The sequence below is a fragment of the Diceros bicornis genome, chromosome 25 (assembly GCF_020826845.1).
Source record: "Diceros bicornis minor isolate mBicDic1 chromosome 25, mDicBic1.mat.cur, whole genome shotgun sequence".
Lineage (NCBI taxonomy): Eukaryota > Metazoa > Chordata > Mammalia > Perissodactyla > Rhinocerotidae > Diceros > Diceros bicornis.
In genome coordinates, this window is record NC_080764.1 from 7322389 (window position 1) to 7462615 (window position 140227).

At 51.6% G+C, this 140227-nt stretch overlaps 4 protein-coding genes and 1 non-coding gene across 6 annotated transcripts; 3 read left to right on the top strand and 2 right to left on the bottom strand.

Moving 5' to 3' along the window:
• Positions 1-20830: 20830 nt before the first annotated feature.
• On the top strand, positions 20831-47125 carry LOC131421522 (NADH-cytochrome b5 reductase 3). Its single transcript, XM_058568211.1, has 9 exons — positions 20831-20931; positions 29585-29716; positions 32674-32746; positions 33113-33219; positions 35400-35529; positions 36037-36120; positions 36338-36423; positions 41735-41834; positions 45988-47125. Exons 1-9 carry the CDS (start codon positions 20911-20913, stop codon positions 46158-46160), a joined length of 906 nt encoding a protein of 301 aa, XP_058424194.1. The 5' UTR covers positions 20831-20910; the 3' UTR covers positions 46161-47125.
• A 2889-nt stretch (positions 47126-50014) lies between these two features.
• On the bottom strand, positions 50015-50164 carry LOC131421969 (U12 minor spliceosomal RNA). Its single transcript, XR_009224007.1, has one exon. It is a non-coding gene; the product is annotated as a U12 minor spliceosomal RNA (small nuclear RNA).
• A 314-nt stretch (positions 50165-50478) lies between these two features.
• POLDIP3 (DNA polymerase delta interacting protein 3) lies at positions 50479-75227 on the top strand. 2 transcript variants are annotated; one of them, XM_058568213.1, is made up of 9 exons: positions 50479-50607; positions 60690-61080; positions 61817-61903; positions 63398-63490; positions 65354-65533; positions 66134-66211; positions 69360-69489; positions 71816-71882; positions 72889-75227. In XM_058568213.1, the coding sequence occupies exons 1-9, from the start codon at positions 50549-50551 to the stop codon at positions 73064-73066; spliced, it is 1263 nt and encodes a 420-aa protein (XP_058424196.1). In that variant the 5' UTR covers positions 50479-50548; the 3' UTR covers positions 73067-75227. The 2 variants fall into 2 exon arrangements, with proteins under 2 accessions (XP_058424196.1, XP_058424195.1); XM_058568212.1 differs by having other exon boundaries at positions 50480-50607; positions 66131-66211.
• Positions 75228-87794: 12567 nt separating this feature from the next.
• RRP7A (ribosomal RNA processing 7 homolog A) lies at positions 87795-96427 on the top strand. Its single transcript, XM_058568214.1, has 7 exons — positions 87795-87876; positions 89388-89530; positions 90847-90972; positions 91736-91853; positions 92176-92273; positions 92665-92863; positions 94051-96427. The coding sequence occupies exons 1-7, from the start codon at positions 87804-87806 to the stop codon at positions 94134-94136; spliced, it is 843 nt and encodes a 280-aa protein (XP_058424197.1). The 5' UTR covers positions 87795-87803; the 3' UTR covers positions 94137-96427.
• Positions 94857-119062, bottom strand: SERHL2 (serine hydrolase like 2). The gene is made up of 12 exons (XM_058568215.1): positions 119013-119062; positions 118442-118591; positions 118212-118325; positions 117811-117852; positions 117357-117376; positions 116807-116881; positions 115187-115296; positions 114673-114752; positions 104660-104694; positions 97057-97139; positions 95920-96016; positions 94857-94976 (listed from the first exon to the last, which is right to left on the bottom strand). The coding sequence occupies exons 1-12, from the start codon at positions 119014-119016 to the stop codon at positions 94857-94859; spliced, it is 930 nt and encodes a 309-aa protein (XP_058424198.1). The 5' UTR covers positions 119017-119062.
• Between the last annotated feature and the right edge of the window lie 21165 nt (positions 119063-140227).

The following is a 140227-nucleotide window of genomic DNA, read 5'->3' on the forward strand; positions in this document are numbered from 1 at the left end:
ATAATCTAAAAACAGTGGAATTTGGCCTCTGCATATCCAACATTTATCTCTCTTATTTATGTGTCCTAATTGCATGGGTTAGCTCCTCCAGAGCAGCATTAGATAGTTGTGGTGACAGGAAATCCTTGCCTTGTTCCAGAAGTTAATGGAAATGAATCTAGTGTTTCGTCAGGGAATATAATGCTGGCTTTTGGTGTCTTTATATTTTTTTGATCATGTAAAAGCTTAAAATCTCTTCCTATTTTAATAAAGTCTTTTTCTAAAATTAGGAATGGGTGTTGGATTTTATCAAAGACCTCCTTAGCATCTATTGAGATGCTCATTTGGTGTTTCTCCTATGATCAATGCATCTGGTAAAAGATAGGATTCTCTACAATTCAGCAAAGGAGGCTCAGAAAGGTCAAGTCCCTTGCCCAGGGTCACACAGGGGGCAGGTGGCAGAGCTAGGGTCTCTTTCTCTGAGCCATGCTCTTGATCCCTGCCCCCAGTGCTGCCTGCTCTGAATGTTGTGACCTTGCAACTCCTGGGACATCCCGCCCCCTGGTCCCCCCGCAGGCCTTACCCAGCCCTTGCCCACAGTCCACATAGTCTCTGTGGCCCCCACAAGCCCCACTCGCCTGCAGGAGGAGACGGTCCCGCTCAGCAGTGTCAACCCACGAAAACAGAAACCAGCTTAAGAGGCAAAGCATTCACTTGGGGTCAAAGAACTGCAATTCGGGGAGCACAGATTCAGATAGAAACCCAAATAGCGTCCCGATTACAGGAGACAGGCCCAGGGTTTTTATGGGAAAAAGGGAGGATGAGGTGAGTTGTATTTAGGAAGAGTTCATTGGTGCTGGATGAGGTCAGGCTAGGTTTGTACTTCACAGATTCGCTTGAGGTTCTGTCATCAGGCAGAAGGCCAGACTTGTCCTCCATTGATTGGTTAGCAATTCGGTCATCAGCATGTCCATTGCCCTCAGTCCTCACAGACAGGATATTCTTGTCCTTGCTTCTCGGAATGTTGGCAGTTTGGTCCAGTTTGGAAGATAAAGAGAACAAGACGTGCAAGGCAATTCCTCTGCAATGGCTGCTCTGGCTCTATTTTAACACTCAGGTCATCTTTCACAGCACCCACCTGTATCTCATCGTGAACACAGCTTAGAGCCACAGGAGACAGGCCTGGGGTGAGTGGGGGTATCAGGCAGGCCCAGGGTTGTAGAACCAAGGAGGGTAGAAGAAAAAGACATTTTTCCTCCCTTCCACCAGCTTGATAAAAGAGGGAGGAGTGTGTGGCTGCCTCCAGGCAAAGGTGGATTTGCAGTGGGCACAGAGAGAGCGGGTTCCATTGGGCATCTGGGCTCAGATAAGAGCCTCGGGCTCTGGTTCAAGTCCGCCCTGGCCATCCCAGGTCCCTGCCTCTGTGTGCTGAGTCACAGAGACCCATGAGGAAGCCCCTCAGGTCTGGGCTGGCACACAGGCAGGCAGCAGGGGAGGAGCTGGTCCACTCTGCTTTCTGTCTGGGTGCCACCTCCAGGGCTGCCTCCCTGGCACCACCGCCCCCCCCCCAACAGCTGAGCCTGGAGGTGTCTCAGAGGGCCAGCAGGACCAGTATTTATTATTGGGATTCTGCCCGAGGCCACACATTTTGCATACATTGTCTCATTTTATTTACAGTAACTTACTGTAATTAAATCTCAGAGGAATCCTACCTGGAAGAAGAGAGGGTCTTCTCAGTGTCGAGTGCTTCACTGGCCATCTCATTCACCCCATTTTACAGATGAGGAGATTGAGACGAGGGATGGAAAATGACTTACCTGGGGTTGTTCGGGGGGTGGTGGCAGGGATGGCAGTCAGAACCACAGTCCCCAGCCTTTGTCTGCAATGTTAGTGTTTTAACCTTCTGTGGATTTTCTGAGACCTGCAAGGTCACTGTGTGGCTTTGTCATCCTGTCACCGTTGGCCACACCAGTGAAAACAAATGGTGTGGAGGGTGGGGAGGGACCTCCAATTAGCTGAGGGCCTCCTGGGATGGAACCCCATTTTACATATGACAAAACTGAGAATTTGAGTGACCTGCCTGAGCTGGTAAGTGGTGGAAGCCAGATTCAGATGGAGTTGCCCGACGCTGCTCCACGAGGTGTGTTGGTCCCCATCTGGGAAGTAAGGGCAATGCCAGTTTCCTTTCTCCTTTTTCAGTGTTTCTGGCTACTCTCAAATTATCCACCTGGGGGCGCTGGGTAACAGGCTGTGACAGGAGCTCTCCAGAGCGATCTCCGCCCACTGCTCTCAGCCCCAGACAGTTCCCTCCTGCTGGCTGACCCCCTGCATCTCCTCCACGCCCACCCAGGAGCCCCGGCAGACCCCCAGGTGCCATCTTTGGCTCACCTTCCCCCTCCCTGAGTGTGGGAGGCCAGGCCTGTGCTGATCAAGGTCACACACATCTGGCAGTCTGGCGCCCCCACCTCGCTGGCCTCTCATCAGGCCGGCGGGGCCCTCAGCCATGCCCCCTGGCCTCTTCCATCTCCAGAACTCCTCCTTTTCCTTCATCTTCGCTCTAAAGCCGGGCCCAGACAGGTCAGGAGTGGCCGTGACCTCACGGGGCTGCTCACAGGCTCACGGGAGACGCTGGCCTTCCCTCCTCCTTGGTGCCCCCATCTCCCTCTCTAAACCACCTGTTTCTGGGCCTGAGCCCCTTGGACCTTCAGCTCCTTGAAAGCAGGCCCATGGAGGCCTCTGTGCAGTGAGCTGGGTGCCCAAACAGCACAGGTCCCCTTGTAGACAGAGAGGTGTCCAGATAAGACCCGGGGTGGGGAGGTGGCTGTGATGGGTCCTCTGCCCCCAGCATTCCCAGCTGGAGTGGACTGTGGGACCTGGCTGTCTGCTAACCAGACTCCAAGAGACTGACCAAGAACCCAGTGTGGCCAGGCCCTAATTCACACGGATAGACACACCTGTGGGGCCACCTGCCCAGGTGAGCTGCTGACGGCTGCGGGAGGCCTTCAGCGACAAGCCCAACACCCTTCTGTGTGAGGCACTTCCAGGTCACCAAGCAAGCCCTGTCCCACTCCCCCTGGTGTGGGTGCGTCCCACTGGGGCAGGGGGTCCTTGGGTCATTTAGTGCTACATGGACGTGGTGTTAACTAACTTGGAGCAATTTCCTGCCTTTCAAGGCTCTTTCCAGCCTTCTGATTAGGTCAAGGAGAAAGTTTCTGTCCAGTGCTCGGACACATGGCGTCCTTGTAACTCTGGCTGAGTACTCTTCTTATCCAGAGGAGAGCCTCCCCACCTCCGCCAAGCCAAGGCCTCTGGCCAGCAACAGCCTCCAGCTAGAGTTTAATCACATTATTTCCCCATGCTTATCTTTATGGCTACTTTCTAATCTGGCAAGTGGTGCTTGTTCTCTACTTGTGGTGACATAAAGTTTCTTTTTGTTTTTGGGAAGATCAGCCCTGAGCTAATATCCGTTGCCAACCCTCCTCTTTTTGCTGAGGAAGACTGGCCCTGGGCTAACATCTGTGCCCATCTCCCTCCACTTTATATGGGACGCTGCCACAGCATGGCTCGGCAAGCGGTGAGTAGGTCCACGCCCGGGATCTGAACCTGCAAACCCTGCGGCCACTGAAGCGGAGCACAGGAACTTAACCACTACACCACCTTAGTGGTTTCTTTTTTCAAGAAATAAAGTGAATCAGTTTAAGGACATAACAGAAGAGGTAGGGTTCAGATGGAACAAACCTGTGGCAATGCCCTGGAAGGACTGGTGTTTGGGAAATGAAGAATGTGCTCCTCTGACCCTCCCAACCACCCTGTAGGTGCCCCAGCTGGGGTACTGTCCCCCCTGCACAGATGAGGAAACAGGGGCCCTGGGAGAGGACATGACCATGACAGAGAAGGCCCCATGACTGGGTGGGAATCTGCCACCCCCACCCCAACCTCCATGCCCACCCCTGGCATCCCAGAGCCCAGGCCCCTTCACTCAGGGCTGGAATCCCACACCTCTTCTGGCAGCCTGGGCCTTGGGGTCCCGAGGATGGCAAAGTCCTTGAGTGTCAGGGGCCTGAGCAGAAATTCTGTCCCCAGAGCACTCACCACTGGCCCACGTGCTCCCTAACGCAGCCCTGCGAGGACCCCTTCACAGAGGAGGGAGAGCAGACCCACAGGCAGGGTGTGTCACACAGCCAGTGGGTGGAGGGGCTGGGCCTTGAACCTGTCTTCTTTCTTTTTGTGTGTGTGAGGAAGATCAGCCCTGAGCTAACATCTGATACCAATCCTCCTTTTTTTTTGTTTTTTTGTTTTTTTTTTTTTTTGCTGAGGAAGGTTGGCCCTGGGCTAACATCTGTGCCTATCTTCCTCTACTTTATACGGAACACCGCCACAGCATGGCCTGATAAGCGGTGTGTTGGTGCACGCCCAGGATCCGAACCTGCGAACCCCGGGCCGCTGAAGTGGAGCATGCACACTTAACCGCTGCGCCACCGGGCCGGCCCCAGAACCTGTGTTCTTCCCTTTGTCCAACTCCCAGCTGTGTTGAGGAGCTGAATCCTGGAGGCCGACTCCTCAGGGACCCACTGCAGGCCTCTCTCTGGACTCATTTCTTTTTGTCGTGTTTGTTCCCATGATGCTCCCTGTTGGGGCGGCAGAAGCGTGGAAAGAGCCCCGCACTGCAAGTCCATCAACCAGCCGTGGGGCGGCTCCCGCCCTTCCGTGAGCCCCAGTTATGGCCTCTGGGAAATGGGGCCGTTAACCCTGCCTGTATCCTGCACAGGCTGCCACCTCCTGGAGGAGGTAGACAAGCTGCGACTGAAACCCGTTGCTCTCCACGCTTCCCTCCTCTCCCCGTCCAGTGGCCTCTCGTCTCCTCTCCCCACACAGCACCTGGAGCACAGGCTGCTGTCCTATGGTCGCTCTTTCATCCCCCACAATGAGGACCGCGGATGGTCAGTTATTGAAGTCCAGTGAATTGGAAAGCCGGAAGGAACGAATGGCACAGGCATGCCTTAAATAGTTTGCTTTACGTTGTGTAAGTGGACATCTGTTGTCCTTGGAATCTGTTGATGAGACTCCGGACCAGGGCTGCTGCCTGAAGACAGGGTCTGCTTCCTGCCTCACCCACCCCCTGGAAGGTGGCACTGGAACCTGCAGAGGCTGCAGAAGCCCTCTGAGCACAGAGCCCTTCTAGCTTTTGGTGCTTTCCTCCCAGTATTTAGCGGTCATCTCACTCACCTAATTTGCAGAAATTTTTTAAGCAACTTGCCTGTATCAAGCTTTTCCATGGGATTCAAGTTTATTTTCACAGAAGCCACACTTCTTCTGTTTGCCCTCAAGTTTCAGCAGCTTACATAACACTTAATTACAGTAGGAGTTACAACAACAAAGACACGACAGGCACAAACCGGTTTGGGGACAAACACCTTGGATCTCACTCAGGTGGGGGTGGCCTTGAGAGGAGCCAAGTAGGACTCGGGCTGCCCTGTGGGCATGGAGGGTGGGTGCCAGGGAAAGGAGCAGATTCTGCCTCTGGTTTGTGTCAGCTGCAGGGACCCTGGGAGCATCCCCGTAGCGGGAAATGGGATGGCGCCTTCCCTGCATCTCCCAGGGCCTGTGCAAAGACAGGAGCCCCTGGTGGTCCCTACTCCCAGTGTCCTACGGATGACAGCGTGCCCTCCGGCCCCCTCCCCTCCTCACACCAGGACACCCACGCCCCAGAGTTAGAATTCCTTGTCCTTGTCACTCCCTTCTCATCCCACACCTGGGCACCGAGAACCTCTGGGATTGACAGGATGCCCATTACTAAGGCTCATGCTCCTCGTTCTTTTCCTTCAGATCAAGATCAGGACTCAAGTGAAGAGAGAGAGGCATAGTCCTCAGGCCCCAAACTGAAGGGGGCTCCCCAAAGTTGTAATCAAGACAACCCAATGGATAGCGGGCATAGGGTCTGAATAGACATTTCCCCAAAGAAGATACACAAATGGTCAACAAGCGCATGAAAAGACGCTCAACATGACTGACCATTAGGCAAATGCAAATCAAAACCATAATGAGATACCCTCTCACAGCCACTAAGAGGGCTATTATCAAGAAGACAGACAATAACTAGTGTTGGCGAGGATGTGGAGAAATCGGAACCCTCATACCCTGCTGGTGGGAATGTAAAATGGTGCAGCCACTGTGGAAAACAATGTGGTGGTTCCTCAATAAGGTAAACACAGCATTACTATATGACCCAGTGACCCCACTTCTAGGTGTGTCCCCGAGAGAAATAAAAACACACGTCTGCACAAAAATTTGTACACAGCTGTTCATAGCAGAATTATTCATAATAGACAAAAAGTGGAAACAACCTAAATATCCATAAACGGATGAATGGATAAATAAAGAATATATCCATACAATGGAAAATTATTCAGCCAGATCTTGGTTTCGAATACTATTCTCCAGCAAAAGGAACCAAGGCTCCTTGGAGAAATGGCTGATTCTAGGACTAGGGCAGGAATGATACAGAATGAGCCTGGAGCACCTTGCAGAGCCAGAAACTAAGGAAGTGCTTAAATACACACACACACACACACACACACACACACACACACACACTGTGTTAAAGGGACACAGGCCAACTGAAAGAGCTCCCAGTAGCCAAAGATGGAACAACTTGAGAGGAAGGAAAGAAGGAAGGAAGGAAGGAAGGAAGGAAGGAAGGAAGGAAGGAAGGAAGGAAGGAAGGAAGGAAGGAGGGAGGGAGGGAGGGAGGGAGGGAAGAATTGGATTATAACTCAAAGTAGGAAAAATTCTAAAAACTATACCCATGATTCCATACTGATATAAATAAATGATTGAACAACTAAATGAATAGGGAGATCAGACGAATCTGTCCTGCAGAAGAATTGCAGCTATCACTACTGTAGAGAGTCTACCCTCAAGGAGGCGGAGCCTAACTCCCCACTCAAGTGCGGCTGTGCACAGAAACTTCCTTCCATAGAGTGTAGATGATCTGATTGGATCCTTTCGAGAACTTCATTAGGTGGATACCATTATTAGCCCCATTTTACAGACGAGGAAACTAAGCCTCAGAGAGGCCAAGCTCTAGGTCACACAGCTGGTGAACAGGGAACTTTTCAGCTCCTCCAGGGAGCCCTGTTCTGTTCCCTGTAGGGCCTGTTCCCTGCTTTGCCCTAGGATCTCACAGGGTATCAGGGGTATAATTGGCACTCACTAAAATTGTCAACTGAGTGAAAGAGAATGAGCAGAGAGGAGAGGACAGAAGTGGAGAGAGAGATCGAATTAGAGATTGGGTGCTACCTGGGGCCACTGCTGTGGGTCTGTGTGACTCTGGGCAGGTTGGTTGACCTCTCTGAGTCTGTCTCACTTTCCTCATCCGTAAGATGGGGATAGGCTTTCCTACCTCATAGGGGTGATGTGAGAACAGATTGAGGTCACTGGTGTGTACTGGACATGAATCTCACTCCATGACCACAGTTGTGCAAGAAACACTGTTTTCTGTTTTCTGAAAGGCAGTTTCAGTCTCTAAGTGCCCCCTCTGCCAGGCCGGCAGGAAACACAGCTTCAGCTCTACAGTCTGTTTGAGGTGAGGGATTGGGCGGGGCCTGGGTCACTGATCCTCACAGGTTTCTGCCTGGATGCCCATCTTCACAAATCAGCATGGGGTGGCTGAAACCGAGCAGCTCCCCGCTGCCTTCTCATCCCCTGGGGCCCGGGAGGCTTTTCTGGGGAGGCTGTCTGGGTCCAGCTGGCCCATATGCATGGGGAAGGCCCCTGTTCTCTGGAGCATGGTCCACCCAGGAAGCAGGAGAACCATCTTGTCCTGTTGTGCAAGAACTCAGCAGAGGTGGGAGTGGAAACCAGCTTGAAACCCAGTGTGGCCACTCAGCAAGCCCTGGACACTGGTGAAGGCCACAGGTGGGGGCATCCCCTAGAGGGGACAGCTTTCTCTAACTCACACAAAGGCATCCTACAGGCCAGCCACAGGGCTGAGCGAGCCCCTTGACTCCAGGACCTACCGACCTCCCTAAGCCTCTCCCACTTGCCCCAGCCCTGGGTCCACCTCTCTGGTCAGGGCTGGGAGCCTTTCTTCCTCCAGGAGCTCTGTCCAGGCTAGGAATCCTCTCTTCAGATAGGCTGCTGGCTTTTTGCTCCACCTCGCCCTTCCCCTGGGGCAGTGGGTACCGGGAAAGAGAAGGAAGAAAACACAGGGGAAAGGGAGGGAAAGCCGAGTCCAGATCAACATCTCTGATCCCATCTCCTCACACAGGCAGAGCGCCTGGCACCTGCCAGGTCACAGGGCAGCTGTCTCGGGGCGGCTCCCTTCCTCCATCGTTTGCATAAAATCACACAGCATTTTTGAGGTTCTCAGAGCACCTTCTCCTCTCCTTGCCCAAGGTCACACTGCACATCAGGGATGGAGCTTTTTCCAGCTCTGGGACCCTGTAGTGACCCCCCTACTGGATGACAGCCAGCTCACCCAGATGCCTCCATGTCCACAGGTGTACTGGTCCCTTTCCTGGGGTCCCTCCCGGGCCCACCTGCACCTGCCCTGCAATCCCATTGGGAGTTATCAACCCCCCCACTTGACTCTGCCTCCCTCACCAGAGTGATTGGCTAAGGGGTAGGCACCTGACCCAAACTGGGCCAGTTGGAGAGTACCAGCCCCTCAGAGGCACTGATTGGTCCAAAGATGGGCACATGACAAAACGGACCAATCAGGGTCCTTCCCTAGGATATCCCTACTCAGACTGGCCCAGCTAGGGAGGGGGCAGGAGGACACCGCTGTGGGAAGACGCCCATCAGGGCGGAGAGATGGAGCTCCCCGACAGAGAGAGGCAAAGAGGAGGGGAGGGGAGCCCGAGCAGCATTGAGTCCCAGGCTCTGGTCATCCCCAGTCTTTCCCAAGGCCCCTCCTTGATGTGGTGAGCTACTCAAGGGGCCTTCAAGTAAACTCTTTCCGGCTCAGCTGGTTTGAATCAGGTTTCTGTGCCACGCGGTAGCACATCACGTTAAGAGCGTGGACTCTGGAGCCAGCCAGCCCTGGCCGTGAGTCCCCTCCAGCACTCTCTAGCTATGTCACCTTTGGCGTGTTACTGAGTATCTCGGTGCCTCAGTGTGATATTGTGATGATAAGAAATATGTATTCGGTCTTCCTCTAGTTTCTGGCAGAGTTCCCAAAACCTTCGGAATTTCCTAAGTGATGAGAGCCATAAAGGTGTCTTCTGGTATGTTAATGAGGTGACTTTTGGAGCCCACCTGAGGATGGGGGCTGGTCACCAGAAGAACCAACCTTGGGGTTAGTGGGTTGGCACCTTCAGTCCTACCCACGCCCCCCCCAGAAGAGAGGAGCTGGAGGTCGAATCGATTACCAATGCTGATGATTTAATCAATCATGAGTAAGTAGTGAAGCCTCCATAAAAACCCAAAAGGACAGGATTCAGAGAGCTTCAGGGTTGGTGAACACGTGGAGATTTGGGGAGAATGGCTCCCTTAGAGAGAACATGGAAATGCCACGCCCTTTCCCCATACCTTGCCTTATGCCTCTGTGCCATCTGGATGTTCGTCTGTGTCCTTTATCACATCCTTTTGTAATAAACCCCGGTAATGCAGTAAGTAAAATGTTCCTCTGGGTTCTGTGAACCACTTTAGCAAATTAATGGAGCCACCGGTGCGGGGGAGGTCATGGGAACCTCTGATTTATAGCCAGTTGGTCAGAAGCACAGATAACAACCTGGACTTGCAACTGGCTTCTGAAGTAGAGGGGAAGGCACAGTCTTGTAGGACTGAACACTTGACCTGTGGAATCTGTTGCTGTCTCTGGGTGGGTAGTGTCAGAATCCAGTTGAATTGTTTACCCAGCCGGTGTCTGGAGAATTACTTGGTGCTGTGTGGGAAAGCCCCACTCCACACAGTGGAAATTGAGTCTCAGAACCGTTTTACTCAGTTTCCCAGATGTAACCCACTTGGCTTGTTGTGGGGAATTGATGAGTTATAACAGCACTTGGTACACGGAAGCCCTTGATAAACACCAGCTCTTCAACCAGGAGCACTGTGGATCCTGCACCTTCTGGGACCCTTGGCGCCTCCCATGTGGTGCCCATAGTCGGCCAGTCTCTCTATCACAGTGGCCTGGGTATGGTTTGCTTCCTTCCTGCTGAAGGCTGGACACTGACCTTCCTTAGTGATGGAGGCTGCAGGAGTCAGCCCTGCCCTCACTGGCCTGCTTGGGCTCAGTGTTTTCACAGGGGTTACAGCAAGATGGCCGAGCACGTAAATCTGGCCTTCCTTAGCAGGCAGCCCAGGCCTCAGGGGTAGCTCAGAAACCAACGGTAGTGACGGATACTCAGCGGCTAACTTTGTTTTGGGGTTCAGCTCACCACATATGGCACCTGGAGCAGTGTCTGAACAGTGCTGGAAAGTGCTCAGGAAGTTTGGAGATTGTCATGCCCAGGGGCCCCGCCCCTGCTCCCAAAGATCCTTCCCTCTCAGCGGCTCTCAGTCCCTCACACAGACAGCTGGCAGACAGGTATGCACCATCTGGGACTGGCCTGCGCAGATCCATCCAGATCTGCCTGAGCCCCAGCGGTGCCCATAGCTGAGCTTGAGCTGGGAATACTCTGTCTGCCCCCAGCAACCGGGCGGTGGCAAGGATCAAAGACGAACAGCTGTGTAGTGGGTTGAATCGTGTTCTCCAGAAAGATACGTCCACCTCGAACCTCAGATTGTGACCTTATTGGGAAATAAGATGCAATTATTTAAAGATTTCAAGATGAAATCATCCTGGATTTAGGGCCCACCCTAAATCCAGTGGCTGGCGTCCTTCTAAGAAGAGGAGAGGACACAGACACAGAGAGAAGGCCATGTGAAAATAAGGCAGAGATTGTCATTATGCTGCCACAGCCAAGGAACACTAAGGATGATGGGGACCCCCAGAAGGCAGGAGACAGGCACAGCAAGGTTTCTCCCTCGGGGCCTCCGGAGGGAACCAACCTTGTTTCAGACTTCTGGCCTTCTGAACTGTGGGAGAATAAATTTCTGTTTCTGATGCCAGCTGGTTTGTCATAATTTATTATGGCAGCCCTAGAACATTCTTACCTGCTCACACAGTGTGCCGATTGGCAGTTGGTCTGTATCACTGGGAAATTTTAAAACGCTGTTCTCTCTTTGCCCAAGCAATTCCATCTCTGAGCATTTATTTTTAGGAAATAATTGGAACAATGAAAAGATGCCCACGCAAAGGTGTTCCCCACAGTTTTGTTCAAAATGTTGAAAAATTTGGAAAGAAGTAAATACTTATCTATGGAGCTTGGTCACATAAATGGTAGTACTCCACGTGATAGACCACCAGGCAGCTGCCAAACACCATTATGTTTACCCTCAAAAGAGACTACATAGTCATATGCGAAAAAAATGTTTCAAAACAGTATATCTGCTCAAAACATATTAACCATAAAGATTGATAAGTTGGACTTTATTAAAATTAAGAACTTCTGTTCATCAAAAACAACATTAAGAGGTTGATTTCAAACGCCAGTTCCCCCACCAACTGGCTGTGAGACTTGGGTGAACTATTTCAACTCTCTGTGCCTCAGTTTCTCATCTGTAAAATGGGGAGACTTTCTTCGTGAGGTTTGTTCCAGGTACCTATTACTGTGTAACTAACCACTCTCAAACTTAGTGGTGTAAACAACAGCAGTCTTTTAATTTGCTCACTCTTTTAATTTGTATGTGAGATCTGAGCAGGGCTTCCGCGGGTGGCTCATCTCTGCTGCACAGGGAGGGCTGGGCGGCTCCCCTGGGGGCTGGAGCACCTATTTCCAGGACGGCACACTCACAGGGCTGGCAAGCTGATGCTGGCTGTTGGCTGTTGGCTGGAGCTCAGCTGAGCTGAGGGTCGGAGGCCTCGGTTCCTCTCCACGTGGGCCTCTCTGTGGGCTGCGTGAGCTTCCTCACAGCATGGTGGCTGGGTTTCAAGAGCCAGCCTCCCAAGAGACAGGAAGTGGAAGCCACCAATCTCTTATGGCCTGCACCCACCCCCCCCCCAAAATGGCAGTGTGTCACTTCTGCCATATTCTATTTGGCAAGAAGTCACAGAGCCCAGATTCAAGGGGAGAGGACACAGACCCCCCATCTCTCAATGGGTGGAATGTCAGAGAACTTACAGACATGTCTTAAAACTGCAATAGTGTTGCTGTGAGGATTAAGTCCAATTGTAATCACAGTCTCAAAGGATCATCCCGTGGATGACTTATTAAATGCAAAGAAGGGAAGGACCTTTACAAGGAGAAGCCTGGCAGATACAACTGAGCCAGGTGATCAAAGCTAGCATCACAGTAGTGGAACAAACTGACATCATTGCTGCTTCCTAAAGAAGCCAAGAATACTGCTGCCTCAGGGCCTTTGCACTTGCTGTTCTCACTGCCCCAGAAGGCTCTTTCCCCAGTTATCCACAGGGCTTGCTCGCTGACTTCTGTTAGGTCTCTGCTTCAACATCATCACCTCAGGGAGGCCTCCTTGGTTCCTGTATAAAATAGCTACTTCCACTGCCACCTGATTCCCTCTGGCCCTGCTCTGCCTTTCCTTTTCCGCTTGATGTTACATGTCTATTTTTTTTATTGTTTCTTGTTTATTCTGTTTTCCTCCACTGAATGTCAGCTCTTCAAAGGCACTTTTGTCTGTCTTGCTCACTGCTGTACCCCTAGCACCTAGAATGGTGCCTGGAGCATAGGAGGTGCCCACTAAAGATACGAGGAATGAATGAATGAATCTGGTGGTGGCAGCTCAAATGTCACCTCCTTTGTGATGTCTCCCTTGATTTCACCCACGAGTGAAGCGCCTGGACCTAGCGTTCCTCCCCGCTGTTTTCAGCTTGGTGCTTCTCTGTGTCTCTGGACGCTGAGCCACATTCATCTCTGATTCCCCAGCCTAGCCCTCAGCACACCATAGACACAGGTCTAATTTCCACCTCTGCACAGATCTACTTTGTAAAGTAGGTTTATATCTGGCATCTCAGTTAATCCTCACCACAGCCTTCTGAGATGGGTGTGATCACCCCTGGTCATAGATGTGGTCCAGAGAGGAATGTGGCTGGCCTGAGATCAGACAGCAGGTTGGGGCAGAGCCCAGCCTAGAACCCCAGTCTCCTGCTTCCCAGAGAGCAAAGCGCATGAGAATTCCATCCTATGGGGGCGCCTCCAGAGGGTCTTAGAATCAGCTCCACCAGAGGCTACAAATCCAGTACCTGCCAGGCCCCCAGCTGGGAGCTGGCACAGCAAGAGCCTCAGATTTGTCACGAGAAGCCAGAAAGCCTAATTTGGCAGTTGATTTACATGAAGCCAAAACCCAGAACAGGTTCTTCCGTGGGCTGGATGCTATCCTTTCGCCAGCAGTTTGCAACCTTTGCTCTGTCTAGATTCTATCTAGATTCTAGATGATCCTCCATTTTATAGCCAAGGAAACTGAGGCCCAGAGAGGGGAGTGATTTGCCCAAGGTCACACAGCAAGAGCCGTGATTTGAAAATCTTTGGTCTGGAGAAGGCAGGATTTGGGGGGAGTGACATAGAGCCCCCACCCCTGAGTCAGTCCCTGCCATCCGCTCTGAGGCACCCAGGCCGACAAGGAAGTGGAAACAGATGCTTAATTCCAGGGGCAGGCAGCTGTAGGGAGAGCTGAGTTTCGGAAGCAAATAGACCTGGTTCAAACTCCAGCCCCAACCCTCACCAGCTGTGTGACCTTGGGCAAGGCTCTGCTCGCTTTGAGCCACAGCCTCTCCTCCGTAAGATGGAGATGGGATGCCCTGGGGAAGGGATGGCTCGCTGCCGAGCCCGGCTGCTCCAGTGCTCCTTCACCCGCCTCAAAAGTCCTGGCCAGATGCCAGGGGCCCGTGGGTTTGGGAGCCTCCAGACTGGGACTGTGCTTCAAACACTCCTTCAAGGAGAACTCCTAATGCCATTACCACATAGAGCACGCACGGCGCCACCTCCTCTGTCATCAGCCTCCCAGCTCTGCTCCCACGGAGACTGCGCCAGAGCAGACTGTGGCTTCCAAAGAGGCCTCAGCAGGACAGGCTTGGTGACACTGGAGCCGACCTGTGGTCGCGGTGCCCCCTCCCTGCTGAAGTGAGCGCCTTCGCAGGTTGAGCATCAGTGCTTCAGTCTCCGGCTGAGGAACTACCCCAGTGTCTGCAGCTGCTGCTGTTTCTTTTTTTGTTTTTAACAAGCTCCCTCTTCAAATTGCAGATGCCCAAGAGGATTAATACGTTAGCTCCCAATAAATCATTTCATAGGCTCTCCAGACACTCAGCTAGGGGCGGGGGTAGGCCAGTGGTCTGGCTCGTTCCGGCTTTCCTCCTCCAGGAAGGAGGAGACCTGCCCTCCCCTCCCAGGGCCCTGGGGTCCAGCCAGATCCTCACAGCAGAAATGAGGCGGGGGGGGGGGGGGGGGGATAATTGAGGGAGATATGCCTCCCAGGAGGCCACTGCACCGCCCACCACCCCGCCCTGCCTCTGTGTCCCTCCTTCCCTGCCCCAAGGCCTCTCTCTCCTTGGGCCCAGCCCCTCCAGAACGCCACACATTTGACACCATTGCCTCCCAGGCTTCTCCTGCCCCCTCCCACAGTCCTCTCCAAACTTGCCTCCCTCCCACACCAGGTCAGAGGCCTCCTGCCCGTCTTCCTCAGCTGATGGGGGCCTCAGGCCCCATTGGTCCTGCCTCCTGAAGGCTCTTTTCGTCCTCTGACCATTGGCCTGCACCTCATGGCATGTTGCTGGCCGCTGCAGCTGCCCCTTGGCCTTTAGTGTTGCTCCCCTCTGCCCACACTCCCCACCACCCCATAGACAGAGGGAGCTTTCTAGAACTGTCCGGCAATGGCCCTCCAAGCTTAAGTCCCTTCTTCCAGGGGTGTCAGCTACTCTCAGAAGGGCAGCTCATCACAGCATTCAAGACCCCGCTGACTTCACCTGCCTTATTTCTTACATCTGATAACACCTGCTACAAGTGTTTTTTTTTTTTTCCTGAGGAAGATTCGCCCTGAGCTAACGTCTGCTGCCAATCTTCCTCTTTTTGTATGTGAGCTGTTGCACAGCATGGCCACTGACAGACGAGTGGTGTAGGTCCGCGTCCGGAAACCGAACCCAGGCCAGTGAAGCAGAGCACGCCAAACTTAACCACTAGGCCACTGGGCTGGCCCTGCTACACCTGTTTTAATTCCCTACATCTGGGTGAAAAAATTATTGTTTCCCTGAAATTAAAATTGAACTGGGTGTGCTATGTTTTACCTGGCAACCCTAGTGTCAGTCCAAACACCCCAGACATCGTGAGGATCTAGTATAAGTATGCTTAAATGCAATATCTGGGACAAACTTATATTAAGAAATTATTCCTTGTTTATCTGAAATGCAAATTTAATTGGGAATCTTGTATTTTTCTTTGCTAAATCTGGCAACCTAGGTCCTGCACAGGGAACGGGGACCAGAGGGACTTCCAGGGGTCGGAGAGCCCCAACCTGGACCCCAAAACTCTGCCCTACAGTTGGCCTGAAAGCCCCCTTTCCAAACTCCCCCTCCTCCACAGAAGGGGCTGGAGCCCAGAGACTCCTCCGGAGGAGCTGCTCCACCACTGCCTGCTTCTCCCCCGTCTCTGGGCCTGTTTCCTCCTCATAAAATAAAACCAGTGGTTTCCCAGCCCTGCCTCCCAGCCTCACCCAAGGATCAAACGCTCCAGGAGAGGAGGGGTTCTCAGCTGACTGGACACACCCATAAGGCAAGTGGGCTTGTGGGGAGCTTCTGTTTGGCTCTCTGCAGGGCCTTGAGGAACAGGCAGGACAAAGGTCTTTTTGTTCAAACCACCTTGTAATATCCCCTCAATAATATAACCGACTCAGGCAAAGATCATCCACAGATGCCCAAACCATGGGGTGAAAGTTTGTTGGGGATTAGGACATTCACATGGTGTCAAAGTAAAGGTTACCTTTACAACAGGGAGACCTGGGGGGCTCACAGGGGGTGACCCATGACCTGCCCTTTGAGCCAGCCTGTCTCCAGATTAAAGACTTAAGACTCTTGCCGAGTAAACACGACAGACTCTTGATCTGGGATGAGAGCCTGGACCAGAAAAGATAATAGCTGGTGTGGGAGACCAAGATTTGGCCACTCTGAAATATATCTCTTTACCTTGATTGTTTTCTCTGATGGACATTTGACCTCCCCCACTAACCGCCTAAAGAATTTGACATAGTAACTCCTTCCTGGAACAGATCTTCTATCTGATGGCTGTAATATAATGTAAAATACATGTTACAATAGGAAAGACACCAACAGGCCCATCTTATCAGAAGTTCTGTCTCTCTGGCCACATTCTCTGGATGGCCCTGCGAGGAGTTGCCAGACAAACATTTACATTTATAAAGGAAATCTCCATTTGTAAAGGTATCTCCCTTTCTGTATTGGGAAGAGGGGGGATGACCTCATTTCTAGAAACTTATCAATGTGGAAGTTGAGGCCTTAAATCTGCATAATAACCTTACTCTTGTTTACAGTGCTTTAGTGGTAATCTCCTGTAACTGACACCCCCCACCCCCAACATCCTCCTTTGTCTTTAGCTGAAGATGGTATTTAAGAGGAGAATTTCTGCTATTATGTTGAGAAACGCAGTGTCCCTGGTTTCTCCCATGTATACATGTTATTAAACTTGGTATTATGTTCTCCTGCTAACCTGTCTTGTTAATTATTTGGCCAGCCATAAGAACCTTAAGGGAAAGGGCAGAGGGGGATTCTCCCTCTTCCTCCACACTGGAAAGGACCTTATGGGGCAACGGGGGCAGGGAATGTGGACTGCGGATTAAATAATAGCATTGCATCAGTGTTCAATTTCCTGAATTTGGTCATGCATAGTCGTGTGTGGGAGAACGGCCTTGTTCTTAGGAGATATGTGGTGAAGTATTCAGAGGTGAAGGGTCACATATTTGTAACTAACTCCATGGTTCCGCAAAAGCAAACAGAGAGATAGATCGGGAGGAAGGGGGAGAGAGAGAGAGGTCAAATAATAACAGTTGGTGAATCTGACAGTTCATCGCACTGTTCCTGCAACTTCTCTGTACACTGGACATTTCTCCAAATAAAAAGTCTGGGGGAACACACACCCAGAGTGAAATATCAAAATGAGAAGGGTCTTAAGGACCCTGTGGCCCACCCCCCACCTGCCCTTTCTTGGAAGAGGACCCTGAGAAGGGAAGGCTGTGGCCCGTGGTCACACAGTGAACAGCAGCTTAACCTGCCCCACTTGGTTGGAGTCCCAAGAGCAGGAGGGGGCCACCAAATAAGTGTCATCTCAGTTCTTCTCTCTGCTCCCCCAGCCCCCCAACACTACGCCCCCTGAGGCCGCCTTACCGTCCTGCAAGAAGTAAGCAGCCCCCATGGAGTCTGGGGAGAAACCCACCTCTCCCTCTCCAAAGAAACTGGCAGCTCCCTCAACCTGTACTGCCCACCGTGCCGGAAGAGACATCCCCCCTCCCAAGGTGCAGGCAGGATCAGACAGGAGGGGAGGAAAGGGAGGCTCAGAGAAAAGCGGACAGGAATTGTAACTTTGTCTTCTGGAAAGCAACTCGGCCCTCACAAGCAGATCCAAACCCCAGGAAGGAGATGAGGCCCAGGTCAGTGACTGGTCAAAATCAACGCCCCTGGGCCAGTCCCTTGCCAGGGCGGGGGGCAGCAGACGACAGGTTGCTGGACCTGGGACCCAGCCCCCTGGAGGGTGAGGGGCCTCTGGTGAGCTGGAGCTCACAGTCCAGAGCTCACGAGCAACTGTGCTGACCACAGGAGCGCCCCAGGCAGACAAAATCTGCCCCCAGTTTTGGCTTCAGTTTCAGCCTTTGTCCATTTCTGCGCCAGGTCTGGGCCTCCCTGAGTTCATGGGTGTGTGGCCGTGGACGGTGGTCACACAGCCAAGAAAGAGCCAACGCCAGTGCGAGTCCAGGCCTGGCGGGCAGGTCACTGTCTAGGGAAGTTTCCAGATGTAACCAGGAATGAAATCTCCTTTTGTGCTTTACAAGTTGAAATGTGTCAGTGGGTTGAGGCGTAAATGCAGACAGCATTTATTATAGCGAGAGCAACATGCTTCAATAATTAATGCTGTGAATGATGTTAAATTTTACTTACAGAAACCATTATGAAGGAATTCAAACAGATAAATAAGGAAGGAAATGGACAGTTAAGATGATCTTAAGAGAGGCAGTAATCACATGGTAACTTTAGGAGAAAAGCTATTTCCTTTTTGAGTCTACAGATACATATAATAATTTAAGTGACAATACAGGGCAGAAAAATAGGTTCCATCCTAATTCTGATTTTGTAGGATTGTTTGGTGGACTTGCGTTTATAGCCTTAATCTAAACATATTTAAGTTTTATTTGTTTAATGCGATTTAGGCCATGAATCTCTCTAGGAAAAGCCCTGTGTGGGAATTCTTCACAGCTTGTGAGGATGATTAAAAGGAGAAAGCCAGGGGCCAGCCCAGTGGCATCATGGTTAAGTTTGTGCGCTCCGCTTCGGCGGCTCGGGGTTGCAGGTTCAGATCCCAGGCATGGACCTATGCACTGCTTGTCAAGCCGTGCTGTGGCGACATCCCATATAAAGTAGAGGAAGATGGGCACAGATGTTAGCCCAGGGCCAATCTTCCTCAGCAAAAAGAGGAGGATTGGCAACAGATGTTAGCTCAGGGCTAGTCTTCCTCCCCCGCAAAAAGGAGAAAGCCAACTTAGTCACCTCCAAATTCCACAAGGAGAAGAAACTCCGACATCACACGTCTACATCCCTGACACTCATCGTCGATCCAGGTGTAATAAAGGACACAAGGAAAATCAGAAGCAACTGGGGGAGGTGAGGAGGTTCAGGATGATCTTCTGCTCCGCAGGCCGCCGTGGAAGGTGTCCTGGGAGAAGGGCACCTGTGCTGTGGCCAAGAAAGCACCACCAGTGGGACCATAACCCAGCACCCGTCACGCATGCTAAAGTCAAGCTTTCTGATTTGATTACTTCCTTTTTATATTAAATCGTGATCCTTAAAACTGCAATAATACCTAAGTCATCTGCTGTCACGCTGACCCTTGTATTCTATGGTGGTAGATCCCTCTCTCCATCTTGTCCCCAGTTCCCTTTTAAAACCAGCCAGTCACTCCCCTACCTGCCTACATCCTCCAGGGCTCTCCGCATCCCCCATCTCTCCCCACATCCCCGCTCCCTGTCCCCCACCGCCTCCCCCCCACCTCACATCACACCGCTCTGCCTCCTGCTCCAGCTGTGTCAGCCCCTCTGGCCTTGCTGACTCTGCATCTGTCCACCGCTTCCCACCTCCAGGCTCTGCCCAGATCCTTCTGCCAGGAACACATCGTCGACTGCAGGCCAGCTGGTCAGAGTACGGGGGGCTCACATCTGGGTCCAAGACCATTCCAGGAGGGCAAGGCCAAAGAGTGTCCCTGGCGCCAGCAGTGTTACTGAACCAGGTTTATTTCTGCCTGTCGCCCGGAAAGCCAAACATTGAGATGACGAGATTGGAGCAGAGAGAGGGTTTAATCACAAGACAGCCAAGTGAGGAAACGGGAGAATGAGCCTCAAACCTGCTTTCTCGAAAACAGGGACTCAGGGATATTTATGGCGTAGGGGGCAAGGTGGTCTGAAGTGTGGAGACAGATGATTGGAGGCGAGGAGAGGTGAGGTAATTGATGATCTGCACAAGTGTAGTCAGACTTCGTGCCTCTTCTGAGGACGCATGTTCACAAAATGGCGGCGTTAGCATGATCTGAGGGTGGAGTTTTTAACCTCTTAACATCAAAAGGTCGCTTATCGGACATCTGCGTGGGCCCAGTGATGGGCAGACAAGGGGCTCTAATTCCTGAAAAACAGCTTTAACACCCATTACCATGGTGACCCAGGCTCCAGGGAGATGTTATCTCTAGGAACCTAGTGGGAGTCAGATAGCATATTGCCTAATCAGCACAGTTAACAATGGGTGGGAAACAACTAAAACCTATAATCAGCAATTGCAAAAAGGAAAAAAACTTTAATTCCTAACTACTTAATCACCAATGGCTAACTGTTTGCGGGTTTCAGCAGGGGCCTAAACACAGGAGGTGCCCCTGTCTGCTGAATTCGCTCTTTTCACAAGTATTTATTGAACAACTACCATGTGCCAGGCTCTGTGGTGGGCTCCAACCGTGCAGGGGACTTCAAAGCAGAGTCCTGTCCTCCGGGGGCCCACAGTCCACTGGGATGGGCTGGGGGCAGATCATCCCGGAGGGAGCACACAGGATGACGCCAGCTCAACGCTAAGTGCTAGGAAGACCACGGGGGCTGCCTGGAGACCCGGTCCGGGGGCCCCTGGTGAGGAGGGAACATTTGACCTGATACCACAACAATAAGCAAGGGCCCGCCCTGAGGCGGCTGGGGATTGTGTTCCAGAGAGAGGGCACAGCATGTTCAAAGGCCTGGAGATGGGCCCAAGATGAGCAGTTTCAAGAACAAGAAGGCCTTTTGGGGCCCAGCAACGAGCTCAGCGATGCGATGTGACATCAGGCCAGGCGGGGCCTGCAGACCGTGGAGGCCGCGGTGAAGTTTCCGGATTTTATTTTAGATCCATCAAGGGGGGGCGCCTTCCTCTTCCCTTTATGGTGCTAAACGAGGCCCAGAGAGGGCCAGCGTTCCACGCGGGGCCACACCGTGGGCTGCGGCGCAGCCGCGGGCTCCGGGGCGCCTCTGCCGGCGGCCCCCCATTGACCGCGCAGCGGCGGCCGCCGCAGGGGTCTCCGGCGCGCCTCCCGGCGGAGGCGGCCCGGCCCCGCCCCGCGCCCCGCCCCCTCGGAGGTGACGTGCGGGGCGGGCCTGGCCGCAGCGGCCCCACTGTTTCGGCGACGGCGGCGGCAGAGCGAGCGCGGCGCCACCATGGGGGCCCAGCTGAGCACGGTAGGCGGGCGCAGCGCCGCGGGGACCTTCCGGCGCCAACTGCCACCGGGCCGCGGGGGGCGCGGGGGCGCGGGGGGCGCGGGACCCGGACCCGGACCCGGACCCAGACCCATCCCGGCCCGCGGCCGCCCCGCTGTCCGGCCAGGCCCGGGCGTGCCCCTGGGCGCCGTGACTCACGCCCTGGCCGCTGTCGCCGCGTCCCACCCTCCTGCCCCGGGGCGTGCGGGAGGCGGACCCCCGGGGCTGACGGGCACGGGGCGCCCCGCCTCCTCCCCGCCCCGCCCGAGGGAGCGCGGGGGTGTGCGTGTGCATGAGTGTGACCGGGAAAGCTTGCGTGAGACAGCGTGTGGATGTGTGTGATTGCGCGAGGGGGTGAGTGGATGCCACTTGTGAGTGTGTCCGAGCCGGTGTTAGTGGGTGAGTGTGAATGTGAGTGCACGTGAGGTTGTGAGAGTGCAGAGGTGGGTGACTGTGGGTATGTGAAATGTGACTGTGTGGGTGTGCAGTGTGAGTGCATGAGAGTATGAGTCTGTGCAAGTCTGTATGTGTGTGAGTGAGGGTGTGAGATTGTGCGGGAGTGTGAACATGGGTGAGAGTATCTGTGAGTGAGTGAGTGTGGGAGTGAAAGTGTGTATGTGTGTGGTGTCGCTGGATGGCGGGGTTGTTAGGCACCTTTGAGCCACAGCGCAGCCCCCGCTGTCTCAGTGCTGGCGTGTTCCTGTGCCCAGCTGGGCCTTGGCTCTCTGGTTAACCCCCGGACACCATCCTCTTAACCCCACACACTTGTGAGGCCGCTGCTATTAGCCCCATTTTGCAGATGAAATGCGACCCCGACTTGGCCACAATTCTGCAGCCAACGGAGCCTGCACTTGTGGGCCTCCAAAGTCCACTGTCACACTGTCACCTTTGGGTCAGCCCAGGGCCTCCCTTCGTCCACCCAGGCCCACCTCCTCTTTCCAGTTTCTCAGAAGCCACAATGGTGGGGCTGGGGGCTTGTGCTGCCCGTGGAGGCTGTAGCCAGAGGGCAGCCCCCCTACACACACACACTCTGGTGCCCTGGTGCCGGCTGGGCATGAGGAGTGCTGACATGGGGAGGATGAAGCCCGAAGCCTCTGACCTCTTCCCCCTCCGCCTCCCCCTCCACCTCAGGCGCCTGGGATGTGCAGGGCACCTGTCTCCTCCCTCCCGCTCTGTGAGGCTCCTCCCGGGGACAAGGCAAAAGGCCTCTTGGCCTGGTGTTTGTTCACAAACATGTGGCCCAGCCCAGGACTCTAGCGGACATTCGGACCAAGGGGCAGCCTTGCCCAGGGCGAATCTGCGGGCGTCACCCCAGCCTCGGTGTACCCTTCTGATGCATTCCCAGGAGTCACCTTCCTCGTTCAGTGCTCAACCCCCTGACCCCAACCCCAACTCTGCGTTCCCACGTTCCCACGGTGCTTCTCACCTTCTAGCCGCCCTTGATTGGGTCTGTCACTGCGTCCCCAGCACGTGGCTGCTCCATACATTTTTGCTGAGCAGCGCAGGCCCTTGCAGGCCCCCTGAGAGGGGCAGAGCCCTGTCTGTCCGGCCTCATGGATACAAGGGGTGGGCGGGAATTGCCCCTTTCTCTTGGGCCCTGCTGGGATCCCATGTGGCCCAAAATACCCACCGCAGACCCCAGGCAGGCCTCCTGGTGCAGCGGCTCCCCACAGTCTGCGGGAGGCCTGCTCAGGCTCTGGGCATCAGGCTTCTTATCTGGGCGGTGCAGGCTCTGAGCGAGGCCTCCTCCCACACTCTGGGGGCTCAGCCGAGGTTGGCACTTGAGTTTGCCAGCCACCTGGAGGGAACGTTAGGGGCTTGGCCTGCTGTTCCGGACTGTGGATCCCCTGCCCCCAGCACAACTATGAGTGGCTCTGGGCCCTGACAGACCACCGCCACCACAGGTAGTGTCCAAGGCTTTCCCACTGCCCCTGGCAGCTCTGTGCCTAGTCTGCGGCCTGGATCCCCAGCCCCTGGGAGGCAGGGCCATGTCTCCACTGGGGAGGGCAGTTCTGCTGTCCACCTGCCCCTCCTCCTGGGTTCCCTTACCCCGCAGTTCCCAGCCAGGAGCCCCCCGTTGCAGCACTTCCTCCATTCCCTCCCACTTCCTTCCACTTCCCGAGAAGGGGGCCGGGAGGGAGGTGGACACTCAGATCCCCGCGGGACAGCTGGAGGGAGGGCGGCGAGCAGGTAAGCCTCAGCACAGGCAGCTGCACGTGGGGCGGCTGGGCCCGCCGGGTGCAGGATCCCACAGGTTCCTCTGCCCACCTGCACCTGACCTGGGCAGAGTGGGTGCCGGGTCCCAGTGGGGAATTCCAGGGGGCGAGCAGCTGGGCAGGGTGCCCTGTGGGGAGGAGCAGGGCTTCCCAGCCCCTCAGCTGTGGTGGGAGAGCTGGGGGCTTTCTGGAGATATCCTGGGACTCGGGCACCCATTTCCCTCCTCCTCCTGTGCCATCAGAGATGAGGAAAGGCCTGTGGTAGGTTCCCTGGTTGGCACAGAGCATGGCCTGGGGGCATAATGTCAAGACCTGGGAGGCAGCTGTCCCCTAGACCCCCCTGGTGGCTGGGGTGAGGTCGTGTGTGTGTGTGTGTGTGTGTACACAGAAGCAACACAACTGAGGAGGAGCTGGGCGATGCCTTGGCCTCAGCCATCTGCCTCCTGTTTACTCAGTCCCCTGTTTGCAGGGGTGGGAGTGGTGCTGTGGACCGGGAGCGGAGGCAGAGCCCCTTCCGTCCCCAAGTCATGGGAACAGGGCATTCTCACCCCTGTGAGTCTGGTAAAGCCTCTGACTTTCTGGAGACGAAGCCTTTCCTCCTCCACTGCTCCCAGCCGTGGTGTGCACCCTTTGCTCTGCCCATGTCTGTCTCCCCTCCTGGCTTGAGCTCCTCAGGGGCGGGGTCCCCTGGCCTGTGTGCCCCGCACCCAGGGCATGGGCCCTGGCAGGTGTGCCTGCTGGGATTTGTGGCCTGAAGGACTGACCAACAGTGAGGGTCTGCCCACAGCTGCTCCCCAGATAGGAATTTGTGCGTGTACGAAGTCCTCCTCTGCTCTCTCGGTGGCCAGACGGTGTCCCCGGGCACAGAGAGGCAGCGTGGCACCGTTGCTCGGTGCACGGACTCTATGCCTGGGTTCAAATCCTGGCCCTTGGGCCAGGGCTGTCACCAGAGCCTCGGTTTCCTCGCCTGAAATGGGGGTGTCATAGCTCCCAGCTCCCAGGCTTGAGGATTAGGTGAGATAATACGGGCACAGCAGCTGTGCCTTCTCTACGCAGCCGTGTTGTTGGGAGCAGGGACTGGCAGTAGGGCCACTGCATTTATCAACCGCCCTTGTGTGTGGCGCCTTCCAGCGGTGGCTCCAGCCCCACCACACCTCTGGGAGGCAGGTGTACCCAGCAGGTAGGGAAACAGCCCGCCGGGCCCGTGCTCCCTGGAGGGCCGAGGGTTAGAACAGAAGGGATGGGCCAGCCCCACCCTCACCCCAGAGGGAGCTGGCCTCTTGCCCTGGTTCTTGAAACTTCCAGACAAAATAGAGTCAGAGAGAGACTGGGGGGTGGGGATCGTTGTCCCTTCACTGATGTATCCGTAAGTCTTTATTGAGTGTCCCTGCTCTGAGCGCTGGGGATGCTGCGGTGGGGAGGTGCCCAGGTCCCCTGCCCTCCTGTGGCCTCTGCTCCAGGGCCTGCCGTGTCGTGTTGGCCGTGACCACGCGTGGGGAGCTGGCCCAGCCCTTGGAGCCCAGGGCTGCCATCCAGGGCGCACGAAGCTGGCCCTGGGATCTGGAAGGTCTGTGCGAGGGCTGAGGCCGGTGTTCAGACCTCACCCTCAGAGCTGTTGGCACACGAGTCTTTTTCACAGCCCAGTGTTTGTCATCAGCCGGCATTTGTGGGCTCGGGGCAGACGAGAGATTTGGGGTGAGCAACAGAAAATTGGGAACTGAGGTCCAGACTTCACTCTGGGATTCCCTGAGCCTCAGTTTCCTCATTGGTCAAATGAAGAATGCAGTTGGCCTGTCTCCCCCTGCTGTGGGTCCATGAGGAATTGGAAGGGAAGGTGCTTTGCAGACTGAAGCAAACTGTAGGCCAAGGGGTCTTGTGTTTAGTTAAACTTGACTGTGTACTTCAACAGCTGTGCTGGGGGCACGTAAAACTCCAGGGACCACCAAACACAACTCCAGGTGGCTCTTAATGTCATTTCAGTTCATTTCCAGGGCTCCCAACAATGGAGATTTCCTGTGAAGGTAACTTCACTCAACTTTCTCTCTGGTTGACATGGGAGGGACCTGTTGCCAGGGATCATCAGAATAGTCCTCACCCCCGGGGAGTTCACAGAGCTGGGCAGGGGCTGTGGAAGTCTGCTGCCAGCAAGTCTGCTGCGGGCCTGATTAGTGGGGGAGGGGCCAGGCGGGGAAGATTTGACATTTGAGTGGGGCTCTGAGGGATGAATAGGAGTTTGCTGGTTGGGTGAGGGAAGAGGAAGGGAATTGGGGCAGAAGGGAGAGTATGCAAAGGCCTGAGGCAAGAAGGGCTTGTGGCCAGAGTTGTGGCCATACCACAGGGGCCTTGAGTGTAGGCAGTGGGGAGCCACGGTGGGTGTTTGAGGAGGGGGTGGAGCGGCCTGTTGGTTTGGGCAGCTGGGGCCTTGCTGTCGGCAGGATGGCAGGATGTCGGACTGTGGTGGGGCAGGGGGATTTGGGCTGCGGGCTCCGTGACTGGGGTGCAGAGGGACACCTGTCCTGGGAGGTGGCTGGGAAAGAGCCGCGCTTTGGGCTGTCGAGGCCTGGGCTTGAATCCTGGCTCCACCCCTGACTCATGGCAGGACCATGAGCAAGTCACGTCACCTCTCTGAGAAACAGGGACACAGTCTCACTTGTTGTGAGTGTGGTCCTCTGAGGACTGGCTTTGCTGCGACTGGGCAAGTTACTGACCCTCTCTTGGGCCTCAGTTTCCTTGTCTATGACATGGTGATAATCACAGCATCTGTAGCCTGGGGTGGACGTGAGGATTGTCCCCAGGAACCCGTGTCCCATACCTGGAGCAGTGCCATCCTGGGGACAGTGGCCTCGTTTGCTCTGTGCATGGCCTCCTCTAGCCTCACTTCCTATGGCCCTGGATGGGACCATCCTCATGCACTTGAGGAAGGTGGGGCCTCGAGAGGTGAAGATTCTCCCCTGCGGTCCTGAGCTGGGACTCGAACCCAGGTCTCCTGACCCAGAGTCCAGGGCTGCCGGCCAGGGCCTGAAGTGAGGCCTGGGGTGGGTGAAATGCCCCATGGTGCCCAGAACATGGTAGGTGCTGGTTAGATGGGCGAGAGGCCGGAGACCCCTGCTGTGTGGCCCTGGGCTGGGGCGGGGGGGGTGCTGGGTGGCTCTCGAGGGCCTTCCCTTCAGACCCATCGGTCACATGGCAGGGGCCCCGTAGGGTGAGGCCCCGGCTGGGAGAGAACAACATTGTTCTGAGCCCAACAAAGGGCCTGTAACCGCAGCCACAGCTGGGCGCTTGAAGCTGCTGGGCTGGTTTCAGGGACAGAGGCCAGCCCGGTGTGGGATCTTGGTGCCTCTGCCCTTGCTTCCCTTGAGTATTTCATCTCCCAGGTGGTCGTGGCCCCATGGGAGTGGCAGGAAAAGCTCCTGTATGTGCCCACATTCCCCAGGTTATAGACTCCTCTGTGACCTGGCCTTCTCCATCTCGTCTCACACCGCAGCTCCCCTGGGAGGTGGGCGGGGCAGTGGCTCTCACCTTCCTTCTGTAGATGAGAACACCTAGGCTTGGAGAGGCCTCAGGTACTCGGCCAGAGCGCCGTACCTCGGTTGATAGAGTGGGGAATCCTGGCAGGGCTTCCAGGAAAGTGGGGAGCAGTGGGGCTGGGCTTTGAGAGGTGAGAGTCGTCTCACCTAGCCCTGAATAGGGCAGGGGCTGCTTCCAGGTCTGTGCTCCGCAGAATACACTACCTCAGGACGCCCACAAAGGAAGCAGAGAGGCCTCCGTGCAAGCAAGGAACTTCACTCTGAGCTTCCTGGCAGCCAAGGCAAAGAGGGAAACTTGTAGGGTAATGATAAGAAGAACATACACAGTCATTTACTGAGAGAACTAGTCAGGGGAGGTATACTAGGGAGGGTGAGTGAACATCTGTGAAACAACTTTCTTGAGAACCAGCATTTTGTGTCAACTTTTGCTTCTTAGCCTTGCTATTCGAACCACCACTGTGGGCTTCCCCCAACTCCCACTTTTTATTTTGAAATAATTTTAAACTTACAGTAAAATTGGAAGAATGTATAAAGAGCTTTTGTATATTTTTCACCCAGGTGGACCAAATGTCAACATCTACTGTATTTATTATTTGTGTTTGTATATTTAAAAATAATTTTTTTAATTATTTGAGAGTAAGTTACAGATATGACGCCCCTTGGCCCCTAAATACTTCAGTGTCTGTCTCCTAAGAAGAAGGGCATTCTTTTTCCTGACTGCAGGACAATGAGCGGATCAGGAAAGGAACACTGGTAAACGCTGTTGTCTAACCCACATCCTTAATTCATATTTCCACAGTTGTCTAGTATTGTCCTTCATAGCAGTTTTCTTCCTGGCCCAGGGTCTCGTCCAAAACCACGTGTTGCATTCAGTTGTTCTGTCCCTTTGGCCTCTGTCTTAGTTTCCTAGGACTGCATAAAAATCACCATGAACCAGGTGGCCTAAAACAGCAGAAATTTATTCTCTCGCAGTTCTGGAGGCCAGAGTCTGAACTCAAGGGGTTGGCAGGTTGCGATCTCTGGAGGTCTAGGGGAGGTTCTTCTGCCTCGTCCCGCTTCTGGTGGCTGTCGGCAGTCCTTGGCTTCCTTAGCTTGTGGCCACGCTCCAGTCTCTGCCTCCATCTCCACGTGGCCGTCTCCTCTGTCCTGTAAGGACTCTTGTCATGGGACTTAGGGCCTACCCGGGTAATCCAAGATGGTCTCATCTCAAGATCCTTAGTTTAATTACATCTGCAAAGAGCCTTTTCCCAAGTAAGGTCACATTCCCAGGAGCTGGGGGGACATATCTTTGGGGACCACCATTCAAACCACCAGAGCCTCCTGTAATCTGGGCCAGTTCCCCGACCTTTCTTTGTTTTTCGTGGCATTGCCATTTTTGGAGAGTTGTGGCCAGTTATTCTGGAGAACTTGTGGTTAGGGGCGGGTCGTGTGCCTCTGAAGGAAGCCCATGGGGCAGCGGTGGGCCCCCTTGCATCGCGTTGGGAGGGGCACGGTGTCGGCTGGCCCCTTTCCCGTGGTGCTCACTGGCTGGGTTGGGGTCTGCCAGGTTCTCCACTGTGGGGTTGGGCTGAGCTGTCTGGAGGCCATTCTTGTTTTTTCCTGAGTCTCGCTTGTGGTCCAGATAGTGGAGGCTGCCCGGGACCTGACTTCTGGAGGGCCGAGGGGTAGCTGCTGCCCAGCGGATGCCCTGTGGGGTCATGGGCCTGCTGGGGCCTGGCCTGGGTTAGGAGCTTTCCATGGCCTTTGTCCATCTTCATACCCCATGGAGCGTGGCTTACGGTCCTCATTTCACAACTGGAGAAACAGCCCAGAGAGGCTGAGGGATTTGCCCAGGGACGGAAACAGCTAGAAAGAGCAGGAGGCCGGTGGTCTTTCTAGCTGTCCTCTCCAGGTAGACCTAAGCAGTGAGCACTCTGGCCATGGGATTTGGGTTTTCTCTGTTTTTAAAAAATCCAAACCACCTCTTAGGATCTTCGTGAGGCTGAGATGTGGGGACAGGGGACTGGCCAGAAGGGGCCTCTCGGGGCCACACGGGAGGGTGAGCAATGGGCCTGGTGTTTCAGAGTGTGATTGGGGAGGCAGGTGGACTCAAGTTCGAATCGCAGCTCCCCATCTGCCAGCTGTGTGACCACGGGCGAGTTGCTTCACCTCTTTGAGCAGTTTCTTCATCTGTAAAGTGGTGGCGATGACAGTACCCACCTCATGGGGTTGTCAGGAGGTTAACGCCTGTGTGGGGTCAGCGTGGTGCAGAGCAGTAGACTGTCAGAGCTTTGGGGGACCTTGCCGATCACCTGGTCCAGTTCAGTTCAGAGAGGGGAAGGGACTTGCCCAGGGTCACACAGCCAACAAGGAGCGGAGATTCCCAGTGCCCAGCACAGTGCCTCAGCTGCCCTTCATGCCTGAAGGCAGAATCCCCGGGGCTCAAGGGTTTGTCTGTTTGTCTAATTAGAAGTAGCACTTGACATCGCTTAATAGGGCCAGGGAGATTGACTAAAGGAAGAAAAGGGGGAGGGGGAGCACAGATACACAGTGCTCAAGATTAAGCACCGTAACTTGTGAAGTTTACCCTGAGCTTCCTGACAGCCAAAGTGAAAAGGGATATGTGCTCAGTTACGTAGCTTTCTTTGTCCCTGTTCCTCAGGAAATGGAGCTTTTCCAACGACTCAGTAATGCAGTGATGGGTTTCATGAGTCTAGTTTTTGTAACTTCTCCCAGCCAGTGCCAAAATGGGGTTCCCTGATGAGGATGGTGGGGAGAGGGCCTTGCTGGCAGAGGGGACAGCATGAGCAGAGGCCTGCAGGAGTGAACAAGCTGGTGTGTTGGGGGAGGGGCGGGTGGCAGGCCCCTTGCCGTGCCCGCACTGACCTCATGGGTGTGTGCCTCTTGTTGCAGTTGGGCCACGTGGTCCTGTCCCCAGTCTGGTTCCTCTACAGCCTGCTCATGAAGCTGTTCCAGCGCTCCACCCCGGCCATCACCCTCGAGAGCCCGGACATCAAGTATCCACTGCGGCTCATCGACAAGGAGGTGAGTGGTGGGGCCCCGCGGGGTCGCGGGGTGTGGGCCACAGAGGCCCACCTCTCTCCTCGTCAGCATCACAGCTTTTCTCCAGCACCTACGTGCTCAGGGCATGGCCCCCCTCCGAGGTAGGTCCTGTTATCTGACCATTTGAGAGATGGGGAGAGTGAGGTGATGTCTCTTTCTAAAGCTACCAGTAAGTGGCAGAGGGATTCGAACCCAGATCTCTGGCCACAGAGCCCATTCTCTGAACCACACTCACTGTCCCACAGGAGGTCAGAGCGGGAGGGACCCCTTAGGACTTTTGGGTACAAGTGCCCATATGAGAGATGGGAAAACAGAGGGCAAGAGAGGAGTAGGAGGCATTTGAGGTCACACTATGAGTTTGGGGTGGAACCAGGACTCAGGCCCAGGCCTCCCGGTGGTCCCCATGCTGTCCCTGAAGATAAGGGACCCCCCCACCCTGAGTCATCTATTCTGGGCCTGCTCTCGTGGCCCGGACATCTTCTGCACCTGTGCAGTTCCCTGTGTGGTTCCGGCTGCCCCAGCCGAGAGGCTCGCTCCTGCCGTCTCCTTTGGGACTTTTCCTTTTCAGACCTCTGCCCCGGATTGTAAACCACACTCTCTCTCCTCTGCCCTGCGGCTGGAAGGGCTGCTTCCCTCCTTACTCTCCCTCTCAGAGCCCCTCCCCTGTGCTATTTCTGGCCCCTCGCAGCTGCCTCTGGGGGTGTGAGGGGAAAACTGAGTCATGGAGCAGAGAAAGTCACCTGCCCGAGGCCTGGGCCCAGGCCCCACCCTAGGATCCACGCAGGTCTCAGGTCTCCCGGCTCAGAGCTGGGGCTTCCTGTGACTGCTGGGACGTGGGTCTGTAACTCTTCCGGGAGTTCATAGAAAAGTCCAAAACCAGAGAGAGGCAAAAAGAAAAAAAAATCACCACTTCCCAGATGAGACCACACTTATCTTTTCAATATGTTTATACACAATTTTTCCTTCCTAAAATGAAATCATAATGTTTTGAAACCTTTCCTTTTTAAAAATTCTTTTTCATTGTTGTTGTTTTTTAATTCCAGAAGTAATGTGTGATTTATATGTGCTTGCTATAAAAATTCTGTTTGTGACATGTGAATGTTCCCCCACCATCCCCTGTGCAGAGGGTCCCCTTCTCGGTCAGCAGAGCCTTTTCTGGGTGTCACGTTTGTATAGACATGACGTGTGGAGGTTCAAGTGTGTATAGTCTCTCTTTTTTAATAACCTGATTTTTTTACCCAGCCATGCAATGTGGACACCTTTTCATGTCTAACCCAAAGCTGCTTCATTATTTTTGATGACTGTCTAGTATTCCGTTATAGGGATGTCACACAGTGGACCCTCCAGTCCTGTTTGAGCATGTGGGAAATGTCCCAGCAGTTAAATCTTTGTTCCCCCCATTGTAGCCCCATGGTGGCTTTGTGGGGTCGGCAGTGGGCCTGCTTTTTGCTGCCTTTGCTGTGCTCCGCCACGGGCACAGCGAGGGGCCCCTGCTGCCTGCCCTCCCTCCCTCTGAGCGGGACTGGACCAGGTGGTCCACAAGGTCCCCCTGAACTCTGAGAGTCCCCTGCTCGGATCCTGACGGCCAGCAGCCTCCCGGATGCCAGCACGGTGCTGAGCCCCGTGGGGGCGTGACCCTTAGGACTTCTGCCGGGATCTGCTGGAGGTTATCCAGCACAGTAATTACAAGTGTCTTTCCTTCATTTCTGTTCTTCCTCCAAAAACTGTCTGGCATGTGGGTTTCTGACCTGGAGCCTCAGGACCAGGGCTAAGCCTGGAATCCACTCCCAGGAGGCCTTGGGGCTCCGTTGGCCCAGAGTGCAGAGGCTTCCAGGGGAGGCAGCTGCAGGCCTGGGCGGCTGGGACACAGAGGCCCGCTGGCCACCAGCAAGTCCTGTGTCCTGAGTGGTGGCTGGGCACCGTCTTTCTGGAGATCCAGGCTGCCTGCCTCTGCTCCCACACCTCAGTGATGTGCAGAGTGATGCTCGGTCCCTTTGGAGAAGTCTGTTGTCCCCCCCGAGTGATAACACTCACCCAGCAGTGGACCTTACCGCGTCACCCAGCCTCGTGTGGTGTGCACAGTGCCTGCCTTCCGAACCCACCCTCCCGGCTGCGCCTGGGTGCAGGGGGCCCCACAGGCCTGCTGGAGCCCAGGTCGGGGGTCAGGGCGCTGGGTTCGGCTCCCAACTCTGACCACAGCTCGCTGCCTGACGCCTGCCTTCTCTGGCCTCAGTTTGAGAGGCTTAGTGGGGATTCGGGGGCTTCAGTCTCTCTCCTTCCTTAGCCCAGCCTGGCTCCCAACCAGCCTCTGCCGCACCCCGAAGGGGAAACGGCTACCACCCTGCCACCCTTTGACCACATCCTAGGTGCCCACCCCATGCAGGCCGGAGGGCTGGCTTTGGGCTCTCGGCCATGCCAGCCCCAGGGACCTCTCGAGCAGTGGGGGCTGCCACGCCTCCCGCCTTGGGCAGCCCAGCCCTGGTCATGGCTGCCCCGCTTCTCAGGGGGCTTTTAGTGTAGTGGCTTCTAGAGCCCAGCTCTGGAGTCCAGGCCTGGGCACATGGGCCCTTGTCTCAGCTCTGCCCCTAGCTTGCCAGCCCAGCCCCCAAGTATCCACCCCACAATACTGGTCAAGCTGATGGCAGAGATGGGTCCCTCCCTCCCACCCCTGGAATTTTCTGGGCTGTCTGGCAGCTTTCCTTTGGGATCCTGAGTTCACCCTGCTATCTGACCACATTACTCTGTGGCCCTGGGCAGGTCACTGGCCCTCTCCAGGCCAGCGAGAGCAGAGGCACACCCGGTGTGTGCAGGTTTTGCATCCACTGTAGAGTTAGCATCAGTTTTCTCAATGACACTCGGGCAGTGGGGAGGGGTGGGAACTCTGAGGTCTGGTGGCCCCTCTGCCTGGGTGCCATCCGACGGCTCCGGCCTCTTTGCAGGTCATCAGCCATGACACCCGGCGGTTCCGCTTCGCCCTGCCGACGCCCCAGCACATCCTGGGCCTCCCGGTCGGTGAGTGTGACCCCGACCCATGCCAAATGGAGCTGGGGCTAGCTCAGAGGGGTGGGAGCTTTGCGCTTCAACTAGGGAGAGCAGGGAGGGCTTTAAGGAGGAGGTGGCAGCCACCCTGAGCCTTTGAGAGTGAGCATTAGAATGAGAGGGGAAATATTCTCGTGTCCCTGGCAGTAGCACCAGCGTGAGCCAAGGCTTGAAGGCAGGAAGCTGGGACGTGATGGGAATCCCTGTGGGGGCGGGAGGGGGCAGTGGGAGCTGAGGCTAGGCCAGGCTCTGAATGCTGGGCAGGGCAGAGGGTTGACCAGATCCAGTGGACCCTGCAGGGATGGTCCCTGGCCCAGAGTTACCCCTCCCCTCCTGCAGGCCAGCACATATACCTCTCAGCTCGAATCGACGGAAACCTCGTCATTCGGCCCTACACCCCCGTCTCCAGCGATGACGACAAGGGCTTCGTGGACCTGGTCATCAAGGTGAGGTCTCGGGGGCAGGGACCACTTCACAGCCAAGGCTCCAGGAGGCCCACATCCTCCGCAGCCTGGTCCCTGAAAGCCGGGTACTCCCTTGTACGTGGTTGCTGAGTGAACAGTAAATCGTAATTTACCAGCAAAAGCCAAGTGTGGGGGCCTCATCAGAGAGCAGGGGCTGGGTTCAGGCTGAGCATCTTCAAACAAGGGCAGGCATCTGCCTGGATGAACCAGGAAGGCCAGCTGGCTCCTGCAGAGCTTACTTTCCCACTCTGACTGGCAGAGCCCAGGGAGCTGCAGGCCTGTGCTGTGGCCTGCGACAGCCCACGCCACTGCGTTCAGTCACGGGGTCTCTCTGACCCTGGGGGTCCTTTTCTGAGCTCGTTTCCCTGACGAACATCCCACAGGCCCACGGGGGAGCTGTGTGAGGGGAGCCGGGGTGAGGGGCTTTCTGGGGTCCATCACAGTCGGGGGTGGGCACACACCATGGGGAAGATGCAGCCGTTAGAAGCGACAGACCAGAGAGACACAGTACAGCCAGCAAGGATCTTAAAAATCATCACGCTGAGTGGATAGAGAAATGACAACTGCAGCCGGTACACTTTTATGAAAATCAGAAACACAGGCTTCACAGCAGCGATCCATGTTATCTGATTACATGTCCAACAGGTGTGAACCAGCCCCGGCCTGGGGCGTGGGGTGTTGGAGACCTTCCCCAGTCAAGGCCCAAACGCCCATGGCCACCGTGGCTCTGCGCCCCTGGGGACCAGGCTTACTGTCCCAACTCCACTGCTTGGGCCCCTAGCGCCCCCTCTCTGGGCCCTTCGTGGGTGAGAGAGGCAGAGACCCCCGCTGAGTCTCGCAGGGTCCTGGGTCAGGTGCTGGGCCTGTCGGTGCTGGCTCTGGCCTGAGTCTCCTCTTAGCTTGGTGTCATTTAGACCCTGTGCTGGGTGCCCAGGCCCGGCCTTGGGAGCCTGTCTTTGGCTGGAGAGTGGACACTGAACACGTGGCCACACAGAGGTCAGTGCTTGCTTCAGGGCCGAGCAGAGACTGAGTACCTGGAACGGGCACCAGAGCTGGGCAGGGGTGGGGTGGCGAGAGCTGCTCCCCTGAGCAGGCAGGGGTGAAGTGAGAGCTGGCGGCTGAGGAGCCCTCGACCAGCTGGGGAGGGAGGGAACGGTCCTTCCAGGTGCAGAGGCCCTGAGGTCAGAAGGAGCCTTGAAGAATGAAGCAGCCGAAGGGCAGGGGCTGGAGGGGACGAGGGGTGGGAGAGGAGAGGTCAGGGGGGCCAGGCAGGGCCTTGGAGGCCCTGTAAGGTTGGGCTTCGTTCAGAAGCAAAGGGAAGGTGGTGAGGGTTCTTGTTGCAATCACGTCAGCTGGGCGTGGAGAAGGTGGGACGGGGGGTGGGGGTCAAGTAGAAGATGAAAAACTCACGATGACCAGGCCCCTCCTGGCTTGGAGACCTCACTGCCACGCGTTGGCTCTGGATAAAGGTCCGAGTCCTGGCCTGGCACATGGTGTGCTCTGCCCGCCTCTCCCTCTCCTCCCAGACCCCCTTACACACAGACACATCCCCTGTGCTGTAGTCACAGTGAGCTCTCCCCGAGCCCCTGGCCGCCTGGCCTTCACCCACACTGTCCCTCCCCAGTGCCTTCCGCCTTCTCTGCCCACCCTTCTGCTGGCCCTTCGAGCCCAGCACACAGCCCCCAGTGCAGCCTTCCCATCCCGTTGTATGAAGGTTGCAGTGCTTCCCTTTCCAAAGCTGAAATCCCAAAGGGCCCAGGGTAGGAAGTTCCAAGAGCGATGTTTTTATGACAGCACAGAATGGAAAGAACAGAACATCCCCCAGGAGGGGTGTGGCTGAGCCTTTACTGTGCTGGCAGCGGTTGGAATCTCCCGTCAGGAGGGGTCACAGAGACCGTTCTTGGTGGCACGTTAATACATGCAGCCCTCGGGTCACCTCATACACCAGGCTGACGCTTTGTGTTCCAAGGGGACGTTGGGGGGAGGGCAGACTCCTGGGGGGCGGGACACAGAAGGGTGGGTTTTGATGGGTGGATGGGGCGCTATAGAGAAGGCCACACAGGCCGCAGAGGAACCCGGGAGAGGCGCTTCCTTTGAGCTGTGACCCAGAGCTTCTTGGCAGCCCTGGGACAGAGACTGAGGACCGTAGGTGTGTCTTGCAGGTTTACTTCAAAGACACTCATCCCAAGTTTCCGGCTGGAGGGAAGATGTCCCAGTACCTGGAGAGCATGAAGATTGGAGACACCATTGAGTTCCGGGGCCCGAATGGGCTGCTGGTCTACCAGGGCAAAGGTGATTCAGGTTGGAATGCCCTGAGGACCTGGCAGGCGCGGTGAATGCTGGGTGCAAGTCCCGACTCTGCTGCTGTCCAGATGGGTGACTCTTGTTGGGCAAGCCGTCTCCTCTCCAGGGCTTCAGTTTCCCTGGCTGTATAGGCGATAAGCTGGCCAGCACAGAGGTTGTGGACTGGCTGCCCTTGGGGGCCAAATTCGGCCCACAGACCACCTTTGGCTGAAAACAGACAAGCCACAGGGTTGAGCTGGGACGCCTCCCGTTCTCCAGCCCCTCCACCGCTCCCGCTGTCTCCACCAGTCCCCGTGCCTCACCCTTGTGCTCCTCTTGGCATCTGAGTTGGTCCTGGTATCGCCACCTTCCCGTCCTCTCCCTCACCCCACCTGGTGGAGGTTGTGTGGTGGCCGCCAGCCCCTCGCAGCCCTGAAGCGGGGACAGGTTCTCCAGCCCGCCCAACCCCAGCACAGCATGTCTGACAGCTGGGCCTCACCCCTCTCCTCTCCCCAGGAAAGTTTGCCATCCGTCCAGACAAGAAAACCAGCCCGGTCATCAAGACGGTGAAGTGTGTCGGCATGATTGCGGGAGGGACGGGTACGTGGGCCTGCAGCCCTCACTGGGTCCCTGCGGGCGGGTGTCGTGGGCCGGCGTCAGCGCAGGGGACGGGGCACAGATGATGAGTGACCGTGAGCTCGCTGAGGTTGGGAGCCCAGGCCCGCTGTCCTGGCCCCTCTCCCCTGGGCGCCTGCCTGCCCAGGCCTGTGTGTATGCAGCAGGCGCTCACTCGGCATGTCGGGCGGCTGTTTCGCAGGCATCACCCCGATGCTGCAGGTGATCCGCGCCATCATGAAGGACCCGGACGACCACACCGTGTGCCACCTGCTCTTTGCCAACCAGGTCAGTGGGCACACCGGCTCCTGCTGAGGGGGGCCGCGGGGCCTGGCAAGGCTTGTTGAGGGGATCCACGTGGCTCTGTGGACGCAAGCGGTGGCCAAAACACGAGGGTGCTCTGAACCTCCGTGCGCAGGCAGCCTTCGCAGCCGCTGGCGGGGCCGGGCTCTTTAGTCCAGAGCCCGGGGTATCCGACCTGATGCACCTGGAGCAACCGCTCCCCGAGATTTTCACCCCTGGCTGCTGCCTCAGACCCTCAGAGCTCCCTTCCCCACAAGCAGAGTTTGACGCCCACCAGTGAAGTGGGGAGAACACTGGCCTGGCCTGGGGCCGGCCTGGAGACGGAGGGGCCATTTCTGCAGATGAGGTGCTGAGAGCATGTCTGAGCTGGGGGTGTTGGGGTGGGGTGTGGGCCTGGTCTCCCTGACTCCTGACTGCATGGCCTCCTCCCCATGCCTGCTGCGGGCCTGCCCTGGCCTGCTGTGTGGCCTTGGACAAGTCACTTTCCCCCTCTGGGCTTTGCTGCCTCGCTGTGGAGTGAGCTGATGAAGCAAGGTCATCATAAGGGTCTTTCCAGGTTCAGTGTTTCCTGACTGAATGTGTGGGTTTTGTAAAGTGACGCCCCTTTGTAAAGTGAAACCAAGATGAGACCCTCCCCGACAGTGTGAGGCCATTCCCGGGCCCCCTGCGTTGCTCAGATGTGGTTCAAGTCAGCTTGCCCCCGGGGCTGTCTGGCCCAGGCTCTGTACTGTCCGTCTGTGAGGAGACCAAGTTCAGAGCAGGAGGGGCTTGCCCGAGGGCCTTGGACATGGGTCCTTGGACTCCTGCACAGCTGCAGAAATCTGTCCTGAGGACAACCGCCGTGGCCTTCACCAGGCCTGGGGCTGGGGGCTGGCGGTGCGGGGTTAGTCTCTGTGGAGGCCGTCGGCCCTCCGTCGCCTGCACAGGGCATCTTTGCGCCCACTGGCCCATTGGCCAGGGCGGTGGAATCGCCCCACTTTGCAGCTCTGAACACAGAGGCCCAGAGAAGGGCGTGACCTACACGTCTCACGAGAAGTGGTGGAACCAGAGCATATTTTATGAAAAATAACTGTGTTTTAGAAAACATTGTATTTTTTTAAAATTTTTTATTTATTTATTTTTTTCCCCCAAAGCCCCAGTAGATAGTTGTATGTCATAGTTGTACGTCCTTCTGGTTGCTGCATGTGGGACACGGCCTCAGCATGGCTGGAGAAGTGGTGCGTCGGTGCGCGCCCGGGATCCGAACCCAGGCCGCCAGCAGCGGAGCGTGGCACCTGACCGCTGAGCCACGGGGCCGGCCCAGAAAACGTTGTTTTATTTTACATTTTTGCAAACCTTTGTCATGTTAGCTCAATAGAAGCAACCAGATTCTGTCTCCATTTCTGCGTCCAGTCGGTGCAGTATCCTGGGTCATGGAGCCTCTGGGGAGTGAGAGTGAGAAATGCAAATAAAGTTCTAGTATTATGTGGAAATCGTTTTGACCCCATGGACCCTCTGAAGGTCTCGGGGACCCAGGGGTCCGAAAGTTGCCCTCTGAGAACAGCTGCTTTGCTCCACTGAGGTCGTTGCCCCTCCCCCCGTCCTTCCAGTGACCTCGGTGCCTGGCTTTGACTGGGGACCCCTGCTCTCAGGTCACAGCCCCCCCGTTTCCTCATCTGTAACGTGAGGTAATCGGGCGCCGGTCTCACAGGATGGTTGTGAGGATTAAGACCTGAGACACACCTCGGCCTTGGATGGGGGCACTGAACATTTCAGAGATGTGCGTTCCTCCTGGAGGGACCGGTGTGGAGGCTGGGGCCGGGCCAGGGCTGAGGGCAGCGTCCCGAGTCGGGAAAGCACCCAGCCTCGGCCTAAAGGGAATACGGCTTTTCAGAAGGGCGTGAAGGGGGCCAGCCCCGTGGCTCAGCGGTTAAGTGCGCACGCTCCACTGCTGGCGGCCCGGGTTCAGATCCCAGGCGCGCACCGATGTACCGCTTCTCCAGCCATGCTGAGGCCACGTCCCACATACAGCAACTAGAAGGATATGCAGCTATGACATACAACTACCTACTGGGGTTTTGGGGGAAAAATAAATAAATAAAATTATTAAAAAAAAAAAAAAAAAGAAGGGCGTGAAGGGAGACTTAATCTACAGTGAGGTGTGCCTTGTTCTTGGACAGGGAGACCCCATACTCTAAAGCTGCTGGTTCTTTCTAAAGTAAAACTCAAATTCCCAGTGGGATATTTTTCCCCCTTTAATATGACAAAATGATGCAGAATGGTCTGGAAGACAAAGTACACATGCACAGCCAAGAAAGTTTTGAAAAAGAAGAGTAACGAGGATCAGCACACTAAATATTAAAACTAAAAAGTGACAGTGATGAAAACAACGTGGTTCTAGAGCCACGCCTGAGACCTGGGCTTACTGGGCTTACTGCACTTCTGGGTAACACAACGGAAAGTCTAGACTGTGCTGGAACCTTCTAGAACATGTGGCTGTTTATTTAAATTAATTAAGATTAAATAAAACTAAAAACTCACTTTCCCAGTCTCACTAGCCAAGTTTCAGGGGTTCTGTAGCCGCATGTGGCCAGTGGTTACTGTTTTGGATAACATGGAACATTCCCATCATTGCAGAAAGTTCTGTTGAGCAGTGCAGGCCTAGAAACAGACCCAGGTGTATATGAGACTCTGCATATGATGCAGGTGACATCTCACACCTGAGGGGAGAGATGAAAAGGAGGGTTGGGTTAGTTTCTATGCATTTGGAAAAAACTAAGTAGATCCCTACTTTACCTTATAGTGAAATGAAGTTTGAGTTCAAGATGCATGTGTAAAACAATGAAGCTTTAAAAGTACTAGGTGAACATTTTTACAAGAAGTGTTGTTGTGGGGCCGGCCCCGTGGCTCAGCGGTTAAGTGCGTGCACTCTGCTACTGGCGGCCGGGGGTTCGGATCCCAGGCGCGCACCGATGCACCGCTTCTCCGGCCATGCTGAGGCCGCGTCCCACATACAGCAACTAGAAGGATGTGCAACTATGACATACAACTAACTACTGGGGCTTTGGGGAAAAAAAAAAAGGAGGAGGATTGGCAATAGATGTTAGCTCAGAGCCGGTCTTCCTCAGCAAAAAGAGGAGGATTATCATGGATGTTAGCTCAGGGCTGATCTTCCTCACACACAACACAAAAAAAAGAAGTGTTGTTGAACGAATGAAGGAGGATGGTCAGTCTGAGTGTGGCAGCACAGGAGACCCATAGAGGAAGAGACTGATGGGGTCATCTGCTTAAAAATGAGACGCCCCTCTGGAAAACAGAAAACACTATAAAAAAGATAGAAAGATAAATAACTGGGGGAAAATGTATAACGCATCACCAATAAAAAATTAATATCTTTAATATAAAAAGAGCTTTTACAAACTAATAAGAGGATACAACTAGAGCCAGTGACACATTTATTTTTTATTAATAATAAAATAAAACATGAGATTTACTCTCCATCAGTCTGACTGGCAAAGATTAAACTATCATTACCCAGTGCTGGCAAAGGTGTAGGAAGATGGACCCTCTCGGGCACGCTGCTGGGTGTGAATTGGTGTAACCTTTCTGGGAAATCAACTTGTTGCGTGTATCGAACACCTTAACCATGTGGAATTTTATACCCCAAACTCCAATTCCTTAAACTTCTCCTAAGGAATTGGGAGGGCAGTGAGGATGGTCCTAGGGGCGTTGTTTGTAAAGGGGGATGTACGAAACAGTTTAAATGTCCTTCAGCTGGGAGCAGGCGGTCCCTTTGTCCAGCGCAAGCTGGGCAGCTGGTAAGGAAAGCGTTGGCGTTTGGAGGCCGATGGCGCATGGATGGTCTGTGGTGTGTTCTTACCTGAAAAAAGCAGGTGGCAGGGGGATGCATGGCCCGATCTCATTTTTATTAAAAAAAAGAAAAGTATACATACTTATTAGGACAAAAAGTCTAAAAGATACACGCTAAAATCCTAAGTTGTTATCTTTGAAGAGTTCCGGGTGATTTTTCTTCCATATTTTCTGCATTTTTACCCAGAGCTCGTCCAGCCCGACCCCTCCCTGTCCGCACCCCGTCAGGGCAGGAGGGGCCCTCGGCCCCCCTTAGAGATGGGAAAAACTGTCCACACTCACTCCCTGGGGCATGCAGAGGCTGGCACCTCTGCCTGCAGCCCATTTCCTGGGGGGGAACACGGAGGAGCCGGGCCCTGGGTCCTTGTGGGGACGAGGACACAGCGTGGCCTGTCTTGGTCCCTCCTGTCGTCAGCGTGGCGCCTGCTATGTCTTGGGTACGTGGGGAATATCGATCCTTGTGGCTTTGAACTCTCTGTCTGCCCCGCCCGCCTGCCGGCTGCGATTCCTCCGTCCTCCCTCTAGCTGAGCGTGTGGAGGCGCCGCTCGCCTCGCCTGCCGCCCCACGCAGCGCGGGGTCTCAGAAGAGATACCCGAGTGGGTGACCTGTCTGGTTGACAGAGCTCTGTGGCCCCTAGTTTCTTAACAGCTCCACGAGATCAGTCAGGCCGCCCACCGGCCGAGGAGCCCAGTCCATGAGTGACCTGCAAGACCTGGGGCAAAGGCCTGTGCTCAGGAATGGAAAGGGGCTGTGTCAGGTGCAGATTGCTCACGTCCCCTGGGGGGTCTGGGAAGGCTTCCTGTTGGAGGTGACACCAGGCTGAACCCTAAAGGGCCACGTGGGGTGAAGTCGGTGGGGAGCTGTAGGCCCTGCAGAGGGATGTTTGTGGGCAAGGCTGTGAGAGGCAGGTGAGATTGGGGGGAGTGTCTGTATTTCCTAATTGATGGACGTACAGCCTGAGACCCCAGGACATAAAAAGATGTGTGCAAGGGGTGAGGGTGGCCAACCCTTGTCCCTGTAGCTGAACCATTCGTTATTTGAAGTATCGTAACCACCCTGGGGGATACTCACGACGAACATTTGGCGTATTTCCTTCCTTCTGTTTCCCCCTGTTCCGTAGTCGAGCGCCCCCATCTTTATTTTGTTTCCTGCTTTCTCCGCTCCTCATCACGTTGCGCACGTTTGCCCACAACGTTAACTGTTTGCCAGCTCCATCTGTAATGACCATCCTCGTGGGCAGCTTTGAGCCGCTCCGCAGGCAAGAGGAGGAGAAAGGGCGGGAGAGACTTTCAGAGTCTGGCTCAGCCCTGCCCGATGGCTTTCTGGAAGCTTGGCTAAGCGGGCTGCCCACGGGTGAGTGGGATGGCGAGCCACTTGGGTGACGAGTGTCTCCAAGGGCAGTCCCCGCACCATCTCTCCTGACCGGTTGGCCCTGTTCCCCTGCAGACCGAGAAGGACATTCTGCTGCGGCCCGAGCTGGAGGAACTGAGGAACCAGCACTCTGCGCGCTTCAAGCTCTGGTACACACTGGACAGAGCCCCTGAAGGTGAGACAGGGATGGGCTGGTGTGTGTGGGGGGCGCCGGCCCGCAGCTCCCCTGTGCTGAGGCCTTCGCCGTGCTGGGCCTTCTGCTCACATGGTCTCCTTTGGTGCTCACTGGGTGGTGGTGGGGCTGGTGAACTCACAGAGCCTGAGGCCTTCCCCTGGATGCACTGCCCCCTGCTGGACGAAGAAGGCCGCCTTCTCCCCTTGGGCTGGGGCTCATTCTGTTGCAGGTGTCCAGGGCCAGTACCCTGAAAGGCACTTTGCACCCATTTTCTCTCCGGTCCTCAGCCCTGGGGGGTGGGTGGGGCTGACGTACAGTTACCCTCATTCTACCTGTCCAGGTGTTTAAGCTGTTTTCCAAAGTCACATAGGAGGCGGTGAATGAGGGCTGCCCCCAAAACTTGAAACAAGGTTGCCCTCTGGGAGCTAAACTCTACTTCAGTCTCCTGCCTTAGGTAGATGTGGATGCAAGAAATATCTTAACTTCTGTGCTGTGAGAAAAGCAGCAGCTCAGGCTTCTTGGTAGATAATACCAGTGATGTTTGGCCTTAGGGTTGGGAGACTATGGGGAGTGGTGGGGACTGTGGCAAATTGGAGAGCATCTACTCCATCCGGAGGGGCAGTCCTCTCTCAGCTGCAGGCAGTCCTGCTGTGCAGGAATACAGCCCTGTGTGGCCAGGCCTTTCCACTTTTCAAGGGAAGCCGAGGACCTGCATTTTCATAGGAAATTTCTAAATGTTAGAAACTGGACATTTTTGAGGACCCACATGGGCGCCAGCTTGTGATCTTGTTCACGTCTCGCCACCCTGCCCTTGCTCTGCCTCCTGCTCCTCACAGGGCCCCCAGTCCCCGGGGACTCAACCATGTGGGGTGTGGGGAACACACACCCTCTGCTTCCCCCAGAGATGAGCAGATGGGCTCTGGGGACACCCGTCTTGTGAGCTGGGTCATCTGGGCCCATCGCTGAGAGAGGAGTCAGGTCCTGGGCCTCCTGGGCTGACAGCTGGGCCAGGGCCTGGGCGGATGCGTGGACCCTCAGCCCATCTGAGCCAGGCAGGTCCCCTCCTGGTCGGACCCTCTGTCCTGTGTGTTCATGGAGCCAGCCTGGCCCCCTGAGCTGATGTCCTGGTGCAGGAAGGATGACAGGACACGTTATAGGACGTAGTAGCCGCTGGTTAGTGAGGCCTGGGAAAGACAGACTAGAGTCAGGCAAGGGGGTCGGGAGTGGGGGTCAGGTGGGGGCACTGGTTCTAGGGGCCAGAACTGCTGTTTTCCTTCTAGTAGAGAAAGGAACGTTTATCTTGCACCCATGTGTCAATCACAGGGGGGCGTGAGAGGCGGTTTAGCCCCGTCCTGGTTGCAGTTTCTAATCATGGGGTAGGGCAGGCTCCTTAGCCAGGGCGGAGCCTCCTGGGAACCTCCTGGCCCCGCAGGAGCCCCTCCCCTTGTTGCCAGGAAGTCACTGTCCTGCAGTGGGGGAGCAATGGGAGACCAAATGCTGCCCCCTAGGGACTGATTTAAGAACAGTTACCCGCCGAGGAGAGGTGCGGGTGAGTAATCTCCCAGCGTTTATACTTAGACGTATTACTACCCTGCCCCACAAATCAAGAGTAGCTGAGGTGTTGTTATAACATCAGGTATAAGCTGACGTTCTGGATGCTGAGAAAGACAACGGTAACAGGCCAGCACAGCTATTGTGGCGCTAAGCGGAGGAACAGGGGCTGGGGCCAGCTCACATGGCCAGAGCAGCTGACTTGTGTTTCCCACACAAAGTCTCCTTCAGTACATGTAGAAAGAAAAATGTACTGTCTAAAAAAATCCTTGTAAAAGTGAGACATGTCTTTCTACACTGGCACGTACAGTTTAGTCCCCTGTGACGTTTTATGAAGTACTTTCAGCTCTGTTGTCCAGCTATAAAAATGTTATCTGTCTATCTGTGCCCTGCCTTGTTCCAGAAGGGATTTTAGGCAGCTTACAGAGACTCAAAGGGTGAGTCAGAGTGGTACAAATGGAAAATGGGAGAGAAAGAAAAACAAGGGCAGGGCCATAAAATGGAATCAGGAATGAGGTTTGTATAAAAACCTAGACTGTGCCACGGATGGGCTATGCATATCACTCTGAGTTTCCCAGCAGCCAAAGTGAAAAGGGAGATTTGGTCAGTTTCTTAGCTCAGTGTCCATGAGATAAAAGATACCTCATTGCTCAGCACAGCAGACTCTTCCTCGTCCTGAGATGGGCTAGGACTGTCTTGACCCCTCTGGCTAGGACCGTCTTGACCCCTCCCAAGGGACCCCACATAGAGTGGACATGGTGTGATGCAGTGAGCATTATCCCTTTAGGCAAGGTCCCTCAGTGACCTCCTGACCTTGGGCTCCACAGCTGCGTTTCTGTGGGTGTTAAGGGCTTAGTGAGACTCTTTCGGATTGCGAAAAACAGAGACAAGCCAGATAATCCGGTGTTTGGGGCTAGAGAGCCTCAGCCAGGCCTGGGGGAGCACTGGGCCTCTCTGGTGGAGCCAGCATTGTCCATCTCTGCTGCTGCCGCTTCCGTCTGCCACCCACATTCCTGCGTGGCCCTGCCCCTGCACCTCCACCTGCAGCCTCTCTCTGCCCATCCTCTTCACCCCTCCGGAGCCAAACCAGAGGATCTGCCTGGGTGGTCACCCCACCCACTGGCCAGAGCTCAGAGGCTGGCCTGGGGTCGGGCGCCCACAGTGGGCTCAGGAGGCGGCCCGTGGTGGCTTCTCAGAGGGAGGGACGTGGGGCAGGTGGCGGGCATCCGGCAGGTCATTCTGTTTGTCCGTCCCTCTGGGGCTGAGCTCCCGCTGAGCTGCCTAGCATGGGGTCATTGGAGAGGCCAGCGTGTGCCCTCGGTCCCCAGGTAGTATCTGTCCCAACGGGATGTTAGAGAGCCGTGAAGGCAGGTGAGCTTCAGACAGGGTCCCCTCCTCGCTCATCCAAAAGACCGGTCAGCTTGTTAGCAACACATTCGAAAGAAGACAGGGAGACCTTCCCTTACTTGGACCCATAATCCTACGAGGTAGGCGGGATGGCGCGCGGTGAGTTCAGATGTGGACACTGAGGCACAGGGGGTGCCAGTTGCCCAGCAGATATGAAGCCAGAGCTGGAGCCAGGTGGGCGTCTGTCCCCTTCCTCTTCTCTGCCCCTACATGGCCCCCGGTCATCAGAGCCCTGTTCTCCTGTCTGACCCCTGCCAGCCCGTGGTCCCTGTTAACCCGCTGTGCGCCTGGGCTGGGCGGTCCCCTCTCTGAGCAGCCCTTCCAGCGGGTCAGTCCCTGAGGTCCGTGTTGGACTAGAGCCCCTGCCAGCCTCCGGGTGCTGGTTTCTCACCATGGGCACCCTCAGCCACGTGGAGGAACAGAGAATGCTCCAGATCTCAGGTGAAACCTGGAGACACACTGTGCGCGAGTGTGCAAGACGGGGAGGAAGGCGGGACCTGGAGGGAGCTGCCGCCACCGCGAGGGTCCTGCATCTGGAACTTCAGTGTGTCTCACTTCCCGTGGTCAGGCTCCCGGGTGCTTATCGGGGATGTCCCTTTGTTCGTTACTTGTTGAGCAACAGCCAGTGGGCTGGGCTGACTAGGCCCCGGGAACATGCCGTGGCCCAGACACGGCTCCTCACGGGCCGACGCTGCTGGGGGGGAATGTCAGATAGTGGCTCGTGGAGGGGGTTGCGGTGGAGAATGTCACCCTGACCAGCTCGGGGCTGGGCACTGGCTTGGGGTCCTCTGGGTCCTGGAGTCCAGCTGTGTCCACTGCCTCATGATGTGACCTTGAGACAACTCAATTCTGGGTCCTCTGGGCCTCGGTTTCCACATCTGTAAAATGGGACCTGTAGCCCCGCCCTATCTGCCCGCAGGTGGTCCTGAGGGCTACGTGAGAGGCTGAAGGGAAGAGAAAGGCTTTGCACACTGTGAAGTGGGGGCGTGAAGGGCTGGCATTTGTGTTCTGGGAGTCAGGCTGGGGCAGGGGATGGGGCGAGGGTTTGCTGGGGTCGGCCTCTTCATTCCTCAATGTTTGTTGAAAGGAGACAGGAATTCCCAGCACAGGAGCTTCATTAATGCGCGGGGGAGGGTGTTGGGCAGACGGGCAGTCCTCGGCCAAGCGTGGGCTCACCTGGCCTCCCGCCCCGCAGACTGGGACTACAGCCAGGGCTTCGTGACCGAGGAGATGATCCGGGACCACCTTCCGCCCCCGGAGGAGGAGCCGCTGGTGCTGATGTGCGGGCCCCCGCCCATGATCCAGTACGCCTGCCTGCCCAACCTGGAGCGCGTGGGCCACCCCAAAGAGCGCTGCTTCGCCTTCTGAGGGCCGGGCCCCGGCTGCCTGCACGCCGCCCCGCGCCCTCCCCGGGCTCTCTGTCCACACATAGCCCTCCCTGCTGCCCTTCTTTCACGCCACTGTCCCCCACGTCTCCTGCTGCGGCCCCGGGTTCAGCCTGGCCTGCCCGTGCCGGGGTGGTCACCCCGCTGGGCTGGCCCCCAGGGGCCCCTATAGGAGAGGGTTCTGTTCCAGATGGGCCACCGTCGGCCACCTTCAGGGCAGGTTCCTGTCTGGCCCTCACTGGTTCTTACTGGTGATGCCTGGCCCTGGCCCTGCCTATCCCTCCCCCTACCCCCCACACTACTGGGCCGAGGCTGCCAGCACCATGCTCCCCCCACCTGCCCAGAGCGGGCCACACTCTGGAAATAAACGGAAATGTACGGGAAGCCCCGAGCTGTGGGTGTCCCTGGCCACCGCCTCGGGACCCCTACCTGCCCTTCACTGCCAGGCCTCAGCACCCGACACTACATGACAGGTAACACCAAATAGCCCTCCTGGCAGGGGCTATGGGGTGAGAGGCTGCCCCACCGTAGGGCCAGGCAGGCCCGGCCAGCAGGGAGCTCGGCTCTCCCGGGGCTGGAGTCGGGGAGGGGGCTGGCTGAGGGCCCTCCTGAAACCTCGGCATTCCCCAGCACCCAAACATTTGGGCAGCTTTGGGAGTTCCAAGCTGTCAGCTCGGCAGCCTGACTGACCGCCTGGGGGTCCTGGGCTGCCAGTCCTGATGGCAGAGCTAAGACAACATTTATTTATTCCTCTGTCCCAAACCCCGCTCCTGCTGCCCTCGCCCCGGCGTGGGGGAGATTTCGAGCAGAGCCTCTAGTCTGAGAGACGTTCTCAGTGGCCTCGACGTTGCCTTTAGACGACCGTGTCAGCCTCTTGCGTATCGGCTTTTTCAGAGTCATTTATGAGCAGAAAAACATTGAAGTAAACTTTGCTAATATGAACCCTTCTGCAGCTCCTCAGTCTCTGTGACCTGCATCTCTGGGGGGTGGCAGGGGTGGGGGACAGGAGGGGGCTGCACAAGGCCTGGCATTTATTTCTTATGGATGTGCATGTTGTGGAAAATCTGGAGAGTACAGAAAAGCATACACAGGAACAAAAACACTGGACATCAGAGGCAAACACCTGTAGCTGATGAAACCACACCATCCAGCGTGTGGCTCCTGCTGTCCCCCTGGGGTCAGATGCTCGCCATACACCCAGATGGATCATTATCTATTATGTAGCAAATCCCCCATCGTTAGACAGTTAGGCTGTTTCCAGTTTGTGGATTTTGTGAAAAACGGGCCATCTTCCCCCTCCTTTCAGATGATTTCCTAGGATAGATTCCTGGAAACAGAGGGCTGGGTCAGGGGGTGCTGGCGAGAAAGACACCAGACAAGTCCCAGATGATGGTGAATGCCACGACAGAAGTTAAAGAGGGTGATGAGACAGTATAGGCATGAGGGCTGTTCTTGTAGTCGGGCAGCAGAAAGCCCTCTCTGAGGAGTTGCCGTTTGTGCTGGGATGTGAAGGGAAGGAGCTGGCCCCACTGGGCCACATGTTCAAATGTTCAAGGTGGTGGGAACAGCAGGTGCAAAGGCCTTGTGGTTGGAACAAGTGTGTGGAATCTACTTCCAGAAACAGATCAAACAAGGCAGGTGGCTAAGGAGACAGTGATGATGAGGGTGGAAAGGGAGGCAGGACTAGATGCTCCCTGGAGGGAGTGGCCAGCAAGTGCAAAGGCCCTGGGGCAGGGACCTGCTGGATGGCCCAGGGAACATAGGGAAAGCCTGTGTGGCTGGAGTGGAGTTGGGGAGAGGGGAAGATGGGGGAAGTTCACAGGAAGAAACGCCTGAGGCCAAGACTCAGAGGCAGGGGAGCCCCTTTCTTCTCTCATCTCTCACCTTCCATCTGTCCCTGACACACACTGGGGCAGGGTGAGACTCCTCAGTGGGTGGGGAATCCCAGGCCCTGATGGTCCTTCTCCACACCTATTGTGTGCGGGGGACTCTGCTGAGCACCCGACACACAGTAGGTCTCCTCCTTCCTGTCCCCGTCTGGAGGATAAGAAAACAGGCCTGAGGGTTGGGACTTGATGCACACCTCCTGACCTCACAAGAGGGTGTCTCCTAGGGCCAGAAAGGAGAGCATGAGCTGGACCTGGCTCTGCCCTCCCTACTGGCCTCAGTTTCCCCATCTGTGAAATGGTGAGTGAACTAGAGCAGTGATTCTCTCCCCTCTCAGACCCACACCCTTCTAAAACAACAGTTATAACAGCCCTTTCACTCTCCTGAAGTGAATTCTCAGGTAATATCAGCTACCTACACACAGAATTTTCAAGAATTAACACAAAGCTCCAACTATGTTATCAAAGAGCAAGAAAGGAAAGGAGTTTATTAAATGATGTACATTTCAGCATGTATACTGGCCCAAGTTCCCCAGAAGAGGTGGCGGCGGCAGGGGTTTGCCCAGATTGTGGGGTCTCTGGACTGTCACAGCCTTAAGCACAGCCCGACCCCCCCGGCGGCGTTGTCCCAGGTAGACACAATTCTTGGTCATTTTCTAAACAAAGCAGGACCGCTTCCTTGCGCTGTGGTGCCGCTGTGTGGCTGGCAATTCCATGTTTGTTCACCCCCGGCAGAAAGTGCTGCATGTGCCTACAAGACATGGAGGGAAGCCCGGCCTCAGAGAATTCCCGGGCCTCTCCCTTCCGGGAAGGGCCCCGGGAATGGCTCCCGGAATGTCGCGGGTGTTGGGAGGGCCGGCGAGACCGCCCCACCCCAGTCCCCACCTCCACGTGACCGCCATCCCCGTCGTCCAGACAACAAAACACGACCCCAAAAGTTCAGAAATGCCCCTGGGGGAGGGCCACCCAGCTGACAATCCCACAATTAGTTGATCTCAGTTAATGACCCCATTGTGCTGGCTTTAAAAAATCATTTAAGTGACGTTTTTTACATTTCGCTTAAGGCGAGACAGGGCCTTCACTCCTGCGGTCCATCGGTGGGGCCCTCCCGGGACTCCCTGCTGTTCCCCGCCCCCTTGGGGCGGGGTGCGGTTAGCGGTCCTGTTTTCAGCGGAGAGGAGGGCCAGCTCGCACGCAATCGCGGCTGCGCAGTTGGGTCCCGGACTCCCCCCTGTCTGCTGCCCAATCCCAGACCCTCTGACTTCACCCGCTACTGTTCATTTCTCCACCGAGCTTCCGATGCCCGATTTTTAACTGTGGTGTGATGCTCAGTCAAGAGCACGTAACTCCACTCGCAGTGTTGGACTGAGAAATAATAGGAACTCACAGAGCACCTAGTCCAGGCTCGGCGCTGTGCTAAAGGCATTGCGTGTAGTTTTATTGATTGATTCGACAAAACGTATCGAACATCGACTTCATGCCAGGCTCGGCGCCGGAGGCTGGGGTTGCATCGATGAAAAGGCAATTCCACATATCGAAAACTTTAATGAATCCGTCTATTTCACCCTCGAACAACCTGTTATTTGCCGCACTTCACAGATCTAGAAGACAGAGGCACAGAGAAGTGATTTGCTTGAGGTCATGCCGCCAAGAGGTGTGTCCGGTGGGACGTGACTCAGGCGGTCCTCCAGCTCTCACCCCCGCGAGCCCGCCCTTATAAGCCACGAAGTGAGCGCCTACTGTGTGCAGGGGAGCCGCACGTGTCCGTACCTCTCAGCCACACAGAAACGGCTAGCACTATATTATAGTTATAGGGGGGAAGAAGGCCGCCAATTTTACGTTCACGGATCACGTAATAATTGTTCAGTGTTATCGGTAACACCGTAAAACCCGGGCAACCAGATCGCGCTTCTATGTTCGGACCAGTCTACTTTTCAAAAGAAAATGGGGACGGGCAGATCGCGACTCCCAGGCATCCCGCAAAGTAGGCGGGTCACCTTAGGGGCGACCTTTACCCGCTCAAAAATTCGTCTCACATTAGCAGTGAGGACTCGGGCGTCACCCCGAATCGTTATTTTCCTTACTCATAAGTTTAAGGCATAAAGGGGTATAGCAGTTACTTCCTAGGTGATGAATCCCATGCTCATTTGACCTACGGTGAGCATCAAAGTTGACCGTCGACCTGAGAGCTCCGCTCCTTTGAAGTTTATCTTACTCAATAATTAATTTCTTATGTTGCTTTTCATTTTATTTATTCGTCGGGGGAGATTAGGTAAAGGTAGCTCTCCGACCCGCCGTATGCAGATAAGCGGCCGGCGTCGCGAAGGCTCACGGGGAGCTCCCCGCCACTTCCGGTCCTTGCGTGGTTTGAGCTGTCGCGAGAGTTTGTCGGCCGGAAGCAGCTAGTGACTCCGTAGCGGCCGGAGGGGCGGGTTCGCGGGCTGAGGGAGTGTAAAGCTGCTCGCGGCTCGCTCGGCGGCGCAAGATGGCGGACATCTCCCTGGACGAGCTCATCCGGAAGCGCGGGGCTGCGGCCAAGGCGCGGTGAGCGGCCTTTTCTCCCTTCGTGGTTCGGGGCCGCGGCCTAGCGGGGCTCGGGCGGAGGAGGGAGCGGCCCGGGCGCGACGCGGCGGCCGCCTGCACCCGCCCCCTGCCGCAGCCGCGCTCCTCATTGGCCCGGCCCGCCGCCGCCTCGGGCCCGGCCGCCCGCCCGCCCACTGGCTGAGGTGCCGTCGCTCCGGCGGGCTGGGGCAGGGCGGCGGCTGCGGGCGGCGGCCGGGGTGCCCGGCTTGTGGGAGCGGCCGGGGGTGGGCGGCGGGACCCGGGGTGCGGAGGGTCCCCTGGCGCAGCCCCCTGTCCTGAGCGGACGGGCGTCCGGCCCGCTGCTCCGTTGTCCTAGGACGACTGAAGTTTGCGGGGACGTGGCTCGCTGAGTCCGCCGTCTGGGACTGCCGAGCCAAGACCCAAACCCAGATCCCTGCTTTCCGAGTCCCGCGTGCGCGTCCCCCGCCGGGCCGCCTCCGTGAACGCTCCTCCCTCCGTGCGGCGTTTGAAGTTCGGAAGCGCTTTCGTGTGCGTACCGTCCCGTTGGCTCCCTTCGCGGTCTTGTCGGCCAGCTGTTCATGCTTCCCCAGCTTACAGGTGCGAGCCGAGGCTGGAGAGAGCGACTTGCCCGAGGCCACGGGGAGCTCTCGGAGCCGGCCGGGTTGGCCTCAGGCATGGGCAGAAGGACAGGTGGGACGGGCTGGAGGGTGGCCGAGCCTTCGTGCTTCTCGGAGAAGACTGCGGGATCTGGGGGGGGGGGAGCCGTGGGGGTGGTGTGCAGCTGTGTGCCCCCCACTTTCTCTGGACCGTCCGGTACTGGTAGTCTCTTCCAGCCTTGCTGAGCTCCAATTTACCTGTACGGAGAGTGGGAACTTGGCCAGGCGTTTTCCAGCACACGTTCAGTTCTGATGTCTCTGTAGACAGCCAGGCTGTAAAGATGTTAGATATCGTGTTCTCTAGAAAATAGATTCCTTCTTTTGTTATCTCAATTGTATCCCCCACCCCCTACACATATTCACTGCAGCTGCCGCGACCACCGCGTAATTCGCCAGCCAGCCAGCCCTTCACCTGGCTTCTGGTTCATAATAGGCTCAGTAAGCGTTCATTTCCTAAACCATTATCTGGGAGTAGCTGTCTCCTAGGTGTTCCCTCTAGTGACCGGTGTGGGATTAGTGCTGGGTCCTCCGGCCACATCTGAACTCATCCAGGTTTCATAGGTTTGCACAACAGTCGCTGAAGGAGTCAGCTTCCCAACATTGCTCTCTCTGCAGTCGCTCCCCTCCGTTCCTGACTGGAGGTGGTCGGAACCGTCTGTTGGGTCTGTGCTTTTTGGCGTTGATGTGCGCAGAGTTTTGTGTTGGGCAGTGAGTGGGGATGCAGGGAAGGAAGGAATGTGTGGATCCATGGGAAGAGCAAGGACTGTGCAGCCAGGCAAACCTGGTCCCCTGGCAGGTCCCCTTGTTGGGTTCTCTGTCCCCCTGGCTAGATGACTTCTGAGCTGGGCACTTTTCTCATTTGTAGTAGTGGTTCCTGGTAGGTCGTTGAGAGGATTAAATATGAGAATATAAGAGTGTATGGTTTAATATAAGAGTGTATGGTTTAAAGTTTGTACCAGGTAGTTCAGCAAATGATGGCAGTCATCATGGATCTTTCCTTAAAGGAGTAGAAGCCTGAACCCCTCTCCCTAGGGTATGTAATAGGTAAGCGTCAGACTGCCAAGGTTCAGTCCCCCTTCTTCTCCCACCTTCGTATGATCTTATGCAAGTTACTTAACCCGTCCATGCCTCTCTTTCCTTATCTGTAAAACATGGATAATATTTACTAGGTTATTGTCAGGACTGAGTGAATTAATACATCTAAAGTAGTTCAAAGAGTGTCTGACGGGTACTAAGTGGTCAATAAATGTTAGCTATCATCATTATTATTTTTTTTTTTTGCGAGGAAGATCAGCTCTGAGCTAACATCCATGCCAGTCCTCCTCTTCTTGATGAGGAAGACTAGCTGGCTCTGGGCTAACACCCGTGCCCATCTTCCTTTACTTTCTGTGGGACGCCGCCACAGCATGGCCTGACAAGCAGTGCGTTGGTGCGCGTCCAGGATTCGAACCTGGATTCGTGCCGCCAGCAGTGGAGCGCATGCACTTAACCACTGCACCATGAGGCTGGCCCGCTATCATCATTATTGAAGGCTTTTAAGTAGAGACGTAACATGCAATTGTCAGTGGGAGAATACTGCTTCGCTGTTATGTGAAGATTGGATTGAGGGAAATGCAGGCAAAGAGGCTAGCATAGAAGAAACTGGACTGCACGCTGTGTTTGGGTTAAACCTGCTGGAAACTTCATTTTTATTTTACTTGCACAGCCAACAAAGAGAAAAACTAGAGCTGGGGGGTCCCTGTCAAGAACTCTGAAAGGTCTAAACAAATGTCATTTCCTACAGTAAATCTGTTCTATTCTCCATGCTTCCTAGAAGAAATCTCCTTCCTGGGAACTTTAGTTTAATGTTGCCTGGATGTCCCAGGAAGAACTTTGTGCTTGGTAATTTAGGAAGAACCTGCGACTGTCTCAGAAAACTTCCTTCCTCTTCTCAGTGGAGATAGCAGAAGACTGAGCCTGTGGCAGTGTGAATAACATCTCTCCCCACAGGTCGTGGAATGTGCTTGTTCTTTAGAGCAGCCATTCTGTTTTGTGTTCATCACACCTTGTAAGTCAAGAAAGGGGTCATTATTATTATTACCTGGGCCCCCAATTAATCATCAAAAATTTCCTTGATTAACGTGAAATTAGAGAAAGGGAGGGGCTGGTTTTGAATGATACTTCATCCAGGCGGTGGTGAGGTGCTGTGCTTCCCCACGCACAGCACATCTCTAGTGACCTCATTTGCTCAAGACCCGTGGATTTGACTCCCCAGGACAGCACTGGGCACCACCTGCAGTGCGAGCCTGCCTCTCTGGTTGATTTTGTCCTTTAGATGTGAGAATATCACTGATTAAGTTAGCGAAGGCGTCCCCTCTCTTTGGTTTGCTTAGTTTAACTCTCAGAGGATAGCTGTGTGTCCACTGCCTGTGTGTACTTAGCTGAAGGTGGCAGGCAGCCTTAGTGGGACAGTTGAGCGGGAGCGTGTTGGAGTTGAGCAGCTCTGGGCCAGATGCCCTGTCTGGGGAGTCCTTGGAGCCCTGGGGGGAGGGGCTAGTGAACTTCTCAGTTCACGCCAGGGCTCTGGTCCTGATATTCACTGCTTGTTTCATTGTTGAAATAAGGTAAAGGAAACGTAGACCTAAAACAAAGAGGGGGGAAGCGAGTTATTACATAACTTGGAGGGCGAGAATTACGATTTAAAATGAAACATCTGCACAAAACTCTCTTGGAGGGTAAAGGGTTAGTGTCTTGTTTTTCTTTGTGTCTCTAAAGCACCTAATTCAGAATTGACCCTCAGTAATAGTTAGAACTAAGCTGTGTTTTCTTCCATAAAGATGACCTCAACACACAAGTACTCTAACCTAGAGACCCCACCCCATGGATTAAAATCCACTTTGTAATAATCCAGGGCCTCCCTCATGGGCCTGAATCCTTTGGACTGGACGTCTGTCCAGAGCGGCTGCCACTCTGCTCTTCACCGACAGACCCAGAGGGTGAGGCATTCTGGCCCCAGACAGACCCTCCCTGGTCCTCACGTGTGTGCCAGGCTCCAGTCGGGGGCTGGGGGAGAGCTCTAGCTCCAGTGGGGCATTTGCCCTCTCATTTTTTTTTCCCCTCCTCAAAGCCCTAGTACATAGTTGCTGATTCTAGTTGTAAGTCCTTCTGGTTCTTCTCTGTGAGCCGCCGCCACAACATGGCTACTGACAGACAAGTGGTGTGGTTCTGCGCCCGGGAACCAAACCGGGCTGCTGAAGTGGAGCGCGCCGAACTTGAACCACTAGGCCATCAGGGCTGGCTCTGCATTTGCCATCTCGCCCACAGCACTCTTCCCGGGACCCACGGGGGCCCTGGTGAGGCTCTGGAAGCAGTGCCGAGTTGCAGTGTTTCGGGTGTGACAGGGAAGAGCAGTTAGCAGACTTGCTCAAAACCTCCCCACTTCCCCTCTTCCAAACATTTACTGAGGCCAAAAGTGCAGAATGTGTTTTGGGAACATCAGATAGTCTAGTGGGAGGTGAGGCTGCAGGGAGAAGTGGGGCCAGATCGGAGGCTCCGCTGAGGGGTTGGGCTTTGTTAGGGAGCCTTCAGCAGTTCTTGGAGCAGGAGGGTAACATAATTGACTCTATGTTTTAGAGACCTACCCCTAGCAGGAGTGTTTATTTGAAAAATTCCTGATGACTAATGCCTGCCTTATAACCAGTACTGCTGCCTGCTGGGATGAATAGCTGTCTTTTCATGCAGGAAGAGAAGCAGTGATTATAAAAAGCCTGAACACTGAAGCCCCCTAAAGCTGTTTATGAAAGGAGTTGAAAGAACTGGCGTAACCGGGGACCTGAATGCGTTGAATTGAGGGAAAATAGCTTCCTCACGCTCCTTCGTCCACAGCTACATCACCTCCCTCCCCCAAGTGTATCTTCTGCAGGGTTCAAACGGATAAACACCAACACAAGGCATCTTGGTGGTCTCTCTTGCCAGACAAGCAGTATGGTGTGTGGGTCCCAAGTGGGTACCCTGTCAGCCATCCTCATTGTGTGCTCACCCTTGGTCACTAGGGAGTGCGCCATGTCCCTGGATGTGATGGAGCCCTAACGGTTTCCTTAGCCTGGAGACAGTGCTCACCCTTCCGTACCTCTCAAGTTCTGGTCTTTGTTTTTGACCCATGCTTCATTTATTGGTGGTTTAACTCGATACGGTGAGGTTCAAATCCAGCCTTCACCATGAGAGCTCGGGGATTTGAGATAACTGCTCTCCTTGAATCTCACGTTGCTCACCTATAAAATGTGGATAATGACCTAATTCTCAGAGTTGTGAGGGTTAAAGGAGGTTGTCAAAGTTTATGAACCTGTAGTAAGTACTCAGAAATGTTGGTTGAGATCACGTCTTCCCAGAGTCTTTCATACACCCTGAGAGCCACTTGCCCCTTATGTGGCAGGCATTGCCTGTCAACCGTAGACTCCTGTGAATTCTTTTTATTTATTTATTTATTTGTGAGGAAGATCAGCCCTGAGCTAACATCCATGATAATCCTCCTCTTTTTGCTGAGGAAGACTGGCTCTGAGCTAACATCTATTGCCAATCCTCCTTTTTTTCCCCCCCCAAAGCCCCAGTAGATAGTTGTATGTCATAGTTGCACATCCTTCTAGTTGCTGTACGTGGGACATGGCCTCAGCATGGCCGGAGAAGCGGTGTGGCGGTGCGCGCCCGGGATCCGAACCCAGGCCGCCAGCAGCGGAGCGCGCGCACTTAACCGCTAAGCCACCGGGCCAGCCCCGACTCCTGTGAATTCTTAATACAACACTTCAAACAGCCATTACAGATTATCAGAGAAGGGAAATTGTTGAGGAAAATGAATAAATTAAGGTTGCAGAGGCCTAATCGCCCCTGCCCCTCCTGCAAAGGTTTACTGTTCATACTGAATTGCAGTGAACCAGAAAAGTTTTGAATCTGCCCCGTTCTCCACTCTCTGTTCAGGGATATGATATTTGTTTTCAAGAATCTCATTGTTCCTTTAATTATTTGAAATAATTGCTTTCAGTTGGTTATTTTTTCTTGGCACTTATGTTTAATTGTTTGAATGATTTGTGAAATTGGGTAACTTGGCTTTTTGAAAGCATAATTGATGCTATGGGGTCTAGATTTGCCCAATTTTATGGTATTGTAGAATCATGGAGTATCACATGATACGATCCCCCACCTCCTTTAGTTAAAGTATCAGGGACTTTTGGTAACAGGGGTGCCCTGGTGATTTGGAGAAGACAGATGCAGATAGGAGATCTTCAAGACAGACTCAGGTTTGGATTCGGAGTGTCGGACCCCCACTGTGGTGGCGGTGGTCATCAGCGATGTCTTGCACCATGGATGTTGATGCAGCCTGGTTCCATTCAGGTTGTCCTCTCAGCCAGAGACCAGCTGCTCTCTTCCAGGAGGCCTTTCCTGAAGCTCCTGCAGCTCGCGGCTGGTGAGATTTTTGTGGGTCCTACTCTTAGCATAAGGGCTAGGGTGGCCCTCTCTCCTCTGGGAGGAGCCGTTGGTGGCCACGATCCTAGCAGGGCACTGGGCTAGTCGGTGAGGGCTGGGTAGAGGGCTAGGCTTGCAAAGGAGAAGCCCTTCTGGGGTAGCCATAGCTTCTCTGTCTCCCCTCCCCTGGGGCTTGGAGTAGGAAGGAGGGAAGCTTGGAGCCTGTTATAATGGAAAGATTGTGGGCTCTGAGGTCAGGTAGACCTGAGGTCCAGTCTCAGCCCCGCCACAAGCTCTCTGATTTGGTTCCTCCTCTGTAAGATGGAAGTGACAGCAGCTAACCTCAGAGACTGTGAGGCTGAAAGGGGAACGTACGAGAGGAGCCCTGTAGGGTCTCTGACACTTAGCAGGAGCTCAGGGCTTGGAAGCTCTTTGAGCCTTTGTCATTCCCCTGGTGCAGGGTTGACACAGGTGAGGAGGTGCAGGGTGTACCCCTGAGAAGCTCTTAGTCCAACTGGAGATGCAGGCTTGTAAACAAATCATTGTGATACCTCATGGTAAGTGCCTTAATGAAGCTTCGACCAGTGCTTTGATGCTGCAGAGAGGGAGGCTCCAGCTGTGGAAGTGATACGGGAAAAGTGAGGGAATGCTCTTGAAGGTGGAGAAGTGGGGAAAGCTAAGTGCCTCCACGGCTGCCTGCCAGAGCTGCAAGAGCAAAGAAGCTACCAGCTGTGGGCTGTAGTGGGCATTTCCCACATTCTGTCTGCCATGAATGTCCTTTGACACACTCTTCTCAGACCCCTGGGCCACCTCTGAACCTTCCCACAGCCCTACAGGTGTCCAGTTGCTTGTGGTGTCCCCACAGACTTTGGACCTTCCTCCCCTAGAACAGGAGTGTGATGATTGTTTGCGTATCTGTATGCGCCAGGCCCCCCCCCCCCCCCCGATTTGGGCCCCTCCCAATTTGGAGCCCCTGGAGGCCTGTTCCTCACCATACTCTTTGGTGACTCAATTGCCCGGCCCATGGCCTCTGCCTCCAGAGCTGTCCAGTGCGTGATGAGTGAAGGGTTTCATCTGGATCTGCATGGTAAATATTGATCAAAATCTTCTCCCCATTGTATGAATGGCCTTCCGTGGGAGCTCCTGGTCTGAACTGATAGCCTGTTGCTTTTCTTTGATGGGTATCATCAACAGAAGTAGGGAGTTGGAAGCATTAAAAAAAAAGGCAGTGGAGACACCTCACCTGCCAGTTGGTCCTGGGGTAAGGCTTTGTTATGAAGTTCGTATTGTTCCCTCCAGGAATGCCAGGGGCCCCTCAGTGTCCCCTCGGGTTTCTGTGGTCACCACAAAGCAGAGGCTGACTATTGCCATTGGCTTTGCAGGCCATGAAACCCGGCGTAGCCCAGTCCAGGGAAGGATGGCTGCTCCCTAATTGTGCATGCTGCCTCCCTGAACACCCGCGCCTTTTGGCCTTGCTTTTTCTAGCACCTCTGTCTCCCAGAGTCTTTACATGAGAAAACAGAGCAGGGACGGATAAGCAGCTCCCCCTCCTTCCCTTAAACCTAATCTGATCAGTTCTGTAAATGACCTCTTCCACTCTCTTTTCCACCTGTTTCTTGTATAAACCCATGGGAAAGTATTTAAATCCTAAAGTTGTTGCCATGTTTTCAAAGAAAAATGGTACTGTGCATTGCTGTCTTAAGTCTGGCTCTGGCATACTGGAGGCAGCAGGTGCTTTTCCATCATTCCGAGGAAGACAAGATGAAGGTCTAGATTTTCTTTTACTGGTGCAGGCAGACACCTTTGTGTGCACTCCTGCTGTTGGCAGAGTTGCTGGTGGACAGTCTCACTCCAGCGGTTGAGGAAGAATGAGGCAGGAGGAGGATTCGGGTGACTCCCCAGTATGAGGGGTGCCTCCTGAGAGGCCTGGACAGTGATTGGGAAACAGTATAGGAACTTGTTTATTCAGCAGAGCTGCACCTTCCGACAGCTGGTCAGATTCTCAGCACTGCGGTTCTCCAGGATCGCTTGTGGAGTGAAAAATGCAGATGCCCTGCCTTCACCCAGATTTGGGGTTCAGTGGCTCTGGGGTGGGGTCTGAGAGCTGTATTTTTAAGAAGCTCCATAGGAGTTTCTGATGCTCAGCCAGGACCACTTACAAAGCACTGGGCCCTGAAACGGGAATGAGCCCCATTCTCCCCTCCCCTTCCAGTCCAGCGGGGGGAGAGAGAACAAGCAAATGTAAGAATAGGCACAAAGGAGGGCTGTCCTGGGAGAATTAGAGAGGGTTTCCCAAAGAGGAGACATTGCCCTGGGAGTCGGAGTCCCCAGGCAGGGCGCCTGCCGCAGGAGTAGTGTTTGTGGTGGCTGGAGCGGAGAGGCCTTGGGGTGGGGTGGGGTAGAAGCCCGCAGACCCCAGGGAGGACTTCCAGGATTATACTTGGAAGAGTCTTCTGTTTACTCTCAAGCCATTGAAGGGCAAACAGAGGAACCCCAGAAGAGAGTGGGGCTTGTTTAATGGAGTTTAGTTCATTTCCAATTTGAACTGTTTCTGAATTGTACATTTTTATTGTTGCAAAGTATAACAAATATATATTTGGTGTTTGTCCCTGGCACACAGTTCCTAAAACCCCTGGAATTTCCTCAGTGATAAGGGTGATAACTTCTTTTGTTCTAATGAGGCAGCTCTTGATGGGCCCCTAGAGAGCTTCAGGCTGGGGCTGGTTGCCGGAAAGACCTAGGCATGATGAGCAGGTTGGAACTTGCAGCCCCATCCTGTTCCCCACCCTGGACCTCCACGGAGGGGGAGAGGGGCTGGAGATTGAGTTAATCATCAGTGTGGCCAATGATTTAATCAATTGTGGTCGTGTAATGGAGCCTCCATATAAACCACTATACAGTGGGCTTCGGAGAGCTTCTGGGTTGGTGAATACATCCACGTCCTGGGAGGGTGATGTGCCCAGAGAGGGCATGGGAACTCTGTACCCCTTCCCTATACCCTGCCCTGTGCATCTCTTCTATTTGGCAGTTCCTGAGTTGTATTCTTTATAATAAACTGGTAATAGTAAGTAAACTGTTTTCCTGAGTACTGTGAGCTGTTTTAGCAAATTATCGAACTTGAGGAGGGGGTCATGGGATCAGAAGGACAGGCAGCCTGGGACTAGGGACTGGCGTCTGCAGTGGAGGCAGTCTGTGGGACGAGCCTTCACCTGTGGGATCTGTGCTAACTCCAGGTGGTTAGTGTTAGAATTGAATTGTGGGTCACCCAGTTGGTGTCTAGAGAATTGGAGAAGTGGTTGGTGTGAGGAAAAAACACATGTGGTGTCAGAAGTGTTGTGAGTAGAAACAGTTCAGACAGAAGTGACTATTTTTCTTTTTAATCAAGTCTTTGTATCGTCTGTTAGTCCAGTAGCTCCAAGATAGGCCCCCGTGTTGGCTTTCTTGGTCCCAGCCCAGGAGGGGGTATCTGCCGGCACTGGGGGCATGAGGCTGCTGGAGGCCAGCTGGGCACCTTTGGTTAATCACTTAACCTCGCCAAGCTTGTTTCTCCCGCTGTAAAATGGGCATCAGAATGGGTACTTCACAGGGTGCTGAGAGGGCTGATTGAGAGCATGGATGTGGAAGAGCTTTGAAGACTGAAGTTGCTCTTCAGATGTGTGAGGTTATGATACTTGGGGGATATGTCTATTTTATTTGATTGGTATCATTTGGAGGTTGTTGTCCGTAATGGTGTCGCAAAACACCTGGTCTAGGAAGCAAAACAGTCTTACCTAGTGAAAGAACCACCAGGCCCTCCTTCCTAATTTTGTTTACAAGGCATAATGGCAGCTGTAAAACTAGGAGAGAAGTCTCTCTAGGTTTGTTTCCTCAGACAGGGAGCAACTTTCTGCTTTCCCCGGGACTACTCTGTTCCCAGTATTACCACAGCTCTACTTCCGTGGGCTACTGTTGATATTCAGATCCACTTAATACTGCAATTTTTATTTGCAGGCTCAATGCCAGACCAGGAGTTGGAGGTGTCCGATCTCGTGTTGGGATCCAGCAGAGCCTTCTCAGCCAGCCAGCACGCACAGCCACCTTCCAGCAGAGATTTGATGCCCGGCAGAAGATTGGCCTCTCAGACGCCCGGCTCAAGCTGGGCGTCAAGGATGCCCGGGAAAAGCTTTTGCAGAAAGACGCCCGGTTCCGGATCAAAGGGAAAGTGCAGGATGCCAGAGAGATGCTGAACTCTCGCAAGCAGCAGAGCACGGCACCCCAGAAGCCCCGCCAGGTGGCCGATGCCAGAGAGAAGATCAGCTTGAAGCGGAATTCCCCTGCTGCCTTCATGAGCCCACCCATCGGAACAGTGACCCCTGCTCTGAAGCTCACTAAAACCATCCAGGTGGGTTGTGGCTCTTGTCATAAATTTCCAGAAGCCAGTAACAACTGCAGATTCAGGCACGGAGCAGGGATCAGGAGTATTTGGACAAAAGGACAATTCTCCCAAGTGTTTGTATAGTATATTAGAAAGGCAAGGTATTGTCTAAGTTTTATGTAAAAGAAAGGGGAGGTGCAGAGAAATTAAGTGACTTTCCCAAGTGAGATAGTGGTGGAGGGAAGAGAGAGGAAAGGACAAAGCAATTGTTGAGCATGTGCTATGCAGCAGGCATATAATATGTATGACCTTATTTGTTCCTCACTACAACCCTGGGAGTATTACCCCAGTTTTATAAAAGAATCATCATAAAAGAATCATCTAAGTCCCCAGGATGTGATTTATTGTGTCCAAAGTTACACAGCTAGTCAGTGGGAGGACCTGGGAAGGAACCCAGTCAGAGCTGGCTCCTAGTGCAGTGCCCTGGCCACCTGCACGGCCGCCACCCCAAAGGGAACGGAACACTATTGTTTAATCTTCACAGCGTCTTTGGTGACAGGAACAGCAGCAGCAGCTGTTCGTTGAGCAGAGTCAGGTTCATTGAGCCCTGTACATGCATTGTCACACGGTCTCTGGGATGGCGAGTCTTCCTGTCACGCTCCTGCTTTGGACTTGAGGCATTCTGTAGGGCCTTTTACCAAAGACCAAAACTTGTGTGTCCACCACACTTGTGGGATGAATTTTGACCACTAGGTGTTTCTAGGTTCCTCAGCAGAAGGCCATGGCACCACTTCATGCCCATCCTGCTGGAATGAAGATCAATGTCATCAATAACCACCAGGCCAAACAGGTAGAGTGTGTGTGTTGTGTGTTCATCTGTATGTACAAATGTGTATGTGTACACATGCTTGTGTTTTCATGGGGGGTGCTGGGTGAATTAACTGAGGCCTGGCCCAAGTTTCCCAATTTGAAGAGTTGGAGGAGGGATTATATTTGGCTTCTGCAATTCATGAGTTTTAAGAAGAAACTTTTTTTGTGTGTGTGTGTGTGTGTGAGGAAGACCAGCCCTGAGCTAACATCCGATGCCAATCCTCCTCTTTTTTGCTGAGAAAGACTGGCCCAGGGCTAACATTCCTGCCCATCTTCCTCTACTTTTTATGGAACGCCGCCGCAGCATGGCTTAACAAGCAGCGCGTCGGTGCGTGCCCTGGATCCAAACCAGCAAACTCCAGGCCGCCACAGCGGAGCGCGCGCACTTAACTGCTTGGGCCACTGAGCTGGCCCCCCAGAAGAAACTTCTTAACTGGGGGAGGTGACACATGAGGGGCAGAGAGGCAAATTAAAAGTCTTTGTTATTTTTGGGGGGCCAGCCCGGTGGCGTAGTGGTTAAGTTCGCCTACTCCACTTTAGCGGCCTGTGGTTTGCAGGTTCGGATCCCGGGCGCAGACCTGTGCACCACTCATCAACCCATGCTGTGGTGGCATACCACATACAAAAAAGAGGAGGATGGGCACAAATGTTAGCTCAGGGCCAATCCTCAGCAAAAAGAGGAGGATTGGCAACAGATGTTAGCTCAAGGCCAATCTTCCTCACCAAAAAAAAAAAAGTCTTTATAATTTTTTTATTATAAAAGTAGTATGTGCTTAATACAGAAAATTCGCAAAGTAGAGGAAGATTAAGAAGAAAAAGTTCCTGATGCTCCTGCTCTTGAAAGCCAACCACCATTGAAATTCTGTCCTGGTTCCTTTTTTTTTTTTTTTTTTTAATGTCATTGTTATTTGTTTAATGCGTACTGTAGTTGTGGTTTTATTGTTATTCAATTTTGTGTCATTTTGTTTTCACTTTATAACTCAAGCATTTTTCTGTGATTCACATTTACTGTAAACATTTTTAATTACCACATAATCCATCGAATTGACGTTTTAGTTTATTTAAACCATTTTCTTGTGATTTGCACTGTTAGAAATCCTTCTATGAACATCAGTCCTTCTATGAACATCTTTGTGCATAAAGCTTTTTCTAGGGTTTGGGTTTACTTCTGTAGTCCAGATTGCCTGGGATGGACTTTCTAAGCCAAAGAATATAAACCAACATGTTAGGGACTCTTGATAGGTATTGCTCACTTGTAGAAAGTTACGTCAGATGTACCTGGCGGCACTTTCTTTGGGCCCTTGTGGGCCAGGAGCCAGCCTGTCAGGACCAGAGCCCAGACGCCCAGACAGACTCCCTGTACCCACTTGTCCCTCAGCCTCGCTCACTCTAGTAGTCATCTCCTCGCTGTCCTTGCTCCAAATGTCTGTTGAGAACTTGCGTGCCATGTTAGCTTATGTTTCTTTATTTTCAGAATTTATACGACCTAGATGAAGATGAAGACGTAGCTCCCATTCCTAGTAAACAGATGAAATTCACAGCCTCAGGCAGCTTTCTCCACCACGTGGTAGGGCATTTTATGTTTTTCCTACACTGCGTGTCTGATCAGGTGGGTGGGAGAGGTGGTGGAGAGTAGGGCCTTTCAGTTCAGAAGTGTTTCTGTATTTGGGTCATATGATTTTCAGAACTGGACCTAATCAACCCCTCATTTTATAAATGCTGAGACCAGAGTGTCCTGTGACTTGTTCAAGGTCTCACACCTAGTGAAGTGCAGAGCTGCAGCTCCCAGTTGCTGTGTTTGAGACACTTCAGGGAAAGTGTGAGCAATCCCACAGGAAGGAATCTCATTTTCTTTCCTTTGTGGCAGGACATTCTGCATGTTCCCCTTCCCTCCATGGTCAGCAGCTCTGGCACCATTCTTGAATCTGGATTCCCTTGGTTGGTGTGTAGCAAGAATAAACTAAACCTTGCCTGTGGGCTCCACCAGGTGCAGCCTGCATGCAGGGAAAGCTTGTTGACCAGGATGCTAGTCAGATACCATGCAGAGAAGGAAAGAAAGCAATATCTGGGAACATCAGGGAGGTCTGCACTGCTCAGCTCAACGGATGTAGCAAATGACAGACAGGAGGCCAGTGGGCACCCAAGCCAAGTGCCTTTGTTTGGCCTTGAGAGGCCCAAAGACTCAGTTTTGGTCACCGCACTGAATGTGTGGACCCATTTCCTAGTTACCGTTGAAACTCTTAAAGTGATGTGTGAAGCTGAGTGATGCCAGTTTGTAGCAAAGGGGCTGGGCCTTTCCAATAATTAGACTGCTCAGGTCTGCAGCAGGGGGCTGTCAGCCAACTCAGTTAGTAGCTAGCCCTAACTCAAAAAACACTGGGTTCATATTAACTCATATAAGACTGCCCTTCCCTCCCGCCCTGTGAGATGGGTACTATCATCACCCCTGGTTTATGGATGAGGAATGAGGCGCAGAGAGGTTAAAGACACCTGCTCAGTATCACCCAGCTTATAAGTAGTAGATCTAGGATTCAAGCCTCAGCAGTCTGGCTCCCGGGCCACGTGTTTCACTCTACACTATACTGGCTGTCGGGGCTTAGAAAGCAGCTTGAGAAATGTGGAATCCAGCGAGAGGAGGACATTTTCATCTAGACTTGGAGAAGCTGGTAAATTGTCCCTGCCCCATGCTCTGCCTCTCTGGCTGCTGCATTCCTCCATGGTCCATAAGTCAGTACCTGGTAGACCCTGTCCTAAATCAGCAAGACCATCTGCCACTTCTGCCTTATGCATCTTTTGCCTCAGACACATTAATACCAGGGGGTTTGCTGGTTTATATTTCCAAGGGACACATCTCCATTAGAGGTAGCAGGGGAGGGAGGGAACTGTTTCTGCTGGTCTGCACGTGCCAACTGCCAGCATGTCCCTGCCAGTCTGGAAGCTGGTGAGGCCAGGGCTACATGCAGAGCCTCTGTATGGCCCAGACAGGAACTATAAAGCTGGGAGTCTGGGCCTTCTTAAGAGTGGGTTCCTATGCCCAGCCAGCCCAGAGCTGATGATCAGCCTGTTGTGACAGAAGCATATCTGCGGTTGAACTTGACCCCAAACTTTTGGCCTTCTGACAGGCCCCAAATTGTAAGGTTTTAGTGAAGTCTAAATGGTATGGGTGAGCCTGTGGCTCCTGGTCAGGGCTGCATGGAAGCTTCTTGCCAAGAGCTTCTAACACGGGAGAGTGGCTGCTGTGAGCATGGGTGCAGGCTGTGTTTTTTTCTCCCCTCCCGCCCCTTCCCTGTGGGGTATCACTGGCAGCCGGCAGCCTCTTTGGCTCCAGACCGGTAATGGAATTGGGGAGCTGGGAGGCCTCAAGGGTTGTCAGCCCCTTGGGGCATCGAGATCTCCAGCCTCTCAGATTCCTGTTTGCCTCTTTGTTTAGGCCGGGCTGAGCAGTTCCAAGCTTTCCACATCCAAGGCCCTCCCTCTCACCAAAGTGGTTCAGAATGATGCCTACACAGCTCCTGCTCTCCCCTCTTCTGTTCGAACAAAAGCTCTGACCAACATGTCCCGGACACTAGTGAACAAGGAGGAGCCCCCCAAAGAGCTGCCGCCTGCTGAGGTGAGGGGAAGGTGAGGGAGAGGAAGTGACCATGCCAGTTGAGAGTCAGCCTGTACTGGGTGGGTGCTGTGCTATATGTACCCTCTTGGGTCCTCACAGTGCCTCTGTGAGATAGGCGTTGCCACCCCCGTTTACAAATGAGCAAACCAAGAGCCAGTGGCCCCGCCCTCAAGGAGCTTGCAGGCGAGTGGGGAAAACAGAGCTGCAGACAGAGCACTGTGTCTGGTGATACAGCAGAGGTCTGCTCAGAAGAGAGCTGCTGGGAACACTGCAGAAAGAGTATCTAATTCCATTGGGCACATCTGGGGAGGCTTTAAGGAGAAAGTGCTGCCTCAGCTGGGTGGGTCTTGAAACATGAGTGGCATTCCAGGCAGAGCTCAAAGGCCTCAAAGGACCTGGCGTGTTTGGGAAATGAGAGGTTCCATCCCTTAGCATAGGGTGGTGGGGGCATGATGGGTGCTAAGGTTAGAGGGGCCTGGTTGTGATGGGCTCTCCATGGGGGTTTCCTCTGGGCCTTCCTGGTCGCTTCCCTGGAGTGAGTTCTGCTGTTTGAGTGCGTAGCTGTTCTCTGACTTCTGGTAACGCTCTTGTCTGTAGCAGCCTGTCCTCAGCCCTTTGGAAGGCACCAAGATGACCGTGAATAATCTGCACCCTCGAGTCACCGAGGAGGACATTGTTGTGAGTACTGTGGCCTGGGCAGAATTTTAAATCTCAAACCACTTCTGTGTCAGGGGTCCCCGAGACCACCCCCAGGCTCACTTAGTTCTCTAGGAGGACTCACAGGACTCAGCAGAGAATTGTATCAGGGCTAAGATTTCTTATAGGATATAAAGCAAAGTCAGCAAAGGGAAAGGCTCATGGGACAAAGGCCGAGGGAAACCGGGTGCAGATTTCCAGAGTCCTCTCCCAGTGCAGTCACACAGGATGCACTTTATTCTCCCAGCTTCAAGTTGTGATGACACATGTGAAACCAGGGAAGCTCATTAGAGACACAGTGCCCAGGGATATTGTTGGGGCCTGGTCACGTAGGTACTCTCTGCCTCAGGCATACCAGAATTCCAGACTCCCAGACAGAAGGCAGGTGTTCAGCATAAACCACAGTTGTTTGCACAAACAGCTTAGGCACAGTGAGCCACTCTTGTCAGTGAGGGTGGTGGAGCCCTCCCAGAAGCCAGGTTCCCTAACACCAGCCAAGGGCCAACCTTGGAAGCAGGCCTTCCAAAGGATAGCAGTCAGGCCAGCTATGTTGACTCTTTTCCTCACAGCTTCTAAACCAGGGCCAGGTGCCCGGCCTGAATCTCAGGGCCAGGGGATTGTGCTGGAGTGGGTCTTAAATGGGATCCTTTAGTCCTACTGTGCAAAATCCAGTGGTTCATATTTTCCCGTGAGTCTTTGGAACTTTTGCCTTCTGTAGAGGTTTTCACAATGATTCCAAAGTAAGAGGGATGGGATGGGTTGGTGTTAGCTGGTGGTTGGTCCCTCTGGACTGCCTTTCTGGTCCATCCTGTCCCACTCTTGATGGTCATGGGCAAAACCTAATTCAGGTGCCTGGTGAGGGGGCCCAGATGCAGCCAGGACTTCTTTTCAACCTCATTTTCATTCAGGCACCGAAAAAAGCTGTTAGTTTAAAAATCCAGGTACCCTTTTAACTCTGAACTGTCAGATCACAGAATGAATGAACTTGCCTCCAGCCTCTCCCTGCAGCTGAGTCTCAGGTTCTGTAACAGCCCACACTGGCCACCATGTTTGTTAATGGTTTTAATTGTGAAATACCTGAGTGCTGTGTGATTGCTTTTAGAACTACGCAGGCATGCCAGTGAACAGTGCACGCAAGAATGGAAATCGTAGTCTACTTTGTGTGATACTTAACAAATTATAAAGAATCAAAACACTTTTTCCTGATTAGAAAATAATAGCTACCTTTTATTGAGCACTTACTATGTGCCAGGCACTTTGTATGGAGGATCTTTGAAAATACAGAGTAATGAAAGACTAAACACCAGTAATGATCACCACTCAGAGGGAACTGCCAATAGTAGTCACCCTCACCTCTTTTCTACCCAAATAGGTAATGTTAAAATTTAAGGGGCTGGCCCAGTGGCATAGTGGTTAAGTTCACGGGCTCCACTTAGGCAGCCCGAAGTTTGCAGGTTTGGATCCTGGGGGCGGACCAATGTACTGCTTATCAAGCCATGCTGTGGCAGTGTCCCACATATAAAATAGAGGAAGACTGGCACAGGTGTTAGCTCAGGGCCAATCTTCCTCACCAAAAAAAAAAAAAAAATTTAAGAATAGCAGTAATAAAATTGGATCACACTTAGTATTCAGTTCCGTGTCTTGGTTTTGACATTAAACATTTTCCCTTTTATCATTAGAAACAAATCATTTCAACAACCTTCTCAAAAGTCTTCTCTTTGTCCTCATAACAACCTTACGAAGGGCAGTTGCAGGTGAAGAAATGGCTTGGGTGCTAGTTGGCCTGGTCCATCTCCACATTGTGTTCCTTCTCTGGCCTCAGTCTCCTGATCTGTAAAATGAGGAGAGATTGAAGTAAATAATGATGGTAACACATGTACAAAGCACTGCCTTAAAAATGCTTTCAGGGCTGGCCCGGTGGCGTAGCGTGTAAGTTTGCACGCTCCGCTGCGGTGGCCCGGGGTTTGCAGGTTTGGATTCCAGGCGTGGACCAACGCACCACTTGTGAAGCCATGCTGTGGCGGTGTCCCATATAAAGTAGAGGAAGATGGACAGGGATGTTAGCTCAGGGCCAATCTTCCTCAGCAAAAAGAAGAGGATTGGCATGGATGTTAGCTCAGGGCTGATCTTCCTCACACACAAGAAAAATGCTTTCAGTTGCACTTTCAGCAACTGTGAGATGTAGGCTAGACCAGTCCTTTTCTTCTTTTCAGAAGAGAAAACTCACCTTCAGAGAAGTTAAATAACTTGCTTGAAGTTGCACAGCTGATAGGCAGAGCCCCAGGGATCAAACCCAGGTCTATCTGACTTAGGGTGACCAACTGTCTTGGTTTTGCTGGGGACTTCCTGGTTAGCACTGAAAGTCCCGTGTCCTGGGAAACCCCTCAATCCAGCCAAACCAGGATGATTGGTCACCCTGACTAAAACTCCAAAATTTGTATTTCTTTTAGTCAGTGATTTTTTTTTTTTGATGAGGTAGATTAGGCCTGAGCTAACATCTGTTGCCATTCCTCCTCTTTTTGCTGAGGAATATTGGCCCTGGGCTAACATCTGTGCCCATCTTCCTCTACTTTATATGTCTGCCACAGCATGGCTTGACAAGTGGTGCGTGCCTCTGCACCTGGGATTTGAACCCTGGGACGCTGAAGTGGAGCATGCGAACTTAACCACTACACCACCAGGCGGGCCCCAGAATTTGTATATCTAATAGCTTCCCAGGTGACATGTTAGCCACTGTCTTTGATGAGCCTGTGCATTCGTTCTCATGACAGAGCTCTCTGAGAGAAATTCCATATTGCATAACTATCATCCTTGTTGAGGAAGTGGGCACTGAGGCGGGAGGACTTTGGGGTGGCTTGCTGAAGGTCACAGGGACTCCAAGGCTTACAAGCCCAGACCCATTTCTCACTGCCAGCACAGCTTTTCCCCTCACCTGCTCCCATGTTGAGGCCTGGATGGGATGTCCCAGGAACACCACCTAAAATGGAGCCTCTCTGAAATCTTGGGCACTGGGCATATTCAGCCGGAGTGCAGCCACCAGTCAACCCAGAGCCCTCTGGAGTGTGTGAATGGCAGGCAGGGTGACAGCCTGGAATTCTCCCCTAACCCCAATGCCTCTTGTTCTTTGCAGGAGCTTTTCTGTGTGTGTGGAGCCCTCAAGCGGGCTCGGCTGGTCCATCCTGGGGTAGCAGAGGTGGTCTTTGTGAAGAAGGATGATGCTATCACTGCATATAAGAAATATAACAACCGGTGTCTGGATGGTAAGTCAGAGAGAAAGTAGCCACCTCACCTTCCTGCTTCTCACTGCTCACTGTCAGGCAGCAGGCATTTGGAGCAAGCCTTCCTCTGAGATGGGAAGGAGGACGTCCTGGTGCAGTCACCCTTCTGGGGCCTCCCCTGCACCAAGAGCAGGCAGGGATGTGCGGTCTCCTGGTAGTGCTAAGCTGCCTGTTCCCGGGGGCCCTGGGTTTTCACTTAAGCTAGCACTTAAGTCTAGCTAGCAGAGAAACATCGTTTCTCCACGGATGGTTCTTTTAAGAGATCTTCACCAGGGAAGCGGAGAGCCGTAGCCTCCCCCTTCCAGGTGTTGGTCTGCTTAGAGCTAGGTCACAGGTTCCTCAAAGGCCTGAAGCTTTGTCTAAATGTTGGCACCTGGGTGAGCTCTGCTTATAGTGAGTAAATTACTGCATTTACTGAATTCAGATTCACATTATTCATCTCAGGATAGCCTGTGGAGAGAAGTTCTTTCTGCCATGCCCCTTCTATCCACTGATTTGTTCTTTCAGTGTTTATTGAGTACACTTGTGGATGAAGGCCCTATGGTAGAATTGGAGATGCAGTGACTAATAAAACAGTGGGATTTTGATTGGCATTTCCCTATTGGCTAATGATGTTGAGTATCTTTTCATGCGCTTATTGGACATTTGTATACCTTGAAGAAATGTCTATTCAGACTATTTGCCCACTTTTTAATTGAGTTTAAAAGAATTCTTTATATAGTCTTAATATGTCTTTTATCAGATAACTGATTTGCCAGTATTTTTTCCCATTCTGTAGGTTGTCTTTTCACTCCTCTTTTTAATCTCTGCGTTGATAGCTATATATTTCCCTCTAAGCACTGCTTTAGCTGCCTCCCGTAAGTTTTGGTATGTTGTGTCTTTATTTTCATTCATCTCAAAGTATTTTCTAATTTCTTGTTTTTTTTTTTTTAATTTTATGTATTTATTTTTTCCCCCCAAAGCCCCAGTAGATAGTTGTATGTCGTAGCTGCACATCCTTCTTCTAGTTGCTGTATGTGGGACGCGGCCTCAGCATGGCTGGAGAAGTGGTGCATCGGTGCGCGCCCGGGATCCGAACCCGGGCTGCTAGCAGCAGAGCGCGCACACTTAACTGCTAAGCCACGGGGCCGGCCCAATCTCTAATTTCTCTTGTGATTTCTTCTTTGACCCATTGGTTATTTAGGATTGTTTTGTTTGATTTACATATATTTGTGAATTTAACAAATGACCTTCTGTTCCATGAGTGTTTAAGGAGAATATGTATTTTGCTGCTGTTGGATAGATGTCTGTTAGGTCTAGTTGGTTTATAATGTTGTCTTCTGTTTCTTTGTTTATCTGCCTGGTTGTTCTGTCTGTTACTGAAAGTGAAGTATTGAAATCTTCAACTGTTGTTATTTGTTTACTTCTTTCAATTCTGTTAGTTTTTGCTTTATGTATTTGAGGCTCTGCTGTTAGTTGCATATGTGTTTATAATTGTTTTCTTCCTGATGGATTGACCCTTTTATAATATAAAATGTCTCTCTTTCTCTCTAGTTACATTTTTTGTTTTAAAGTCTATTTTGTCTTATATTAGTATAGCCACTCTAGCTTTCTTCGAGTTGCTGTTTGAGTGATATATCTTTTTCCATTCCTTTACTTTCAACCTTTTTGTATCTTTAAATCTGAAGTGTGTCTCCTATAGATAGTATATAGTTGGATCTTTTTTTAATCCAGTCTGACAGTCTCTGCCTTTTGATTGGATTATTTAATCTATTCACATTTAATTTGGCTTTCTTTTGCATTACATGAATATTTTCTAGTGTAACATTTTAGTTCCTTTAATGATTTTTTTCACCATATTTTTTGAGTCACTTTTTATTTTGTGAGGAAGATTAGCCCTGAGCAAACATCTGTTGCCAGTCCTCCTCTTTTTGCTGAGGAAGAGTGGCCCTGGGCTAACATCCGTGCCAGTCTTCCTCTACTTTATATGTGGGACACCTGCCACAGCATGGCTTGATAAGTGATGTGTAGGTCCGTGCCCAGGATCCCAACCTGCGAACCCCAGGCCACCAAAGTGGAGTGTGCGAACTTAACCATTATGCCACCGGGCTGGTCCCCTTGAGTTGCTTTCTTAATTGTTGCTCAGGGGTTTACAGTATATATCATAGTTTATCAGAATCTATTTAGATTAAAGTTAAGTTAATTCCAGTGAGATGTAGAAATGTTACTTCTGTACGGCTCTATTCCCGTACAGGAGGAACTGTAGGGGGAGTTCCTACAGGAGGAGCTGAAGTCTCATGGCAGAGTCTTTTCTTTTTTGTTTTTTCAGGGCAACCAATGAAGTGCAACCTTCACATGAATGGAAACGTTATCACCTCAGACCAGCCCATCTTGCTGTAAGTTCCAAAGCCAGGGGTGCTGGGGACCAGGTGGAGCTTTTCTGCTTGCTTCCTCTGCATGATCCTCTCTTTATTTTGAGGGGTGAATTGCCTGCATCACAGCTGCATTTCATTTCCTCTGCTCTGATTGCAAGTGGTAAATCAGGGTGCTAAAATGTGTACAAAGTAGCTCATCTCGTCATTTCCATAGGGGATTGGCCATGGGGACTAGCATTAAGACCTCATTCCCAGCCTTATAATTTAGAAACACCTGAGAAGAAGGTGGAGACCAAGCCACTTGTGTACCTCTTGGCACAACTGCATGCATTGTCCAAGTGAATGGAAAACCCGGCCTCCTTGTTGTTGAGTGGGGACAGTGCCGGGTGCTACCCCTTGTTTTGTTACATAAACTGGGGGTACGTGCCTGACCTGGGACTGAGGACTTTTGGAGCCCGAGTTGCATAAAATGTCTAGACTGACATGACATCTTTTATAGACAAGGAGACAGAGACCTCACAAGGATATTAGACTTGCCAAGGTGGATGGGTTAGTGTGAGGCAGGCCTGAGATAGACCTGGAACTTTAGAAAGACTAGAATTTGAACCCTGGATATTGAATTGTATGATATAGACAAGTTTCTTAAACTGTTCTAGGAATAAGTTGTATTCTGAAAAATGTGGGTTTTATGACCTAATAAGTTTGGAAACCATTGGGCTAAAAACCCAGTTAAATCGATTTCTTTACTTCAAGACTTCTCAGAATGCATAAAATACTGACGTGTGTGACCATCCCTGAGGGACGTGCAGTGTCTCCTAAACTTCAAACCCCAGAACACAGCAGGCTGCGCCTCAGCTTGCACAGCAGCAGATTGAGAAATGATAGGTCTGCTACAAGATGAAATGAGATAAAGGGGTACAGAAAGCATTCCATTCGGTGCCTAGCTGATTACAGGTGCCCGGTAGATGGTGGGTCCCCTTCCTGTCTAAGGGAAAACTGACAAGGATTTTGACTCTGCTCTCCACAGACGGCTGAGTGATAGCCCCTCCGTGAAAAAGGAGAGTGAGCTGCCTCGCAGGGTGAATTCTGCCACCTCGTCCAACCCTCCTGCCGAAGTGGACCCTGACACCATCCTGAAGGCTCTCTTCAAGTCCTCAGGGGCCTCTGTGACCACACAGCCCACAGAATTCAAAATCAAACTTTGAGCGGGGGAGTGAGGCAGCCAGAAGCGGGGGGCAGAGGAGGGTGGCTCTGTTTCCCGAAGCAAAGCTTGTGACCAATGGGCCATTGGACTGGAGGCCCCTGAGCGTGGGAGGGGTCGCCGGGGGTAGAGAGCTTCCTCACTGGACAGGACCCACCTTTCCGTGTTGTCTTCTGCCCTGTGCTCTTTTGTACGTTAACATTCCCCGTAGTATGTTTCTTCTCCTCCACCTCATCGCCAAGGTAGGCTTGTGTTGCTCAGAGTGTCTCTCCCCCTAACCTCAGCCCCAAACTGATTTCTTGTCTGGAAATGGTGCCCTAAATTCTCTGGGTGGCTTTCGTGTGGCCCCATGGAATGCAGGGCAGGGGCTGTTTGAAGGACACTGCTTTTTCCAGGGGTGAGGGGTTGCCTCCCCTTTCTCTTTTTTAAACTTTTCCAACAAAGCGGGCAATGGAAGCCCCTGCCATCCTAATAGGAGCCAGGTCAGCTCGGGAGCTGTGCCACTCACCCACCTGGTCCATGGAGATGGCCTGGGTGGGGATCAGGCCACAGGCCTCTTGTCCTCTCACCACGATTGGCTCTGGACCAGTCTGGTATGGAGAGGGCCCTGCAGCAAGGCCCTGCTCAGAAGAGGGTACCCCCAGCCTTTGCCTTGGAGGCCTGTGCCATCGCAGGCAACCCAGAGTAAATTCTCAAGTTGACATTTCCCTTTTCCCTTGGGTTATGGTGAGTGTCCCACCCAACAGGCTTGGCCTTCTGGGTATCACCTTGAGAGGGGCCTGCATTGTTAGCTCTTCCGGTTCTCACTGGCACGGCGCTCATCTCACCCTGGTTTTGGCACAAATGCCAGCTCTCTGCTAGTTGGGTTTTTCAGAGTTTGCCTCTTGTTTTGTGACACTGTGGGTTTGGGGGGGTCTTTGAATGGGAGATATTGGCTTGCTCCTGGCTCTTGCTTTCTGGCCTCAGGTGTCTACAGGACACTAGTCAGGGATGCTGAGAGGCACGTATCCAGCTGTCACCGAGAGGCACTGTCTTTGCTATTGTGAGACCCATCCGTCCGTGACCAGAGGGATATTTTCTTGCCTTGCTGGGGGGGAGAGGAGTGGTGCGTGGTGGGAGGAAATTGAGAAAGCAGAGCAGCCCTTCCAGGCAAGCTGGTGGGTTGTTCCTTTAGCATGGTTCCAGGCATTTGGGGCAAAACTGTAGAACCCAGGGGCAGCTCCTGAATACCAGGAGACTGTTGCTCTGGTGTCCTTCTCAGTCTCCTGCTGGTTTTCTGGGACTGTAAAGGGAATCCAGGCTGGCAGAGCTGGAGCGAGGTGGGGAGCAGGATTCTGGGAGCACTACAAATCAGTAGGAGGTGCTGTGAAGGGCACAAGCCTAGGAAGTATAGGGGACCCGAGACACTAAATGCCTCTCCTGACCTGTATGGGGCCAGCCCAGAGACGAAAAACCTGGAAACTCATGTTTCCACAGAGTTAAATCTGTCAAGCAGTAAGGACCAGAGTTTGAACCCAGCTCAGTCCTCCAGCTCTGAGGTTGCCCAGGCCTGGGAAGTCCAAGGAATGTGACTCATGGTGCTCCACTTTCCAGTTTTTTGTTTTGTTTTTTTTTAAGAATGCTGCTTCTGTTCTCTTTCTCCTCCTTTGAACGGGTGCAAACTTCTCTTCAGCAGCTGGAAGACATTACTCCTACACTTTCCGTTCTCGGCCTAAGGGAGCACCCACAAGGCAGTAGGAGCTGGTTTCTCAGGTACTGGGGACAGTTGAAGCACTGCTTGGACTCGGCTTTGAGTAGGGTTGGTAAATATCCTGCCTGCATGGCTTTACCCTCCCCTCCTCCCTCCAGTCCCAGCCAGGCTGCTCTGGTTATCACCGAGTTTCATTGAGCCCAGCTGCAGCCGCCTGGCTGTCTGGACCCTGTCCTCTGGATAACCGTATGGTACATTGCAGGGTGGAAGCTTTTGGCCTTCTCTGCTCTGTAGGCTGTCGTTGTGGGAAACAGGGAAGAGAAGGTGGTGGGCCAGTCCTTGTGTCCCTCTCCACCTGCCACTCCCCTACATCTCCCGTCTGTGTCTCTTTTGTCCAAAAGGAGAGGAAGAGGCGTTAAGGGATGGAGGAGACTGTGTTACTTATCCATTTCTGAATAAACGTTTGTTATTCCTACCTTTGAGCTGTCATTTCTTAAAAGATTCTGCTAAGTGCTCTCTTGGGACTTGGCCCCAGAAAACGGATTTGCCTCTGCTTCACTACTCACCAGCTCTGACCTTCAGGCAGTTCCTCATAGGACTTGCTGAACCTCAGTCTCCACAGCTGAGAGAACGTGAGCATTAATGTCTGTGGAAGCACCTGGCACAGTAACTCAGTACCTCCTGGGCCTCAAGTGCCTTGCTGGGTATTAAGCATGGTCAGCTCCAGCGTAGTCAGGTCTGTTCGTAGGGAATGGGGGAGCTTGACTGATGGCCTCTGCCTTGGTTTGAAGAAGTTAAACTCAGAAATTTACCTCTTAGATCAACTGTGCATTAGAAAAAAATTAGTTTATTTTTTTATTGTGGTAAAATGCACATAAAATTTACTGTCTTAACCATTTTTAAGTGTGCAATTCAGTGGTGTTATATACATTCACGTCATTGTACAACAATCACCACCATCCATCCCCGTAACTCTTTTCATCTTGTAGAACTGAAACTCTAGGGGCAGGCCTGGTGGCATAGTGGTTAAATTCACGCACTCTGCTTTGACGGGCTGGGGTTTGTGGGTTTGGATCCTGGGCATGAACCTATGCACTGCGCATCAAGCCATGGTGTGGCAGCATCCCATATACAAAAAAATAGAGGAAGATTGTCACAGATGCTAGCTCAGGTACAATCTTCCTCGCCAAAAAAAAAAAAAAAAAAAAAAACCTGACACTCTATACACGTTAAACAACAACTCCCCATTCTTCCCTCCCCCCAGCCCCTGGTAATCACCATTATACTCATCCGTTGATGGACACTCGGATTGCTTCCACATTTTAGCTATTGTGAATAATGCTGCTGTGAATATGGGTGTACAAATACCTCTTTGAGACCCTGCTTGCAAGTCTGGGTATATAGTCTGAGATGAAATTGCTGGATCATATGGTAATTCTGTCTTTAATTTTTTGAGGAATCACCATTCCGACTTCCACAGCAGCTGTACCATTTTACATTCCCACATGGTTAGTTTTTTTATGGTATTAAAAAAGGAACACTTCCACTCTGGGAAGATGAAATGGAAGTACTTATCCCTATCCTTTCCACTAAATGCAACCCTGGACATTTTATGTAAAAGACATAAGACTTGAAGGTGGAGAGAAGAAGGCAGACTGGCTGGGGACCTCAGAACCAAGGAATGACTGGCATTGAGCTCTCTGGGTTTTCTTTTTGCTTCACATTTCTAAACCTGGGTGCTGGAGAAGCAGGCAGAAAAAAAGCCCCAAGTAAGGATAGAAAAGGGATTCCTTAGCAAGACAAATCTCTAGCCCCAACTTCACCAGCAAAGGCGAAGTTGGGAGCCTAGACTTCCATCCTCGCTGGGCTATCTTGGGGGCACCCCGGAAACCCTGCTGGGGTGATTTCAGAGAAAGCCAAGTAGGGAGCTTGGACTTTTTCAGTGGAGGCCACGTGAGGAGGAGAAATGAGCCCAGCCCCTCCCAACCAGGGTGTTAGCAGAGGTGTAGTGGGATGATGGGACTCACCTCCACCTACCAGTGACTGGGAGACACTCCCACTCTGGGTGTCAGCAGGCACCAAATGAGGACCCTGAACTTCCTCCCACACCTGGCAAGAATGAAGTGGTGCCTTTCCACCCCCATTAGAGGAGGTGTGCTATAACAAAAGATAAGATCCAGAGTCTTTTCATAACATAATTCCAAAAATGTCCATGTTTCACTACAATACCACTCATACCAAGGACCAGGAAAATCTCAACTTGATGGAGAAATGACAATTGACATCAACACTGAAATGAGAGAATTATCTGACAAGTATTTAAAAGCAGCCATTATAAAACTCAACAAGCAATTATGAACACACTTCAAACAAGTGAAAAGTTTTTATAAAGTCTCAGCAAAGAAATAGAAAATATAAAGAAGAATCGTTTAGAGTTGAAAAATACTATAGGCAGAAAAAAAGAAAAGCAAAAACCCAACAACAACAATGGAAGAGAAAGGAAAGAATCAGTGAACTTGAAGATAAAAGAAATTACCCAATCTGAACAACAGAGAAAAAAACTAAAGGACTTCAAGGACCTGTGGTGCTATAACAAAAAATCTAAAATCTGTGTCGTCAGGGTCCCAGAAGGAGAGAAGAAAGGGTGGGGCTGAAAAAGTTGAAGAAATAATGGCTGTAAACTCAGAAATGGCAAAAGATATAAACCTGCAGATTCAAGAAGCTCAGAGAACCCCAAACAAGATAAACCTAAAGAAATTCTCACCAAGACACACCACAGTCAAACTTCTGAAAACTGATGACAATCTCAAAAGCAGCAAAAGGGAAATGACACCTCATCTATAGAGGGAAAACAATTTGAGTGACAGCAGATTTCTCAAACCATGAGGCCAGAAGGAAGTGGCACATTTCTCAAGTAGTGAAAAGTACTATCAACTGAGAATTCTATATCTGGTGAAAAATACCCTTCAGGAATTAGGGAGAATTTAGGCATTCTCGGATGAAGAAAGATAGGAGAATTTGTTGCCAGCCGAACTACCCTAAAAATTGGCTGAAGAAGTTCTCTAAACATAAAGGGAAAAATAAAGGAAGGAAACTTGGGACATCAGAAAGGAAAGAAGAAGAAACAATAGAAATAGTAAAATCTGGGTCAATAATGTACTTTCCTTCTTGTGAGCTTTCTAAATTATGGTGGATGGTTGAAGCAAAGGTTAAAATATTGATGATCTCAATGTATAAAGAAATATTTAAAATGATTACAAGGGGAGACGGCAAAGGGATATAAATAGATGGAAGTTTTCTACATTTCACTTGAACTGGTAAAATGTGGACAACGGTATACTGTGGTACCTTATGTATATACAATGTAATTCTTAGAGCAACCACTAAAAAAGATAAGAAATACACCCAAAAACACTATAGATAAATCAAAATGGAATTCTAAAAAAAATGTTCAGGTAACCCACAAGAAGGCATAAAACAGAAAACAACAGAACAGAAAAAACAAAATGAGAGACTTAAGTTCTAAGGTATCACTAAGTACATTAAATGTAAACGGTTTAAATATATCAGTTGAAAGACAGAAATTGGCAAAGTGGATGAAGAAACATGACCTAACTGTGCTGTCTACAAGAAACTCACTTCAAATATAACAATATAAGTAGGTTGAAAATAAAAGGATGGAAAATATATTTATCATGCAAACATTAATTTTAAAAAATAATACAGGCATACCTTGTTTTATTGCACTTTGCTTTATTGCACTTCACAGATACTGTTTTTTTTTACAAAACGCTCCAGCAGCAAAAAGATTATGACTCGCTGAAGGCTCAGATGACAGCATTTTTTAGCAGTAAAGTATTTTTTAATTAAGGTATGTACATTGTTTTTTTTGATATAATGCTATTGCACACTTTAATAGACTACAGTATAGTGGAAACAACTTTTATATGCACTGGGAAACCAAAAACATTTGTGTAACTAGCTTTATTGCAATATTCACTTTATTGCAGTGATCTGGAACCAAGCCCAAAAATCTCTGAGGTATGCCTGTATTAATATCAGATATATTAGACTTCAGAGCAAAGAAAGTTACCAGGGACAAAGAGGGACATTATATAATGAAAAAAGGCTCACTACACCAAGAAGACATTATAATCCTAAATATGTGTTTACCACACAATAGAGCTGGAAAACATATGCAAAAACTAGTAGAATTGAAAGAATAGCAAATCCGCACTTACATTTGGAGACTTCAACACCCCTCTCTAACAATTGGGAGAACAACTAGACAGAAAATCAGCATGGATGTAGAGGAACTTACCACCGTCAACCAATAGGATCCAAACAACATAGAATACTCCACCCAACAACAGAGTATACGTTCTTTTCAAGTGCCTGGATCACATACACTGAGATAGGCCATATCGTGGGCCATAAAACAAATCTCAACAAATGTAAAAGAATTGAAATCATATAGTGTGTTTTTTGGTCACGGTGGAATCAATAATCCATGGGTTAAAGATTGGAAGCTTTCCGCCAAAGATCAGACACAAGACGGGGGCGTCTGCTTTCACCACTTCTATTTAACGTTGTACTGGAGGTTCTAGCCAGGGCAATTAGAGTGAAAGGAAAAACATCCAAATTGGAAAGAAGTATCTCTATTTGTATTGTAGCCACTAGGATGGCTATAATCAAAAAGACAGTAACAAAGAAACATTATCTCTATTTGTAGATGATATGGTCTTGTATATAGAAAATGCTAAGGAATCCTCTAAAAGACTACTAGCACTAACAGTCAGCAAGGTTGCAAGATACAAGATCAATTAATATACTTGCAATGGACAATCTAAAAATCAAATTAAGAAAACAATTCCACTCAGTATAGCATCAAAAAGAATAAAATACTTATGCATAAATTTAACAAAATAAGTGAAAATTTATATCCCGTAAACTACAAAACATTGTTGAAAGAAACTAAAGGGACCCTGAGTAGCCAAAACAGTCTTGAAAAAAAAGAGAGTGGAAGGACTCACATTTTCTGATTTTAAAACCTAACTACAAAGCTACAGTTATGAAGACAATGTGGTACTAGCATAGGAATACAAAGATCAATGGAATAGAATGGAGAGTCCAGAAATAAAGCCTCATATATGTGGTCAATTAATTTTCAACAAGGGTGCCAAGACAATTCAGTGGGAGACAGACTAGTCTTTTCAACAAATGGTGCATAGACAATTGGATAGCCACACAAAAAAAATTGAACTTCATCAAAATAAAAACTTTTGTGCTTTAAAAAATTTTTTTTTAATTTAATTTTATTTTTTCCCCCAAAGCCCCAGTAGATAGTTCTTTGTCATAGATGCACATCCCTCTAGTTGCTGTATGTAGGACGCGGCCTCAGCATGGCCAGAGAAGCGGTGCGTCGGTGCGTGCCCGGGATCCGAACCCGGGCTGCCAGCAGCAGAGCGCGCACCTAACCGCTAAGCCACAGGGCCGGCCCAAAACTTTTGTGCTTTAAAGGACACCTTTAACAAAGTAAAAAGGCAACCCACAGAATAGGTGAAAATATTTGCAAATCATATATCTGATGAGGTAATTGTATCCAAAACAGATAAAGAGCTCTTACAACTCAACAATAAAAAGACAACCCAATTAAAAAATGGGCAAACTATTTGGGTAGACATTCTCAAAAAAAAGATTCACAATGGCAAATAAGCACATGAAAAGATGCTTAGTATTATTAGTCATTAGGAAAATGCAAATCAAAACCACAATGAGATACCACCTCACATCCACTAGGATGGCTATGATCAAAAAGACAGACAATAACAAATATTGGCAAAGATGTTGAGAAATCAGAAACCTCATACATTGCTGGTGGGAGTGTAAAATGGGGCAGGCACTTTAGAAAACAATTTGGCAGTTCCTCAAAAAGTTACACATAGAGTTACCATATGACCAAGAAATTCCACTCTTAGATATATACCCAAGAGAAATGAAAACAAGTCTGCACAAAACTTGTACATAAATGTTCATAGCAACATTACTTATAATAGCCAAAAGTACAAACAACCTGAATATCCACTGACAGATGACTGGATAAACAAAATGTGGGGGCCGGCCCGGTGGTGCATCGGTTGGGTGCTCGGGCTCCACTTTGGCGGCCCGGGGTTTGCAAGTTCGGATCCCGGGCACGCACCAACACACCGCTTGTCAAGCCATGCTGTGGCAGCATCCCATATAAAGTTGAGGAAGATGGGCACGGATGTTAGCCCAGGGCCAATCTTCCTCAGCAAAAAAGAGAAGGATTGGCATCGGATGTTAGCTCAGGGCTGATCTTCCTCATAAAAAAAAACAAAAAACATTTCTTTGTATTTATATACCACAGGTTTTTTTGTGTGTGTGTGCGAGGAAAATCAGTCTTGAGCTAACATCCGATACCCATCCTCATCTTTTTTGCTGAGGAAGACTGGCTCTGGGCTAACATCCGTGCTCATCTTCCTCAACTTTATATGGGACGCCACCACAGCATGGCTTGACAAGTGGTGCGTCAGTGTGAGCCTGGGATCCAATCCTGCGAACCGCAGGCCACCGAAGCGGAGTGCATGCACTTAACCACTACGCTACCAGGCTGGCCCCAAGAAATGTTATTCAGCCTTCAAAAGGAAGGAAATTCTGATACATGCTACAACATGGATTAACCTTGAAAACATGGTAAGTGAAATTAGCCAGACACAAAAGGACAAATATTGTGTGATCCCACTTATATGAGTTATCTAGAATAGTCGAATTCATAGAGACAGAAAGTAGAACAGTGGTTACCAGGGACTGGGGGGAGGGGGAAAGGGGTACAGAGTTTCAGTTTGGGATGATGAAAAAATTTTGGAGATGGACAAAGGAGACATTTTCATTAAAATGTGAATGTACTTACCACCACTGAATTGTACACTTAAAAATAGTTAAAATGGTAAATTTTCTGTATATTTTACCACAATTTTAAAAAGAGGAATGAAGTACTGATACAAGCTACAATGTGGACGAACCTTGAAAAAATTATGCTAAGCAAAAGAAGCCAGTCACAAAGACCACACATTGTCTGATTCTGTATGTATGAAATATCCAGAATAGGCAAGTCCATAGAGATGGAAAGTTAGGGTAATGGTTACCAGGGCTTGGGGGCAGAAGTGGGGGATGGAGAGTGACTACCAATGGGTATGAGGTTTCTTTTTAGGATACTGAAAATGTTCTAGAATTAGATAGTAGTGATGGTAGCACAAATTTGTAAATATACTAAAAACCACTGAATTGTATACTTTAAAACAGTGAATTTTATGGTGTGTGAGTTATATCTCAAAAAAGCTGTTATAAAAAACTTAGTGATTTGGGCCGTCCCTGTGGCTCAGCGGTTGAGTGCGCACACTCCGCTACTGGCTGCCCAGGTTCGGATCCTGGGCGCGCACCGATGCACCGCTTCTCCGGCCATGCTGAGGCTGCATCCCACATACAGCAACTAGAGGGATTTGCAACTATGACATACAACTGTCTACTGGGGCTTTGGGGGAAAAAAATAAAGTTAAAAACAAAACAAAACAAAACTTAGTGACTTAAAACAAGAATAATTTATTTTCTCACTACTCTGCAATTTGGGCAGGGCTTAGCAGAGACGGCTCATCTCTCCTCCACATGGTATCATTGGGGTCACTGGTGCAGCCTCATTTCCTCAGTTCAGCTGGGGCTGGAACATCCAGTGCAACTTCACTCACGTCACTACCGCCTCAGCTCCTCGGCTGGCAGCCTCTCCGTGTGGTCTCATTCAGAAATCTAGGTTAAGCTTCTTTCTTTACACGGCTGGATGCCGAGACGGTGGAAGCTATAAGCTTAAGTCCTGGGCTTGAGAACCCCAGTATATGACTTCTGTCACATTCTGTTGGTGAAAGCAAGTCACAAGACTGGTCAGATTCAAGAGGGGACATAGACTGCTCCTTTGATGAAAGGAGTGGCATGCGTGTACAGAGATGGGAGGAATCGTTGGCAGCCATCTTTGGAAAAATCTCCCACAGAGACCGTTTGAAGCTGAAATAACAGGACCTTTGCTTCCAGCAATAAGCAGAACTTATCGTAATATGTAAGTAATATGGAAATAAGTAATACGGAAAACCCTCCCCTTACGAAACACCTAGAAACTCTTCACATAAAAAACAACCTTCCTTTCATAGCTGTGTACCCAAGAAAACAATGACTCTCTCCAGATACAACAATGAAGACTCTGGGTACTGGAATGTGAAGTTAGCAGAGAAGCTGCAGCTACTCCAAGAGTATTGGTTGATCACAAGGACTTAAATACCAGACGTCAAAGACTGAAGAGGGGACAGGAGACAAGGCTATCAGCCTACACAAGGTGGGGTGCTGGAACTTAGAACCATGCACCAGATTCCTTTAGTGCTGTCTCCTGGGATCACCCACCAGATAAACTACTTACACCTGAATCCCTGTCCCAAGGTCTGCTTCTGGGAGAACCCACTCTACAGCAGCTGGTACCAGAAGGGGGCCTAAGAAATAGATCCTGAGAATTCGACTCTGAAATTGGAAGACTCACTGGCCACGTGGCAACAAAGACCCAGTTGCTGATGGAAACTGGAGTAGTATGGTGGATTAAAGATGGCAGCCAATTATTTGGCACTCTTCCCTTCAAGAGGTGGAGTCTGTGCCCCTCCTGAATCTGAGTGGGCTCCGTTACTGCTTTGACTAGACACAACTCAGCCAGCTTCTGAGCCCCAACTTTGAAAGACTGGCAGCTCCCCATTTCCTGCCCCTGGAGCACTCTTTGTGGGCCTTGAGCCACCATGTGAGAAGATGGAGACTGCATACTGGGAAACCCATGCATAGGTGCTCTAGGTGACAGTCCCACATGAGCCCAGCCTTCCAGCCATCCCTGCTAAGGTGCCAGACGTGTGAGTGAAACTGGCTTGGACCATTCAGACCAGCACATATGGCAGCTGAATACCACTGAGTGACCTCAGTGAAGGCCACATGAAGCAAAGGAGTCACCTAGCTGAGCCCTGCCCAAATTCCTAACCCACAAAATCATGAGATGTAATAAAATGGCTATTGTTTTGTGCAAATTGTCCAGGGAAATTTGTTACACAGCAACAGCTAGCTGGACCGTGTGGTGATAACACTGTGCTGAGTCATCATAATTACTCAGACTCATCTCTTCTGCACTGTGATGGGGCACAGAGGGGAAGGGGGCGCACCGGCCTAGGCAATATCTCTAACATTTGTGATACATGGGGCAATGGTAATTTATAAGGAAAATGAAGTTGATTGATTGTTGTTAAGTGGCATCGATGTGCTGAAGAAAGAAAATAACAGGCTGAGGACAGCCATTATCATCTCACGGGCAGACTGTGCTGGTGAAGGCCCAGAACCTGCCTGAGGACAGTGGTGTTCTACAGCAGGCCAAAAAGACAGCTCTGCTAAGGCCTCTGCTCAAATCAAGGTCACAAAAAGGAAGGAGTGGGATGCTGAGACCTAGCATGGGGACATCTGGGTAGATGGGCTTGAGAATCTTGAACCCCAGATTCCCCTCTGAGCCAGCAGATGTGGCCCCCTTGCTCAAGAATAGCAGCCTCTTACCTGGAGACTGTGCAAAGACCTCCTTGTGAAGGTTAATTCTATGTGTCAACTTGACTGGGCTAAGGGATGCCCCGATAGCTGGTAAAACATTATTTCTAGGCATGTCTGTGAGGGTGTGTCCAGAGGAAATTAACATTTGAATTGGTAGACCGAGTGAAGAAGATGGTCCTCACCAATGCAGATGGACATCATCTAATCTGTTGAAGACCCGAATAGAACAAAAATGCAGAGGAAGGGTAAATTTGCTTTCTCTCTGTGAGCTGGGACATCCATATTCTGCCCTCAGACATCAGTGTTCCTGGTTCTCAGGCCTTCAGACTTGGACTGAGTTACACCTCCAGCTCTCCTGGGTCTCCAGCTTGCAGAGAGCAGATGGTGAGGTTTCTTGGCCTCCATAATCATGTGAGCCAATTCCTATAATAAATCTCCACTTATATACATCTATATCCTATTGGTTCTGTTTCTCTGGAGAACCCTGAGACCCACTAAGGTGAATGCCTTGAAGCAATGCTTTCCCTCCTCAAGATCTGCCCCCAGTTTCCCTCTCTGCTTCTAAACCAATAACTAGGATCAAGTCTCCTTGAAGCAACTGGAGAAGTCTTGTCCCTACAATGGAAGAACAGAGATGATTCACCACTTGCTGCAGAAGCTGGCCAACCTGTGCCAGCCGGAACAAGGAGAACATGCCCGAGGGGAGGGGGCTGGAGTGGAGGGACTAGGATATTAGGTGGGGTGAGGCAGAGTTTACAGAGACAGAGCAACCCTCCTGTGTCTCGGGATGTGATGGTCTGGCAAAGACACCTGGAGCCAGTCCTGATAGGCCACTGAGGTGGCTCCTTGAAACGTGGAAGAAAGGGTGGCCTCCAGTACATAAGAGGGAGATAACAGAATGGTCTTGGTATTGAGAAGTGGCCAAAAGCCTCGGAGAGGGGGATGTGCCAGCGTAGAGTTATTATGTAAGACCAGAGAACCCAGCTGACTGTGTTCCTGGAGGGCCCACGGGAGGCTGCCTCCCTCAAGCAGTGATGAAGTACTAGTCAGGGCCACTGACATCACCAGGAGTTTGAGTGGCAGTCCTCTGAGAACGGGGTTAAAGGGGGTGGATACTGCCTTGGAGTTGGGCCCCCAATGGTCCTCAGGGATGACAGGATTCCAGAGAGCAGAGGTTCAGTTTGTGTAACTACCAGAACAGGAGCAGGGCAGAGCGGCCACCAGGGAGCTTGGGCCCGCAGGATCTACGCTGATGGCTAGTAGACCATGGTATTCCCAGGGACCATGGCAACCATGATATTGTTTGACTTTTATAATCAAAGAAAGATGGAAACAAGTGAACAGGAGTCTAATGCCAGCTGCTAATGGAAAAATCTCAATCCCTCACCCAGTTTCCAGGCCTAAGTCAGTCCTCAGACCTGGAGGTCACTGATTGAAAGGGAGGCTGAGTCCCCTTCAGAAGAACCCTGTAATGCCACAGCAAATATCTGCAGTAGTAATTCCCCAGTTCTTCCCTAAACGGACCTATAGCCATTTCCAAGAAGTAACCGTACACTAAGAAAAGGGGGATCCTGGCTATTTCAAGGGCAGTTGGGTCCATGCTGAGTGGGCCTTTGGTTGCCAGATAAATGGAGTCCTTGGACTTCTCTCTGTCTACACTCCCTCCCTGGGTGACTGCACCCTCTCTCATAGCTTTTAACAACACGTATACATTGCCAGCCCCGCCATGTATATCCCCAGGCCAGACCTCTCCTCTGATCTCCAGTCTCATGTCTATCTGCCCACCAACATCTCCCCTGGGATGTCTAATGGGCATCTCAAGGTGAGCCACAGTGGATTCTAGATCTGTCCATCCTTTCCTGCCCAAGCCTCCCTCTCCCCTAGTCTTCCCATCTCGGTAAATGACACCACTATCCTTCTAGCTGCTCAGACCATGGATTTCTCTCTTTCAACTGCATATCCAACGCATCAGCAAATCCTATTGGAAGTCTTCAAAACATATCCTGAATCCGGCCACCTCTTATTACCTCCACTGCCACTTCCCTGGTGGCCAAGTCCTCATCTTTTCTATGGATTATTGCAATACTGTCCTAAATGACTCCACTGTTGCCCTTGTCCTCCCACAGTCTAATTGCAATACGGCAGCCAGAGTGACATGTTTACACACCACTCCTCTCTGCTCAAAATCCCCATCAGCCTCAGGGTAACAAAGTACTTCCGGTAGTCTACCAGGTCCTATAGGATCAGCCAAGCCCCCTGCCCCTTCACTGATTCTTCCTCTGCTCACTGTACTCCAGCCACACGGTCTCCTTGCTGTTTCTCTACCATACCAGGTAGGCTCCAGCCTCAGGGCCTTTGCTCTCACCATTCCCTCTGCCCAGGATACTCTTCTCAGACACTTGAACCTCCTTCATATATACTTGTTCAAATGCCACTCCAATGAGGCCTTCTAATTTAAAATTGCAACAACTCCCCTCACCACACTCCCCATCCTCCTTCAATTTTCTCTTTAGGATTTTGCACTCATGCATTTGCTTTATATTTTGCTTCTTTTGGTGTTTATTGTTTCTTTCTCTCCTTAAAATATAAACTCTAGAAAGGCCAGATTTTATTTCACCTCTGTGTCTCTAGCCTTTAGGACAGAGCGTTCACTGCTCTTTGTGGAATGCATGAATGAATGAGTGGAAAGTTGAGTTCCGGGGCAGCCCCGGGCGTAGTGGTTAAGTTTGGCCCGCTCCACTTCCACACCCCGGGTGCATGGGTTCGGATATGGGCACGGACATACACCACCTGTCAGCCATGCTGTGGTGGCATCCCGCATACAAAATAGAAGATTGGCACAGATATTAGCTCAGGGCCAATCTTCCCCACCAAAACAAACAAAAGAAAAAAACCAAACAAAATAAACTCAATGAATTTAAAAAAGAATATAAAAAAATACAAAGTGAACAACAAAAAAAAGAAAGTTGAGGGGCCAGCCTGGTGGCGCAAGCGGTTAAGTGCGTGCGCTCCGCTGCGGCGGCCCAGGGTTCACCGGTTGGGATCCCGGTCGCGCACCAATGCACCCCTTGACAAGCCATGCTGTGGGGGCGTCCCATATAAAGTGGAGGAAGATGGGCACGCATGTTACCCCAGGGCTAATCTTCCTCAGCAAAAAAAGAGGAGGATTGGCAGATGTTAGCTTAGGGCTAATCTCACACACACAAAAAAAAGTTGAGTTCGCTCCCGTGAACGGCCCCCATCTACGCCGACATTTACTCCCACATTCGTGCTGGCTTTATTCCGAGTAAATGAAGGTTGACCCCGGGGTGACAGGGCGGAACAGGCGGGCCGGGAACCGCGGGGGGCGGGGCCCCACGCGGCGGCGCCGTCGTCATGGAAACCCGCCGGCTCCCAGCGGCCCCCGCGGCGTCCGGCTGGCAAGATGGTGGCGCGCAGGAGGAAGCGCGCGGCGCGGGGCTCAGAGGAGGGGCTTACGAGCCCGCCGGGCTACTCAGGTGGGGGCTGCGGGACGCGGGGCCGGGGCGACTCGGGGGGTCGGCGGTGGCCAGGGGCCCCCAGGAGCGGCCGCGCGGTTGGGCGTGAGCCCCGGCAGGTCCCCCGAGACCCGCCGGCGCCCCCCTCCCATCTGACCACACTCTCCCGGGACGAGCCATTTTGGCCAACGCTTCCCTGGGGGGACCCACCTCTGTCCACACTGTCTCCCAGGGGCGAACCCGTGGCCGTCTACACCGTCCCCCCGGGGAGCCCGTCCACTTCTCATCACCTCTTTGCAGTTCCCAGTCCATCCTCTCAGCCCGCCCCTGGCTTGTTACTGCCCTCCTCCTTGGTTCTCCTGCTGCTTTCCTGCCCAGAATCTTCTTTCTAAAGTCAGATTTAAATCACATCTTGCCTCATATGCCCACCTGCACCCTACATGTCCACTGGACTCCCTCCAGTGGCCAAAATTAGCACCTAAACAAGATCCAAACTTCCTACTCTGGACCTGCGTGGCCCCACGTGTTCGGGCCGGTGCTGCCCTAGAGCCCTGTTTCCTGTTCCTCCGAATGACAGGCTCTTTCCACCTTCCTGGGTTTTGCCCTTGCTGTGCCCTCTTCCTCGGAGTTCCGCAGACAGCTCTGCCGCACTATTGGGCGGCTCTACGTCATTCCGGCCTAAGCTTTAGTGTAGCTTCCTCAAAGAGGTCGTCCCGATGCCTCCCTAAAGGCCTCGGCCCCCCCACCACCCAGCACTACTTCACCCTGGGTGTTTCTTTTGTGTTTGGTACAATCTTGTTATATGCTTACCTGTTCACTGTCTTCGGCCACTGACCTTCCTGAGGGCAGGACTATAATGTATTCACTGCTCTGAAGAAGGTGGTGAGAAAAACAGAAAACAGTTCCTAACTTTATGAGGGTTACAGTTTGTGGGAATGCCAGCGATTATCCAAACACGCACACAAATAAACTTGGTGAGAGAAATTAGGAGAGCCCAGAGCAGGGGGGTCTCACCTGGCACAGAAGGCTCTCCTGAGGAAGTGAAGTTAAAACATGAAGAATGGGTGGAGAGGGTAGAGAGTTGATGTGTCAGGTTAAGGGAACAGCAGTGGAGGCCCTGGCCTATTGGAGGCACAGAGAAGGCCAGAGTGGCCGGCGGGTGGAGTGGTGGGGCAGGATGGTGCCAGACGAGGCCGCAGAGGTGGTCAGGGTCACGCAGGGCCTTCATCTACGGTAAGGATTTTGGTGTTTACCCCAAGAGCAGCGGACGTTGAACTTCCCTCTCATTTCGGTCCCCGACCTGTAATAACTGCCTGTTGTGTTCATGCTCCCCCACCAGCTTGGGAACTCCTCCTGGGCAGGTTATTTGTTCGTTCCCTCTCAGCCTGCACAGCACCCTGCTCAGGCCTTGCCTAGGGGAAGGGCTCAGTGAGGGATGGATGGATGGACAGATGGACAGATACATGGACTAGGAAGGGACAGCCTGAACCTGACTTTCATGCCATCCTTCCCCGCCACCATTTCCCTTCTAGCCATTCCGATCAAGTTCTCTGAAAAGCAGCAGGCTTCTCATTACCTCTATGTGAGAGGGCACCGAGTTCGAGAAGGCACCAAGTCTTCCTGGCCTCAGAAGCGGACCCTTTTTGTCCTCAATGTGCCCCCATATTGCACAGAGGTGAGTTGGTGTCTGGGAGAGAACCTGCAGGCTGGGGCGGGGGCTCCAGGCAGAGCTGGGCTCCCACCGGCCCCGCCAGGTCCTTGTGGTGAGTTGGAAGCTGCTAACTGAAGCCCCGAGGGAGGGTATCCAGAGGGCTGCTTCTCTCTCTCTGTGACAGGAAATCGGCTTTTTAAAGATGTGTTATAAAAAAATATACTTTTAAGGAGCCCAGAGCTTTTTATGTATTACCCAGCATTGTTTTGAATTATATGTTGGTTTTCCCTGATTATGAAATTGATACGTGTCCACAGTAAAAAATAGCAAAAGCATAAAAAAATAAAATTACCTCTAAGCCTACTATCCCAACATGTCTGTTAATTTTTCTTCCACAAAAACTATTAAATTTAGCACTGTATTGTGTTAATTGTCAGAGGATTAACTAAGGGAATTGCTGTGTTTTAGATAAATGTTTTTTTCAAAAAAGAAATATTAATTTGTAAAATATCCCTGTACAGTTAGAGAGAGAGAAGCAGTAGGAGGAGAGGGTGTCATCTTAACCTTCACTGAGGAGCAGTGTGTGTACAGAGGGGCTGGGCCGCGGTGTGCAGCTCGCTGCAGTTCACAGACTGCACACATCTGTGTGGTCAGCACCCAGCTGGAGAAACAGAACATCCCCCACACCCCAGAAATCCCCTCCCTCGTGCCCCTCCCCCCCAGTGATAACCCTGTCCTGATTCCAACAGGGTAGATTTAACTCTGGTTTTAAATTGCTGAATCAGATAGTAAAACTTAATTGGTTATCTCATAAAATCAGAATACTCAGAATAACACCAAAAATGTCCCCACCTATTCCTGTAATAATTAAGAAAAAAAAAAGTTTAGAACCCAGTCGTGCTTTAGGGATCATTCCCCCAGAGAAATTGCTAAGGAAGGACTGGTCTTTTCACAAGATGGCTCTTCAGAGGGAGCAGTCCCTTTCAGGAGAACCAGCACATCCTGGGCATGTGCTTCCAGCAGGCTCCTGTCCTACAGCCAGAAAGCTTATCCCTGAATTCTACCTCGCACTCCGTCTCCTCCCGCCCGAGTCCCCTGGCCAGTGGAGGGGTGGCTTTCTACCCACAGTTTTTAACATGAAAATTGACAAGATTGTTGTCTCGGGCAGTGGGAGGGCAGGAGTGGTGACCTCCGTGTGGAGGAGCGTGTGGCTTGCCCAGGCCCTGCCTGCGTGCCCCCAGGTGGGCAGACGTGAGTCCTGCAGGGGCCCTGGGCCCCTGGCAGTGCCGCCCGGGGTGGAGGGAGGCTCAGGCTCACGCTGCTTCCTCGGGCCGTGGCAGGAGTGCCTGTCCCGCCTCCTGTCCCCCTGCGGCCCCGTCCAGTCTGTGGAGTTACAGGAGAAGCCGGACCTTGCCGAGACCGCAAAGGAGCCCAAGTCGAAGTTTTTTCACCCCAAGCCGGTTCCGGTAAGCCTCCCAGTACCACCAGTACTGGCGTCTGTTGGAAGGGGGGCCTGGGGCGGTGTGTGGGCGAGGCCAGGGTCCCCAATGTGTGAGGGAGAAGGTGGCGGTCAGGGGGTGGCAGTGGGACTTGCAGAGCATTCCCTGCGGTCCTAGGCCAGTCCTCGCCGTGTGGAGTGTAGGAGGGCTGTCAAGTAAGCAATCTCCACTCCCTTCCCCGGATTTGCCACATCCTGTAGCTTCCTGTCTGGCTGTTTCCATTGTCCTGGTGAAAGTTCAGAGACCGTCTCTGCTCGCCACCCTGAGGGGCCGCCCTGAGCTCCCTGCCTGCTTCTCCCACCACAGTCAGTTCATCCTCAGGCTCAGTGGCCCCAGTTTTCCCTGTGACCCTTGATCCCACACCTCCTCCTGGCGTAGGGGAGTGTGAACTAGCGTGTGCCCCGAGTGTCCATCCTCTCCCGGCCCAGAGGGAGCACGCTTTTCACTGAGTCCCTCCTATAACTGGAGGATAGGCCTGGTGTCTCACCTCTCCCTGGGGAAGAGGCGGGAACAGGTCACTTCAGCAGAAGGTGGCTAACTAGGAGTGCGGCTGTCCCGCCCCTGGATTACAGAAAACCTGCTGGTCATCTTTGCAGTTTAGGAACAGCCCGGCACATCTGCCCTGGCTCAGTGACAAGTCAGGCTGAGGGCAGTGGGAGCCCTCATGCCGGCGGGGGGCTGGCTGGCAGAACGGGAGGGCTCCTGACGCTCTGTTGTCTCCTCCCCTCAGGGGTTCCAGGTAGCCTACGTGGTGTTCCAGAAGCCAGGGGGGGTGTCAGCTGCCTTGGCCTTGAAGGGCCCCCTGCTGGTCTCGACAGAGAGTCACCCCGTGAAGAGCGGCGTTCACAGTTAGTACTGTGGGTGGCGCTGGGCACCTCCTTCCTGGGCCCTGGGTTGGTGGGTAGGCTTTGTGGGGTCAGAGTCTGCGAACGCCACGAGCCGTGTCCACTCACGCTGAAAGCAGCGTGTGGGAGGCCTGAGCCTGGCATGAGGTGGACAGAGGTGAGGGCCCAGCCTGCTGCCACTAGAATCTTCCTTACCACCTGAGCCCTGGGCCACAGGTCTCCATCCCTGTGGCCTGTGTAAGAAGATCCTGACTGGCCTGGCAGGGTGGGTCCCTGAGTATCAGGCCTGAGGCAGCCCCATTTCCATCACTCGCTTCTCCCTCAGAGTGGATCCGTGACTACAGAGACTCCGTGCTGGACCCCGAGGCCCTGAGGGTCGAGGTGGACACGTTCATGGAGACCTATGACAAGAAGATGGCTGAGGTAGGGCTTTCACAGGGGCAGCTGAGTATCACCTGTGCAGCCTTGGGAAAGGTGGTGCCACAGGTGTCATGGTGTGGCTCCCGAGGGGGAGGGGTGGTGGCAGCCTGTCCTGGTCACCGTGTCAAGTCCAGGCTCCCTTTCTTGCTGCTGAGTCCTGGGCCACCTGACTGGGTGACATCTAGTCTCTAAAGGGTCTGTAGGGAACGGATGGTCTGAGGGTGAGGGAGAAGGCAGCGTTGGCACGTCTGCGTGTCCCCTCCAAACTTAGCTACCAGCACTGTGCTGGGAGGCGGAGGGACCAGCTGGTGCCCAGAGTGACTCTGGGTGGGAGAGGGGAGAGCCTGGAGAGGAGGGAGGGTGCCTGCCCATCACAGGGTCGTGTTCTTTGCAGGAGGAGGCTAAGGCCCAGGAGGAGGAAGGGGTCCCGGACGAGGAGGGCTGGGTGAAGGTGACCCGCCGGGGCCGGCGGCCCGTGCTCCCCCGGACGGAGGCAGCCAGCCTGCGGGTGCTGGAGCGGGAGAAACGGAAGCGCGCCCGCAAGGAGCTGCTCAACTTCTACGCCTGGCAGCACCGCGAGACCAAGATGGAGCGTAAGAGAGCACCCCAGCCCTGTCCTCCGGCCCCACTGCCCTTGGCACCCAGGCCGTGGATGAGGCCTGTGGCGGGAGCGCAGGGCCCCCGAGGGCAGACATTAGACCCAGGGACCTGGACCACACCCCTGTTGTGGTCCACCTGTGGCTCCCCAGAGGCAGCTGTGGGGCCCCTGGGTCATTTAGAGGCTACAGAGGCACTGGGATGTAGGACCCGCCTCCATACCCCTGAGCAATTCATGCTGGAACCTGTCAGCTTCCAGCAGGGGCCACACTGCAGAGGGTGGATCTCAAGTGCTCACTGTGGGTGCAGAGAGAGGGCCGCTGCTAGCCTTGTGTGTGTGAGTGTCTGTGTGAGTGTGTGGAGTGCTCGGGGGTGAGCACCCGATTGCCCGTGGCCTGCTCTTGGCGGTGAGGATGCTGAGCTCACTGCCCCGACCGCCTGGGCCCCCTGCGTGCAGGATGGCTTCCCCGTGGGCCCGGGAGAGGGTCCTGCCCTGACCACCCCAGGCGCACCGTTCTCTCGCCTGCCTCACTGCTCCTGCCTCCTCCCGCACCTTCGCTCCTGCCCCGTCCCCTCCTCTCCTCCAGGTTCACCCGACTGCAGGCCTCCATCAGCCTTCCCTCCCTTGGGCTCCGGACCCCACATAGCCCTCTGACCGGGTCACTCGGTGACCAGAGCCACCGTCTGAATTCTGTGGCCCTCTGGGGGTGGAGCCCCGTTACTTCTTCCTGATGCCCTCCCTAGTCTGACTGCTGTGGTGGGGAGGGGTTGGAAGAGGTGTCCCCGGGGGTCTCCCGGCACCCCCAGCTCCTTCTTCCTTCTCCTTTGGGGGAGGGTGTGGGGCGGGGGGTAAGGGAGCAAGTGCCTTTTTGCTTTCTCTGTGCTTTTTTTTTTTTTTTTATACTGGTGAGTTTTCTATCTGAAAACTCAGGCCTGCTGTCTTCTCCCCTTCAGCCTCTGCCCACCAACTGGGTCTGCAGTCCAGTCCCGTTTTCTTGCCACGTCCAGACCATTTCCGCAAGCAGAGGCGAGGCAGGAGGCCGTGCTGAGCTCCCCGAGTGGGGAGGGAACTGAGGGGAGGGCCCAGAGGACTCTACTCTAGTGGGGCAGGGCAGCAGGGCGCAGCTCCCACGGGGCTCCTTGTCTGATCCTGCCCTGTTTCCCCTTTTCCCCTCACTCCCAGATCTAGCACAGCTGCGCAAGAAGTTCGAGGAGGACAAGCAGAGGATTGAACTGATGCGGGCCCAACGCAAATTCCGCCCTTACTGAGCTGTGCTGGCCCACGGGCCCCACGGAGAGGGGTAGTGAACGGGTGGCCTGGCCAGTGCGGACATGAGGGCCTGGAATGCTCGTCTCAGAGGCTGTGCCCAGGCCGAGGGGCCGCCACGTCAGACAGCCCCAAAGAGCTGAGCCACACGGGGTGGGGTGAAGGACTCTGTCACCCCTCTGTTCTGGTGCTTGGGGCCCCGTGCTGTGGAGGCCTGCCCAGCGTGAGGACTTGGCCCTCAGGAAGCTGCCGGCCCAGGAGTCGCTCCTTCCCTCTCCTTGTCTGTTCCCAGCCTGGCTCTGGACTCTCCTCTCAAGGCTGCGTCTGCTGTGTTCTCCCCTTGCCCTCAGTGGAAAACTCCCGCTGCAGTGAAACAGCCTCCAGAGCAGTGAGAATACAAGAATGATTTCTCTTTCATCCAGTCCGGGAGCGGGAAAAGGCTACAGGAGCTGCTGGGCTGCAGGCCCCTCCTTCCTCCAGCTGCTCCCAGCTTCCTGCGGATCATCAGCCACAAAACAACTCCCGAAATCCGGGCATGGTCTCCGCCTTGAAGTCACAAATGGTAGAGGCAAGATCTTGCCCCCACCCCTCCTCTCTGTTCTTCACAACCAGTGAGGCCTGGCCCCACCACACCTGGCCTGGCTGGGGGGCTTGGAAGCTGGGAGTCCGAGTGGAGGGCGGTGAGCAGTGGGCTCGAGGTCTCTGTAGCCCCAGGCCCAGGGCTACAGCCGGGCTGGGACCCTGTCCTTGCTCTGTAAGAAGGAGCTGATGACACTGGCCACCTGCTGGGGTTGGTTCATGTGCACATAGTGATTGCCCGGGACTTCCACGTACTGGAACCGCTGGTGAAGGAAGGGACGTACGGTGAGGTCTGGCCCAGGGGATGTAGCTCCGCAGGCCCCTCTGCTGGGGCTTTCCCACGGCCTGCTGCCTCCCAGTGGCTTGGGAGTCCCCCACAGGGAGCCTTAGGGCAGTGACTGACCCACAGCTCCGTGGGCCCCCGTCACTTCACAGCACCCTGTGGGCAGGTCACCCTGGCTCTGAGCCAGTGAGAAGGGCCTGACTTGGGGGAAGTGTCCAAACCTTGGGGTTCTGGGCCATTCTGAGTTGTGAGGTTGTAGAACTAGGCTGGGGAGGGGGCCCGTGGGGGGTGGTGCTGCTGCTTCTGATAATTATACAACTTGAAAAAAAAAAAGGAGCAGCCTTTCACACTTGCTCCTGCCTGGGAGAAACCCTCAGGCCCGGAAGGCACCACCTGTAGGCCGGCCAGCCACACGTGGGTGTCCCTTCCGAGAGGACACCAGGTTGTCTGCTGAGGCCCCGGGGTCAGGTGTTTGTGGTGGGTGATGATGCTAAGAGGCCAGGTGCTCCCAGGGACTGGGCGGGGGCGGGTCACAGCACGAGTCCCAGCCCTCCACCCTGGAGGCCCACCCCCGCCTGCGGCCAGCACCCGCTGACGGGACTGGTCTGCTCCTGTTTGGGACCCTAGAAAATCGTGGGACCCCCTCTGACCGAGTTGGGCTTTGCCCGGGGGTTAAGTGAGGACAATAAAGAGCATCTGCCAGGGAGGAGTCTGTTCTGTGCTGGTTACATGTGGCCCCAGGTCTTGGGGGACTGTGACCACAGCGGGGGAGTGAGGCCTGGTGGCTCCTGGGGTCACCTGTTAGACCTGGGGCCAGGCCAGACCAGGGGTCCCAGTGCTGGAAAAGAGATGGGTAAGGTGGAGCCCAGAGTGGCCTGACGCCCCTTCCCGTACCCCCACCGCCCTGAGCGCCGCGCACCTACCTCTTTTAGGACAGATTTCAACGTGTCAACTGTGAAAAGCAGGGGCTCCTTGTTAGTGTCATTCTCTCTCCTCACATCATAAAATCCTTGGATTGCTCTGGAAAACAAGAAGAAATCAGTTCATCTCTGGACTGCCTCCATGCAGTGCCCTGCGTTGCAGGCTCTGAGAGGAGAGCCTGGGTTTCCCCCCGATTTTCTCACAGTGGGGTCCCTTTGAGCCCAGATTTAATTCAAGGTGGAGCCGTTCAGTGGCTCACCGCGCCAGGCTGGAGCGAAGCGTCTCAGGAGTATCCTGCTGGGGCTCAGGGGCACAGGACCTGCCCACAGTCACAGCCACTGAAGGGCAGGGCTGGGGTCTGAACGTGCTCTTGAGTCCATATTTTCTCTTTTTTAAAATATCTTTATTGAGATAATTTTACCCATTTAAAGTGTGGAATTCCATGGTTTTTAGGATATTCAGGTTTGTGCCATCACCAGTCAATTTTAGAACATTTTCATCACCTCAAAATCCTGAGCCTCCACATCCTTGCCAACACTTATCTCACCTTTAGAGTCTAGCCGTCCCAGAGGGTGTGCGCTGGGTCTCACTGTGGTCTGGATTTGTTTCTCTGAGTCCGTGCTTTCTAAACTCCAGTGCCTGGCACCAGAGACACAGATGTGTCCCTGGAAGTCACTGTTCCTGCCTCAGTCCTGCCCCTGTCCAGGCTGCAGGGGAGTGGGGAGTGGCAGCTAAGCCACACTGAAGGCTGCTCAGCCTGGGAGCCTGAGGGCGTGGGAGTGCTTCAGGCGGGTGCCAGGGCTGGGGAATGGGAGGACGGCGGATGGAGGAGCAGCGCAGGCCCAGGGATGGGAGGGATCCCACAGCCGGGGGATTTGGTAAGGCAAAGGCCAGACATTAATGTCTGCCAGTCTGCCTTACCTGGGCATCTCCCCAGACACCTGTTGAAAGGTGCGGTGTGGTCCTTGCCCCATCTCCTGCTGCCCAAGCTCTGCCTGCCTTCCACACACCGGCTGCCGGGGGGCTTCCCGAGAAAGATGGCAGTTCTCTCCCACCAGGAGAAGTGGGAACCTCGTGCCAGGGAGACCTGGAGGTTCCCGGCTCTCAGGCCTGGTCTCGGGCGCTCGGGTCAGACTTACTTGATGAGCAGGACGCGGGCCTGCAGCTTCTTGACGGATTGCGCAAAGAACTCCCTGCTGACGAAATCGAAGCTGTGCTCTGGCTGCAGAGACAAAACCATTGTGAATTCTCACCACCAGGCACCAGGCACTCCTGTGGGTGTGAAGCCTGTCTCTCTTGGGGGCAGCTAGAGCCTGGGGGCGCCACCTTGGCCATCCACCCCAGGACCGAGCCCAGTGCCCAACCACATCACCTCGACAAAGCCCTTATTAACTCCCATGAGCCAGAGACTCTTGCCTCCCGGATCTGTTGGCCATCTTCCCGGGCTCGCGATTGCCCAGCCAGATGACACTTCCCAGGCTCCCTCACAGCCAGGTGTGGCCGTGCAACTAAATGCAGAGAAGTGACCTGGGCTATTTCTGGGCCTAGACTTTAGGACTGAGGTGTGGCCTCTCCACGCCCCCTTTCCCCATCCACAGGCTGCCCTGCAGTGCCGCCCAGCCAGCGCGGGCCCCAGACTCTGCCAAACAGAGCCCACCGGCCTGCACCGACCATTTCCACGAGAAAGAAGTTTGCTTAAGCTGCACTGCAGAATGAGGACACCCGATGTCCCCACAGCACTCTGCTGGCCTGCCTCATAGCACTGACCACCCCGTCTTATGACCATTTAAGCTGTCTAGGTCTGTGCTGTCCCACACGGTGACCATCAGCCACGTGGGGCTATTGAGTGCTTGAAATGGGACTAGTCCAAAGGGAGATGCACTGTAGGCATAAATTATACACTGCATTTTGAAGACTCAGTATGAAAAAATAATGTAAAATATCTCAATAATTTTTTATATAGCTTACATGCTGAAATAATCACATTTTGGATACACTGAGTTAAATAACAAATATTCAACTTGATTTCACTTGTTTCTTTTTACTCTTTTAATATGGCTTCTAGAAGATGTAAATTACATGAGGCTCACATCATCGTCTGTTGGACTCTCCTGCTCTGGTCCGAGCACTCTCTGAGGGCAGGAGCTCTCCGAATTTCCTGTGTCCATAACTCTCAGCTCTCAGCGTGGCAGAGGAGGAGCTTGATAAACGTGTACTGAGTGGGTTAATTCAAGAAAGCTCGCACAGGACTGACTCCTAAGTCATGCCCAATACTCCCATGCCATCGAGATGAATATATAATTCCTATGAACACACGCGTACGCATGCACGAACACACAGAGCTATTGTCACAGCCACGAAAACTCCCTGCCCTCCATCTGCCCTGACCCCCTCCCAGCTGTTTCCTGCTCCTCAGGCTTTTCCAGCAACAGAGGTTCCCATCTCATCCACAAGGCCCCCTGAATGACAAGTTACCGAGGACACGGACGTGCCACACATCATCTCCTTTCGTGGCAGAGTGCCCGGCTTGAGCAAAAGCTCTGAGGAGGTCCTGCACGTGGCAGGGGCGGACCAGTGCCGTGGCTAAGGTGTCTGTTAAAACAGAAGGGCATTCTGGAGGATCAGAAAGGCTAAGTAACTGTGTCACAGTCACCAGGCCAAGACTCAGCTCAGGCGTGGACTCCCAAATGTGCTTGCTCCCACCCCAGCCCCCCACCCCTGAGGCCTCCCAACCTCGCTTGAGTACGCCTCTCCTGCCAGGACTGGGGCTCTCTGGCTTGCGGGCTCAGGCCCTCAAAATTTTTTTTTTTTTTTTGTGAGGAAGATCAGCCCTGAGCTAACATCCATGCCAATCCTCCTCTTTTTGCTGAGGAAGACCAGCCCTGGGCTAACATCCGTGCCCATCTCTCTCCACTTTATATGTCAGGCCACCACAGCATGGCCTGACAAGCGGTGCATCGGTGCGTGCCCAGGATCAGAACCCGGGCCGCCAGCAGCGGAGCTGGAGCACTTAACTGCTACGCCACGGGGCCGGCCCCATCAGGCCGTCAACTTAATTACGCATTGGTCCCCAAGGCAGAGATTGAGGGATATTATCTCCACTCACGTCTCCAGATGTGAAAATACAACACGAGTCTGAGTTTTTGCAGCCGTTTCTTCAAAGGCGACAATATGAGGATATTTCTCCAAGAAAGCCTTTATGAGGACAGCTGCTAGGTGTGCCCGTCTTTCTCTTTTTGTCTTGTTTTTTTTCTCTTCCTCTTCATCTCTCTCCTTTTACCTTCTCTTCCTAGTCCACTTTCATTCCCTATCGATGTTTTTCTTTTGTAATTAAGGTGTAACTTACAGCAGAGTCCACAGATCTGAGGGTCAGCTCACAGCGGCCTTTTACACATGGAAGCAGCTATGTAACCCTGACCCAGATGGAGACCTGGAACACCACCAGCACCCAGCCGGCTCCCTCCCAGGGTGATGCTCCTAGAACACCACTATCCTGACCTCTAGCCACACAGATCAGTTTTGCCTCTTTGCTTTTTTTCACATTTTATTTTATTATTTTGTGTGTGTGTGAGGAAGGTGAGCCCTGAGCTAGCATCTGCCAATCCTCCTCTTCTTGCTTAGGAAGGCTGGTCCTGGGCTAACATCTGCGCCCATCTTCCTCCACTTTATATGGGACACTGCCATAGCATGGCCTGACAAGCGGTGCCTCGCTGCGCACCCGGGATCCAAACCCGGGCCGCTAGCAGCAGATCGCGCGCACTTAACCGCTATGCCACGGGGTGCCAGTTTTGCATCTTTTTGAACCTCATATAAATAGAATTATACAGAGTGGCCTCTTTTGTTTCTGGCTTCTTTTGCTCCGTAAATGCTTGCGTTTCATTCCTGTGTGGTGTTCCATTGCATGAACACAAAACAAATTGGTGCATTCTACTGTTGATGAGCATGTGGGTGATTTCCAGTATGGGGTTACTGTGAATACAGCTGCTGTGAGCATTCTCATACACGTCTTCTGTGCAAATGGCACATATTTCTGCTGGGTGTGCATCTGGGAGTGGAATTACTGGATCAGAGGATTTGCCTATGTTTTGCTTTAGTAGTTCCTGCCAAACAGTTTTCCAAAAGGGTTGCATCGATTTATACTTCCTCCTGCTATGTGGGAGAGTTCTGTTTGCCCCACATCCCTGTTAAGACTTGCTATTGTCAGGCCTTTCCATTTTAGGTATCCCAGTGGGGATGCAGAGGTATCTCATTGTTGCATCGCCCTAATTACTAATGATGTCGAGCACCTTCCGTGTGCTTTCTGGCCATTAGGATAGCCTCTGTCGTGAAGTGCCTGTTTTTTAGAAAAGAGGCTGTCAGTCTTTATCTTATTGATTTGTAAGAGTTCTTTATATATTTTGGCTATGAGTCCTTTAGCAGACCTATGCATTTAAATATCTTCTCTTAGTCTGTGGCTTGCCTTTTTACTCTCTTAATATTGTCCTTTTTTTGTTTGTTTTGTTTTGTTTTTTTGTGAGGAAGATCAGCCCTGTGCTAACATCTGCCAATCCTCCTCTTTTTTTTTGCTGAGGAAGACTGGCCCTCGGCTAACATACGTGCCCATCTTCCTCCACTTTATATGGGACGCCATCACAGCATGGCTTGACAATCGGTGCGTCGGTGCGTGCCCGGGATCCGAACCGGCGAACCTCGGGCCGCGGCAGCAGAGCGCGTGCACTTAACCGCTTGCGCCACTGGACCGGCCCCCCTTAATATTGTCTTTTGATGAATGGAAATTCTAAATTTTAATTATGCCCTATGTATCTATAGTTTCATTGATTCACAATGTAAGTGTGTGTTGTTCTATTTAAAATATATTTGTCTACCTCAAGGTCATGAAGCTACTCCCTATGTTTTCTTCTAGAATCTTTACTGTTTTACATTTCATATTTTGATCTATGATCCATCTTGAATTAATTTTGGTGTCTAGTGTGAGGCAGGGATCTAGGATCAGACTTTTCCTTATGGATAGCCCATTGCCCAGCCCCCTCTGAATTGAGGTGTATATCAGGGGATCCGCATTCATAAGTTTAGTTTTGTTTTCTTTTTTGAGGAAGATTGGCCCTGAGCTAACATCTGTTGCCAATCTTCCTCTTTTTTCTTCTTTTTTCTCCCCAAAGGCCCCAGTACATAGTTGTATATCCTAATTGTAGGTCCTTCTAGTTTCTCTATGCGGGACGCCACCTCAGCATGGCTTGATGAGCGGTGAGTAGGTCTATGCCCAGGATCTGAACTAGCAAATCCTGGGCCGCCAAAGCAGAACGTGCGAACTTAAACCACGGTGCCATGGGGCTGGCCCTACCATTCATAAGTTTTATAACAATTAAATTCCCAAAGTATTCTACAAATTCAACATCATCCCAATATAATTTTTAACAAAAGTTGATCATTCTAAACTTCATTTGGAAGTGAAAATATGCAACAAAAGCCAAGCAAAATGCATAAAAGGAGAACGAGGAGAGTGGACTTGTTCTAATGTCAAAACTTATTAGAAAGAAATAGGACTTAAAATCGAGTGGGATGGGGGCCAGCCTGGTGGCATAGTGGTTAAGTTTGTGCGCTCCGCTTCAGTGGCCCAGGGTTTGCAGGTTCGGATCCCGGGCATGGACCTACACACATGGCTTATCAAGCCATGCTGTGGCAGCATCCCATATAAAGTAGAGGAAGATGGGCACGGATGTTAGCCCAGAGCCAATCTTCCTCAGCAAAAAGAGGAGGACTGGCAACAGATGTTAGCTCAGGACCAATCTTCCTCACACACACACAAAAAATCAAGTGGGATGGCTCAGATGCTGCCAAAGATCAATGGGACACAGAGTGCAGGCACAGCCCCATTTGGGAATTTGTATCTTTTGTGATTTAGTGTATGTCCCAAGGGAGACTTTCAAATCAGTGGGCGGCCTTCTCCTTCAGGCACTGTGGTCGACCACGGCTCCCACCACAGAACAGCTGCGTGCTGCATGGGGCATGGGCCCAGGAAGAGGAAGGGGCGTCTCCAAATGCCCCAAAAAACAAACAATCCTGGGGGCCAGCCCCGTGGCGTAGCGGTTAAGTGCGTGTGCTCCGCTGCTGGCAGCCCCGGTTCGGATCCTGGGCGCACACTGACGCACCGCTTGTCAAGCCATGCTGTGGTGGCGTCCCATATAAAGTAGAGGCAGATGGGCACAGATGTTAGCCCAGGGCCAATCTTCCTCGGCAAAAAGAGGAGGATTGGCATGGATGTTAGCTCAGGGCTGATTTTCCTCGCAGACGAAAAAACAAACAAACAATCCTGCACCTCAGGGCAGTGGAGAGCTGGGGCCCAGCACTGCTGCCCGAGAGTGACCCGGCTCTGGCCAGGGGATCAGCAGGAGGTAAAGCTCTCTCTCTGGAGAAAAGCTTTTCCACCAGGGCCTCCGGGACCATGCTGAGTAGGATCTGGCAGTAAGCCCCCTGCCCAGGGATCAGCACAGAGGACAGACCAGGGTGAGGGAGCCTCGGTAGTTAGGGGGGACCAACAGGCTGTTCATCCAGGAAAAGAATGAAAATGGATCCCTACCTCACACCACACTTGAGAACAAATCCCAGTTGGATCAACAACAAAACTAACATTCCTGTCTCCTTGGCTGATGCCCTGGTCCAGGGCTCATGTCCAAGCCCAGGCCTGGGCAACAGCTCTCAGTGGGCTCCCTGCGGCCAGGGCTTCCCACTTCTAATGCCAGCGTCTCACATGTGCAAAGCATTTTGCCCTCTTGCACAATCACAGTAAGAGCACCGTCTGTGAGCACCTAAAGACATGGCAATGTGCCAGGCCACTTGACACCTGTGGCCTCCGCTAGACTTCACAGCAACCCCACAGAGGCAGGCAGAGGGGCTGGCACCTCCCAGCTGCTCATTCACCAGCTGCATGAATGAATAAATGAAGGAATGCACTTTCCTTCATCATGAAAGACAATGGAGGCTCAGAGAGCGTAAGTGCCTTGCCCAAGGTCACACAGCCTCTATGTGGCAGAGATGGCTGAGTTTCTACAAGTGCTCCTGTCACATACCTCCAGACCTCCAGACTGGCTGCTGGTTTTTAAGACCCTTCATTATCCAGCCCCTTTCTCTCCTTTTGGGTCCACACTCTCCATCAGGAACCCCCCTCTTTAATAGATGCACTGAGCCGACTCTAACCCGTTCCCTGTGCGGTAACAAGTACCTGGAATGTCTCTCTCCTCTACCCACCTCAATCCCACCACCCTGGGCCCAGGACATATCCCACCTCCTCTAAGAAACTCCTGACCATACCCTCCCCCACCCGCCAGCGTGCCTTCTGGGAACTCCTACTGCCTTTCGATTCATTCATTTAAGCATTTGCAACCATTTACGTAAAAACCTAAAGAAACACAACAAAAACAAAGGCCCTAACACAAGAGTCCACATCTAAGTACACAGACTCGCATGAACACACATGTTGGGACCGCAAGTGCGCCCACGACACGGCCGACAGTGGGCCTCGGCTTTCGCGTTTTGCTCTGTGGGCACAACTGTGTTCTGAGCGTGAAGCCCTCACCAGCTGTGCCTCGTGACCGTGGGCGAGTTGTTAGGCTCTCTCGACTTATTTCCTTGACTGTAAAATGTGAGTGACAACAGTACCTCCTCGAGGGCGGCAACAAGGATGACACGAGCTCGCACGTGCGAGGCGCCTGGAGGAACTCAGCGGCTGCGAGCACCAGCCGTGGGTGTCCCCACGTTTCTCCCAGGTGCAGGGTGAGCCCGGGGCAGCCCCACCCCCACCCACCTGGTGTGGGACATATCTGGACTTCAGGTATCTGCTGGTTAGTGGAGCCTCTCCCTCGTCCCCAGACCCCAATAACTGGTGGGGGACCAACAGGCCGTTCATCTGGGAAAAGAATGAAAATGGATCCCCAAAAGAATGAAAATAAGCAAAAATAAATAAGCAACTGATGATTCAAAAGAGTCTAGACACGACTTCATACCACTAGGGTGGCTAAAATTAAAAAAAAGGAAAATCACAGGTGTTGGCAAGCATGTGGAGAATTGGAACCCTTGTGCACTGCTGATTCGATCATAAAATGGTGCAGCCACTGTGGAAAACAGTCTGGTGGATTCTCAAAAGGTTAAACATCAGATTATCATATGAGCCAGCAATCCCACTCCTGGGGGCATATCCAAAAGAACTGAAAGCAAGGACTCGAACAGATATTTGTACACACACGTTCACAGCAGCATTGTTCACAACAGCGGAAAGGGGGAAACGACCCAAGTGTCCATCAACGGATGAATGGCAGGTCCATACAACAGAATATCATTCAGCCACAAAAGGAATGAGATTCTGGCTACCACATGGATGAACCTTGAAAACATCTAAGTGAAATAAGGCAGACACAAAAGGCCAAGTAGAGCATGACTCCGCCTACCAGAAATCCCTAGAGGAGTCAAATTCATAGAAAGAAAACAGAACAGTGGTTGCCAGGGGCTGGGGGAGGGAGAATGGAGGGTTAGTGTTTAATGGGCATGGAGTTTATTGGCGATGATGAAAAATTTTTGGGTGGTGATGGTTGCACATCGCAAATGTACTTAATGCCACTAAATTGTATACTTATAGATTGTTTAAAAATGATAAATATTATGATATGTATATTTTACCATGATAAAAAAAGGAAAAGAAAGAGGCTGGCAGGCAAACTGTGAAGGGAGCGAGGAGACAGCTACACTCACCCAAGCGATCCTCCGGTCTCTGTTCAGCACCAGCCCTGGGGACAGAAGCACAAAGATGGTGTCCGCGCCGCCTGTCAGGGTGAGGGCACTCAACTTGGCCTCCCTGGGGACTCTGGGCCCTTCCAGCCAGGGCTCATTTCTTCAGCCTGGACTGGCGAGGACCGCCCCCGACGTCCTCTTGGGGTTCACCCGGAGCAGAGCTTGCCCACAGCCACCTGGCCACAGACCTGTGGGCCCCACACGGGCACCTCCCCCAGCCACCCCAGTGGGTGGTGCAGAAGGATGGTGGTGGGGACAGTCGCCCTACCTGGCATTCGTAATTTTCATCTCTGAGAACCTTAAAATGTTCATTCAGATCTTTAAACACCAGGAAGGACCCAATAGCTAAGAATTGTGTGGTCACTTGTCGGAGAGAAATGGAGTGACCGAGAAAGGTTGGAGGGGTCGAGAGGCCCGGGTGGTCCCAGCTCCAGGCCGAGCCTCGGTTCTCTGTCACAGTCCCGATGGTGGACAACTTGGCCTCGCCTAGGAAGGACGGACACCCACCAATTCCACACCTGGGCCATGACTCCTGGAGAAATGGCTGCAGGGGTGTCAGGGAGAGTACAGAATCGCAGACCCTGGAGCCGGCCTGGTGTCAGCGGGGGCGGAGAAGTGAGCTGTGGGGTGGTCGTTTGGGGACCCCCTCCACTGGGGAGCCAGGGGACTGGAGGTGCAGGTGTCAACAGGGGTAAATTCCACAAACGCGCCGCCTAAGAAGCAAGCGCAATCCCTCCTTCCTACGAGTCTTTGCTCAAACAGCACCCTCCCAGCCAGGCCTGGAGGCCTCCCCTTTAAAACCACACACATCTCGCCGGGGCCTCTCCATCCGCTCCTGGTTTATGTCTCTCCCCAACGCTCAGCACTTTCTAACGCACTCCACCACTTACCTCCCGGCTGCTGCTTTCCCCCGCCAGAACGCAGCCTCCGTGAGGACAAGGGGTTTGTCTCTGATTCACAGCTGCATCCTCAGGACCAAGAACAGAGCCTCTCACACAGTAGGTGCTCAAAAAGTGCTTATTGATTACCTCTGGGTGGCGGGGGGGGGGTGCGATTGGGGGGGCAGAGTTCAAAGGAATGGGTGCTGTTCTGTTGTGTTAGCTGGGTGATGGCACATGAGTAGTGCTGTTATTATTATTACTGTTAACATTATTATTAGTTAGACGTACATAGATGACATACCAACAAAAGATATTTTGGGAACTAAACTACCCGATTCTAGAGTCCATATGGAAAAATAAATAAGCAAGAATAGCAGAATAAGCATGAAAAAGAGCCATGAAAAGAGACTGTCCTACAGATATTAAAACCTACTGTGGGCCCTCAATAATTTAAACCACGTAGTGCTGGCAAGTGACAGATGGCCAGACCCAGAGAAAGAGAGAAGGTCCAGAGACAGACTCAGTACGGCGGGCAGGCATGATGTGGCAGGTCCCCACACGGGTGAAGGCAAAGATAGATTTTCAAAAAATGGCATTAGGCAACTGAAGAGCCATCTGGAAACAGATAAAGTCAGATCCAAACCTCAGCCTGTGCACTAGATAGACACCCGGTGTATCAAATATTTAAATGCAAATACTCAACTCCAAAAAGCATTAGCATCAAATATGAGATTTAACTTAAACTCGAAATGCAGAAGCCATAAAAAAGACATATATTCAATTACAGTAAAAAGAATTCTGCATCGCAAGAAAAAAAACCACTCTAAGCAAAGTCAAAACATAAATGACAACCTGGGAAAAAGTATTTGTAATTCAATCTCCCCCACATATGAAGAGTTCCGAAACCAGCAACCCATTAGAAAGATGGGCAAGAGGACGGGAACGTACCGCTCTCAGGAAACAAAAAATACAAGAGCTATTCCTCCTTACTGTAAAAAGAAAATGAAAATGAAAACCACGTTGAGATATAATTTCTCGCCTATCACATGGGCAAAATTCCAACCTCATGACAGCTGGTGACACAGGCCTGTCATCCGTCACAGGCTGGGCTGCTCAGGGACAGCCCTGGGGGCACCTGGCAACTTCGAAGCCCAGCGCCCCCTCAACTGTGCGTGCCCCCACTATCTACAGGTCGTTAGCACTTCTGCAAAGCTAGGAACACGGCTGCTACGCAGTACACTGTCCCTCTCTGCACCCGCGGTCCCTCTACGGGGGACTGATTATCCTTCGACATTCACGTGGGAACATCCTGTGTTTGGAAAAAAGGAGAATTGTGGCCCAATCTCCGGGATCCGTGTAAGTACAAGAAACCAAGGGCCAGCCCCGTGGCTTAGCGGTTAAATGCGTGCGCTCCGCTACTGGCAACCCGGGTTCGGATCCCGGGCACGCACTGACGCACCGCTTCTCCGGCCATGCTGAGGCCGCGTCCCACATACAGCAACTAGAAGGATGTGCAGCTATGACATACAACTATCTACTGGGGCTTTGGGGAAAAAGAGGAGGAGGATTGGCTATAGATGTTAGCTCAGGGCCGGTCTTCCGAAGCAAAAAGAGGAGGATTATCATGGATGTTAGCTCAGGGCTGATCTTCCTCACAAAAAAAAAAAAAAATTAGAAACCAAGGAAGCTGCAGAACCAGTTCTACGGCGGGGCCTGTTGTGGCCAAGAGGGAGATAAGGGGATATATTTGCATGTGTTTATAGGTACCTAAGAAAACACTGGAAGGATGCGAATAAACTTAAAAAAGAAGGTTATGTTAGAGGTGAGCCGAAGAAGAGGATAGATGGGACTGGGAGACTTGGCGAGATGTGCACATCTTTTTATATCATTGTGGTTTTTAAACCATGTGATCTAGCATCTGTTCAAAAAGTAATATTAAATTTAAAAACAGAACCAAAATGACAACTAGGTTGGCATCTCTGCTCAGTCCTTTGGAAACACCATCAACCCCATGGGGGCAGGGCATTGTGGGGCGGGGGGCACTGGGGGAGGGGCGTCAGGCTCCCTGCTGGAAAACGGAAAACGGATATTTGAGTACAGAGTGGCTTTCCAAGAAAGAGACAATTATGGAAACATTAAGAAGAGCTATTTTCTGTAATTATTAGGTTTCCTCCTCTAATGAGAGACCATGGAACTTTTAGAAGATAAATTCAGATGATTAACTGTTGATAGAGGTTCTTAGGCATTTTCCACTCAAAATACTTAGAAGGACCAGGTAATTGGAAGATGTTCTGGTCGCTGCACTAGTAGATCATCTAAGCCTAATGAAACCAAGGCCGAGGCTTCTTGACTGCCCTTAGCTCTGGCCATGACCTCCCTGTGCAGATGACCGGCCCCTGCTGCCTGTGCAGGACCAGGGCCACCCCTCGGCCTGGGCCCCCACCAGGGCTCACTGCCCTCCTCCTTCCTCTGGGCATGGGCTCCACCTGCTCAGAGGATGTGAAAACATTTTAAAAGGGGGTTATCTTGGTGGTGGAGTGACCCCTAAGTTATCTGGGTGCCCCCCATGGCGCTGTTCCGTCTGCCCTGAGGCCTTGGCTCCCCCCACGCCTTGGCCAAGTCCTCCTATTCTTCCAAGATGTGCTCCCACGGGACACATCCTGAACTCGCTGGGTGCACAGCCCTGCTGCTCTTCTGTCTGCCTCCCCTGTGACAACGACCTTTGTGAGGGCAGGAACTGGGTTTCTCAGACCAGCCGGTCAGCACAGAAGTCCCTTCCATAAGGAGTCCACCTAGCAGATACCAGAGCAAGTGGCTGCAGCGTTTCCGGAAGTGAGAGGGACTGGTGCTCGGTACTTTCCTCAATTAGATTCAGATTCCGGGGACGCCAAGCGCCAGCAGCCGTGCAACAGGGCTTCTGGACTCACTTATCTCATTCAATTCCCTTCACGACCGTACAGAGGCAGGTGTCAGCATCTCTGTTTTACTGAGAAGGAGTCGAGGAGGGACGAGGCTGGGGTCAGCCCTGGAAGGAGGCTTGGCCTGGCTCAGCTGGGAGGGGTGGACTCTGCACCAGCACTGCCAGGACCCCTCAGGCTGGCCCCGCCAGAGACCTGTGAGAGACACGCCCTCCAAGGGTTTCAGATCCCTGAAAAGTTGCATGAAACATACATTTTATAAGAAAATCATTTTGAGGGGCTGGCCCGGTGGCATAGCAGTTAAGTGCTCGTGCTCCACTGGGGTGGCCTGAGGTTCTCAGGTTCGGATCCCAGGCGCGGATCAACACACCACCTGTCAAGCCATGCTGTGGCGGCATCCCATGTACAGTGGAGGAAGATGGGCACAGGGGTTAGCCCAGGGCCAGTCTCCGTCAGCAAAAAAAGAGGAGGATTGGCATTGGATGTTAGCTCAGGGCTAAATCTTCCTCACACACATAAACAAAGAAAGTTGTTTTGAATGCAGGAGATATCAGAACTCTAGATTCCTCCTTCTCCTGCCACAGCCTGTGATATTGTGATATAATAAGAAATACATGTTTTAGTCTGCTCCCTGGCTCTTGGCCAGAGCTCCTAAAATCTGTGTAATTTCCCAAGTGATAAAGGTGCTAGGAGTGTCTACTGTTCTAATATTTGGTCTTTGACCCCAGTTCCTGACACAGAGCTCCTAAATCCCTTGGAATTTCTTGGGTGACAGAAGCATCTTGTGTTCTAATGAGGTGACTCTGGGTGGGCTCTTGGATGGGTTCAGAGGGGGGGCTGGTGGCCAGAAAGACCAAGCCATGATTAGAAGCTTGGAACTTTCGGCCCTACCCCCATCCTCCAGGGAGGGAAGAGGGGCTGGCGATTGACATAATAATCCCTCATGCCTCTGTGATGAAGGCTCCACAAAAATTCCTGGACTAGGGGATTTGGAGAGCTTCCGGGCTGGTGAACACACTGAGGTTCGGGGAGGGTGGTGCGCCTAGAGAGGGCATGGAAGCTCTGCCCCTTTCCCTACCCCTGCCCTACGCATCTCTCCCATCTGGCCGTTCCTGAGTCAGATCTTTTTATAACCAACCAGTGATCCAGTAAGTAAACTGTTTTCCTGAGTTCTATGAGCCATTCTAGCAAATATCGAACCTGAGGAGGGGGCTGAGGGAACCCCTGATTTACAGCTAGTTGGTCAGAAGCACAGGTGACAACCTGGATTTGCAACTGGCGTCTGAAGGGGGGCATTTTCGTGGGACTGAGCCCTTAAACTGTGGGGTCTGCGCTGACTCCGGGTAGACACTGTCAGGACTGAATTGAATTGTAGGACTCCTGCTGGTGTGGACGAGTGGTCGCTGTGGGAAAAGCCCACCCCTTTAGTGTCAGAAGTGTCCTGCGTGAGAGTGGAGGGAGGAACTGTCCCCCCTTACACAGATCAAATCGTTTTCCACGCCCAGCGCCCTGCTTTGGTTCCCTTCTTACCTCTCACCCAACTCCCGACTCCAGCCCCACTCAGCCTCCCATCCCCCTTCCAGATTGTTCCAGAACTGGACTCTCCCAGGTCTCACTCCGGTGCCCATGACGCTTTGGTCTTCCCTCCACCTTCAGGACAGAGTCCTGATTGCTCAGCTTGCCCACGAGGTCCTCCCGTGTCCCCCTCAAAGCCCCGCTCAAGCTGCCACCTCCTCCCCCACTCCCTGTCACTCTCCTTCTCTCTCCTGCCTCTGACCCCACATGCTATCCAGAATGACCTCCTCTGCCTGGTGACCCCCCCAGGGTGGGCACTCGATAACAGCGTGCTCGGGGAACAAAGGAAAATGATCACAGAGTAGACAATTATCTTCTAACATCTGTTTTCTAGAAACTATCCCAATTCGTTTTTGAGGAATTGAGATACTTGCCCCTCAGGCTGAGAACCCCCGGGAATAAGATGAAGATGCCCCTTGGACTGAAGGACACAACTGGCCAGCCACCAGATGGTCCCCACTCAGCACCCAGTGGGGGAAAATCCATCTCAAGACACTCCTGGCATTTTCCCTAAGGCATGCGAGGTTTTCAGGCATCCCCGACAAGAGAATTTCTGTCCTACCAAGTCCTGGTGACCCCTTAAAAACCTTCAAACAACAGCAGCAAGGAAGCAAAGAGCCAGCCAGATAGCACCCTGTCCCCACCACCCTTACCCTAGCCTGGACCAGGGGAGAGACCTGAGCTAGCCAGGCCCCCGTGGGGCCACACTTCAGCCACTGCCAATTTGGAAATGCGAGTCGATCCATTCCTCCCCACCTCCCCATCCTCCAGTTAAAACCCTCCAAGAGCTTCCCTCTTCTTTTGGAATAGACATCATATCAACCGTCAACCACTGGTAGCTTACTGGGCCCTGACCAGTCCAGTCCCCACCCGCCAGCCTCCATGGCAGCCACTCTCTCTCTCCCTCAATGCTCCTTCCCTCAGGTTCTGGAAATGGACATACTCCCTCCTGCCGTAGGTAGGGCCTCTGCACGTGCTGTCCCCTGAGTCTGGAATGCTCCCCACACCATCACCTCTTCTTCACCTGGGTGTGCCTTCTCTATCCTCTCGCTGCCGTCTGGGCTCCTGGGCAGGGGCTCCCACAGATCGGGGCCCCTCCCCAGGTGGGTAATCAATGCGGTGACTTGGTTGACATCTGTCCCCCGACCCCCAGGCTCTCTACTCTGGCAGTGCAGGGCAGGGGAGGTTCTGCCCCGAGTTTATCCCGCAGGAGCACACGGCCAGCCTGGGGGCCAGCCCAGGATATGAATGGACAGCTGACATCAGCCCCGGGATGGGCTATGAGAGGGAAGGAAGGCCCTGGGTCCTCCCTCTCTGGCCTCAGTTTCCTCATCTGCAAACAAGGGGTCCCTGAACCCCGAGGGTCCTCGCTGCAGCCCTGGGAGGACGGGACAATGTGGTCGGCCGGGAGCAGACAGGGTCTGGGCTGCTGCCACCTGGGGGGCTGAGGACTGGTGGCCTGGGTGTGGGGGCTCTCTGACCACAGAGCACAGAGGAGGCCCAAAGCTCAAAGGGAAAGAGAGTAAACTCAGAAACCCTTCAGCCGCTCCCTCGCCCTTCTCTGCTGGGACCTGCCAAGGTCACAGACCCAACTGCCAGCAGAGGCGGGCAGTGTGGGTGCAGGGCCCACTGACATGGCAGCAGAGTCTGTCCAGCTGGCGGTTGCCCATGGGGAATGCAGACAGTGTTGCCAGGTCTTCCTATTTTTCAAAAGAAACTGGAAATCTCCATTTTTACAGAAAATATTTCTGTTTTAACTATGATGGGTCTATTCAAAATAACCTCCATGCCAAATTTTTTGTTTGAACTGAACAAGCCAAACAAATCATGCTTGCAACCCCAGGGCAGCCCGGCCTGTCTTGGGGGTCTGAGCATCCCCCATGGTGGGCAGGCTGCAGGGGCCGGATGTCGACACAGGCCTGTCCTTTGTCATCAGGGAACTCCAACCAGAGTTGGGCTCTCCCTCCTTCCTGCCACACCTCCAGCTTGTGTCCAGAGGCTTAGGCCTTGTGACTAGAACGTGGATGGAAAGGTAGATAACATAAGGACTAGGCCTCCCCCATCAGTCCCACCCTGGCTGGCCGGGCTCATTGCCTCCTGGTTTCTCCCACAGCCAGTCGAGCTCTTGCTCAGAGCCTTTCCTGGCAGCTCCCTTCGCCAAGACCACCTTCCTCCTGGAGGTCCCCGCGACCAGCTCCCTCACCTTCGTCACTTTGCTCACAAGTCACCTTCTCCACGAGGCCGACCCAGATCATTCTACTTAAGAGAGCAACTGCGAGCTTTTTTGCACTCTGTGAAGGCTCTGAGGGTACCAGAAGCCAGGAGAGAGGCATAAAAAGTCTGTCACGGCCCTGCCAACTCTTTGATCGTGGGCTTCTGGCCTCCAGAACTGAGAGAGAGTAAATGTCTGTTGTTTAAGCCGTGGCAGTCCCAGGAAGCAAATACAGACTCCTGAGAGGTCGGGCTGGATGTTGGGGGTGGCCCTGTCCTCTGCTCCGCTCCAGAATGGAAGGGGGGCTGTCAGGGGCTCTGGGGTCCAAGGGAAGGGACTTGGGAGGAGCCTGGAACGCTGGCTTCCCCAGTGTCACCCACAACCGAGGAGGCACCTGGTGGGGTCCAGGAGCCTGTTGGGTCTTCTTTTAGGTTACTGCCAGGCTCCAAAGGGCCATGGCGGCTGCAGAGGGGCTGGTCCTGACACAGTCATCCAGGCGCTTGCCCACTCCTGCAGCACCTCCTTCCCAGCTCCTCCCTCCCCCTCCCCACCTCCCTTGACAACTGGTTCAGTGTCTGTGCTCACCATTTCACGTGACTAATCGGCTTCCCCAGCCTGGCCAGGAGCATGTCTCATTCTGGATTAGCCCACTTCTGCACCTGGGGCCTCTCTGGCCCAGCCATCTGTGTGGGGCCTATCAGGGAAGCCTGGGCCCACGGTCCTCATGGCCCTCAGGGCCTTCTGCCCTCGACCGCCCCTCTCCATGATGGATTTGCAGGGAGGGGCAGACAAAGGTTCAGAGATGATAACTAAGACAATCCCCCAAAACAGGTCACAAACTGGCAGCCAGAGGCCAAAACAGCTCCTAGGTATATTCCATCTGACCTCAGAGTGTGTTGTCAATTTCCAGAAAAAAATACAATACAGTAGATCTCTGGCTTCTCTGAGCAACCGGAAATTCCGGCCATACTAGACCCAAGTTCCCATATGATAACCACTGACCAGGCTGGCCTAGGCATGCCAGCTCCAGTTCCACAGTCCCTACCACTTCCTACTGCCTTACTCCCAGCAGCTGGATTCATATCACGACTTGCCCAGCTCCCACAGGCATGGTGGTTTTTGACCTCTGCCTCATTGGTACTTTATAAACTGAAGCCACATTCACCCCCTTGCTTGATCCTATCAGCCTATGAGGACAAAAATCCCAAGACTTTGTCACCTAAGAAAGCCAGAGAAGGGCCGGCCCCGTGGCTTAGCGGTTCAGTGCTCGTGCTCCGCTGCTGGCGGCCCGGGTTCGGATCCCGGGCTTGCACCGACGCACCGCTTCTCTGGCCATGCTGAGGCCGCGTCCCACATACAGCAACTAGAAGGCTGTGCAACTATGACACACAACTATCTACTGGGGCTTTGGGGGGAAAATAAATAAATAAATAAAAATTATAAAAAAAAAAAAAAGAAAGCCAGAGGAGTCTAAAAGGGGAGGGACTTATCCAAGACAGCTGAGCTAGCAGAGTCAATTCAGTGCACGTTCCATCCTACACACTGTCTCCCTGGGGCTTTTATGCACCTCCTGGGAGCTGCCTCCTGGAGCCCCTGTCGGGAGCAGGCCCTCCTACGGGTCTCTTCCAGAGCACCCTGTACATCTCCTTTCTTACACCTGTAATAAAATGTCTATTGTTTTGTCTGTCTACTAGTTTATCATCCATTTCTCCTTCTAGAATGTATGTGCCCCGTCCAGCCTCCTCCTTGCTCGACTCCTAGGAAGTCATTTCCAGTGCGGGCACTTGTGAATGGCGCCCCTTGGAGGTGGGCCAGCCAGAGGTACTGCCCACCAGGAGAGGGCTGGGGTCTGCTGTTGCTCACCGCAGCTCTGCAGCCTGGCTCAGGCTGGGCACAGAGCAGACCTTCAGGAAAGGCTTCCTGGACAAAAGTATCCAGAGAACAAAGAGCAGCAAACATGGGCCTGTCGCTGCCCTGAAGCCAAGGTGCCACCAACTCCACTTCCCTGTTTTGAAAAAGTCACTTGGCCCCCTAGGACGTGCAAGCCTCTCTCTGGCACCTGGTACCCACCTCACAGGACCAGCAGAGTGTGGGTGGGACATTACCCAACATTTAATCCCAACACACCTGACCAAGCTCCCCACAGGCCGTGGCTTTCTGCAACGTGCAGTCACTGTCTGACCTGGCACAAGCCACTTTGCCTTTCCGAGCCTCAGTTTCTCCTGCTGTAGGTGGCATGAGTACAGGGCAGTAGGCGGACTAAATGAGATACATTTGCAAAGCACTTAGGATTATGCCTGGTCGGAGCAAGCAGCGATCAAGCCTAGTCATTGTCATTCCCCAGTAGTAGTGCGGTTCAGCAATGGCCTTGGATGGTGAGTCCCTTACCTGTGGCCACCCTGGTGGTTCCCCTCTGCAGGAGGAGTTTCCCACACTCCTCACTCACGTGACTGTTGTTCTTCAGGAACCTGGGGGAGACAGAAGGACGCTGAATGCCTTGGGGCAGGGGGGCCAGACAGAAAGGAGGGGAGGAAAGGGAGAGGAAGGGCACCCCCAAAGGACGCAGGCATGTGTCCATGGGATGTTCACATCAGTGGTGTGAGTGTGTGTGTGTGAGCGCACCTGGAGAGGATTTGGGGGCAGAGAGTGTGTGAAGAGGGGTCACATAAGTGAAGGGCATGGCTATAGGAGGGGGAGAATGAAAAGCAGAGAAAGTCCCAGCTGGGGGATCTGAGGAGGGCCGGGAAGCCTGATGCTCGGGGTGAGCACGGACAGAAACAGGCTTGGTGTGGATGTGTGAGCAGGAGACAGAAGCTTCTTCCGCGCCCCAGAGGTCTCCTCCCTTGGTGCCCTTAGTTTCTCCAGGCCTCCCGCCCCACCGGTCTCGCCCGCCGGCACCCACCCCCGCAGCATCTCCTCCGGGCTGACCACGCTCGAGGGCTTCTTGGAGGCCTCCACTTGCAGTGTGTGCTCTATGGCTCTCCGCTTGTAGATCAGCATGTTCTCCATCTCCTAAGGATTTGTGGGTTCTGCTGGGTGGGCAGGGCTCCCAGCTGCAGATGAAGGGGCCCAGCCCCTCCCCACCCCCACCCGCCCTCAGCAGCCCCTCAGTGGCGCATCCTCTACACCCTCTTAGCCTGTGATTCATTCTGACCCCGTGAGGGGTGGCACAGGTTAGTAAGCCCTCAGTCACCACCAGCCCAGCCCTGCCTGTGGCTGGGGACAGCTGGAGGGACCAAGCTGGAGGACAGAGGGAAAGGAAATCTCTGTCAACTGCCAAGTGTTTGCAAAGGTGCGATATTAGGGGCCATAGGTCATGAACCGTCCAGGGTTCGGGGTTCAACCATGACAACTTCATCTGGTTGAACTAAGGCTATCACTCCCAACGGTGGAGAGGAGACTGGCTGAGGGGGTGCAGCTCGGGGACCTCCAGTCCCCCATCAAGTACCCATTTCCAGCCCAGCTCACTCAGAGAATGGCCTGGCCCTGTCCACAGTCCACAGCCTGGAGGAGCAGTGGGAAGTGACAGTCCCATCTGTGCCCCCTGAGAAGGCAGGACAGGGAGGACCAACCACTCACCAAGACCCCCCAGGAGGAAGGCCCTGGGGGCACTGTGTTGGTCAACTCAGCGGGTGAAACAGATAAAGAAGCAAGAGTGGCAGCCACCGCAGTCTCACTGCATCCTCACGACAACGCACGAGCTATCCGTTCACGCAACATCCATTGAGCACTCACTCTGGGCCGGGGTTGGACACGTGGTGATGAAAAGACAGCCACGATTCTGGCCCTTGTGGAGTTTGTGGTCATTTTAGGGACAAGAAAACTAAAACTGATGAAGGAGCTACATCACAACCGAAAGGCAGAGCCTTGGGAACAGAATGACAGAATGTCAGAGCTGGCAGGGCACCTCCCAGGTCATCTAGTCCAACCTCCTTGTTTTACAGGTGAGGAAACTGAGGCCCAGAGAGGTGTAGTGACTTGCCCAGGGTCACACAGCAGGTAAACGGTAGAGCCAGGACTCAGATGCAGAGCAGCACTGGCTGTTGTCATTGGTGGTGGAGGCACTGGTGGCGGAGGTGAGAAGGGTCAGCACTTTTACCATTGGTCCACACTCTGGGTTGCTGTGTGCAGTTGTGCAGTTCGTGCACAGCACAAAGTCATTTCACTAAGTGTGAGTGCAGGTGGGCTCGCCAAACCGTGTGCCCCCAGAGCTTCCTCAACCCACTGCTCCTACCCTCTCCCACCCCAGCCATTTCTTGATCCACCTGGCATCCTGCAGATCCCGGGCCACACACTGGGTTTCCAAGGATGACAAAGGTCCCTGCACCCCTTTTCCTGCCCACTCCTAGGGCTATAAGCAGCATAACTCTGTCCTCTGTGAGGGGTCCCCTGACCCGCCTTGTCTACCTTCTGCCACTTCCTCCCGCCTCCCTGGTACCCACCAAAGGAGACAGGGCAGAGGGCACTAGCCAGGCCCCGGGTCTCCCCCAGCGACAGCATGCACGAAGGCCCCTGTTCTTACATTAGAGTCCAGGGCAAATGGCGATGAGTCCAGCAAGATAAGTTTATCCACCATCTCGGGGAAGATACAGGAAAACTACGATGCGACACAAAAAGGGAAGAATGAATAGGAGAGGAAGATGGAAAAGGGACTCAGACTTTTCCCAGGGGACACTGCTGTTTCCCGAGACACCTTTCAGGCTGGGGGAAGGGTGCTAACCAAGAGGCCAGAACAAGAATCTTCTATCCCTTCAGATCACCTTCCTCTCCCCTCCTCCCGCAGTCTGCGCCCAGCACCAAGCTCCAAACCCTAGAGATGACTGGACTCCAGGGCTCTCTGTGACAGAGGGGATGGGGAATGTCAAAACCCTTAAGTCCAGTAGGAATCTCCACTGTTTCACTCACTTCCCACAAAGCAAACTGGCACCAGCTAATAAAATGCTGGCTTGAAACTGGGATATGAGTCACTTCCTTTCCCAGGTAACTTGCCCTCCCTCCTCCTGCTCATCCCATGCCACCTGGAGGAGGGCCCAAGATGGCCAGAGGTGGTCCCTGCAAAACCATCTACTCACCATTCCACCCACAGTGCCACCTGGGGGACAAAAGAAGAGTCTGGCTGATATTTCCCAGCTCTCAAAATCCTACTAAAACTTCCTCCCAGGAGCCGACACACCCTCAGGTAGGGGACTGGCTCCTCTCTCCCGCTGCTGGCCGGAGTTCTGTATTTGCTGTGAAACTTGGGGCTCCCTCTCCGGGGCCATAGGGCCCCTTCATCAGACCCGGCCACTCAAAAGGCCACATTTTCTTTATCAAATTGAGAGCCATGCTGCCTAGGGCGCCCTATGTCTCTCAAGGGAGCTGCCTGAGGCCAAAGGGCACAGTGCCCAAAGGTCAGTGTCTAACAGACCACCCCCCCCTCCTTGCAGTTCCCAGAAGCACAGGGGAAGTGCACCTGTGTACCGACTCCTCTCTCTCCCTCGCAGCCCCACCACTGAGCCCAGCCAGTCCTGGCCAAGGCGTACTCACCAAAACTGTGGCCCAGGAGGGAAAATCGATTCCATTTCAAGGCTGAAAACACACGGAGCCAGGTCTGCAAGGGCCCAGCCTCACCCGCCCTCTGTCCTGCAGTCTCTGTGCTTGGGAAATCCCTCCCCAGCATCTGGGGGTACCCCATTCAGGAAACCAGCTTAGAGGCGCCCCAGCTCCCCCACAGGGGTGGAACCCTCAGGAGGAAGCAAGCCCTTCTTGGCAGCCCTCCCCAACTTTCCCAGTCACCCATGCATTCCTGGAAAAACTGGGACCAGACCCCAGGTCGTTCCCAGGCCGGTGCTGCTTCCTGGCTAACACCCAACTTCATCAATGAGAGGGGGTGTCGCAGGGCACAGCCCCCCCAACACACACACACACACACACATTCTGCCTCTTACCTGCCACAACTCTTCGAATCTCACTCACAAAGTTTTGGTGGTAATACGGGAGACCTGGGCTGTAATGGGACGAGAGCCCGTGACCCCCGAAATCCATGGCAATGTAATGAAAGTCTGAAATGGAGTTAAGTGGGTAGGAGAAGGTGTCTATGTCAGCCGTCTCTCCCCCCACCCCCCGCCCCATTCTCCTCAGTCTTGCCACCTCGCCCCTGGGTGGCACCTCTCTTCACCTTTCGGGAGAAGAGGGATGAGTTGGTCGAAGGAGTTGGCATTGTCCAGCCAGCCGTGCAGGCAGAGAACAGGGTGGCCCTGCTGGGGGCCCCAGGCTTTGGCAGCGATGTGGCCCCAGGGCACAGCCAGCTTCAGCTCTGAAAACAGACCTGAAAGACAGAGACACGCCCTCATTCGTGAGGCTGGCACTTCCTGAGCCCCTCGTCTATGACCCAGTGTGTTCAGGGCATCAGCACTACCCAGGGGGCTCAGATTCCCATGCTGCCCCCAGGGGGTCCTCGTGTAAGTTCACACAGGGAGAACCTGGCTGGCCTCCCACGTACGCTCCTCTAACTTGGGGTTCCCGGAACGCTGAGAGGCCACGTGTGGCCGTGTCCTGGGGTCCCCATCCCCGGCTGGTCAGGCTCAGCCCACTCCCGGGGCCACAGGTGAAGGAGCTGCCACAGGCAGGAGGGCGGCGTGGTCGGCGAGCCCTCTCCCTCCTTCCCGCCGCGGTCCTCCCGAGGAGGAAGCGTGCGCGTGGCCTCCCCCACCCCGCTCTAGTCTAGGGGCCCGGGCCGGGGTCCTCACCCATCGCTCGCGTCCCTCGGCGCACCGCCGCTGTCAGTCTGTCGTCGGGGCCGGCCCCGCCTCTCTGCCCAGGCCGCGCCCCTCGCCGGCCGGCCCCGCCCAGGCCCCGCTCCTCGCCGGCCAGCCGTCCCTGCGGGAGACCTCGCGGCTGCCTGGAGCTCCAGGGCAGCGCGGCCTGGCCCTCGGTGCCGGCCGGGAGGGGCCCCGGCGCTGGGAAACCCGCCCCGCCCGCCCGCGGAGGCTGTGAGCAGAGCGCCTGGGGAGTCCCAGGGCGGTGACCAACAACCTCCCAAATCCCTGTCTACACCCGGGTCTCTGCTTGACACGCGGCCGGACGCCGACCCCTGGGCAGTCCCCATGGCCACCGACCCCCGCGCGGGAGCAGCAGCTGGCGAAGGCCCAGGGAGCAGCCACAGCAAGCGGGCGCCCTCTGGGTGCTCTCTGGCCCTCACTGGGCGGCTGAAGGGGTGACTTTGTTTAATGGTTTCACGTCCGCTTGGGAGGCCGGGCTGCGTCCACCGCGTTGTCATGCAGTCCTGGGGTCCTCGGCAGCGCCTGGCACGAACCAGCCTTAGTATTTGTTGGACACGTGAACAAATGAATGTATACACTGGGGACATGGGGGAACCCCCCAGGTGAGGAAGGATTAGAGACAACGACATTCAGCCTGCAAAAGATCAAGAACCCTAAGTCATGAATTCCACACTGATTTATCTGCCCCTCTATGGAGGAAAATTTGCAGTGTTTCCCATGTTTTGCTTTACAAGAATGCTGTAATGTACAACATAACACGGTCAGGAACACTATAAGGTAAACTAGCAGAGGTGGGAGAGCTGGGGTGAAGGCTGAACCAATTGGTAATGTTGCCAGCTGTTTCTACATGGCCACACTGTCCCCTTCTGCGTTCCACCTGTGCTGGGCAAGACTGCCTGCTCCCCTGTGGCCTTGACAGATGAGGAAAGCATTCAACTTCAGAGTGCGTGTCAAGTTGCTAGATGAGAAATTGTATCACAGGGTGCTTATAGTTAGAATTTCTCTTTTTACAACTGGGCTTACTCTTTTTTATATACTTAAAGGCCATTTGTATTTTTTAATGTCCTTTCCCCATTTTTTTCTATTATTTCCTGATTTCTTAGAACTCTTAACTGCGAGAGAGATTAGTTCATTTCTCTATGACATGAATTGCATATTTTTCCCCAAATACTTGTCATTTGACTTTTGAATTTATTTATTTATTGCCATGCAGAAGTTTTTAAATTTTTATGTAGTCAAATTGGTCACTCTTTTCTTATTTCACTTCTAGATTTTGAGTCATCTCAGAAAGGCCTTTGTCATTAAGTTTTGGGTTGGATAGTCATGCAGCAGAAGATTGCTAGAACCGCAATGGCACACGGAAGGAGTTTGGAAAATTCTTTGTTAAATGAATGAATGAATAATAATACACAAATAGGCACACCAGTGTACGTCACAAGTTGTATTTTTCTTTTTAGTTCCTTAGGGCGCCCATCAGAGTGCTTAGAATGTTTTGGGGCCTCGTGTCCAGTTTGATGGCATATTCTCCCTTAGACTATGGGTCCGTCTCTGTGCGGGACGTTGCCAAAATAACTCATTGTCAAGCTCCTTGAGGGTCAGTTAGTTTCACACAGAGAGAACTGTTAGAGAGGTTGCTACTCTACACAAATGTACACCCGGTCATGGGGCCCTAACAAGGTGACCTGCGTTAACTCAGCCTCAGGACGGTTCCCCACCCTCCACCCCCCGCAGACTGGACAAATGCCCTCACGGTGGGTGGGAGTGAGTGGCAGCGCACCCCTGAGGCCTCAAGACTGAGCAGATCCTCCTTGGTTTGGGCACGGATTCAGGCATGCTGGTAGTGAGTTAGGGGACACGGCATGCAGCCAGAGCCAACTGAGACAGTGACGGACGATGGCCCAGCCTGATATGACCCAGGGGCTGGTGAGCCGGGAGTGTCAGCAGCCCGAGGGTACACAGGAGGACTCGAATGCCGGGATGGAAGGGAATTCTGGGTCACTGTGGTGTGCCTGGTCCTGGTGCAAGTGCTTCAGAGGGAGCGGCATACTCCAGGGCAACTTGGCAAACGCTGTGGAGCTACTAAAGACCCTTCGCTGACACCCAGTCCCGCGGCTGGTAATACAGTCTTGCTCCACCAGGCCTAGTCATAAGAGTTCTCCATACTCTGCCGTCTGCAGGCCAAGGTGGCTGCCAGCCCGCCCTGTCCTAAGGCGCAGTGGCCTAAGCACCCTCTGCTGGGTCAGCTGTTTCCTCCTCCCCACCCCTTCATGGGGCGGGGCCTGACCCGTCTCCTTAGAGCCCTAAAGTGGCTGATGTGGTGGAGGAAGATGACTGCTCCATATTTCTTCCCAACAAACTAAACCCCTATTTTGAGGAGCTAAATAGCAAGCCATTCTGAGAATACCCACAGCTTCTCTTTTAGTTCTTTTGCCCACAGACACCGAGTTCTAACTTCGTTTCAATTAGACCTTGAAAGTCACAAAATTGAGTTCACCCAAACCAGTAGATCTTAACTCAAAGAAACCAACTCTCCTCCCAAACTCACTCTTCTGGAGTGATATTCTGAATGTGCAACCACCCCCAGGCTGGGGTCCGCCTTAACCCCTTGTTGCTAAGGAGCTCAACAGGACTCCCTAGGAGTCCCTGGGGAGGGGTCCGCGGAGGCTCTTCACCATCAGGTGTGAGGACATTTCAGTACTTCAACAACTGGGACAGCCACACTGTCAGCGTGACACCACTGTCCTCCCATGGCCTCGGGTTGGAAAGGGAAGCCACTTATTCTCTTTATCCCAGAATATCTAACTGGAGGGAACCTTATGGTTCGCCTGTCCCCAAACCCTTGTGTTTTCAGATTCATTGAGGAAACATTCCCTGAGGAGGAGGTTTATGTGAGACTATTTGCTGGCAGCTGGAACAGAGAGACATGTCAGGCGTCCCTGCCATCGGGCAGTCCACGATGACAGTAGGGAGAAAGAGGGCACAGATTAGAGAGATTAGGAGGTAGAACAGGCAGGGTTTGCGTGCGCTGAGGAATGGGGAGGAGGCTGGAAGAGGAGGGCATTGGGATGCTCCCCAGGATTCTGACCTGGGTGACTGGGTGGACCCTGGTGTGTGCTGTCAAGATGAGGACAAGAGAAAAAATGATTAGGGGCCGGCCCTGTGGCGTAGCGGTTAAGTGCGCGCGCTCCACTGCTGGCGGCCCGGGTTCGGATCCTGGGCAACCACCGATGCACCACTTGTCAAGCGATGCTGTGGCAGCATCCCACATAAAGTGGGGGAAGATGGGCACAGATGTTAGCTCAGGGCCAGTCTTCCTCAGCAAAAAGAGGAGGACTGGCATGGATGTTAGCTCAGGGCTGATCTTCCTCACAAAAAAAAAAAAAACAGAGAGAGAGAGAAAAAATGATTAGGAGGCTGAAGGGTAAAATTCATTGAGCCAGAGGCTACAAAGAAGTGCTCTCAGAAGCTAGAATGAATGTACCAGAAAGGGTGACTGCACCTCCAGAATTGTAGTAACAGCACTGAGGAGCCCTTCTGTGTTCCCAGAGACCATCACGTGCACCTCTATCCACTCTCAGCAGCCTGTGTTGGAGGATATGTCAAGCTTTCTCTCTTTTGTTGCTTCAGCCCTAGGAGCTGTGTCAACTTCTTGCAATTGCTAATCTTGCAATCTTTCTTAGTTTGCTCTTCCTTCCATGCCAACATTGCCCATATTCAAGTTCCCTTTTTAAGTTCCCTCTGTTGAAATACCTAGAGTTTTTCTGTTTACTTAACCAGATTCTGGTTGAGACCATTACGTACCCACTAGATTGACAAAACTTAAAAAATCTGGTAATACCGAGTATTGGGTAGGATGTGGAGCAATTGAAGCTGCTGATGGGAGGTGTAAATTGAGACACTTTGAAAAAGTTTGGCATCGACTATTAAAGTTGAAGATTGATACTCTATGACCCAACAGTTCCACTCCAAGGTATAAAACCTAGAGAAACTTGTGCACATGTGCGTCAAGATATATGTACACATGGTATTGCTTGTGAAAGCCAAAAGCTGAAATGATCTAAATGTCATCAACAAAGACATGGATAGATAATCGTGGTATATGAATTTGATGGACTACAATACAACAGTGACAAGAGAATGAATGACTGCTACACACATTAACATAGATAAATGTTACGATGTTGAGTGAAAGAAGCCAGACACAAAAGAGGATGACAGGGTGATACACTTTATAAGGAGTTCAAAAAGAGGGAAAACTGAAAAGAACATTGTGGTAGGCAGAAAAATCTCCCAAAGATGTCCACGTCCTAGTCCCTGGAAACTGTGAATGTGTTACTTTACACGGCAAAAGAGACTTTGCAGATTCGATTAAGACCTTGAGATGGGAAGATCAACATGGACTATCTGGGTGGGCTCAAAGTAATCACAAACGTCCTTAAAAGTGGAAGAGGGAGGCAGAAGAGAAGAGTCAGAAAGGAAGATGTGACTACAGAAGAAAGGCACAGAGAGGTGAAACGGTGTTTGTTTAGAAGATGAAGGAAGGGGCCATGCACCAAGGAATATGGGTAGCGTCTAGAAGCTGGAAAAGGCAAGAAATGGATTCTTCCTGAGAGCCTCCAGCAAGGAACACAGCCCACTGGACCCATTGATTTTTAGCTCAGGGAGACTCATGTCAGACTTCTGACCTACAGAACTGTGAGATAATAAATTTGTGTTCTTTTTAAGCCACTAAATTTGTTACAGCAGTGATAGAAAACTAATACATATATTGTTCAATCATTTTCTCTCTGTTCTTCATATTAGATAACTTTTATTGATCTGTCTTTAGGTTCATTGATTCTTTCTTCTGTCATCTCCAATATGCTATTAAATCCATTCAACTGATTTTAAGTTTCAGATATTGTACTTTTGAGTTCTAGAATTTTCATTTGGTATTTCTTTATAGTTTCTAGTTCTGTGCTACGATTTACTATCTTTTCATTCATTATTAGTATATTTTCTTTTATGTCATTGAGCATAGTTATAATAGCTACTTTAAGTATCTTTGCTAATTCCAACACCTGGGTTCTCTTGATTTCTTTTCTCTTGGTCAGATTTTCCTATTTCTTTGTATGTTGAGTAATTTGGATTGTGTGCTGGTTATTGGGAATAATACATTATATGGACTCTGGCTTCTGTTATGCTCCTCTAAAGAGTACTGATTTGTCGGTTTTAGCACACAATTAACTTGGCTGAACTCCTGGAAACTTTGTCTCCTTTGCAGTGAGAAGCAGCTCAAATGTCTTTCTTTCTTCTTTTTTTTTTTTTGTGAGGAAGATCAGCCCTGAACTAACATCCGTGCTAATCCTCCTCTTTTTGCTGAGGAAGACAGTCTCTGAGCTAACATCTATTGCCAATCCTCCTCCTTTTTTTTTCCCCAAAGCCCCAGTAGATAGTTGTATGTCATAGTTGCACATCCTTCTAGTTGCTGTATGTGGCACGTGGCCTCGACATGGCCAGAGAAGCGGTGCGTCGGTGCGCGCCTGGGATCCGAACCCGGGCCGCCAGTAGCGGAGCGCACGCACTTAACCGCTAAGCCTCGGGGCCGGCCCGCAGCTCAAATTTCAGTTCAATTCTTTTAGCCTTAGCTGGGCTGCTTGGAGTCTGCCCCATGCCTGCATAGTCCAGCAGTCAGAGATTTAGACAGACCATATATACAGATTTTGGGGCTCCTCCTCTTTGGCTCTCTCCTTCAAAATTTCCTTCCTTAATTTCCAGCTGCTGTGGTTTCCACAATCTCTGTTCTCTAGTTTTGTAAGCCAATAAGACTGTGGATTTCTATCCAGGTTTTAGCTGCCCATATGGTGAAGATTGGGGCCTGCCTTTAGGCTAAAAGCCATTTTTAAAAAGTGGGAAACTCACTCAGTCTCTTTCTTTTCTTCCAAATGTCAACCTCCATCCTGTATCTGCCTTGTTTGGGTTGCTTTCTGGTACCTTCAGGTCATTGTTTTTTACGTTTTTCCTAGAATTTACAATTGCTATCTGTGGAAGGTTGGTTCAATAGAAGCCACTTGGCCACTACTAGAAGTAGAACATCTAAAGTATATAGTTTATGGATTAATACACAGTGGTTAACTATAAGGTATAGCAAGGGAAGGAATATTACTCCCGGAAGTGTGATCAGGGAGAGGCACATGGGGACCTTCTAAGGTGATGGCAGCATTCTAGTTCTTAACCAGTTTGGTGGTTATACAGGTGTTTGCCTTATTATTTTTATAAATCTTTAAAATGTAGTAGATATCTTATATACTCATCTATATATAACATATAGTAAAAAAATGTTTAGTGCTCTTACGGATGGAGATATAGAATTGGAACCATAGGCATACAGATGACAGGTGATGCCGTGGAGATGAGTGAGGTCTGCTGGGAGGGTATGTGGTGTGAGAAGGGAAAAGGTCTGGGAGACCTTGAGGAGCCCTAGCATTTCCTGGACAGGCGAAGGGAGGGGAGCCCACAAAGAGAGCCTTAGGCAGCATGGTCAGACCCACGGGAGGAAAAGCAGCAGTGCGTGGTCTCTGGGAAGCCAAAGGAGAAAGTGTCAAGAAGGGAGTGGTCGACAGAGTCAAGGGCTGCAGAGAGAGCAACAAAAATTGAAGATTGAACCTCGCTAACGGGATGCAAAGTGAGGACGTCATGCGTTTCAGCGGCGTGATGGGGTCAGACTCCTGATACGGAGCAGTGAGGAGCGAATAGAAGGTGAGGTGGGGAGGCAGTGAGGCCAGGCTGGGGCTTCCAGGGGCTCCGTCTCAAGGATGGGGCAGGATACACAGGCACCTGGGAGTATTTGGGAGAAAAGTGCTATAAAACTCAAATCAAAGAAGTGGAAGAGGAGAGATAGAGTCAGGAAAGAGAAGAAGTGAGGTCACATCCCTGCCAACTTTACTCCTATTTATTTTACTCCTATTGATTTTACCCCTATTTAAACTGTTTAGGGCTTATTTAGAGAGCAATGGAGGAGGAAAAGGAGGCACCTTTGTTTAATTTGTGAACTTGTGTTGTAGTTGTGTAATCATGCATCTGTCTGGAGTCAGTGTAAAGGCTCAGGGGAAAGTGAATGAGGCTGGGCCTGCCTCTGCGGTGGAGATGGCCACACTCCATCACAGAGAGGCCTGACCGAGTCTGTCCCCCCATCGTTAAAACAGCTGAACACCTCCAGTTCTTCTACACTTTCCTCCCAGAGGATCCTGGGACCAGCGTGGCAGCCATCCCCATCCCAGCATAGGCCCTGGCCCGACGGCCTTCTGTTTGGAATGTCTCCTCCCCTTTACTTTTGCCTTTAAAATCGGCTGAGAAGGAGAAGTGGGTATGGGTGGAGGTGAAATTTGGTGATGGATTGTATCAGTTCGACTAAGTACCAGAAACTGGGGGGCTTATGCAACATAAATGTATTGTCTCACAGTTCTAGAGGCTAGAAATCCAAGATCAAGATGTCAGGGCTGGTTGCTTCTGAGGGCTGTGAGGGAGAATCTGCTGGACCTCTCTCCCCGGCTCGGGTGTTTGCTGGCGATCTTTGGCAAACCATCCCTTGGTTTGTAGGTGCGTCGCTCCGATCTCTGCCTCCATCTTCACAAAGTGTTTTCTGTGTCTTCACATTGTCTTCCCTCTGTGTGTGTCTGTCTCTGTGTCCAAATGCCTCCTTTTTATAAGGACACCTATCATATTGGATTAGAGCCCATACGACCTCATTTTAAATTGATTACCTCTGTAAAGGCCCTGTTTCCAAATAAAGTCACGTTCACAGGTACTGAAGGTTAGGACTCCAAACGTCTTTTTTAGGGGGACACGTTTCAGCTCATAACATGGGCATATGGGCGTTTGTTATGCTAAACTCTGCTTTTGTATATGTATGAAATTTTCTGTAATAAAATATTAAATAAACAAAACAAAAACGTCTTATATGCCCTCATCCCCTTTCAGCTTTCGCCCTGTTTCTCAGGTCAGCTTTATATGAAAATTCCTTGAGAATTGTCTCTTCTCACTGATTCTCTCCCTGTCTGCCCCTCTGTCTCAAACCCACTTCAACCAGGCTTTTATTTCTACCAGTATCTGTTAAGGTCCAGGCAGGAGACAAAAATCATACAAGTAATTTGAACATGGAAAATTTTAATTCCAAGAATTTAATTCCAAATTGTGAATGAGGTAAAAGGTTGTTAACTACTGGACAGAATAAAAGAGAGCTCTGAGGTGTGCCTGAGGCTAGCACCTCAGAAGTGGCTAGCACCTCTAGGGCTGAGGGAAAAGTGCATAAGGAAGGAATGAGAAGCTTAGAGGAGGAGGCTCCACAAGGCTGAGATTCAGATTTCTTTTCTTTTTTTTTCTTTTGTGAGGAAGATCAGCCCTGAGCTAACACCCGTTGCCAATGCTCCTCTTTTTGCTAGAGGAGATTGGCCCTGGGCTAACATCTGTGCCCATCTTCCTCTACTTTATATGGGAAACCACCATAGCATGGCTTGACAAGTGGTGTGCCGGTGCGCACCCGGGATCCGAACCTGCAAACCCCGGGCCGCCAAAGCAGAGCGCACGCACTTAACCTCTGTGCCACTGGGTCGGCCCCTGAGATTCAGATTTCTGACAGGAGGCCCTGGCTGGCACGGGAACGTGGTACCCCCACAAATGAAACAAAAGGCGGTAGAGAAGGAATGGTGGGATGAGAATCACTGAATTTTTAAAATAACCAAAAAATTATACACAACACAATGCATAGGCATCTCTTTTTTGGGGGCCTGGTCACAGATATTTGGGACAGGATGACAGTGAAGTGGGCCTCTACATTGAAGTTCATGTGGTATAAGCCTCCAGAAGCCTCCCGTTACCCTTCCTCACAATGACCCCGAGTGCAAAGTGGGTGAGAGGCTGATCCAAAAACAAAGTCCTTCCATGAGGTGGAGGAGGAGAAAGGGGTGTAGCCAAATGCACCCGAAACATGTTCTGAGTGTGTAAGTGGAACCATGTCAGAGCCTCCATGTCACATCACAACACCAGTGACAGACTGCACTACCTGTGACCCTTGATGTTACCCAGGAACACATGCCCCGAAGACCTTTGCATTTTTCAGGACCCAATGACCCACAGACCCTTGCTGTTGCTGACACTACCCATAGGTCTTTGCCGTTGCCCAGGTATTGCTCATAGACCCTTGTTGCTGCCCAGGACTGTGTTACCCACAGACCCTTGCTGCTGCCCAGGACTGTGTTACCCACAGACCCTTGCTGCTGCCTGGAACTGTGTTACCCACAGACCCTTGCTGTTGCCCAGGACTGTATTATACCCACAGACCCTTGGTGTTGCCCAGGACTTTATTACCCATAGACCCTTGTTGCTACCCAGGCATTACCCAGAGACCTTTGCTGTTGCCCAGGAAATACAATGCTGACAGACAGTCAGAGATCCTCTCACTCGAGCGTCTCTTTCTTTCAAAGGTTACAATTAGGGGAACTGTATTCTAGGTTTTCCTTCCCTCCTCAAAATGTCAGTATAGCTTTGGTTCGCATATGGTCTTGCGTATGGATAATTGCTTTATCTTTTTAATCACAAAATGAATAAATTCTTGTTATAAAAATTCAAATAATGTAGATTATCTTTTATTAAATAATTGTCTTATAAGAGGCAGAGGGAAGAGAAGAGAAGCAACCCAGCAAATACCTAATACCTGACTGATCTGGCAGAGTTAGTGTCAGATACCGCAGAAGCTCTTAGCCCGACGTGTGGCACGTGGGCAGCATTCGACAATATTAGCCAATATTATCCTCAAGCCACAGGGAGACGCTAGAGAGAGGGACAGGAGTGGGGAGGGCCGTCAGATTGTCAGCGTAGTCATTGCCAGAGTCAGACAGATGGACCCAGGACGAAAATCTTCCCTGAGGCATGAAGGGAGCACAGAACCAGTAGTCCAAGTGCGTTTAGTCCCTCTTGAGTCCAAGTCATGTGGGGGACAAGATTTCTTGCTGTAAATGAAGCAGTGCGTGGTCTCCGCGGTGTCTCCGAGTTCTAATGCGTTAGTACCAACCAGTCAGCTCAGGGGCACGTCCTCGGCCTGCATTCTGCTCTTCTCTAGCCTCTACAGTACAATGGGTGAGGCTCTTTGTGGTTTATTAAGCAGGAACAACACAGACTAGAATTCTCCAACTCCAACCATATAATGGAAGAAGTGGGTTTTTCTTTCTTTTCCTTTTTTTTTTCTTTCTTTTTGCTCAATGATCGTGATAAGGATCAGCTTGGACTCCGCTACTTCCTTTACTCAGCATCTCATCAAAATGCCTTCCCAGGGAATTATCACAGTCGGTTCTACAGTCAGCACTGCTGTTAGGTGCTCTTGGGCCTGCTGCTCACGTCTCTGTTGTCAGTTTCCCAGCTTGTAAGACTGGCGTGGGAACCCTCTACTCATGGAACGTGCTGGTGAATTAACAAGTAACCACCAATCACTGAGGCCTCTGCTCAGCGTGTCCCCCCGGAGTGGCCTCCCTGATGCTTGATCTGAATAGCACAACCTCACCTCGTGTACCCTCCCCCCGTGCCCTGCATTTATTTCTCCAAAGCAGGTGGCAGCTTGCTCTGATGGGGCAGGAGACCCTCTCCCTTGAACAGTGAGGTCTTGGACGGCATGTGGTGCCAGTGTGCTCCCAAATCCCTCCCTTCAGGACTGAGGTCCTTATTCTCCAGCTGTTGGGAGGGTCACTGGCCTCCCCGAGAATTGCCCCTGGCTGATGAGAGCTGCCTTGCCCACAGTCACACCCCTTTCCCAGGAGCATCCTGTATCCCATGTCCAGTCAACTCAGAGGAGCCTTTGTGAGGCTGCATCATAGTCCAGCTTCTCCTCCTGCCCATGCCTGCTCCCTTCCCTTCCCCCACAGAGAAGGTCCTGAGAACACGCCCTCAGAATGCACACTTGTCTCCATCTCAGAGCCGGCTTCCCAGGGAACCCAATTTGCAGCAGGCACACTCATTGATTCACTCAACAAACATGTAATGGCTTACCAGTGAACAAGACAGATAAAACCCCTGCCCTCACAGAGCTTACACTGTAGTGGTGGAAGACGGACAAAGGAAATCGATAAGAAGAAAAATACACAGTGTGTTACTTGGTGATAAATGCAGTGGAGAAAAATAGAGCAACAAAGTGGAGGGTGGGGGTTTGAGAAACTGTTTTTTTAAATAGTGGGGGTCGCAGAAGGTCTCACTGAGTGGGCGACATTTGCGTTTGGGAAAAGACCTGCAGGACATGAGAGAAATGTCCAGAGATCTGCAGGAAGGATGTTCCAGGCAGAGGGAGAGCACGTACAGAGGGCTGAAGGGGAGTGGTGCCTGACGTGCTCACGGACATTCAAGACGGCCTTCAAGGCTGGAGCAGAGTGATCGAAGAGGGGTGAAAGAGATGTGGCCAGGGCCACCATGCCTGACCATGGGGCAGAGGGCACAGGCCATAAAGAGACTCATAGGCCATCGAAAGGACGTGGCCTTCACTCTGCATGAGATGGAAGCTACTGGAGAGTTTTGAGCAGAAAAATGATCTGAACGTTCTAACTGGATCGTCCTGGCTGTCGGAAGGAAAAGGGTCTGCAGGGAGCGAGGCCGGAGCCCAGAGACCACTTAGGAGGGCGTTGCCTGGACCAGTGTGGTAGAAGCGCAGGTGCTGAGAGGTGGGACACTCGGAATCCATTTTGCAGGTGGAGCCACCAGGGTTGCTGGCGCAGGTGGATGGGAGAGGTGGAGAGGTGTCAGGGGTGGTGTCGCGGATTTTGGCCGGAGCAGCTGGAGGAACTGAGTTGCGTTAGCTGAGGGAACAGCCAGTTTGCTTTGTTGACTGACTATTTTATCTAATGCTTCCCCCACTATCAACCCTTCCATAAAGGTACACCGAGACCTTCAGCAGATGGCCGGCATGCTTTGCTGGTCTAGGACCAAGCCCCCTGTCTTTTAAAGTGTTTGCCTAATCTCAGCTTCAACGCATTCTATGTGGTGTTAACTGTACAGTTTAACTCTCGGGAGGAAATTTAGTCCACAGTTGCAGCCACACGTGTCTACTCAAAAATATTATCTTGCTTCCACTGACTTCTTCTGGCATTCCTTGCAACTGAATGGTTCCTGGCCCCCACACTGTTGAGCAAAGCTTTAACTTGACCTTCCTCAGCTAACTTTGGTGACCCTCAGGGGCTGGTTCAAATATTTACCTCTATCTAAAGGTATCTATCTCATCACACACACACGTGTACTCGTGCACGCGTGGACACACACACACACACACACACACATGCTCTCCACTAAACAAGTCACCACTGTTCTCAGTCCTCCAAAGTCTGGCTCCCAGACGCATCAGTCTATTACACACTCTCATTGATGTAACCTGTGTTTCCCAACTCCATCTCTAAACTTATCATGACCACAGTGATCATGGGTGCCAGATTCCTCCCAGACAGTCTCTCAATTTCTAGTATTCTATAGCAGTGCTATTCATCATAGAAATATAATGCAAACTATATATGTAATTTAAAATTTTCTAGGAGCCACATTTGAAAAAGTAAAAAGAAACAGGTGAAAGTAATTTTAATAATATGTTTTATTTAACCCAATCTATCCAAATATTATCTTTTCAATCAATATAAAAATGATTGATATGTTTTACATTTTTTTTTCATATTAAGTCTCTGGTGCGTTTTTTATACCTACAGCACATCTCAATTCAGACCTGCCACATTTTAAAGCTCAATAGTCAAATGTGGCCAGCTGCTACTGGACTGGACAGTGCAGTGCTAGGTGCTTACTACTCTGACTGTGGTACATGGAGAAGCAGTATCGGCCTCCCCTGGAAGCTTGCTGGACATGCAGCATCCCAGACCCACTCAATCAGAATCTGCCTTTTAACAAGATGTTCAGGTGATTTGCATGCATGTTAAAATTTAAGAAGCACTGGTGACCATCGTTTGACTTGTTCTTGAAAGTATACTTGCATTTTAAATTTTTATTTATTTTTATTTTATTTTTTGGTGAGGAAGATTAGCCCTGAGCTAACATCCATTGGCAATCTTCATCTTTTTTTTTTTTTTTGCTTGAGGAAGACTAGCCCTGAGCTAACATCTGTGCCCATCTTCCTCTATTTTGGACGTGGGACGCCCCCATAGTGTGGCTGATGGGTGGAGCATGTCCATGCCGAGATCCGAACCCGTGAATCTAGGACGCTGAAGCAGAGTGCACAAGACTAACCACTTGCCCACCGGGCCAGCCCCTTACTTGCATTTTTCAGACCGCACGTCTTAGTTTTGGCTCTGAAAGCATGATCAGTTCCCCTGTCATGGCACCCATCTCCATCCTTACAGAAAGGGGCTTGCCTTCACCTCCCCAGCATTGACCCTCCCAGTTCTTGATCCCATGACTTCCCACCTCTTCTGAGACTCTGTACCATCACTTATCCCTTCTCTCCCCGGCCACCTCCTCCTTCCCTTCGGCTTACTTGCATCTTAAACAAATAAACGCACCTTCTTCAGCCCACCTTCCTCTCAAGTTATTTGTTTTGCAAATATTTTCTCCCAGCTGGTGGGCTGTCTGTTCATCTTGATTCTGGTTTCGTTTGTCTTGTAGAAGCTCTTTAATCTGATAAAGTCCTGCTTTCTTATTTTTTCTTTAGTTTTCCTAGTCTGGGTAGGCATGTCATCGGAAAAGATTCTTTTATGACCAATGTCAAATAGTGTGTTGCCTATATTTTCTTCTATGAGTTTTATAGATTCAAGTCTCACCTTCAGGCCTTTGACCCATTTTGAGTTAATTTTTGTGAATGGCGATAGCAGATGGTCCCCTTTCATTCTTTTGCATGTGGCTGTCCAGTTTTCCCAACACCATTTATTGAAGAGACTTTCCTTTCTCCATTGTATGTTCTTAGCTCCTTTGTCGAAAATTAGCTGTCCGTATATGTGTGGTTTTATTTCTGGGCTTTCAATTCTGTTCCATTGATCTGTGTGTCTGCTTTTGTACCAGTACCATGCTGTTTTGATTACTATTGCTTTGCAGTACGTTTTGAAGTCAGGGATTGTGATGCCTCCTGCTTTGTTCTTTTTTCTTAGGATTGCTTTAGCTATTCGGGGTCTTTTGTTGCCCCATATGAATTTTAGTATTCTTTTTTCTATTTCCGTGAAGAATGTCATTGGGATTCTGATTGAGATTGCATTGAATCTGTAGATTGCTTTAGGTAATATAGACATTTTAACTATGTTTATTCTGCTAATCCATGTGCATGGGATGTCTTTCCATTTCGTTATGTCATCATCAATTTCTTTCAATAATGTCTTGTAGTTTTCATTGTACAGGTCTTTCACCTCCTTGGTAAGATTTATTCCTAGATATTTTATTCTTTTTGATGCAATTGTAACAGTGTTATCTTTTTGAGCTCTCTTTCTGTTAGTTCGTTATTAGCATACAGAAATGCAACTGATTTTTGTAGATTGATTTTGTACCCTGCGACTTTGCTGTAGTTGTTGATTATTTCTAATAGTTTTCCAATGGATTCTTTAGGGTTTTCTATATATAAAATCATGTCATCTACAAATAGTGAGAGTTTCACTTCTTTGTTGCCTATTTGGATTCCTTTTATTCCTTCTTCTTGCCTAATTGCTCTGGCCAAAACCTCCAGTACTATGTTGAATAGGAGTGGTGAGAGTGGGCAGCCCTGCCTTGTTCCTGTTCTCAGAGGAATGGCTTTCAGTCTTTCTCCGTTGAGTATGATGTTGGCTGTGTGTTTGTCATAAATAGCCTTTATTATGTTGAGGTACTTTCCTTCTATATCCATTTTGTTGAGAGTTTTTATCATAAATGGATGTTGTATCTTGTCAAATGCCCTCTCTGTGTCTATTGAGATGACCATGCGGTATTCTTTGTTTTGTTGATTGATTTGCGGATGTTGAACCATCCCTGTGTCCCTGGTATAAATCTCACTTGATCATGGTGTATGATTTTTTTAATGTATTGCTGTATTCGGTTTGCCAATATTTTGTTGAGGATTTTTGCATCTATGTTCATCAGCGATATTGGCCTATAATTTTCCTTCTGTGCATTGTCTTTGTCTGGCTTTGGTATCAGGGTGATGTTGGCCTTGTAGAATGATTTAGGAAGTGTTCCATCTTTCTCTATTTTTTGGAATAGTTTGAGAAGGTACTAAATCTTCTTTAAATGTTTGGTAAAATTCACTGGAGAAGCCATCTGGTCCTGGACTTTTATTTTTTGGGAGGTTTTTGATTACTATTTCAATCTCTTTACTTGTGATTGGTCTATTCAGATTCCCCATTTCTTCTTGGTTCAGTTTTGTGAGGTTGTATGAGTCTAGGAATTTATCCATTTCTTCTAGATTGTACAATTTGTTGACATATAATTTCTCATAATATTCTCTTATAATCCTTTGTATTTCCGTGGTATCCATTGTAATTTCTCCTCTTTCATTTCTAATTTTATTTACTTGAGCCTTTTCTCTTTTTTTCTTAGTAAATTTGGCTAAGGGTTTGTCAATTTTGTTTATCTTCTCAAAGAACCAACTCTTTGTTTCATTAATCCTTTCTACTATTTTCTTGGTCTCGATTTCATTTATTTCTGCTCTGATTTTTATTATTTCTCTCCTTCTGCTGACTTTGGGCTTTGTTTGTTCTTCCTTTTCTAGTTCTGTTAGGTATAATTTAAGGTTGCTTATTTGGGCTTTTTCTTGTTTGTTAAGGTGGGCTTGTATCGCTATGAGTTTCCCTCTCAGGACCACTTTTGCTGCATCCCATATGGTTTGGTATGGCATGTTTTCATTTTCGTTTGTTTCCAGATAGTTTTTGATTTCTCCTTTAATTTCATCAATGATCCATTGGTTGTTCAGTAGCATGTTGTTTAATCTCCACATTTTTGTCACTTTCCCAGTTTTTTTTTTCGTGGTTGATTTCCAGTTTCATAGCATTATGGTCTGAAAAGATGCTTGTTATGATTTCAATCTTCTTAAATTTATTGAGGCTTGCTTTGTTTCCCAACATATGGTCTATCCTTGAGAATGTTCCATGCATGCTTGAGATGAATGTGTAGTCAGCTGTTTTTGGATGGAGTTCTCTGTATGTGTCTACTAGGTCCATCTCATCCAGTTATTCATTTAAGTCCACTATTTTTTTTTTTTGTGAGGAAGATCAGCCCTGAGCTAACATTGATGCCTATCCTCCTCTTTTTTTGCTGAGGAAGACTGGCCCTGGGCTAACATCCGTGCCCATCTTCCTCCACTTTATATGGGACGCTGCCACAGCATGGCCTGACGAGCGGTGCGTCGGTGCATGCCCGGGATCCAAACCCGGGCCGCCAGCAGCGGAGCACGCGCACTTAACTGCTAAGCCATGGGGCCGGCCCCCCACTATTTCTTTATTGACTTTTTGTCTGGATGATCTATCCATTGATGTAAGTGGGGTATTAAGACCCCCTACTATTATTGTGTTGTTGTTAATGTCTCCTTTTAGGTTTGTTAATAGTTGCTTTATGTACATTGGTGCTCCTATGTTGGGTGCATATCTATTTATAAGTGACATGTCTTCTTGGTGGAGTGTCCTTTTTACCCTTATATATTTCCCTTCTTTGTCTCTATTAACCTGTTTTATCTTGAAGTCTACTTTGTCTGATATAAGTATGGCAACACCTGCTTTCTTTTGTTTGCTGTTAGCCTGGAGTATTGTCTTCCATCCTTTCACTCTGAGCCTGTGCTTGTCTTTAGAGCTGAGATGTGTTTCCTGGAGGCAGCATATTGTTGGGTCTTTCTTTTTAATCCATCCTGCCAGTCTGTATCTTTTGATTGGAGAGTTCAATCCATTTACATTTAGGGTAATTATTGATATATGAGGGCTTAATGTTGCTGTTTTGTCACTTATTTTCTGGTTCTTTTGCATTTCCTTTGTTTCTTGTCCCATTTGTTTTGGACTGCCAATTCAGTTTGGTTGTTCTGTCTTATGACTCTTCTAGTTCTCTCTTTTTTTATCATATGTGATTTTGTTTTGATTATTTGTTTAGTGGTTACCTTGAGGTTTGTATAAAAAATCTTGTGTATGAGATAGTCCATTATCTGATGGCCTCCTATTTCCTTATACTAAGTCAATTCAATCACTTTCCTCTTCCTCTTCTAAGTCATTCTTTTTATACCTTATTCTATCTTGTGTTGTGGGTGTGTGTTTACAGTGATGAGGTTATATTTATTTTTGGTGAATTCCTTCCTTTGATCTTTGATTTTGCTATTTAAGTGGTTGCAAACCTATTCTGGTAAAGATCTACTATTTTTCTGATTTTGTTTACCTATTTTTCTCCTTGCTCTAAGCTTTGTATTCCCTTTCTTTTCTTTTTTTCAGGCCTGAGGGCCTTCTTGAGTATTTCCTGTAGTGGGGGTCTCATGGCCATGAACTCCCTTAGCTTTTGTTTATCTGGGAAAGTTACTATTTCTCCATCATATTTGAAGGATATTTTTGCTGGATAGAGTATTCTTGGCTGAAAGTTTTTGTCTTTCAGTATTTTGAATATATCATTCCAGTCTCTCCTAGCCTGTAAATTTTCTGTTAAGAAATCCCCTGAGAGCCTGATGGGAGTTCCTTTGTACGTTATTTTTTGTTTTTGTCTAGCTGCCCTTAATATTGTTTCTTTGTCATTGACTTTGGCCAACCTTACCACTACATGTTGTGGAGTGGGCCTTTGCCTGTTGACATATTTAGGTGACCTATTAGCTTCACTTACTGGTATTTCCTGCTCCTTCTCCAGATTTGGGAAGTTCTCAGCTATTATTTCCTTGAATAGGCTCTCTGTTCCTCTTTCCCTCTCTTCTCCCTCAGGAATACCTATAATTCTTATGTTACATTTCCTAATAGAGTCAGATATTTCTCGGAGAATTTCTTCATTTCTTCTTAGTCTTAGTTCTCTCTCCTTTTCCATCTGGAGCATATCTGTATCCCTATCCTCTATAATGCTAATTCTTTTTTGTTTTTCTTTCAATATTTCCTTTATTATTTTTTTTTATAAAAAATATTTTATTGAAGTCATACTAGTTTATAACATTGTGAAATTTCAGTTGTACATTATTATTTGTTTTTTTTTTAATTTTTTTATTGCAGTAACATTGGTTTATAACATTGTAAAAATTTCAGGTGTACATCATTGTACTTCTATTTCTGCATGGACTACATCATGTTCACCACCAAAATACTAATTACAACCCATCACCACACACATGTACCGAATTATCCCTTTCACCCTCCTCCCTCCCCCCTTCCCCTCTGGTAACCACCAATCCAATCTCTGTCCCTATGTGTTTGTTTATTGTTGTTATTATCTACTACTTAATGAAGGAAATCATATGGTATTTGACCTTCTCCCTCTGACTTATTTCACTTTGCATATAATGCTAATTCTTTTCTCCAATTGTCAGCTCTGTTCTTTAAAGATTCCAGATTCTCCTTTATCTCCTCCATTGTGTTCTTCATCTCCATCGGTAGTGATTGGTTTTTCTTTATGATTTCGATCTCCTTTTGGAGAAACTCCTAATCTCATTGAATTGTTTGTCTGTGTTGTCTCGTATTTCATTGAGTTTTTTTATGATAGCTATTTTGAAATCTCTGTCATTTAGGTTATGGATTTCTGTGTCTTCAGGGTTGGTTTCTGGGTGCTTGTCATTTTCCTTCTGGTCTGGTGATTTCATGTACCTTTGCATTGTGGTTCCTATATTGGCTTTGTTTTTCCTCATCCTGGAAATATCTGGTTGCAATTTCCACCCGCCGCCACTATGTGGCGGTTAAGGGCTGTGTAATCTGAGCCCCCTGTGTCAAGCCGTTATTTATTCTTTCTCTCCTCTTTGATCATCAAACATTTTTCACCATTATGCAAACTTGATTGATTTTTTGGCTTTCTCACCATCCATTCATTGCTTAGGCCACTGAGCTGCTTCCACCACCACTGAAATGACTCATGTTAAGGTGACCAAGGACGCATGCCAGGCTCCTTTCAATCACCTCCTCCTTGACAAGTTAGTGATCCTGGACATCCCTCACTGCCTGTTGACCCTCCTTGGTGGTCTCAGGACACCTGTCGCTCCTGGGTCTCCTCCCCCACTTCCTACCCTTGCCTCTCTAACTGCTCTTTCTAAATCTGTTGCTAGCTCTCCTCCTCCTCCTCCTCCTTCTTCCTGCTCCTCTGCAGCCCTTACAAGGTTACATTTGCCAGAGTTTTGTCTTTGGTCTTGCTTTCTTGCTGTGTGATCTGTCTGGGTGAAGTTAGACATTTCTCTGGCTTCAGAGGAGCAGTGCTCAACTTCATATCTGCATCTCCAAACTTAATCCTTCCCTGAATTCCAGACCCATCTTTTGTCTGCTTTTTTTTCATTGTGGTAAAATATACATAGCATATTTATCATTTTAACCATTTGTAAATGTACAATTGAGTGGCATTAAATACATTCATAATGTTGTGTAACCATCATCACTATCTATATCCAAAACTTTCTCATCATCCCCAGCAAAAACTCTGTACCCATTAATCAATAGCTCCCCAATCCTCCTCCCCTCAGCCCCTAGTAACCTCTAATCTACTTTCTGTCTCTATGAATTTGCCTATTCTCGGTACCTCATAGAAGTGGAATCATACACTATTTGTCTTTCTGTGGCTGGCCTATTTCACTAAGCATAATGTTTTCAAAGTCCATCCATGTTGTAGCATATATCAAAATTTCATTCCTTTTTATGGCCAAATGATATTCCATTGTATACATATACACATTTTTGTTGTTCCTTTCACTTGTTGATGGACGCTTGGGTTATTATCACCCTGTGGCTACTGTGAATATTGGTGTACTATGTGGCTATGAATATTGGTGTACAAGTTCATCTGTTTGGGTCCTTGCTTTCAATTCTTTTGGATATAAACCTAGGAGTGGAATTCCTGGGTCAAATGGTAGTTCTGTGTTTAATCTTTTGAGAAATGCCCCAACTGTTTTCCACAGAGGCTGTACCCTTTTACATTCCCACCAGCAATGCACAAGGGTTCCAATTTCTCCAAATCCTCTACAATACTTGTTATTTTCTGTATTTTTGGTTATAGCCATCCTAGTAGGTGTAAGATGGTATCTCCTTGTGGTTTTGATTTGTATTTTCCTAATGACTAATAATACTGAACTCCTTTTCATGTGCTTATTGGCCATTTGTATATCTTCTTTGGAGAAATGTCAAGTCTTTTGTCCATTTTTGAATTGATTTTTTTGTCTTTTTGTTGTTGAGTTTTAGAAGTTCTTTATATAATCTGGATATTAATCCCTTATCAGACATATGATTCACAAGTATTTTCTACTATTCAGTAGGTTGTCTTTTGTTTTTCTTGATCATATTCTTTAATGCACAAAAGTTCTTTATTTTAAGGAAGTTCAAGTTTATTTTTTCTTTTGCTGCCTGTGCTTTTGGTGTCACGTCCGTAAAATTATTGCCAAATCCAATGTCATAAAGATTTTTCCCAATGTGTTCTTCTAAGAGTTTTATAGTTTTAGCTCTTAAGTTGGTTTTTGACCCCTCCAGACCCATTTTTCCAACTGCTTCCTGGACAACTTTTCCTGTATGTTTCAGCAGGTGAATGAAATGTAACATGCCCATAATTAAATTGAATATTTTCCTCAATGTGCTCCTCCTTTATTTTCTATCTCAAGTAACAGCATTCTAAGTGAACATAAGTGAGGCCATCTTGTTACACTAAATGGCCCCAGCCCCTCTGTGTGACTACTCGCTGCTTTGCATGTACTCTGAAAATTCACATGCTCTCTTGCTTTATGGCCTCCACTTACATATGTACTCCCCAGTAGCTTGATAAATTAAAATTTTGTTCTATGAGTTTCTCTCCAAGAACAGGCTGACCACATATGGGAAACACATCTACAAGGTATCCATCACAGCTGACAGAAGAATGGAACAATGTGATGCCTGGAGCCTGTCATACCTGGAGACCAACATCCCTGGACCCCCTCCTTACTGCCCATTTTCCCTATATAACTGCCTCAAGATTCTATAATCCTTGAAGATGGTTCTTTGAGACATTAGTCTGCCATCTTCCCAGTTATGCTGGCTAATCAAATTAAAACTTCCTTTCTCGATCCCTAACTCATTGTGATTAATTGGCTCAGATCACAGCGAGCA

Excerpts from the sequence above, each read along its gene's own strand:
- LOC131421522 (XM_058568211.1), top strand. The coding sequence starts at position 20,911 with ATGGGGGCCCAGCTGAGCACG. Across the intron at positions 33,220-35,399 it reads TCGTGGACCTGGTCATCAAG|GTTTACTTCAAAGACACTCA; the intron begins GTGAGGTCTCGG and ends TGTGTCTTGCAG. Across the intron at positions 36,424-41,734 it reads ACCTGCTCTTTGCCAACCAG|ACCGAGAAGGACATTCTGCT; the intron begins GTCAGTGGGCAC and ends GTTCCCCTGCAG.
- POLDIP3 (XM_058568212.1), top strand. The coding sequence starts at position 50,549 with ATGGCGGACATCTCCCTGGACGAGCTCATCCGGAAGCGCGGGGCTGCG. Across the intron at positions 63,491-65,353 it reads GCAGCTTTCTCCACCACGTG|GCCGGGCTGAGCAGTTCCAA; the intron begins GTAGGGCATTTT and ends CTCTTTGTTTAG. Across the intron at positions 65,534-66,130 it reads AAGAGCTGCCGCCTGCTGAG|CAGCCTGTCCTCAGCCCTTT; the intron begins GTGAGGGGAAGG and ends TCTTGTCTGTAG.
- RRP7A (XM_058568214.1), top strand. The coding sequence starts at position 87,804 with ATGGTGGCGCGCAGGAGGAAGCGCGCGGCGCGGGGCTCAGAGGAGGGG. Across the intron at positions 90,973-91,735 it reads TTCACCCCAAGCCGGTTCCG|GGGTTCCAGGTAGCCTACGT; the intron begins GTAAGCCTCCCA and ends TCCTCCCCTCAG. Across the intron at positions 91,854-92,175 it reads CGTGAAGAGCGGCGTTCACA|AGTGGATCCGTGACTACAGA; the intron begins GTTAGTACTGTG and ends CTTCTCCCTCAG.
- SERHL2 (XM_058568215.1), bottom strand. Across the intron at positions 114,753-115,186 it reads CCGGAGGAGATGCTGCGGGG|GTTCCTGAAGAACAACAGTC; the intron begins GTGGGTGCCGGC and ends TGTCTCCCCCAG. Across the intron at positions 96,017-97,056 it reads GCCCGCGTCCTGCTCATCAA|AGCAATCCAAGGATTTTATG; the intron begins GTAAGTCTGACC and ends CTTGTTTTCCAG.